General features: G+C 38.9%; 4 protein-coding genes and 1 pseudogene across 5 annotated transcripts; 4 read left to right on the forward strand and 1 right to left on the reverse strand.

Moving 5' to 3' along the window:
- Positions 1–1,889: 1,889 nt before the first annotated feature.
- LOC311080737 (EF-hand calcium-binding domain-containing protein 4B-like) lies at positions 1,890–3,828 on the reverse strand. The gene is made up of 5 exons (XM_084110854.1): positions 3,727–3,828; positions 2,926–3,035; positions 2,660–2,801; positions 2,427–2,573; positions 1,890–1,935 (listed from the first exon to the last, which is right to left on the reverse strand). Exons 2-5 carry the CDS (start codon positions 2,948–2,950, stop codon positions 1,911–1,913), a joined length of 339 nt encoding a protein of 112 aa, XP_083966980.1. The 5' UTR covers positions 2,951–3,035; positions 3,727–3,828; the 3' UTR covers positions 1,890–1,910.
- Positions 3,829–26,219: 22,391 nt separating this feature from the next.
- LOC311082236 (scavenger receptor cysteine-rich type 1 protein M130-like) lies at positions 26,220–37,423 on the forward strand (annotated as a pseudogene). Its single transcript has 13 exons — positions 26,220–26,373; positions 26,966–27,274; positions 33,084–33,386; positions 33,488–33,802; positions 34,029–34,352; positions 34,429–34,746; positions 34,986–35,288; positions 35,494–35,571; positions 35,762–36,076; positions 36,172–36,378; positions 36,477–36,560; positions 37,079–37,138; positions 37,341–37,423. The product of its transcript is annotated as a scavenger receptor cysteine-rich type 1 protein M130-like (transcript).
- A 307-nt stretch (positions 37,424–37,730) lies between these two features.
- Positions 37,731–63,233, forward strand: LOC311082237 (scavenger receptor cysteine-rich type 1 protein M130-like; the record flags this gene model as incomplete). Its single annotated transcript, XM_084112969.1, has 30 exons — positions 37,731–37,794; positions 37,918–37,977; positions 38,108–38,170; positions 38,375–38,437; positions 45,259–45,573; positions 45,829–46,152; positions 46,272–46,586; positions 46,817–47,131; positions 47,208–47,525; positions 47,900–48,202; positions 48,435–48,509; positions 48,702–49,016; positions 49,120–49,320; positions 49,419–49,502; positions 50,050–50,109; positions 50,224–50,280; positions 50,678–50,746; positions 51,046–51,108; positions 51,313–51,375; positions 53,419–53,496; positions 53,690–54,004; positions 54,108–54,308; positions 54,407–54,490; positions 54,963–55,022; positions 55,200–55,256; positions 55,381–55,446; positions 55,593–55,655; positions 56,562–56,624; positions 62,310–62,456; positions 63,154–63,233. 30 exons carry the CDS (start codon positions 37,731–37,733, stop codon positions 63,231–63,233), a joined length of 4,341 nt encoding a protein of 1,446 aa, XP_083969095.1.
- Positions 63,234–66,485: 3,252 nt separating this feature from the next.
- LOC311082238 (putative nuclease HARBI1) lies at positions 66,486–67,877 on the forward strand (the record flags this gene model as incomplete). Its single annotated transcript, XM_084112970.1, has 1 exon — positions 66,486–67,877. Exon 1 carries the CDS (start codon positions 66,771–66,773, stop codon positions 67,875–67,877), a length of 1,107 nt encoding a protein of 368 aa, XP_083969096.1. The 5' UTR covers positions 66,486–66,770.
- A 4,591-nt stretch (positions 67,878–72,468) lies between these two features.
- Positions 72,469–80,465, forward strand: LOC311082239 (uncharacterized protein; the record flags this gene model as incomplete). The annotated part of the gene is made up of 8 exons (XM_084112971.1): positions 72,469–72,588; positions 72,885–73,199; positions 78,936–78,995; positions 79,115–79,171; positions 79,571–79,648; positions 79,966–80,028; positions 80,230–80,292; positions 80,416–80,465. Exons 1-8 carry the CDS (start codon positions 72,531–72,533, stop codon positions 80,463–80,465), a joined length of 744 nt encoding a protein of 247 aa, XP_083969097.1. The 5' UTR covers positions 72,469–72,530.
- Between the last annotated feature and the right edge of the window lie 57,535 nt (positions 80,466–138,000).

Raw genomic sequence — 138,000 nt, forward strand, 5'->3', positions numbered from 1 at the left:
TATTTTTCCATGTTTATAGACTGACATTTAACTTTTTCATTTAAGAATAATGTTAAATAATTTAAGATATTGTTTTTAATAACAGATGATGATGTGGGGGAGGAGTCAATCAAAGGGGGAGGGGCCGTAACTGAATGGCCACACCCACTGCCTCGGTTCAAGACATCTGAACATTCAAGAGTCAAGAGTGATATTTCTGTGTGAAATCTCAGGTTTGATGATATTTGAAAATGTTCTGTAATGAAACTTTGCTTTCTGCTTTTATGACATTTTAGTATTGGATTGTGGCCTATTGTTTTATATCAATAAAAATAAAACAAATATATATAAATATATGTATTACAGTTTTTCTGAATTGCTAAAACACTAAACCCCATTCTCTGAACTAAATTCTCAATAGTCTAAACCAATTTGTGGAATAAATCACTCTTTCTGTAAAACATTAAACAAGTTCAGGCAGTTAAAACACAGTTTGCAAATCTCATGCACTCTTTTTTCAAAAACTCTAAACACATTCTCACTCCCTAAAACACATTTTGCACTGTGATGCACTTACGTTTCAAAATGCTAAACACAGGTAGGCGAAAGTTAAACAACTGCAACACAGTTGTCATCGTTTACACACAAGACTCAAAATTGTTCACACTTATTTCTAATGATGTGACCAAACCAACTGTACATAATACAAGTCAGTTCAGAGTCCCAAAATTTACTCAAAATGTTGCACTGAATGTTGATACCAGCAATGGATGGAAACAATATAAGAGGGAGAGAAGGATGAGGATGAGGAAGAGGAGGTGAACAAGCAGGAAGAGGATGAGGACGAGGAAGAGCAAGGTGTGGAGAATGTTGTCAAGGCTGGATCTGCTTTAGAGTTTTTCCCTTTTCCTGCAGAGATGACATTGTCTGAGATGTGGAGAAACTCCTCCAGCCGGACCAACATGAAGACATGATGCTGAAGCAGAATAAAATCTCTCTCACTGACCTTGATTCTGCAGTTGCACGACTCTTCTGAGTGTACTTTACTGTAACATGCTTTTCATTTAGAGTTTTTTACTGTAACCTTTTTCCTTTTTTGCAGTTGGGTCACTGTATTTTCACAGTATGCAAGTGGTGAATATACAGACATTCGATAGGCCTACATAAAGACTCCAATAAGTTGTCATTATATACTTTTTTACGTAATTGCAAAATTTGTTTACTTTGTTTTTTCTGTAACTGCATGCTTTGGATTCTGTGTTCTCCATTTTTTGATGTAGTGTCTAAAGAATGATCTGTAGTGTTTATAATTTTGACTCGCTGTGTGTGTGATCTGAGAGCATTGTTTGAGTTTGAGAACAGATAAAATGGTTTTGAGGCAATTGTTTGATTTTGCCAGAAGAGTCAGAGGTTCTGTGAATATGGTTTGAAAATTTGGTTTTGTGTTTAAGGTTTTGAGAAAGTGAGTGATGGTTTCAAGAAATGTGTTTTAGCAATTCAGAAAAACTATAACATACTAGTCAATTTCAATATTATTACAATTCGAAATAACTGAAATGTATGAAGCTGAATTGTCTTCAGTGTCACGTGATCCTTCAGAAATCATTCTAATATGCTGATTTGCTGCTCAAGAAACATCTCTTATTATTATCAATGTTGAAAACAGTTGTGTTACTTAATATTTTTGTGGAAACTGGTAAAAAAAATCATAATTCTAGAAAATTAAAATATCTTTACTGACACGTTTGATTAATTTAATGCATCCTTGCTGAATAAAATTATTCATTTCTTGTTTAAAAAAATACTCTCAACTGTATAGTGTAAAAGCACATGCAACCGTTCAAAAGAATGTTTTACCTTCAGAATTGCTTGATCTTTTTCATTATTGATCTGATGATCTGTTGCTACATTTCCTCATACAATCTGCGAATTTAGTTGTCATGTGTGGCTGCTTTCCTGTGCAATGACAATGGCGTTCAATGTTAAAACATGCATTTTGCCTAATACAATCAAAAGATAAACCACAAACAAGTCTTTCATATTATATAATTTTTTCCAAATTCTCACAGTATTTATATTCAATAAAACACTGGCTCAGACCTGAACATCCAGTTAGGTAATAATTAAAGGATCATGAGATTTAATGTTAAACAATACATGTTGCAAATCACATCATTCTGACCTAGATTTGATCAAAATACATTTTATTCCCACCAGAAGTACTGTAAAAACCTGGGTAAGTCCTCAGCTTGGTGGTCACTGGACTGGGATAAAACAGCATTCTATTGGGAATTACATTAAGCCTCTAAACGGGGATTATTCACAAGTAACATGGGGGGAAATTAAGAAAACAAAGCAGATTATTGGCTCTTTAACATGGACGACTTTAGATGGCACTGCTCTAAATTCATTCTCATTTCATGTTGCATAAAGAATCATCATGTCACCTTCTGAGGGTGCTCTCCATCTCCTTCCTCTCTTGTTGTGCCTCTTTGATTTGATATGTGACACGGGCCAGGAACTCTTCAAAGTTGGACAAGAGGTGAGGCTCATCCTTCCTGAGCCGAGTCCACAGGCTGCGAACCTCACTCGGGCTGAAGTGAAGAGAGAACTGTTACTGCTTGTAGCAATATAAAGCTAATGTTTTATTGCAATGCAGAGGCAAAACATCAGTACTGACTCCTCAAACACATTGCTAGCACCCAAGCTCTCCATCAACACGCTAAAATGTCTCTCTTCATCATCTTCATCCCCTGAGCTCTGAGAGGGTGTATTCATTAGTTCCTCAGTCTTGGAAACTCTTCGTCCATAAATAAAGTTACCTGAGAAACAGTTACAGATACACCTTGTAAAAGTGTGTAATTTGCTGTGCTATAAATATGTACCAAATAACAAATGATTTTTGAATAGATCCTCTTGACTGGAAGGAGATGATCATAAACTCACTGAATCCGGAGGAAAACTCTCCCATGGTCAGGTATCCATTTTTGTCAAGGTCTAGTGAGTCAGAAACGTTCTCGAGTTCCTCAGCAGTGAGTGGCAATTCTTTATAGCCTCTAAGATAGAGAGAATGATGTATACAGTATGATTAAATACTCAAGAAACAGATGGAAAAATGACATCATAAACACTATTTTCAGCCATCTAGATATTCAGTCTAACACCCAAACCCTTTGTACTAATAGAACATTGTAAATAACAAATCCTTTTAAACAGGAGGGAAAATAATGCAACTGTTATGGTTATGTTCTGTTTGTGGACTCTTCTGTTGTGTTTCCTTCCTGTGTTTAGCTCCTGTTTGCTTGTCCTTTGTTACTATGGTTACTCATTGGTTAATTGATTATGTTCACCTGTGTCTTGTTTGGTTCCTAATTTAGCCTGTGTATTTAAGCTCTCAGATTGTTTCAGTTCAATTATCCTGTGTTGTCTTTAGGAGCAGAAACTGTTACATTTATCTATTCCTATGATTCCAGTGTTTTGGATTATCTTTGTTTTCATTTTTGTAAATAAAAGACTACTACAATTTAGGTCCTCTGCTCCTCTTTCCTTGCCTGAACTGTAACAGAAACATAAGCACCCTTAATATTTTAATTCAAAAAAATTGTGGCCATAGAAAGCTAAAAAATACAAAAACATAATACAGAGCTGTATGGCAGATGTAAAAAAAATTTTTTTTAAATAATAACAATGAAAGAATGAAAATATCAAGTGGTGAAGGACCTGTAAAGTTAAGGGCCCCTACTTTACCCTCATATCAGTGCGTGTGATGAAGCCTTTTCCCTCGCTGTCACAGATCTGAAAGAAGTCCTCTATTTTGTCCAACATAGCAATGTGTCCCCATCCTGCGTTCTTCTTTACACTTTTCCTTGGCTGCCTTTTCGGCTGCTTCTCATCCTGGTCTGAGCCACTGCTGGTGACCCGTGTGTCTCTAACGTGTCCGATCTCTGACATGATTCCAGCTCTGCTTACCTTGACCGTCCTTCAACAGCTCAGGATCATGTACAATCCAAAGCTAGATCCAATACGGGGAATTATGCTGATTAATTCAGGAAACATCATTTATTGTCTTGTACTGAATGCCTGCTGTGGGTCCCAGCTGAAAGAAACAGAGAGAGTGCAACACATCAGCAATCCTTTTCGTCTTTAGGAATGTTAAGACTTTGAGAAGTGAAATGCAGATTAGTCTTAGTCATCATCGCTGGCACTGCTGACGTTATTGGTGAGCAGAACTGTCACTTTACGACGTTGATGTCCCACCACCACAATGTCAAGGGGAACAGGAAGAGTGGTGAAATTTCCTGTTTGATCTCAACTCAAGTTGAACTTGCTAAGGTTTGAATGAGGGGGTATCAAGTATTTTTATTTAAGCAAGAACCAATTAAAATGAACTTTTACACCATTGACAGACAGATAATAGTTGACACGTCCTGCTATTATTTACATCCTCTGTGTTTACAGCTCTTACAAGTGTTACTCTTCCAGGTCTATACAGAAAAGAAAAAAAAAGTTGGTATTAACTTAATTAAATCCAGTAAATGAGTGAAGTGTGGAGAGCGGATGTAGTGATAAATATTTCCATTTCTTCTATATAATGAACCATCATCATGTACATGCTAAACTCATATGAAAAGGCCAAATAATCAAGATTACAGGGCAAATGTAAAAGATTGTCAGTGAAAAACCTTATATTAAAATCCCGCTAAAGAGAGTGAATAACCCTACATTCAGTCACTCTGGGTCTAGGCTAGGCTGCATTCCACCGAATAATAACTTTCACATTTCTGTCCCCACGATATTATATGTATAAAAATGCATGAAAATTAACTCTAAAATACATTTTATTATTAAGCAAAGTGTCCCGCACATTAAGCTAACTGCAAATTTAAAATGTATAATTAAAAACATTCATAAAAACTACCTAGAACACTAAAAAATAGCATTTGTTGCATGTCCCCACTCTCTTTAGGATTAAAATCCTTCATAAATCTTTTTTTTGTTGCATTTTTGTGTGACTTTATAACTAATCTATGCTTTCAAATGTTTTTGGTTTTTTTTATGAGAAAAATTGTATCTAATATATAAGTCCTGTTACCCCTAACCCCTCTGAAAAGACACATTTTCAACAGGACGTTGCATCATCTGGATCTTCTGAAGGCAATGGGAAGACCATAAGTAAGTCCTCTTATTTTAATTTCTGTATATTTTATAAAATTGTAAATATGACCGAGAAGGTCAATCTCAACGTACTGTCCTGTTACCTAAATTATTTCTTAGATGTTATTTGTTTATTTTAATTTGGTAAGTCACTAGAATTTGTTCAGTGTCCTCATGCTATTAGCATGTGTTGCCATATGTCATGTATTTGATAACTTTTTTGCTTAAAAACTCAATCGGGTTACTTTCAGTCCTGTTACGCATATGAAAAATAACAGGAGTGAGTTAAACAGGAGTGAGCAGAGTCCTCTGTTTTGTTGATTTAATATTGTAAATATTAGTTGATATATAATACTATTCACCTGAATTATGAGTTTTAAGGTTGTATTTTTTTAAATTGTAGACATTAGTATTAGTTTTACAATGTGAATATCATGCTTCCAGAGAGCCAGTCTGCCATGAAGTGACTTAAACTTTTTGTCTTTGTCTTTCTTGTATTTTGTAGAAGATTGAGAAAACGTACTCGGTTACTAACGTAACCTCGGTTCTCTCTAGAAGAGGGAACGAGTACTGCGTAAGAGTATCTTACGCTAGGGGGAAAATCCTTTTTCCGCGAGATATTGAAGTCAAAAATGATCCTTAATTTTGTAATAATGCAAAACGCGTTGCGGCAGCATACAGACATAGGCGAGACAGCTCGCGCGCCTATTGGCTGTTCTGCGGCAACTGCAGCAGCCTATCGAGCGAGGCCTGGCATGACGCCAGACCCAATGAGGGTGCTTCGCGCCCGCTGCATCACGTCCCGCCGAAACGGGCGTGGTCTAGGCCTATAAATACGGCTCGTAGGCAGCTATTATCTGTTTTTTTTATCATAGAAGCAACCAGAGCGTGCGCATGCACGGCAAGATACGCAGTACTCGTTCCCTCTTCTAGAGAGAACCGAGGTTACGTTAGTAACCGAGTACGTTCTCTTACGAGAGGTCTCTCGTACTGCGTAAGAGTATCTTACGCTAGGGGACCCAATGCAAAACGCTGTGCATGCTGAGATCTGACACCAAAGGCCCAAGGGCGAAAGCCAGGGGCTCATATAGTGCATAATCACTCAGGGAACTCACAGGGAGTTCGGGAAGAGGGAGGGGCGAAGCCGCACTCTTCCACATATGGCAGCGTCGCTTAGACGCGAATACATCATACAGACAGGGCGGGGTACGGCCTGAACTGATGGGAAAATGTGGGTCTTACACAGTCTGCCCGGGCACGTCTTGTGCTACTGCTTTCCACAGTCGATTATGAGCTGTGCTCAGTAGACGCAGCATTCTGAGCTGATAGCATCAGGTCAGATAATACTGGTTAACTAGACCGACAGCAGCCTGGCCTGCAAGGCGGGAACCTCTAGTTTGTAGAACCTTATAAATGTAGACGGGGAGGCCCAGCCTGCCGCCGTACAAATATCTTGCAAGGCAATCCCACTCGACCAGGCCCACGAAGAGGCCATACCTCTCGTGGAGTGCGCTCTGACACCCAACGGGCACTGCATGCCCTTGGAGGCGTATGCTAGCGCTATAGCATCAACTATCCATCTGGATAGGCTCTGTTTCGACGCGGCCAGTCCCTTAGAACGCCCGCTGAACAAAACAAAGAGCTGCTCTGTCTGTCTGAAAGCAGACGAGCGAGACACATAAGCTCGTAATGGAGGAGGCCCGCGTCTCTTTCCTCATCAGGGACCGGTAGGGCTGACAGGGAGATGACCTGCGCCCTAAACGGTGTGTTGAGGGATTTTGGAACATAACCGTGCTTAGGTTTGAGTATAACTTTTGAGTCATTAGGCCCAAATTCCATGCACGTCGCGCTCACAGAGAGCGCGTGTAAGTCCCCTATGCGCTTCACTGAAGCGAGAGCCAGCAGAAACACGGTCTTGAAAGACAGATGTTTCAGATCAATCGTCTGCAAAGGCTCGAATGGGCCACCTTTCATGGCTTCCAGTACCGTAGAAAGGTCCCATACGGGGACTGAGGGAGGTCTGGGAGGATTCAGTCTCTTAGCCCCTCTAAGGAAGCGGATGACTAAATCGTTCCTTCCTATTGACTGACCAAGCGTTGTTCTTGAGAACGCTGTTATAGCCGCCACATAGACTTTGAGTGTGGAAGGGGTCCTGCCCTTATCCAACAGCTCTTGCAGGAAGGAAAGCACCTCCGTCACTCCACAGTCTGTGGGTGACACATCACGGGCTGTGCACCAGCCTGAAAACACTGACCACTTCGAGGAGTAGAGTTGTCTCGTAGATGGAGCTCTAGCCTGCGTGATCGTGTTTAATACTCCCTCAGGGAGTTCGACATGTACCCGTTGATGGCTCAGACATGAAGGGACCACAATTCCGGGTGAGGATGCCAGATCGAACCGTGGGCTTGAGAGAGGAGGTCTCTCCTCACTGGTACTGGCCACGGGGCAGTGCTCGCTAACTGCATCACTACTGGGAACCAAGGCTGGTTTTCCCAGAGCGGCGCTACGAGCAGTACCGAGCATCCTTCTTCCCTGATCCGCTCTATCACCTGAGGCAGGAGAGAGACGGGGGGAAAAGCATAGAGCGGGCGGCGGGGCCATACATGAGCCAGCGCGTCCCTGCTCTTGGAGAAAAATTCCGGGCAGTGAGCATTTTCTTGAGACGCGAACAGGTCTACTTCCGCTCTGCCGAATTTCTTCCACAGCAGTTGGACTGTCTGTGGGTGTAGAGACCATTCGCCTGCCGGAACATTGTTCCTGGACAGTCTGTCTGGTCCTATGTTTAGGAGCCCCGGCACGTGCGCTGCCCTTAGCGAGCGCAGGTTGCGCTGAGCCCATACCAGGAGGCGTTCTGCTAGCCTGTACAGGTTCTTGGACCTGAGGCCGCCCTGGCGATTTATATAGGCCACCACGGACATGCTGTCCGAGCGGACCAGGACGTGGCAGCCTTTTATGTGGGGACAAAAACGCTTCAGTGCGTTGTCTACCGCCAGCATTTCGAGGCAGTTTATGTGCAGGAGCTTCTCCCGTTCTGACCACTGGCCAAAGAACGGTCTGCCCTCGAGCAGCGCTCCCCATCCCGAGGTGGATGCGTCCGTGGACACCACCCTCACCCTCGAGGATGTCCCCAGGCTTACACCTGATTGGTACCAGTCGTCCGCTTTCCAAGGTTTCAGAGCTGTGACGCACTTCTGATTGACCTTGAGGCGAAGCAGACCGGATGCCCACGCTTGGCGTGGGACTCGCGCTTTCAGCCAGAACTGCAGCGGGCGCATGCGGAGCAAGCCCAGCTGGAGCACTGATGATGCTGAGGCCATGAGACCCAGCATCTTCTGAAATCTCTTGAGCGGGACAGACGCGCTGCAGCGGAACGAGTTCGCTGTGCGCTGAATGTCTACCGCGCGCTGTGGTGATAGTTGCGCTATCATGGACAGCGAGTCCAGCTCTGTGCCCAGGAAAGATATCTTCTGACTGGGAGACAGAGAGCTCTTCGCCCAGTTGACACTGAGACCCAGATTCTCAAAGTGATCGAGTAAAATAGTCGTGTGCTCTACGAGCACTGAGCGGGATTGCGCTAGAATCAGCCAATCGTCCAAATAGTTCAGTACGCATCCATGCACTTCGTAAATGTACGGGGTGCCAGGGATAAACCGAACGGCAGGACTGTGTACTGATATGCCTGGCCCTCGAAGGCGAATCTCAAATATCGCCTGTGACGTGACGCTATCTGTATTTGAAAATACGCGTCTTTCAGATCTATCGACACGAACCAATCTCCTTGGCGAATATGCGCGAGGATTTTTCTGGTCGTGAGCATCCTGAACTGATGCTTCACAAGCACTCTGTTCAGTTGCCTTAGATCTAGTATGGGTCTGAGACCCCCGTCTTTTTTCGGTACCAGGAAGTATCTGCTGTATAGCCCTCCTTCGCTCTGAACTTGAGATAGAGGCTCTATGGCCCCTTTGTTCAATAGTTTCGTCACTTCGGCTCGAAGTAGATGTGCAACTTTTGCTTTTACCGTGGTCTCGACGCGCGCCGCATAGCGGCGAGGGCGCCGGCGAAACTGTAGCGAATAGCCTCTCTTTATAATGTCCAGCACCCACTTCGAAACCCCGGGCAGCTTTGCCCATGCGTCTGCATGAATAGCTAGGGGTTGAATGCGAGGCGCGCTCCGTTCGCTTAGCGATGGAGAGGCTTCGGTGTGCTGTAACACAAGCGTCGCGCTCGTGACATTTGAGGCATGGGGCGCGCTGATAACAGCGGGCAGATTGCTCGCGCTCGACTCCTCTGCGGCGCTCGACTCCTCTGCGGCGGTCAACCGCGAGGGGGAGGGCTGAGCGAGTACCGTAGGAACTGTCATGTCTATGCGTGGGTGTGGGCGCGGGACAGCGGGCACATTTATCACACTGAAAACGTCGTTCGCTTGAGTGAAGCGAACGCACGCTGGTTTCGTTTTTACAGAAACCGTGAGACATGCATAACATGGTTCATAGCCTGTGACGCTTTCTGTACCTCTGCGAATCTCTCCGCAAAATCCTTGACGGAGGATCCAAAGAGGCCAGCGGGAGAAAGCGGGGCATCGAGGAACGCGGTGCGCTCGGACTCGGCCATTTCTGAGAGCGTCAGCCACAGGTGTCTCTCAGTCACGGTGAGAGAAGCCATAATACGAAAGCGCGGCGGAGAAAGCTTGACGTGGTGCAGCAAGCTTTAGAGGGAAGGGCCAGCTTAGCGCGCCGTCCAGCGGAGGGCGGGCATAAGTGGGCCGCTATCGCCTCTTCGACCGGCGGCAGCGAGAGGTATCCCCTGTTCTTGGCATCGTCAAGTGCAGAGAATGCCAAAGAAACAGCGGGACGCACTCTAGCAGAATAGGGGGCGTTCCAGGACTTAGCGACTTCTTCGTGTAACTCAGGAAGAAAGGGCGCTGGTTTGGACGCAGGCGAAGCGCGCTCCCCGGGCAGAAAAAAGCCATCCAGCCGGTTGTGAGCGGGCTGCTCGGGCGAAGACCACTCGAGGCCGAGGCTCGCCGCGGCCTGTGCGAGTATCCGCATGAGCTCCATCTCAATGGACGCTCTTTTGCCTGACGCAGCGCGGGCAGCGGGCGCGAGATCCTCAGAGCTCGCCCAATCCTCACTGCCTGACGCCAGGATAGAGCAGGAATCATCCTCTCCCAGCAGGGCTTCCTCGTCAGCGGCGTCGACAAGCGCAGCAGGAAGGCAAAGAAGGCGGCGCGGCCAGCGACTTCAGTGACTCGTCCCGCTGAAGGTGCTCTCTCTCAGACGGCGCGGCTTCTTCTCCAGCTCCAGTGATGCGTGTGCTTCGCTTGAAGGATGAAAAAATCAGATAATAGCTGCCTACGAGCCGTATTTATAGGCCTAGACCACGCCCGTTTCGGCGGGACGTGACGCAGCGGGCGCGAAGCACCCTCATTGGGTCTGGCGTCACGCCAGGCCTCGCTCGATAGGCTGCTGCAGTTGCCGCAGAACAGCCAATAGGCGCGCGAGCTGTCTCGCCTATGTCTGTATGCTGCCGCAACGCGTTTTGCATTATTACAAAATTAAGGATAACTTTTGGCTTCAATATCTCGCGGAAAAAGGATTTTCCCCCTAGCGTAAGATACTCTTACGCAGTACGAGAGACCTCTCGTAAGAGAACCCAAACTATTCAGGTGCCAGAAACACACACCCATGGCATCCTGCAAGGGAAAGAGCGAAACACACCGCAACCCTCCTTTCCCCCCTTTCTGTCTTAACTTCACACTCTCTCCCTCCCTCTCTCTCCTTCTTTCTCTTCCACCTCCTTCACTGTGAAGTACTACTAGCACATAGTACATCACTTCAACACAGAAATCCCATGCACACACAGTCATGTACACTCTCTCATACACACATGCACACACAGTCATGTACACTCTCTCATACACACACATACACACACATATGGACACTCATTCCTGTTACCAAGTGTTCATTTCTGTTACATTTAAAAAAAAAAAAAAAAAGGTAAACCACTGTTTTTTATCAGTTTTGTTTGTTCCATTTATACAATTGTTTAATAAATTAAATTATTAAAAAAATGATAACTTGAGGCTTCGGTCTTCTTTAAAATGAAAAAAATGGCTTTGTGTTTTTTATTAAAATACACCTGGTCTTAATATAGTGTTTTTTTTTTTTGTTTTGTTTGTTTTTTTTGTCACAAATATCAGTTATTTGAACATATAACAAACAATTTCTTTAAAATAAAACACTTAACTGTGGGGAAAACAAAGGAAAACTGACATGCTTTTAAACATCATTTTAAAATGAGAAAACATGCGTCCATCTTCTGCTTAGAAACCTTGTAAAAAATAAAGTTGCCTGAGATTTATGAAAAATAAAGTTGCCTGAGTTAAATATGTGTAGATTCAGTGTTGAAAAAAGATTAAAAAATAAAGTTTAATTTTTAAGTTACAACAAGCAAATGTCACCCATTCGGCGGAATGGCCCAACAGCAGATAAAGTGTAAAATCAGTGTGCAGTGAAATGAGCTCTACTACATGAAACAAGTTACTTATAAATGTTGATATAACTGAAGAAAAACCATTGATTCACTCTCCCTCATGTGCAACACTATAGTCTTTACAATAAGAGGTGTTTTGCTGCCATCTGCTGGACAAATACAGCATTAAACACACATTCATTGCTGTTATTTTTATTTTTATTTAAATAGGTTTACCTATTTATGTAGATAATATTTAATTTATTTAATAAAAACACATCTGAATAGCTTAGCAACAATATAGTTGTAGTATGGTGTAATACAATTGTATTTTTAGAATAAAAGAACAAAGCAGTATATTCCACATTTAGTGATATTATGCATAATTTATCCAGAAACAATGAGATTAAAATTGTAAATTTATTCAAATAATTCATGAAAAAAATATTTTCTACTAAGTCACAAGTGTTTGAAGTGATCAGACTTACAAAAATCAGTCACCAGTCTTGTATCTCCTGTGTGCAGTGACAGGCTTTGATGCTGAATATAACCTGCAGTGTTTCTCTATCAATCTCCTTTGAGTTTAGTGTGACTTTATCTCCATCCTGACTTATGAAAGATATGATTCTATCCTCTGTGAAGTGTGTTTTTTATGGTGGAGGAGGAGTCCCGTTCATCAACGCAGATGTTCTCTTGATATATATGGTGTAAATCAGAAATGCCTCCTCTGATTTGTCACTGAAGTTGTTTGATGATTTCCTCTGTTGTGTCTAATAAGGTAACAGTGAGTGTCATTGGCAGCTGTGAGAGTCTCTCTCTCTTTAGGGGACTGACAGGAGCCAGTTTCTTCAGTGAGTTTGAGGGAGCAGAGGAGAAACTTGTGCTGCATTCTGAGCTGACGAGTGTGTGTCGAGCAGAAGATGAAGAGCTGTCTGATGCTGATGTTTCTGTGCTATCTGGTAAAACTCAGCACCTCTGGTAGGTACATGAGGTACTTTATTCTTTCATATGAGCTGAAATCATTTACATGTAATGTTACACTTACATTGGTATATTTACTAGTTGTCTCCCTGTCACTCATGTGTAGACAGTGTGAGTGTGAGGTTGGTGAATGGCAGTAATCCCTGTGCTGGAAGAGTGGAGGTTCTTCATGATGGTCAGTGGGGAACAGTGTGTCATGGTTTCTGGGATATTGCTGATGCTGCAGTGGTGTGTAGAGAGCTGGACTGTGGGACGGCTGTAAAAGCAACATATGACGCTCACTTTGGACGTGGATCAGGACCAATTTCAATGGCATATGTACAGTGTAGTGGATCAGAGACTGCACTGAAAGACTGCACATCATTAAGCCAATTGGCACAGTACTGTAATCATGGTCAAGATGCTGGTGTCGTCTGTACAGGTAAGCTTCCCCTCAGCTTATCACATCACTCTTTCATAATTCTCACTCAAGCAATGTAATGTTTCTGTATGCTGGTGAGGACAAACTTCATCAGTGTCAATTTTATGAAACATGCAATCTGTTTAATTAATTTGTTTATGATATTATATATATCCCCATTCCTTATTTTCTTATAATAAAATATGATGCAGAGAATCCCCACTAAATAGGCCTATGTAATGTTTTTTTTATTATTCACAGTCTGATTTGCCAGTCTTATTTACATTCTTTATTTAATGAAGATTATAAAATTCCAGATGAAAAATAAAATTACAGATAAAATAAGTGCAGATTAAGTGAATTAATGAAATACAAAGTGTCAAAATTGAATTAAGATTTTTCTAGTGTTCCAGGTGAATAAATTTGTTTAATTAATGATCTGTCTTTATAATTCAAAGACTCAGAGCAACGACTTCGACTTGTGGACGGGTTTCACCTGTGTTCTGGGAGAGTGGAGATCCTTCGTACAGAAGGACGGGGCACAGTGTGTGACGCTGCCTTTGACCAGCAGGATGCAGAGGTTGTGTGTAGAGAGCTGGACTGTGGGGCTCCTGTACAGGTGCTGGGAGAAGATGCTTTTGGAAAAGGAAAGGGTCGAGTTTGGTCAGAGGAGATTCAGTGCAGAGGAAATGAGTCTCAAATAGACGACTGTTCACGATCATCTTCACAGATACACAGCTGTTCTCATGACAATGATGTGGGAGTGATTTGTTCTGGTTAAGTATAAACATTTGGCATTTATTTAGATAAATTACATACCTAATATACTGATGTTGTATTGCTCAATTATCTGGACTCTAGTTTCATGTTTAAATAAGCTGCCAGCTCTCTGCACAGGTTACACTGATCTCAGACTGGTCAATGGAATAAACGGCTCAGACTCTTGTTCTGGAAGAGTGGAGCTTCGGTTCCTCAATGAATGGGGCACAGTGTGTGATGCATGCTGGGATATGAGAGCTGCCAGTGTCCTCTGTAGACAGCTGAATTGTGGGATTGCTGTGTCTGTTGTGGGATCAGACTGGTTTGGAGAGGGAAGTGGTGAAATCTGGGCTGATGTGTTTGATTGTGACGGGAATGAAACAAAACTCTCAGAATGTTCCGTCTCTTCATGGAGTCGAGCTGAATGTTCTCATAGACGAGATGTTGGAGTCGTCTGCTCTGGTGAGTAAATTCACACCGTGATAAAGTCATTGGTTTCAGATTAAAATGTTATACATTTTAGATAAATACTGAATTACAAATAAATATTCTCTCCAGAGAGTGAAGCTCATCTGAGGAACTGCAGCTCTCCACAAACTCTCAACTGCAGCTCCACACAACAGCTGTCAATCAAACACTTTGGTGAGAAAATCATCATCTAGGCAGATTCTTTAGTTGTTAATGATAAATAATGTTCATGTACAAGCACTGTTTTTCTCTCTCTGAATATCAGGTCACGGGTCCATCAGGCTGGTGGGTTCTGGGGGAGACTGTGCAGGGAGGCTGGAGGTTTTTCACAGCGGCTCATGGGGGACAGTGTGTGATGACTCCTGGGATATTAAAGATGCCCATGTGGTGTGCAGACAGCTGCAGTGTGGAGTGGCCCTCAGTAACCAGCAGGTACCAGCCTGGTTTGGTCCTGGTTCTGGACCCATATGGCTGGATGAGGTGGAGTGTGAGGGGAATGAGACGTCCCTGTGGAACTGCTCTTCTCCAGGCTGGGGGAAACATGACTGTCAACACAAGGAGGATGTAGGAGTCGTGTGCTCAGGTGAACAGCAAACAATAAGTTAAATAGTAACTTGATGATATTTTAAAACATTTCAATAACCTATGTATGTGATCAAGTGTATTTATACATGTTAAATATACAAAAATACTCTGACAGAGTTTTCTAAACTACTTGCACCGCAACACGACACTATGAATCTACAGCACTAACTGATGTTGTATTAACAAAGTTCATGGGGAGCACGTTCAAATGATCTATCCAATCAGCATGAAACGGGGTCTATAAATACGTAGCCGACTCGCCTATTTTCCTCGACAGTGTTTTCTGTCTCCTCACACTCGGTTACTATCCTAACCAGAGATACGGGGGGAGTACTCTGGGTTCGGGACACATTCTGAGCTCAGAGCTCTCCCTCGGACAGCACGCCAAATACACATCCGCTTTTACTCTAATCATTTGTAAGTGTGAACTCGTAAAACACAGAGTGCCACAAATGTAGTCTGATTTCCGAACAAATAACTCTAATGGTTTGGTTCTTTTTAGTGAATGAAAGCCATAAATCTTACAACTAGTGATTGGATCAGAAGACAAAGTGTAAATAAAGAAACACATTTTTGGTTAGTATTACAGTTTTGCTTTAAATTGCTTACACACTATAAGTGGTATTTGAGCCCACTTAGAGAAACCATTCACTCATATACCTAATCTTCAGACCAAGTGTGCAAAACTGCAAACACATTATCTGCTTTACACTCAGTTAGCATTTGTAAAACAAACTTTTTGCAAAATGCTTAACACAGTTCTCATTATTCAAAACTAGTGTTTTTCTTGTGTTATTTTAGAAAACACTGCCATTTAAATGGTACAATAATTTTCCGATTACCTACACCCAATGTGTGAAAACATGAATTGATCACTTTGGATTCAAAACGCAATGTTTTTCAGAAAGAAAGAAATTATTTTTACCCTCTTGCATTTCTTTTTATAGTGTAAATATACCTCATTTGATCACTTAGAAATCAAAACTCAATTTTTGAGAAAGAAATACACTTTTGACCCTTGGATTTCTGCTTATTTTGTAAATATATACTGAATATGTCAATTCACATTTATTTCTGTAGCGCTTTATATAATACAGATTGTTTCACTGAAGGTTCACAATTGTAACAAATTCAAATTCTGCTGTAAAGCAGCTCTAACAAGCCAATAGTTTCATTATTCAGCTCAAGTCAGTTCAGTTCAATAACTGTAAAGTTTATCGATTGAGCATACATACTGTTTATACAGTTTTTGTGCACATACATTAAGTGTGATAAACTCCTGTACACTCCACTGCACTGAACAAGTTAAAGATACAATAGTTTTTTGTGTTTTACATTTTTCACATTGACTGCTTGCAGTTTTGCAGACTTGGTCTGAAGATTAGGTATATGAGTGAATGGTTACGCTAAGTGGGCCTCAAGTATAAAGTGTGTAAAACAATTTTAAAAAACTGTAATATAGATTTAAATGAAGTGTTTGCTTTTGCAAGAGATGTGTGATGTTTTGCTTCTTGTGTTCATGTTTTGTGGTTTTGTAAGTTTAAAAAAAATAAGTTTCAGAAATGTTGTGCAAGCGATTTTAAAAAAACTTAGTGTTTTATATATTTATACACTAATGCATGAATGTTTCCACATTTTTGGATTTAGTGTCCTCCATTTTATATATGTAAAGTTGATACCAATTATTTCACTGTATGCCTCCTTATAAAAAGACAGTGAGAAGACATTAAAGAGTTAATTGTTTTAAATGCATTGATTCTCAGTCTCATCCTTTTCCATCTAGAGTTTAAAGAGATCAGGTTAACTGAGGGCTGTGAAGGGAATGTGGAGGTTTTCTACAATGGATCCTGGGGTAATGTGTGTGTAAACCAGATGGACAGAGACACAGCGAGTCTGATCTGTCAAGAGCTGAACTGTGGAAGATCTGGCAGTGAACCCAGTTCTTCAGAGGGACTGAAGTCTCATAACTGGCTTGATTATTTAAAATGTCGACGTCATGATTCCACTCTATGGCAGTGTCCATCTTCACCCTGGGGACAGAATGACTGTGATAATGAAGTGGCCAAGATCACCTGCTCAGGTAAGATGATATTTAACTGATTTAAGATAGTTGTAAAACGTCATGTTTGTTTCATTATAATTATTATTAATATTTATAATTTTTCTATTCAGTATTGAGTTAAATTTTAATGTTTTAATTTTAGAGGAGCAGACTCTTGAATCTCCTCGGAGTCGTCTGACATGTTCTACCTCAGAATCTCCTCACCAGAGACAGTGTTCAAGTAAGATAATTATAAGGATGTATTTTCTTTATTCACAGTATCTTGAATTATTAATATCTGAGCACTTGTACACTAAATCCACATTCCACATTCATAATTTGTCACAACTTTAAATAGTCATAAAATGCATTGTAAATGTATTGCTGGTCAGTGATGTTGCTGTGTGTGATTTAGATCATGTTCCTCTCAGACTGAGTGGAGGTTTGGGCCGGTGCTCTGGGAGGCTGGAGGTGTATCATAACGCTGTGTGGGGTTCAGTCTGTGCTGATCTGTGGGACATCAGCGATGCTCAGGTGGTCTGCAGGCAGCTGGGTTGTGGAGCAGCACTGAGGGCTGATGGGAATTCAGTCTTTGGTGCTGGTGAAGGTGTTGTGTGGCTGAACAGAGTCGAGTGCAGAGGGAATGAGATTCACCTGTGGGACTGTCCTCTCTCCCTGAAGAACCACACTGACTGCTCCCACAAAGAGCACGCTGGACTCACCTGTGCAAGTCAGAGCAACACACTGACCGATAATAGTGATTTTCACATCATTTTAGTGCTACTAACTGTGTATTTGCATGATTTTTAATCTGTCTGTGTCTGTTTTGACAGATTTGACAGATTTGTCAGAGTCCACTACTCCTGCCACAACAACATCAGCTTCTCCTCCAGTTTCTCAGACAGTGCGCTCAACATCAGTCACTCCTCCACAAACTCCTCCAGTGTCTCTCTCTGTGCTTGTGGTTGTACTGGGAGTTTTGCTCTTACTGCTCTTAGTGCCACTGCTTATACTGATTCAGCAGAACAGAGTGATGAGGAGAGATAGGAGAGATCCAGAGACTGTCATATTGTGTGTTATTCAGTGTGTGATCAGTCATGTGTTGTGAACTGACAGCAGGTTTGTCTGTCTACACTCACAGCTCTCTCTAAGAGGAGACACAGGACGACGACTGAGGCCGTTTATGAGGAGATTCATCACAGACACAATCACTTCACTCAGAGAGGTGAGACATGAGCCGTGAATCTTATTTAATATTATTAATAAGAGAGTCTGTCAGACACTTGATGTTCATCTATTATTAGTCCTGTTAAACCTCCGGCTCCTGTTAAACCTTCTCACAGAAAACCACAGAGCTGCAGGTGCATGTTTATGTGTGTGTGTTGTGTGTGTGTGTGTTGTGTATGTGTGTGTGTGTGAGTGAGTGAGTGAGTGAGTGAGTGTGTGTTTCTTCCTGTATGTATTTTTAGTGGGTAATAAGGAGCGGTTCATATGTTTGTACGTGTGTGTGTGTGTGTGTGTGTGTGTGTGTGTGTGTGTTTGTCTCTTCCTGTGTGTATTTCTGGAAGGCAGTGAGGAATGGGTTCATGTGAGGATACATGTGTGTTTGCTAATAGGCCTAAAACTTAGCATTTCTGCCTCTAACGTTTTAAAATGTATGTTATTAATATTTGTGTTGTAAGTAACACAATGCTTTACGATCCAAATGAGAAATGAGGATTCAGTCTGTTTGTGATGATGAACATGTTCCTGACTGTTTTTCTCTCCTTTAACAGGAAGTCTCGTCTCTGAAGAACTGCATTCTGGGTATGAAGATGCTGATGAGCTTCTCTCAGGTTAGACAGCAGAAGCGCATATTCATTCCACTCAAAATAATTTTCATTGAAATCAACCTAAATAAATAAATGTAATTAACAAATTCTATTAAATATTTGACTAATGACTCAATACTATTTAAATTCTGCTGTTTATTAATATATTAACATTCTGTTCTCCATTTTAGCAAAAGATTTCAAGACTGTATATTATGATGATGTCACCAACAACAGTGTCCTGAAAGGTCAGTGACCTTTTTAATTGATCACATGATTCATTACCAGATGATTAATAACTTAATGGTCTCATGACCTGCAAAAAGGACATATTTTGGCTTTTGTATCCAAACATTCTGTGTTGATGCAGAAGAGATGAAGGAAATCACACTTGGATACTATGATGATGTCATCACTGATGGACTGAAACCAGATCGTGAGACAGGTGTCGTTCTGTTATTCTATAATAGCATATTGAAATACTTCAGTATATTAAAGTTATTTCTGTATATTAACGGACAAAAAAAAAAGTTTTAAATGTCATTAATAATGTTTGTGATGAATGTGTGATTTTGTAGAAGACACTCCTGAGAGCTATGATGACGTCATCACCAGTGGACAGAACTCTTTCATCAAAAAAGGTGTTTTTTAATTGATTTTTAAAAAAATATATTCCTTTAAAATAAACCTCATAACTGATAATATTTTAAAATGACTGCCTTAATGTTTTTTGGCTTATATTTAACTTTTTGGCTTATATTTGCACGTGTAGTGAACATGCTAGAGAATTATGACGATGTCATCATTAATGGACAGAGCTCGCAAAAAGGTGGGTTGAACAGAACTACATTTTATTATCACCCTTACATGTTTACATGAGTATTAGACATGAGCTTTGTGTAATCAAGTCACTTAAATGGAAAAGGGATTCAGGGACTCAAATAAGATAAAGATGTGTCCCAATTCAGAGGCTGCATCCTTTGAAGGCCCGAAGGTCAAAACGAGTGTTGTTAAATGGGACGGTCTACGGGGGATTGTTCTTGTCGCCTAGCAACTGTGACAGCGATGATGAGCGGCAGTAACATTTGTACTGGACTTTTTTGAAAGTTATATTAAACTGTCCGAAACCAAAACAGGGTTCACAAACTGTCTAAATATGTTCACCATGGTCCATTTCTATATAAAATAAAGAGTATAAACTAAAATCTACCTTATCTACTAAAATCTTAGTAAGATGTGTCAACATTTGAACCGCTAGAAAGATTTACTTTTCTATCATTAGATATTTGAGTAAGCTGAAACCCAATACTTGCATTTAAAAGTGTAATTTGGCAGTTTTCGAAAAACAAAATCCTGTCGTCACCGGAGCGCAATGAATTCTGGGTAGGCAAGGCCGCGGAGGATCCGTCTGTTGTATTCTTCATTTCACGGGAAACAAAGGCACATCTGGAGGCCACATTTGAAGGAGGCTTTGAACTGGGACAGTCTTCGTCGCGCTACGGTGACGCAGTCGGCCTTCATATGATGCAGCCTCTGAATTGGGACGCAGTTTAAGTGTTTTATATTCTGATGTTTTTTATGTCATTCTTGATCAGAGGGAGTTCAGGAGGACTATGATGATGTGATGAGTGTGAGTGAAGATGTGAGAAACCTGTTAGGTAAGTTATTAAGTTCATAGTTCTTCATTTAAAATATGAATCTGATTACAACATGAATTAAGATTTTGTTTTTAATAACAGATTATGATGATGTGGAGGAGGAGTCAAAAAAAGGAGGAGGGCCATTCGGCTCAATGACCGCGCCGGTTCAAGAAATTTGAAAACTTAAAAGTTTGAGTGAAATTGCTATTGATATATCAAGTCTAAGGTTTTTATGTTTGTTTTTTGTTTTGTTTTGTTTTGTTTTTTTGTATTTAAATTGATATGCCTCTGTGAGATTTTGTATTGTTTATTATGGCCTTGTTAATAGTAATAATACAAACAACAGTGCCCTTTCTGCTAAATTACCAACAAAAAATGTGATGTAACAGCCTCACCATGGTGACAGCATGTACTGTACTTTTTATGAGTGAAAAATGCACACAAAAAAAAAAAAAAAAAAACATTTGCATTTATTTTGGATCCATTAAATAACTTTTATAATAAACCTGCTAAAGAATTGATCTGTATCAAATATTATTATTTTATGTGGTCAGGTGTGTTTTAACCATAATAGTGGAGCGGCTAAGTGATATAATCGTTCAGTTTATGATACAAGCGTGAAAATTGGCATGAGCAGTCTCCATGGGTCACTTGACAAGAAAATTGTCCGAGCCACTTGAAATTTCAAGATGGCGGCCATTTTTCAAGATGGCCGACACCTTAGTGGAGCAGTTAAGTGATATGGTGGTTTATTTGGTGATACAAGCATGAAAATTGGCATGAGCAGTCTCTGTGGGTCACTAGACAATAAGCCACCTACAGCTACTTTAAATTTCAAGATGGCCACCACCTTAGTGGAGCAATTAGGCTTAAAGGAACACCTACATTTAGATAGGTGGGCAAATGCATTTTTGTCTCAGTGCATGCATTGTTTTAGTTTGACAGGGTTGGCGCTAGCTTAGCTTAGCATAATGAATGGAATCCTTTGTTGCCAGCTAGCATGTCCTGAATAAAAGTGATATAAAAAATAAAAAAACCCTACCTAATTACTTCTTGTGGACTGTGTATTCACAACGAGTACAAATAGCGATGCAGATTAACACTAGGCGATTTCCTATGCAGATATTGACTTGGGACTATATTAGGGGGAAGCACAGGCGAAGCACTGCTACTTGGGCGCAGAGATATCCTGCCCAAGTAGCAGTGCTTCGCCTGTGCTTCCCCCTAATATAGTCCTTAATATACAAGTCAATATCTGCATAGGAAATCGCCTAGTGTTAATCTGCATCGCTATTTGTACTTGTTGTGAATACGCAGACCACAAGAAGTAATTAGGTAGGGTTTTTTTATTTTTTATATCACTTTTATTCAGGACATGCTAGCTGGCAACAAAGGATTCCATTCATTATGCTAAGCTAAGCTCACGCCGACCCTGTCAAGCTAAAACAATGCATGCACTGAGACAAAAATGCATTTGTCCACCTATCTAAATGTAGGAAAGAAGGTGAATAAGCCCTATTTCAAAAAACGGTGGAGTGTTCCTTTAAGAAATCATTTAGTTGGTGATACAAGCATGAAAATTGCCATGACCTGTCTCAAAGGGTCATTTGACAAGAAACCGCCCACAGCAACATACAATTTCAAGATGGCGGCAATTTTTCTGGATTACTGCCGCCCGCCATGTGGATCTTTAAATGATACATTTTCTCATAGAAATGTATTGGGTTCCCCAAAAGACTCTGTCAAGAGAGTTTGACTGTTTTGTCTGACTCCTCACCCATGACCTGTCCAGTTTGGTAAAGCCTGTCAGGAGTTGCCTTCCACCGGCATAGCTCTCAGGCTCTCAGGGTTCATTGAGGTACACAAGCTCCCTTACCACGACAAGGTAACAGTCACAAGGGACGTTTTTTTTTTTTAAACTAACAGTTATTAAACATGTCAAATTAATACTGAGAGGTGGGGAAACAAAAATAAGATTAATAAATTAGCACAGTTGTGGTGCTGAACGAACAGTGCACCAAACAAAAAATTGAGCAATGACTAATACTGAATGTCAATAAGAACAGATCCAGAGGCAACAGCGACTCTGGCTGACACAGCCATGGAACCATGACAAACAGAAAGTATCTCAAACAATACTAAGGAACTAAACTGAAAATGTCACAGTGATAGTCTGGTGACAAAATAAAACATGATGCGCCGATGTGGCGAGGGGAAGCCGAGCCATAGGCCTACACCGGAAAACATAGAGGACTAACACTGGCAAAAGAAACATGCAAATAGGTTCTAGCAGGGGCAACTAGGCATGTGCAACTGAGTCCATATCTGAAGCACTTACACCTTCCAGTACATGCCTTGTTGCACCCACATTTGGTCAACTCCCAACAACTCTCTGCAATAGGTGGAAGTGGAGTCCAGAAGACTTTCCACTCTTCGTCCTTTTTAACCCATCCCCAGTCGGATGGGCTCGGCATTTGTGGATGTCGCTTCAATGCCTGTCCCCACACGTATCCAGCCTCATAAGAAGCACGTTTGGCATGCTCTTTGAGTGCTGCTTGAGTTGGTGGGATCAAGTCATATTGTCTTTGCTTTCTGGCAAAGAGATCAAGCCTGGCCTCGTTCACAGTGGTGACATCGCTGGACCTGTCATACATTAGCACAACAAATCTCTCCAAAGCTTGCAGGTCACTATCCTCCACTGCAGAGGGACATTTGCTGAGTCTTGCAAATGTGTTTGAGACCTCATCACACGTCCCATGTTTTCCAGGCAGACTTCTTTGATTTGCCATGGAAGGATGACGCAATGTCGCAACCACTGAAGGCATGGAAGAAGAGGATACCACGTGTTTTCTCTGGTCCTATGGCTGAAACCACCTCATGTATAGGGATTCATCTTGTCTTCTCTCCTTTGCCAAACGTCACCCACATTTTCTGACACCAAATCGTCCTTAATGAAAAAAAAACAATACATTTCTATCGGAAAATTGATCTTTTGAGGATCCAGGGGTCGGCCATCTTGAAAATAGAAATTTCAAGTGGCTGAGAGTGTTTTCTTGTCAAGCAACCCTTAAAGACTGCTCATACCAATTTGCATGCTTATGTCACTAACTAAACAATTATATCGCTTAACTGCTCCATTTAAGTGGTGGTAATCTTGAAAAAAAGGCCGCCATCTTGAAATTTCAAGTGGCTGTGGGCGGTTTCTTGTCAAATGACCTTTTGAGACAGCTCATGGCAATTTTCATGCTTGTATCACCAACTAAATGATTTCTTAAGCCTAATTGCTCCACTAAGGTGGTGGCCATCTTGAAAAATGGCCGCCATCTTGAAATTTCAAGTAGCTGTAGGTGGCTTATTGTCAAGTGACCCACAGAGACTGCTCATGCCAATTTTCATGCTTGTATCACCAAATAAACCACCATATCACTTAACTGCTCCACTAAGGTGTCGGCCATCTTGAAAAATGGCCGCCATCTTGAAATTTCAAGTGGCTCGGACAATTTTCTTGTCAAGTGACCCATGGAGACTGCTCATGCCAATTTTCACGCTTGTATCATTAACTGAATGATTCTGCCAAACATAAGCACTTAGCCGCTCCACTATAATAAATATGCATATCACTTGTCATTTTACTTTTAAATCCATTCTCAGGCTGTAGATGAATGTGAAATGTGAAGGTAACCCATAATCTCAATTTTTCCTCCAAGTTAGTACACACACATTAGCAGTAATGAACACACGCTGCAAACCGTGGACACACACTCGGAGCAGTGGGAATCATTTTGCTGTGGCTCCTGGGGAGTGATTGGGATTTAGGTGTTTTGCTCAAGGACACCTCACTCGTTTCCTGTCGGTATTGAGAATCGAACCTTTTGGGTTATCTGTCTGACTCTCTAACCATTAGGCAACGACTGCTCAACAAAGTGAAAGTGACATGTTAAGGCAACGTATGTAACCCATACTTGGAATCAGCATGAACTTATCCAAGTAGTTAATGCACACAGACACACACACATTTGTTTGCTTTAGGCTATATAAGGCTATGTGTAAGTCAACAATCCGTAACACGTTTAAAATGTGTATTTATTCTCTATAAACCATATGAATCACTTTATAATAACTTTACCACTATATTATGAGTTATTAATGCTCAACAACAGAACATTAGGACCCCGTGCAGCCCATGCATCGTCAAAAACTACAAACCGAAAAAAATGCAGTACCTTTGTGAGCCATCACGGCAATTTCATCTATACTCAAGTGTTGCAGCCAATAATGAAAGCATGGTAATGTCATTCTACTTTTTGGTACTTTTAGTATTATTTTGGTTAAAAATTGTCCTTACCTGCAAAACCGAGTCATTCAAAGCTGCACATGCAGATTTTGAACTTAGAGCTTCTTGATTTCTGACAAACGATGTGGTTGTAGGTTTCGTTTCAGTTGATTGTTGTAGCTAGGTAAAGAAGACACACTTCACGGAGCGCTGAATTTGTTCTCCGTGTTACAAAATATCTCCAAAGATTCAGTGCGCAAGTTTGAACAATTCAGTGAGAAGAACCGACTCAAACTATTCTTGAAATTGTTAGGGTAAATAATAATCTGTTAATATACTGCAGTGAAATGTTTGTAAACTTGAGTAAAATTGTACTGACACAGAACAACTGGGGCTCCTGTACCAGTAAAAGAGTCCGTCGATGTTCACCACCAGAAACATCTCATAGTAATTTTACTGCCACCCATAGGAATAGATCGGTATTGCAGTATTAAACACACATGTGAAGCTGCACTTGGTCGAGTATTCCTAAATGATGAACTGGGGAAAGGCATATGTATTTATTATTATTATTTTTTTTTGTCTTTTTAAAATCATTATAATATTTTTAAACAAAATTCTCTTTTCCTTACACTCTTTTGTGAAATTACATTTACTGTGCACTTGGAGAGTATGACAAGCATTGATAATTTAGGCTACTTCTGGATATATTATATTAGTTAAAATGAATCTTTAAAACAGCACATTTGATTTCTGTTTGTATCCAAATAATATTTCTAAACATGGACTCAAAGTGAGAAACATGAAGCAGTTATCAGTGTTTGTATTTGTATATCTGCAAATGCTGTGCTTTGATGCTGCAAATAAACTGGAATGTTTCCTGAAATCAGTTTCCTGTATGAGTGACTGTCACCCCTCTATCTTGCATGTTTCTCCCCAGTTAAGTGTCTCTATAAGGTGGAGGAGGAGTCCTGTTCATCAGTGCTGACGTGCTTTTAATAAATATGGTGAGAATCATAAATACGTCTCCTGATTTGTCAGTGAAACTGTTTGATGATTTCCTCTCTTCTGTCTAATAAGGTAAAAGTGACTTTGATTGGCTTGTTGATTTTGGTGATTGTAGAGCCTTCTGTCTCTGTCTCTCTTGAACCTTTCACTTCTGAGTTGATCAAGAAAAGTGTATGATCAGTGAAGATGGAGAGCTATCTAACACTCATTTTTTTGTCATCTTTGATCAGACTTGCCACAGCTGGTACGTACAGTACACACACACACAGGATCATTATGTGTTAATGAGTTAATGTTGTTGTGATTGACTCTGTTTTTGTGTTATGAATTGGTCATAATATAATTTATAGTTCAATTTGTGTAGGCTATGTGTAATATTTTAATTATTATAAAAGTGAATTTCCTTCTGTTCTCTCACTGACTCAATGTCTGTTGATGTCCATCGTCTCACACATACATTTTATACACAACTTTCTATATTTCATCTGCAGGAAATGTGAGGCTGGTGGGTGGCAAAAATTCCTGTGCCGGTAGAGTGGAGGTTTACTATAAACGTCAGTGGGGAACAGTGTGTGATGATTATTGGAGTTTGACAAACACTGCAGTGGTGTGTAGAGAGCTAGGCTGTGGCGATACTTCAAATACAATGCGTGCCGCTCACTTTGGACCAGGATCAGGACAAATCTGGCTGGATAATGTGACATGTAGTGGGTCAGAGTCCTCAGTATTTAAATGCCCAAAAAGAAAAATTGGTGAACATGACTGTAAACATAGTGAAGATGTTGGGGTTATCTACTCAGGTAAGTTATTATCCGCCTTATATTTTTCATATTATTATTTACTAATCAGATTATAAAAATGACAGTTGAAGTAAATCATACATTGGAAAATAGAACATTATTTTAGCAATGGAGATATCAACAATATAGTATTTGAAAAGGCTTTACTTTAGAATGTTTTTACATGTCTGCAATATCTCATGTAATTTAGGAATCAGGCTGGTTGGAAATTCTCGCTGTTCGGGGAGACTAGAGTTGCCTCATGGAAACACCTGGTACACAGTGTGTGACGCTGCCTTTGACCAGCAGGATGCAGAGGTTGTGTGTAGAGAGCTGGACTGTGGGGCTCCTGTACAGGTGCTGGGAGAAGATGCTTTTGGCAAAGGAGACGCTCAGATGTGGACACAAGAGATTCAGTGCAGAGGAAATGAGTATCAGATTGCTTTCTGTCCAGTATCATCTTCAAGCAACAATTGTTCCCATAATAATAATGTTGAACTTGTGTGTTCTGGTAGGCAAACACAACTTAAATTCAAAATTAAATATACCATTGTTTTGTAAAAAAATATTTCCTCTCATTCTCTTTGTTTGTTGTGTACCTTCTCTCTTGTAGAAACATTAAGATTAGTAGGTGGTGGCAGTTCCTGTGCTGGTAGAGTGGAGGTTCTTCATGATGGTCAGTGGGGAACAGTAAGTGATTCAGGCTGGGATATGGCTGATGCTGCAGTGGTGTGTAAAGAGCTGGACTGTGGAGAGGCCGTTGCTGCACCTAAGCACGCCCACTTTGGCCAGGGAAAAGGACCAGTCTGGATTATTGGTGTGATGTGTACTGGAGTAGAATCTGCCCTAAAGAACTGTGGATCACATGGTTGGGGAAAACATAAGGCTAATCATGCTGATGATGCTGGGGTCATATGCTCTGGTAAGTTCTCCTAGACAAACAAAGGTGAGAGATTATCTCACTTATTATTCTGCTTCTTCTTACTGCCAAAACTTTGACAAAGTTAAATCGCTAATTGAAGAGACGTCACTATGACTCAATTGAATTACTGATTGTGACACTGTGGCCACTCACATTTTCTTTGTTGTACCTAGTCTTTCAATGAGACTCATTGGGGTAGAAATAAATCTTATTATAATTATGTTCATGTTCTGTTGAGGTTGGGCACACAGGGACTCTAATGATTAAAGTGTGTAAATACGAAAAGTAATTATAATTATTAAATAAGTCTGTTATTTTTATAATTTATCCTTAGTCTATTAAACTCATAAAAGAATATACATAATTGTATCACTACCCCTCCCCCCATACGATGTGTACTTTTTTTTTTCTTTTTTAAAATAACCAAATACATTCTTACCGTTTTTTTTTAAACAATCACTAGGACCCATTTCTGAATACTTAAGTCACTTTTTAAAACTCTTCACAAAGTTAACACAGCAGTAGTCTATGTGGGCTAAACTGTGGATCATTTATTATTGCTATGGTACAAAATGCATTAAATGTCGATGTTTTTCGAATTACAATAATTATTTTTGAAACTCTAGTACCTACAGGCCAATTTGCATGTTTGCATACTCTTTGCATACTCTTTTTAAAATTGTTAAACTTATGTTCAATAACATAATACAAAATTGAAGAAGACAGAAATTTGTTACTTTTCTACAGTAGTACCATTGAAATATATTCCAAATCTAAAGAAAAAGAGGAAATACTAGCATAGGAATACAGGGGCTGGAGCCGACACTGGACTCTGGTCAGGGGCTGGAGCCAACCGTGGCCAATATTGTCAATGCTGCAACGTCAGAGGACTTAGGCGTGGCGGCGGCCATCTTGGCTGAAGACTCTGGTGTGGCTGCCTTGACGGCTGAAGACTCTGGCGTGGCAGTCTTGTTAAAATCCTCCTCTACTACCCCCACTGTGTAAGATGAACAACTTATTTGAAGGGCTTAGTCCAGGAATTCCACCAGCGACCCTCGAGAACGATGACGGATGAGCATGGGTTGGTAACGGTCATTGAGTCCGTGGCAGTAAAGACCAGAGAACCAGGGAATCAGGGAACAGATAACAGAATGAGCAACACCTGACAAAGAACACAGGAAACACAGGGGTTTAAACACACATGGGGGCAAACAAGCTTAACAAGTTAGCAAGACACATCTAGACTGATAAAAAGGAAAACTGCAAAAGTGGCCACAGAAACAGAACAGGACATTGTTATTCTAACCTAAATTCGAGGTTGTGATAAAATGATAAAAGATAAAAGTTTAAATGGAATTAAATTGAATTGACTCTGAAAAGACAACGTGCCGAAACCTTCACCCGCTTATCGGAAACTGTCATTAGGCCAACTGATGCCGTACACCATCTATACAAAATAATTTTGTACAAATTTTTTTGATGTGATTTTAAAAGTCTTGTCTATGTATTAGGCTATGGTTTTTGCAAGTGTGAATGAACTTACTGTAATGCACAACCAATTTCAAACTTTATGATATCATAAATCATATCATATACTGTAATGTAAACACGGACCATATAACAGTATACTGCAGTGAATTCTAAACAATAGAAAGTCATTCTTGTTTTGTAAAGAAATATTACAAAAGAAAATGTTGTACAATGCAAGCTGTTGTAGTGTTTTTATGTCATTGTTTTATGAGTAACAAGGTGTTTCTTGGATGACAGCCTTTGTGTTAAGGAACAATAGCTTGATTTGAGACGTATAATTTCAATGCATTTTGAATGTGAAATTTACTGCTGTGGAAAGCTGAAAGTTGGTTAAGAGAACTGTGTGAAGAGTTATAAAAGAGTGACCTTATTATTTAGAAATGTGTCCTAGCGATTATAAAAAATGTGTAAGCATGTAAAAATCGGCATGTACCTGTAGGTATAATTTTGGTGATTTTTGTGTCTGAGTGACAAAATAATTCATAGAATTTAAAAGATGTGGTCGCTGAATGCTTTTTGAGCCAAAGCAATGATAAACGATACTCAGTTTAGCCCACATAGACTGCTGTTGTTCTCAATGTGTGAAAAGTTTTAAAAAAGTGACATCAGTATTGAGCAATTAGCTGTAGCAATTGTGATTTATATACTGTACATATTATAGAGAGATAGTGTGTATTTGTGTGAGAGGATTGTGTGTGTGTGTGTGTGTGAGAGAGAGAGATTAGGCCTATAGCATACAGTGAGGAAAATAAGTATTTGAACACCCTGCTATTTTGCAAGTTCTCCCACTTAGAAATCATGGAGGGGTCTGAAATTGTCATCGTAGGTGCATGTCCACTGTGAGATACATAATCTAAAAAAAAAAATCCAGAAATCACAATGTATGATTTTTTAACTATTTATTTGTATGATACAGCTGCAAATAAGTATTTGAACACCTGAGAAAATCAATGTTAATATTTGGTACAGTAGCCTTTGTTTGCAATTACAGAGGTCAAACGTTTCCTGTAGTTTTTCACCAGGTTTGCACACACTGCAGGAGGGATTTTGGCCCACTCCTCCACACAGATCTTCTCTAGATCAGTCAGGTTTCTGGGCTGTCGCTGAGAAACACGGAGTTTGAGCTCCCTCCAAAGATTCTCTATTGGGTTTAGGTCTGGAGACTGGCTAGGCCACGCCAGAACCTTGATATGCTTCTTATAGAGCCACTCCTTGGTTATCCTGGCTGTGTGCTTCGGGTCATTGTCATGTTGGAAGACCCAGCCTCGACCCATCTTCAGTGCTCTAACTGAGGGAAGGAGGTTGTTCCCCAAAATCTCGCAATACATGGCCCTGGTCATCCTCTCCTTAATACAGTGCAGTCGCCCTGTCCCATGTGCAGAAAAACACCCCCAAAGCATGATGCTACCACCCCCATGCTTCACAGTAGGGATGGTGTTCTTGGGATGGTACTCATCATTCTTCTTCCTCCAAACACGTTTAGTGGAATTATGACCAAAAAGTTCTATTTTGGTCATATCTGACCACATGACTTTCTCCCATGACTCCTCTGGATCATCCAAATGGTCATTGGCAAACTTAAGACGGGCCTTGACATGTGCTGGTTTAAGCAGGGGAACCTTCCGTGCCATGCATGATTTCAAATCATGACGTCTTAGTGTATTACCAACAGTAACCTTGGAAACGGTAGTCCCAGCTCTTTTCAGGTCATTGACCAGCTCCTCCCGTGTAGTTCTGGGCTGATTTCTCACCTTTCTTAGGATCATTGAGACCCCACGAGGTGAGATCTTGCATGGAGCCCCAGTCCGAGGGAGATTGACAGTCATGTTTAGCTTCTTCCATTTTCTAATGATTGCTCCAGCAGTGGACCTTTTTTCACCAAGCTGCTTGGCAATTTCCCCGTAGCCCTTTCCAGCCTTGTGGAGGTGTACAATTTTGTCTCTAGTGTCTTTGGACAGCTCTTTGGTCTTGGCCATGTTAGTAGTTGGATTCTTACTGATTGTATGGGGTGGACAGGTGTCTTTATGCAGCTAACGACCTCAAACAGGTGCATCTAATTTAGGATAATAAATGGAGTGGAGGTGGACATTTTAAAGGCAGACTAACAGGTCTTTGAGGGTCAGAATTCTAGCTGATAGACAGGTGTTCAAATACTTATTTGCAGCTGTATCATACAAATAAATAGTTAAAAAATCATATATTGTGATTTCTGGATTTTTTTTTTTAGATTATGTATCTCACAGTGGACATGCACCTACGATGACAATTTCAGACCCCTCCATGATTTCCAAGTGGGAGAACTTGCAAAATAGCAGGGTGTTCAAATACTTATTTTCCTCACTGTATATAATATAGGACTAATGTAATGTAAACATGGACCATGTAACAAAGTGTACGGCTGTGAATTCCAAACAATAGAGAGTGTCATTCTTGTTTTGTAAGGTTAATGGAGGCCGATTGGAACAAAACTTGGTTACTCTTTGCCCTAGATGTCTGTGCCAAGTTTGAAAGGAAATGGCCACCAGGTGGTGCTATCACGCAGCATATCACACATATACGCAATATTTATATTATATGTTGAATCTCCTCATCCTGAACTACTCAAGAACCACCGCTGTCAATCAAATAATTCGTTAAATATTTGATATCATTTGAAAAATCTACTTTTTCGAACTCAAACTCAACTTCAAACTTGACATACAGTACCAGTCAAAAGTTTGGAAACATTACTATTTTTAATGTTTTTAAAAGAAGTCTCTTATGCTCATCAAGCCTGCAGTTAAAAAAAAAAAAAAAAACAGTAATATTATGAAATATTATTACAATTTAAAATAATGGTTCTCTTTTTTAATATACTTTAAAATGTAATTTATTTTTGTGATGCAAAGCTGAATTTTCATCAGCAAGTACTCCAGTCTTTGGTGTCTTATGATCCATCAGAAATCATTCTAATATGCTGATTTATGATCAATGTTGGAAACAGTTGTGCTGCTTAATATTTTTTTTATAACCTGAGATACTTTTTTCAGGATTATTTGATGAATAAAAAGTTAAAAAGAACTGTATTTATTTAGAATAGAAATCTGTTGTAACAATATACACTACCGTTCAAAAGTTTGGGAACAATAACTATTTTTTAAAAAAAAAATTAGTACTTTAATTCAACAAGGATGCGTTAAATTGATAAAAGGTGATGGTAACGATTTATATTGTTAGAAATGTTTTTATTTTGAATAAATGCTGTTTTTATGAATAAATGCTGTTAACGTTTTACTCATCAATGAATCCTGAAAAAAGTATTCCAAAAAAATATATTAAACAGCACAACTGTTTCCATCATTGATAATAACTGAGTATCAAATCATCATAGAATGATTTCTGAAGGATCATAAGACACCAAAGACTGGAGTACTTGCTGATGAAAATTCAGCTTTGCATCACAAAAATAAATTACATTTTAAAATATATTAAAAAAGAGAACCATTATTTTAAATTGTAATAATATTTCATAATATTACTGTTTTTTTTTGTTTTTTGTTTTTTTTTTAACTGCAGGCTTGATGAGCATAAGAGACTTATTTCAAAAACACTAAAAATAGTAATGTTTCCAAACTTTTGACTGGTACTGTACATCATCTAGACACCCTCATGGCAAAATTTTATCAAACGAATTTTGATCTATTAAACCGTTTAGCAGATAATTTTTTTTATATGTCTTGCATGGCCCTTTACGAGTAACATGTCTATATGCACAAAGTAGAAACCTATTAAAACTGTCTACATATTAATTTTGAAGAAACATTCAAGGACCTGCAGGATAAGAAGTCTTCTAATCTTTTTATTTCTGTCATTGACTGAAAAGTAAATGCTTAAACCCATTTTTATAATGTGTGGTTCACTGGTAATATAGTTTTATATAATTAGTTTACAAAGGAATATATGAAATGCTTATAGACATTAAAAGAGATTTTCACAATGACAGTATATAGCCTACATCCCAATAACATTGAAAACTCTACACCCTAACAGCATAGATGGCATAAAGGTCTTAAAATACTTGAACCCCGTTAATTGCTGCTTGCAGCTATATTCTCTGTTTGAATTTGAATTTTAATATAAAAACTAATTTCTATTTAACATTATATTTCAATCCTGATATGTTTACTAGTAAGATGGTGTTATGAGTATTTTTGTACTTTATAAATATGTGTTAGCATATCTGTCAGGACCACAATTTGCAAATTTAAAAATTACAAGAGTGTCTATCTTTCCACTGAAGGAGTCCGGCTGGTTGGAGGTTCTCGCTGCTCTGGGAGGTTAGAGATACTTCACAATCGGAAGTGGGTCTCAGTGTGTGACGCTGCCTTTGACCAGCAGGATGCAGAGGTTGTGTGTTGAGAGCTGGACTGTGGGGCTCCTGTACAGGTGCTGGGAGAAGATGCTTTTGGCAAAGGAGACGCTCAGATGTGGACACAAGAGATTCAGTGCAGAGGAGATGAGTCTTATATATCTGTCTGTCCAACATCATCTTCTCTCAAACACACCTGTACCAATGATAATGACGTACGACTGTCCTGTTCCGGTAATGGAGAAAATTTTTTCAGCTTAAGATTAAAATTTAATCTTTCTTTTGCTTGTGAACTGTTTCATACCGTTTCACTAAAAACTCAGTTCTCTTACCAGGTTACACAGAGCTCAAATTAGTGAATGGTTCAGATTCCTGTTCTGGTCGAGTTGAGCGTCAGTACTTCAGTAAATGGGGCACACTGTGTGATGCATGCTGGGATATGAGAGCTGCCAGTGTCCTCTGTAGACAGCTGAATTGTGGGATTGCTGTGTCTGTTGTGGGATCAGACTGGTTTGGAGAGGGAAGTGGTGAAATCTGGGCTGATGTGTTTGATTGTGACGGGAATGAAACAAAACTCTCAGAATGTTCCGTCTCTTCATGGAGTCGAGCTGAATGTTCTCATGGACGAGATGTTGGAGTCGTCTGCTCTAGTGAGTCCATATAACTGGAAGAATTATTGATTTTATGCTGTTGAAAGACTTAGGATATATACAATATTTAATTTCTCTTCATGTAATGAATTTCATGTTCATTTTAGATTGAATGATTATGCCCTTAATTTCTGAATTAATTTATTATTATGAAAAATGTATTATTCATTAAAAGCATATTATCAAACTTACAATATTTCAGTAAAACATGAGATCTTCTCCTCAGATTCCTCTCTGGCTGTTCATGACGGTCTGGTGCGGTTGTCTGGAGAGAGACAGTGTGAGGGGGAGCTGGAAGTTTCCATCCATCAGGTCTGGAGGAGAGTTCTGCTGGACTCCTGGAGTCTCACTGAATCCTCTGTGGTCTGCAGACAGCTGGGCTGTGGCTCTGTGCTGAACTTCTCCGGCTCCTCTTCATCCAGTCCTGAACACAGTCATGAGTGTGTGACGGGCTTCCAGTGCTCTGGGAGTGAAGCCCATCTGGGGAACTGCAGCTCTCCACAAACTCTCAACTGCAGCTCCACACAACAGCTGTCAATCACCTGCCTTGGTGAGAACAACAACATCTGGGCAGATTCTTCAGTTGTTAGTGATCAATAATGTGTTTTTCTCTCTCTGAATATCAGGTCGCGGGTCCATCAGGCTGGTGGGTTCTGGGGGAGACTGTGCAGGGAGGCTGGAGGTTTTTCACAGCGGCTCATGGGGGACAGTGTGTGATGACTCCTGGGATATTAAAGATGCCCATGTGGTGTGCAGACAGCTGCAGTGTGGAGTGGCCCTCAGTAACCAGCAGGTACCAGCCTGGTTTGGTCCTGGTTCTGGACCCATATGGCTGGATGAGGTGGAGTGTGAGGGGAATGAGACGTCCCTGTGGAACTGCTCTTCTCCAGGCTGGGGGAAACATGACTGTCAACACAAGGAGGATGTAGGAGTCGTGTGCTCAGGTAATGTCACCATTATGTTTAGTTTGTGGAGTTTTAGTTTGTATTTCTTCAGTTCCTGTCTTCCTTGGTGTGTTTTCCGCATCAGCTATGTATCCTTCATTATCTCGTTTGTGCTTGCTTTATAAGTTGAACCCGTTCCTTTACCCCTTGTCCGATCACCGTTATTTTGGTGATATTTTAGGTTTAGCACAACTTGAATTCCAATATTTTTAATGCACATCCTTTTAATGCACATCTAGAGTTTAAAGAGATCAGGTTAACTGAGGGCTGTGAAGGGAATGTGGAGGTTTTCTACAATGGATCCTGGGGTAATGTGTGCTGGAACCAGATGGACACAGACACAGCGAGTCTGATCTGTCAAGAGCTGAACTGTGGAAGATCTGGCGTTTTGTCTGATTCTACATCAAGACTGGAATCAGCTCGTAACTGGCTGGATAAAGTGAAATGTCGACCACATGATTCAAATCTGTGGCAGTGTCCATCTTCACCCTGGGGACAGAATGACTGTGGTGAAGATGAAGTGGCCAAAATCACCTGCTCAAGTAAGATTATGTTTAAATAATGTAAGATGGTCTCAATAGTTATGTTTCTTTAAACACATATATGTTGTGAGTGATCTGTTTCTGAAAAACTAAACTGAGCTGATGGGAAGACCCTAAAATGATTTATGAGGCTTAAATTGTTTCAATGAGAGATGTTATGACTCGTGTGTCCTAATGTTCAGCTCTCTTTATTTTATAATCTTAGTGGAGGAAAATCCTGCGTCTCCTCAGAGTCGTCTGACATGTTCTACCTCACCATCTCCTCACCAGAGACAGTGTTCAAGTAAGTTTTTTTGATAATAAATTTGTTAATCTTTTGTTAATATTTTCCTGTTTTCTTAATAAATTATAAAATATGAGCAATTTAAAATTTAAAGTTTAAAGTTGCTTAAAATTTAATTTTTGTTTCATTGAGTGTTTTGTTGTGAATGGTGTCCTGAAGCTGGTCAGTGATGTTTCTGTGTGTGATTTAGATCATGTTCCTCTCAGACTGAGGGGAGGTTTGGGCCGGTGCTCTGGGAGGCTGGAGGTGTATCATAACGCTGTGTGGGGTTCAGTCTGTGCTGATCTGTGGGACATCAGCGATGCTCAGGTGGTCTGCAGGCAGCTGGGTTGTGGAGCAGCACTGAGGGCTGATGGGAATTCAGTCTTTGGTGCTGGTGAAGGTGTTGTGTGGCTGAACAGAGTTGAGTGCAGAGGGAATGAGATTCACCTGTGGGACTGTCCTCTCTCCCTGAAGAACCACACTGACTGCTCCCACAAAGAGCACGCTGGACTCACCTGTGCAAGTCAGAGCAAAACACTGAACAATAGTAGTCATTTTAATGCTAATAAAATGTGTGTATTTGCAGGATTTTTAATGTGTTTGTGTCTGTTTTGTCAGATTTGTCAGTGTCCACTACTCCTGCCACAACAACATCAGCTTCTCCTCCAGTTTCTCAGACAGTGCGCTCAACATCAGTCACTCCTCCACAAACTCCTCCAGTGTCTCTCTCTGTGCTTGTGCTTGTGGTTGTACTGGGAGTTTTGCTCTTACTGCTCTTAGTGCCACTGCTTATACTGATTCAGCAGAACAGAGTGATGAGGAGAGGTAGGAGAGATCCAGAGACTGTCATATTGTGTCTTATTCAGTGTGTGATCAGTCATGTATTGTGAACTGACAGCAGGTTTGTCTGTCTACACTCACAGCTCTCTCTAAGAGGAGACACAGGACGACGACTGAGGCCGTTTATGAGGAGATTCATCACAGACACAATCACTTCACTCAGAGAGGTGAGACATGAGCCGTGAATCTTATTTAATATTATTAATAAGAGAGTCTGTCAGACACTTGATGTTCATCTATTATTAGTCCTGTTAAACCTCCGGCTTTAAACCAGAGAATTCCTCACAGAAAACCACAGAGCTGCAGGTGCATGTTAATGTGTGTGTGTGTGAGTGTGTGTGTGTGTCAGTGAGTGTCTCTTCCTGTGTGTATTTTGAGGGTAATAAGGAGGGGTTCGTAAGTCAAGGTGCAGGTGTGTGTGTGTGTGTGTGTGTGTGTGTGTGTGTGTTTGTCTCTTCCTGTGTGTATTTCTGGAAGGCAGTGAGGAATGGGTTCATGTGAGGATACATGTGTGTTTGCTAATAGGCCTAAAACTTAGGATTTCTGCCTCTAATGCTTTTAAAATGTATGTTATTAATATTTGTGTTGTAAGTAACACAATGCTTCATGATCCAAATGAGAAATGAGGATTCAGTCAGTATGGAATTATGAATATGTTTCTGACTGTTCTGCTGTCCTTTAACAGGGAGTCTCGTCTCTGAAGAACTGCATTCTGGGTATGAAGATGCTGATGAGTTTCTCTCAGGTTAGAGCTGAAGTAGATCCAAATCAATAATTTGATTTACAAATATATAAAAAATTAAATTTACACATTTTAACACTAATTCAACTGTTCACAATACTAAAACGTTTATCTTATTAGAAAAAGAGTTCAAGACTGCATATTATGATGATGTCACCAATGGCAGTGTCCTGAAAGGTCAGTGATCCCGCTGTGTCCCAATCAGAGGCTGTGTCCCAATCAGAGGCTGTGTCCCAATCAGAGGCTGTGTCCCAATCAGAGGCTGTGTCCTCCGGAGGTCGCATCTGAAGACTGCATACGTCACTGAGGCGGTCTCATTTAAGAAAAATACCCGTTAGATTGCAAAGTAAGAAAGAAATTTCAGTATTTTACACCTCATGAGGAATAACAGTCAATTTTATTACGGTTACTTCTCTTAAATAAGACATCCTTGATGAGGTATACAGCCTTCAAACGCGACGACCGGAGGACGCAGCCGACGAATTGGGACACAGCCAACATTCATTACCCAAAACCTGCAACATTATGTTGCATTTATTTTGTTTCCCAAAATATTAAAAAATGGCCAAATTATACATGTTTTGATGCAGAAGAGATGATGAAGGAAATCACACCGGGATACTATGATGATGTCATCACTGATGGACTGAAACCAGATCGTGAGACAGGTGTCGTTCTGCTATTCTATAATAGGAAGAAATATTTAAAATATATTAAAATCTGTATATATGTATATATAGAAATATATATACATAATATATTGTCTCATGTTGAATTTACAGAATACACACCTGAGAGCTATGATGATGTAATGACAAGTGGACAGAACTCTATCAAAAACGGTATTTACTTTTTATTGTTATTGGTGTATTTTCCATAATCCTTTTATAGTGATTTATGATAATATGTATTAATCCCATTACTTTGAAAGATATAATGCAATGTTTGTTCTGTCTATATGTTCATGTGTAGTGGACACACCAGAGCATTATGATGATGTCATCATTAATGGACAGATCTTTCGAGAAGTAACGGGTGAGTCACACAGAACTGCAGTTCATGATCACCTTCACCCACTAATATTGAACATTTCTACCATTAATAAATCATCACGACTTTATCAGGAGTAAATCTAATAATCTCAGACAGTCATGAGGTGAAAGAGATCAATGACATCATTAATGACACAAGCTGATTTACAAACTACAATGTGAGGTTTTTATTTCACATGTGAATCAGAGGGAGATCAGGAGGAGTATGATGATGTGAAGAACAGCAGTGAAGATGAGAGGAACCTGTTGGGTAGGTTATTGAACATTTCTATAACCTATATCTGCTTTTATTTGTTATGTTGCACATTTAAACTAAATCTTGATGCATTTATAACAATGAAAATATGAATTTGCTTTTGTTTTTAAAAACAGACTATGATGATGTGGAGGAGGAGTCAAATAAAGAGGGAGGAGCCATATGACTCATTGACCACACCCACTGCCTCTTCATCAAATCAACTGGGAGATTCTTATGTTGTTTCTAATGCACCAGTGCCTTATGTTTTTATGCTATTTCAAATCTTTTTGTATGAAATGTTACATGCGTCACAAAATTTTATAACAAAAAAATGCAGTCTTCAGTATTTGGCCTGTTTTTTTAAATTTATATCAATGCATACTAAATATATGTTTTTTTAATCAATAAATAATTTTTTATGAACTTTATGAATTACATTTTTTTAAAGAGCATTTGGAGGATAGTGGACAAAAGAAAATGTGGAGAATTTATTTTTAGGCAAATTACAGTATTTAAGGCAGTTGACAGCTCTATCAAATGACAAAATGTAAAATAAATTTAGAGCATAACAATTCCCAATGCAATTTTATTTAAGAAATTTTAGTGATGATAACAAAAAGGTATGCAAAGATAATTGTACGTATAATTTTGGTCATCAATAAATAAATAAATAACACATTTAAATCCAATCTCAACTGCACAGATTATTGTGTGATGGTCCATTTTAAATTGAAAATACTGTAAAGAATTTTAAACAGTTTTTTAGTCTTATTTTGTGGTTGATACTGAATATTTTGCATTTGCTCAATCTGCAGGTTGAGGTTGGACTGTCCATTCTTGGTTTTTCTTTTCAACAACTTTTCAATTTTTTCAAAAATTAATTTACTCAGCAGGCATAATAAAACACACATTAATCATTTGCCAAATTTAAAGGGTGCTGAATATACATGACATTTGTAGCATCTGGACCAATCAGACACACACAAATTATTTATTATATTTAATGAATAATCCAGCAAACTCACTCTCCCAACAAAGGTCTATGAAACTTCCCCCAAAACTAACATCACAACTGAAGCTAACACACTGGCAGAACCCGGTGTCCTGTTACAGGACACATTAAGACTGATGAGACGTTTTACGACCCCAAAAGTAATTTGCAGAGAGTTGTGAATCTCACTTAATTCTTGCTGAGAAGGAGAAATAAACCATTTTAATTCTATATATACATATAAACTTGAGAATGTATAGCCTAAACATGTATCAAATTTTCCCATCTCATGATTTTCCTTGTATGTGGTTTGGCCTGTGTACTCTTTTAAACTCTTTTGGGTTAATGTTTCAGACTTGAATACTATGGTTAACCAAAATCATATGTGTGGTTTAGTCTAACTCCAATCTTCGTCCCCCATTACATTACATTTTGCTAACTTTGTGACGCATTAGTATTATAAGAATCTTGAAGATTCTTTTGTTAAACATCCAGTCAAATTAAAGGGTCGTAAAGAAATTCCCTCCAAAAGAAAAAAAAAATCTTATTGGCTCACAACCATCCAGAGGGTGTGACATCTTCACGCTTTAAAAATCATTGATCACAAGATCACGCCTCTTAGCCTCTTACTCTCTTAGTCCCTTTCTGAAATCCTGATGTGAAGATGATGCTGAACTAGAAGTTTCTAAAGACCCCCAAGCTTGTGCCAGGCTGTGGCCTTGTCTTTCCATTCACCAAAGATCCTCTGACTCACACTGGTTCTCTCATCAAGACAACATCAGCAAAGATCAACTGGAGCCTCAACAAATTGCATCAGGACAGTTTAATTCAAATGGGCGAGACATGCAAGTATCAAACTTATTCTCATTATTTGATACATTAAGTATCCTTACCCCTTTTAAAGAAGGGCGTGTTAGAACTAAACTGATGGTTTGCTCAAGGCTGTTGATCTGATGAATTTCAAACAATAACTTCTTGCTTTCCTGTATTCTGCTTCAGCTCTCGTTCCCTTGGTAAACTGTATGCATGTCTTGTTCATGTCACATGTAAAGTTGTCCGTGTCTCAAGCTCATATACTGGAGTCCCTAATCATAGATTTTGACTACAGGCTCTGAATAGTACAGTAAGAAAGACATTTCCCCATGCCCCGGAAATGAACATTTCTTAGAATTAATAAACAATTAACACTGAGTGTTCACAGCACAAACAGGTTAATTGATTGTAATATTAATTTTACTACATTAAATTAATTATATTAACTGATCCAAATATTCATAATAAATTATAACAAGTTATTAATGATTATTAATATTTCTTAGAGCTAATTTGCTACACATTACATACATTAAGACAAGGTAAACTTATAAATATATTCCATCTTTTCTTTTCTTCTTATCTAATCATATGCAAGAGAGTAAACTAGTTACCTCTGAGTAGTAAACAGTATCCAGTTACCTCAACATGAAAGTAACATATGATCCTTTTTTATTACTTTTATTTATTATAATTTTCATTATTATCTATTATATTTATTATACCTATTACTTCTTGAACACACATGAAAAGAAACATTAACAGCATTTTTTATTGATTATCAAAACAATACACAAGTAACAAATAACAACAGAATACAAAAAAACAAAACAAATATAAATTATACAAATTATGAGAATTACATGACACCGAAAAAGGAAAAGAATTGCAAACAGATAATGTTTTAAGGCTTTTTTGTTCTCAGAAAATTTTATTGAAAAGTGGTATTTTTGAAGTTCTTTCATAAAAAGAAGAAAGAGAGGTTTAGCATTTAGATATTTACATTTATGAATGTGGAATTTAGCAGGTAACACGATCAGATTAATTACATAATTGACCTTTTTTAGATTGATTATAATCAACAAAGCATATACCAAATCCTTCCGATACAACACACAATTCATTATAAATTTAATTACTAATATATACTAAAACATTTTCTTGATTGGTAAAAAGAAAAGAAAGAAAAGAGAAACATCAACACTTTTTTTCAACAGATATAGGCCTTACACTGTAAAAAAAATGAATAATGAGTCTTGTAATTTTCATTAAAAAAATTGAGGTGATCCTTAAAAATATTATGTATATTTTATTAAGAAAATTGTGGTTCAGTGTTTTATTGAAAATATTGAGAACATTTTACTAATAACACCAAGAGATGCATTTTTTTATTTTTTTAAGGAAACATACACAATTTTAAGGCTTGAATTGAGGAACTGATAAACCTCATAAAATTAAGGAAAAGGGGCTACCTATTTATTTTAAGAGAATTAGCTCATTTATGTGTTTTTATTTAGAGACACCATTGTTTGTTCCCAGCATGCTTTGCACATGGCTGGAAATGGAGAGTAAATCTTGAAATTAAGTGTTATTTCATGTGTTTTTGAGTAAAGAGAAACATCTGTTAATGTTTAATGTTCAGGTATGTTTGACATTTGAAAGAGTTTCTATTATGTTAAAGTTTTGATCGTTACCATTGTGCAGAAGAGTAGGGCTTATGGTTAGGTTGTGAATAACTGCATTTTTTTAAATATTCTGAAGCAAATTGTTATATACATGTAGCAATACTCTGCTAATAATATTGCAGTAACAAGTTTGATTTTGTACTGTCCTAGCAGCATACAGTCTTTTAATAAAACAATATATCTCAAAGTAAAATATTAACAGGTCATATCCATTCACTTGACTTCACACAATTTTGAGAATAAAAAATGCTTCAAATAAAAAAGCACATTTCACTAAAAAATTGTAATTCATTATGTCATAGACTAAATAAATTAGGGCATTTTACATGATTTATTCAGGTAGATTCCATGAAATGGAATGGAATTCCAATGAAATCAAGCTTCAACTACTCAAAAATATTATGTGTAATATTGTTACCATAATTTTTTTAAGTAAATAGCAGTAACATTTTTTACAGTGTACCAACTGCATTATTCCAGTAAGCGGTCACTGGTGGTTAAGTAGCAATGTCCTGATGGAATAGTGTACGGACTGATCTATTATTATTTTTATTGAGTGAAGCAAAACACAATTTGCCAACAGGAGTATTGACCAAACTCAGAGAGACCGAGCACCTCTCAATGTACAGTAGCAAGAACACCTGATGGGATTGAACCCATCAAACATGAACAGCATCAAGATGTCGGTATAGTTGGATGTGACGCCAAGTTCGCGTCGAGTCATTGTGGACGCGCCCGGTATAAACACGGCGAGTTTCTGTGCAATTAATGGATACATTGTACTTCAGTCGTGGTCAGGATTGAGTTGGCCCCTGTATTAATTAAATTGTTGATACGCTAAATCAACTAAGTAGGCTACTGTAGCTGCAGGAATCTCGGGGAAAGTCCAGACGGAACGGGGGAACGGAGCGGGTGCGATAAATGTTAAATAAATGAGTTAAATAAATAAATGGATGTTGCTGTTCAACATTTAGGCTATTACAATAAAATCACTGACCAGCACAAAGTGAACGTATAACTTGATGTTCTGTTGTTGTAGGGGGAGACATTAACAGTTAAAAAGTAATCCAACTAATGTTTTATTTTTTCCATAAAAAAAAGAAAAGAAAATTTTCCTCTTTCTTTTATGGCTTTATTTGACAGTTTCATTTCATTTTTAATAAACAATTACCTTTAGAAACGATTCTTATTATGAGACCCTGCTGAAAATACAACAAAAAAGCTTATCACTCTCACTACAGTATCTTATATTTACATCATTGTCATTCTGTGTACTATACTGTATTAGTGCAATAGCCTATTTCATAAAGGCAGACAAAGAGTAAAATCAATGTGATATGAATTGAATAGGGTGAAGTCAGCAAAAGCGGGACATCAGCTAAAATGGGACAAAAAAAGCTTTTTGGTGTAGTGCTCTTTATATAATAATTTGCGATTTGGTGGGTGGTCTCTTTTGTCACTGTCCCAATTTACCTTAAATTGTTAGATACAATGGGAAGTGGGACATCCTATAAAATAAAAGATAATACATTGCTTAATGTTAAAAGTTGTTTTGTTTTACAGAAAATGTCACAAAAAGGAAAAAAAACATGTGAGTCAAACAAGAGAGGTAAAGCCTATCAGTGGAGTGAAGAAATAATGAAAGGGTCAACACTGAGTGTAGGGTAAAGGCCCGTTCACGCCAAGCAAATAGATAACTAATGTTAACTATATTTGCGTCCACACCAATGAACGACAACCTTTTTTCTCAGATCGTCTGAGAAGGAACTAGAAAACATGTTAAAGGGTCTTTTGCAGAGATGTGAAAAAAAACAAAAACAAAAAAAGCTTTTGAATATGCCAAAGCTAATGGAATGAAATTGTTTTCTGAAAACAAAAACAAAGCTTTTTACTGAAAGGTCAAAGGTTATTACTGGTTCCAAAATGTTTTACAAGAGATACAAGAGACCTTGAGCATTTGTTTAAAACATTAACAGTGTGGGTAGAATAAATTTATTTGTATTTAATACACAGTTCACCAAAAAAGTGTCCCAATTTTGCTGACTTCACTCTATCTAATAAATTAAAATTGTAGCTATAAACAAAGTAGCTGTAAACAAAGTAATTTACATTTTTGCCAATAAAAATGTAGGCTGAGAAGCTCTAACAGGGAACAGACTCTTTTCTGCTTCTCTTTAAAATAAGTGTTTTGCTGCCATCTGCTGGAGGAATTATGCATTGCAATAATAAATACATTACAGCTACAAATGTGTTGAATATAATGCCAAATGATGAATATATGTGGAAAAGAAAACAATGTTTATATAGAAATGTGGTCTGAAACTTGTCTGTTTGTTGTACACAACCATTCCAGTTTATTTAATAATTTATTAACATACTGTTAATTGTGCTCTTGGTTAGAACATAATAACAGTATTGTAAAATACACTTGATATTATACACATTTGTTCCAAAAATGACTTTAAAATGTTCAGTTTAATATGATTTATATATTTATAACAAAGATCAAGTATTTTTGTGTGTGAAATGAAGCTTCAGTAAGTGAGCAGTCAGTCATCAGTCTTGTATGTTGTGTGTGCAGAGACAGGCTTTGATGCTGAATATAACCTGCAGTGTTTCTCTATCAATCTCCTGTAAGTTTAGTGTGACTTTCTCTCCACGCTGACATATGACTGACACGAGTCTGTCCTCAGTGAAGTGTCTCTTCACACTGGAGGAGGAGTCCCGCTCATCAGCGCTCACACTTTATTGATATATATGGAGAAAATAAAAATGCTGCTGTGTGATTTGTCAGTGATTGTGTTTGATGATTTCCTCTGTTGTGTCTAATAAGGTAACAGTGAGTGTCATTGGCAGCTGTGAGAGTCTCTCTCTCTTTAGGGGACTGACAGGAGCCAGTTTCTTCAGTGTGTTTGAGGGAGCAGAGGAGAAACAGAGTCAAACAAACAGTGTGACGAGCAGAAGAAGATGGAGGGATTTCTGACACTCGTTTTACTCTCCTCTATAGTCACTATAACCACATCTGGTAAGTGCAAAATAGATTTTAAAGATGTAAAAATTAACATTTTTAAATAAGTAGTTTGTTTATGATGGCATATACCACTACAAACTGAATAGAAGCCTTTGTAATATCTAGAAACTAAGATTTTGTCACTAGATCATTAATTATCAATTACATTTTATAAATTATTTGAGCTTTTACAGGAATCCAATTTGTTATACACTCATGCCCAGCTTTAGTTGTCCAGTTCAAAATATTGATATATATTTCTATTTACCAACTTATTACATCTTATGTTTCTTGACTTTGCTTGATTCGATCCCTTTCTCTCTTTCATGTACAGATTTTGAGACTGTGAGGTTAGTTGGTGGTAACAGTCCCTGTGCTGGAAGAGTGGAGGTTCATCATGATGGTCAGTGGGGAACAGTGTGTCGTGATCGCTGGGATATGACTGATGCTGCAGTGGTGTGTAGAGAGATAGGATGTGGAGAGGCTCTAGAGGCTGTGCGTAATTCTCGCTTTGGACAAGGATCAGGACCAATCTGGATGGATGATGTGGCCTGTAGTGGATCAGAGTCAACACTGAAGAACTGTAGATCAAACGGATGGGGTGCTCATAACTGTGGTCATCATGAAGATGCTGGAGTCATTTGCTCAGGTGAGCGGCTCCATACATCACACTGTTAATGCATCACTGATCAGACTTTCATTGATAAACATATTATAAGCAATTTAATGTAATTTGTTGTCAGAGCAAATCATAAGCAGCTAGTTGATGAAAAGTATATTTTATTGTCTTAACAACTCAGTTTTATCTATTTATAAAATATATTATTAATGAAGGAATATTGTTTCATGTCTATATAATAATCATTGTGACAGATGGTCTTCTCTTTTGTGTAAATATATTCAGAAACAATAAACTACGGAAGGTCAAGACTTGTGGACGGGTCTCACCTGTGTTCTGGGAGAGTGGAGATGTTTCTTGTAGGCGGCTGGGGTTCAGTGTGTGACGCTGCCTTTGACCAGCAGGATGCAGAGGTTGTGTGTAGAGAGCTGGACTGTGGGGCTCCTGTACAGGTGCTGGGAGAAGATGCTTTTGGAAAAGGAAATGGTCAGATTGGATCAAAAGAGATTCAGTGCAGAGGAAATGAAACACACATTCGACGCTGTCCATCATCAACCTCACATAATATAAACTGCACCCATGACAACGACGTAGGACTGATATGTTCTGGTAAAATGTCAATGTTCAGCCTTTCAATAGAGAAATCAAATTGTTAACTAAAATTTAATTATTTGATTGGTTTCTTCTTGGTTTGATCAGTTTCTGTAAACTCTGTGTTCTTTGTCCAGGTTACTCTGAACTCAGACTGGTCAATGGTTCTGACGTCTGTTCTGGTCGAGTTGAACGTCAGTACTTCAGTATATGGGGCACAGTGTGTGATGCATGCTGGGATATGAGAGCTGCCAGTGTCCTCTGTAGACAGCTGAATTGTGGGATTGCTGTGTCTGTTGTGGGATCAGACTGGTTTGGAGAGGGAAGTGGTGAAATCTGGGCTGATGTGTTTGATTGTGACGGGAATGAAACAAAACTCTCAGAATGTTCCGTCTCTTCATGGAGTCGAGCTGAATGTTCTCATGGACGAGATGTTGGAGTCATTTGCTCTAGTGAGTCCAAATTACTGGAAGATTCACTGATATTGTGCTGCTGAAAGATTAAAAAAGAATAAATTTAGAATTTCATCTCACCATACATGTGTCATTTCACAAAGTGTATTGTCATTTCAAACTGAAAGAAAATATACTTGTCATTTATTTCAGATTTTAGTTAAGAAAAAAAGTTATACATTACTTATATAGATCTTGCAATGACTTAATTAAATGCCACATCCTCTCAGATTCCTCTCTGGCTGTTCATGACGGTCTGGTGCGGTTGTCTGGAGAGAGACAGTGTGAGGGGGAGCTGGAAGTTTCCATCCATCAGGTCTGGAGGAGAGTTCTGCTGGACTCCTGGAGTCTCACTGAATCCTCTGTGGTCTGCAGACAGCTGGGCTGTGGCTCTGTGCTGAACTCCTCTTCATCCAGTCCTGAACACAGTCATGAGTGTGTGACGGGCTTCCAGTGCTCTGGGAGTGAAGCTCATCTGGGGAACTGCAGCTCTCCACAAACTCTCAACTGCAGCTCCACACAACAGCTGTCAATCACCTGCCTTGGTGAGAACAACAACATCTGGGCAGATTCTTCAGTTGTTAGTGATCAATAATGTGTTTTTCTCTCTCTGAATATCAGGTCGCGGGTCCATCAGGCTGGTGGGTTCTGGGGGAGACTGTGCAGGGAGGCTGGAGGTTTTTCACAGCGGCTCATGGGGGACAGTGTGTGATGACTCCTGGGATATTAAAGATGCCCATGTGGTGTGCAGACAGCTGCAGTGTGGAGTGGCCCTCAGTAACCAGCAGGTACCAGCCTGGTTTGGTCCTGGTTCTGGACCCATATGGCTGGATGAGGTGGAGTGTGAGGGGAATGAGACGTCCCTGTGGAACTGCTCTTCTCCAGGCTGGGGGAAACATGACTGTCAACACAAGGAGGATGTAGGAGTCGTGTGCTCAGGTAAACAGTAATGTGATTGATTTTTAAATGTATAATTTCAAATGTTTAAAGGAATAATGTGCAGCTGGAAAATTTTTGCAAAATAAACACCAGGATAATCAGGAGCGGATGGATAATATTTTACAACAAAGACCATCTTACTGTATGATGGTCTGATAGACAGCGCTGCCATGGATGCCGCTACTTTTTAAATATTTTTTTATTGACCAAGCAGAATCAAGTAGTACATAAGATTCATAATATATTATAAAAGTATCTTTTTTCAGATGCTATCAGTGCTAGTAGTGTGCATTACCCTTGTATTAACCAGTTATTTTGGTGATATTTTACAACCTAATTTCCAATATTTTTAATGCACATCCTTTTTCATCTAGAGTTTAAAGAGATCAGGTTAACTGAGGGCTGTGAAGGGAATGTGGAGGTTTTCTACAATGGATCCTGGGGTAATGTGTGCTGGAACCAGATGGACACAGACACAGCGAGTCTGATCTGTCAAGAGCTGAACTGTGGAAGATCTGGCGTTTTGTCTGATTCTACATCAAGACTGGAATCAGCTCGTAACTGGCTGGATAAAGTGAAATGTCGACCACATGATTCAAATCTGTGGCAGTGTCCATCTTCACCCTGGGGACAGAACGACTGTAATAAAGATGAAGTGGCCAAAATCAACTGCTCAAGTGAGATTATGTTTAAATAATGTAAGATGGTCTAACTAGTTATGTTTCTTTAAACACAATGTTTGTATATAATGTGGTGAATGAACTGTTTCTGAAACACTAAACTAATTTGATGGACAGAGCCTAAAATTATTTATGAGGCTTAAATTATGTTTTCACATTGATATGTTTCACTGAGAGAAGTTATGATTTGTGAGTCCTATTGTTCGGTTCTCTTAATATTTAATCTCAGAGGAAAGTGATGAGTCTCCTCGGAGTCGTCTGACATGTTCTACCTCTCCATCTCCTCACCAGAGACGGTGTTCAAGTAAGATTTTTAATTGATGTTTTCCATTAAAATATGCATTTAAACAAGAATTTACTTGCATTTAAAAATCAAAATCAAATTCATAAATGTAATCGACTAATCATACATTTAAAGCCGTCTTAGTTAAGTTTCTGTGTTTTGTTGTAAATGTTGTCCTGAAGCTGGTCAGTGATGTTTCTGTGTGTGATTTAGATCATGTTCCTCTCAGACTGAGTGGAGGTTTGGGCCGGTGCTCTGGGAGGCTGGAGGTGTATCATAACGCTGTGTGGGGTTCAGTCTGTGCTGATCTGTGGGACATCAGCGATGCTCAGGTGGTCTGCAGGCAGCTGGGTTGTGGAGCAGCACTGAGGGCTGATGGGAATTCAGTCTTTGGTGCTGGTGAAGGTGTTGTGTGGCTGAACAGAGTCGAGTGCAGAGGGAATGAGATTCACCTGTGGGACTGTCCTCTCTCCCTGAAGAACCACACTGACTGCTCCCACAAAGAGCACGCTGTACTCACCTGTGCAAGTCAGAGCTAAACACTGACCGATAATAGTGATTTTCACATCATTTTAGTGCTACTAACTGTGTATTTGCATGATTTTTAATCTGTCTGTGTCTGATTTGACAGATTTGTCAGTGTCCACTACTCCTGCCACAACAACATCAGCTTCTCCTCCAGTTTCTCAGACAGTGCGCTCAACATCAGTCACTCCTCCACAAACTCCTCCAGTGTCTCTCTCTGTGCTTGTGCTTGTACTGGGAGTTTTGCTCTTACTGCTCTTAGTGCCACTGCTTATACTGATTCAGCAGAACAGAGTGATGAGGAGAGGTAGGAGAGATCCAGAGACTGTCATATTGTGTGTTATTCAGTGTGTGATCAGTCATGTGTTGTGAACTGACAGCAGGTTTGTCTGTCTACACTCACAGCTCTCTCTAAGAGGAGACACAGGACGACGACTGAGGCCGTTTATGAGGAGATTCATCACAGACACAATCACTTCACTCAGAGAGGTGAGACATGAGCCGTGAAACTTATTTAATATTATTAATAAGAGAGTCTGTCAGACACTTGATGTTCATCTATTATTAGTCCTGTTAAACCTCCGGCTTTAAACCAGAGAATTCCTCACAGAAAACCACAGAGCTGCAGGTGCATGTTTATGTGTGTGTATGTGTGTGTGTGTGTGTGTGTGTGTGTGTGTGTGTGTGTGTGTGTGTGTGTGTGTGTGTGTCAGTGAGTGTCTCTTCCTGTCTGTAATTTGAGGTAATAAGGTTCATACATTTGTAAGTTTAGGTGCAGGTGTGTGTGTGTGTGTTTGTCTCTTCCTGTGTGTATTTCTGGAAGGCAGTGAGGAATGGGTTCATGTGAGGATACATGTGTGTTTGCTAATAGGCCTAAAACTTAGGATTTCTGCCTCTAATGCTTTTAGAATGTAAGTAATTAATATTTGTGTTGTGTTGTAAGTAACACAATGCTTCATGATCCAAAGGAAAAATGAGGATTCAGTCTGTATGGAATTATGAACATGTTTCTGACTGTTCTGCTGTCCTTTAACAGGAAGTCTCGTCTCTGAAGAACTGCATTCTGGGTATGAAGATGCTGATGAGTTTCTCTCAGGTTAGAGCTGAAGTAGATCCAAATCAATAATTTGATTTACAAATATAAAAAAAATATTTACACATTTTAACACTAATTCAACTGTTCACAATACTAAAACTTTTATCTTATTAGAAAAAGAGTTCAAGACTGCATATTATGATGATGTCACCAATGGCAGTGTCCTGAAAGGTCAGTGATCCCGCTGTGTCCCAATCAGAGGCTGTGTCCCAATCAGAGGCTGTGTCCCAATCAGAGGCTGTGTCCTCCGGAGGTCGCATCTGAAGACTGCATACGTCACTGAGGCGGTCTCATTTAAGAAAAATACCCGTTAGATTGCAAAGTAAGAAAGAAATTTCAGTATTTTACACCTCATGAGGAATAACAGTCAATTTTATTACGGTTACTTCTCTTAAATAAGACATCCTTGATGAGGTATACAGCCTTCAAACGCGACGACCGGAGGACACAGCCGACGAATTGGGACACAGCAAACATTCATTACCCAAAACCTGCAACAGTATATTTTACATTTATTTTGTTTCCCAAAATATTAAAAAATGCCCAAATTATACATGTTTTGATGCAGAAGAGATGATGAAGGAAATCACACCGGGATACTATGATGATGTCATCACTGATGGACTGAAACCAGATCGTGAGACAGGTGTCGTTCGGTTATTCTATAATAGGAAGAAATATTTCAAATATATTAAAATCTGTATATATATACATAATATATTGTCTCATGTTAAATTTACAGAATACACACCTGAGAGCTATGATGATGTAATGACAAGTGGACAGAACTCTATCAAAAATGGTGTTTACTTTTTTATTGTTATTGGTGTATTTTCCATAATCCTTTTATAGTGATTTATGATATTATGGGTTAATCCCATTACATTGTATTAAGATATAATGCAATGTTTGTTCTGTCTATATGTTCATGTGTAGTGGACACACCAGAGCATTATGATGATGTCATCATTAATGGACAGATCTTTCCAGATGTAAAAGGTGAGTCACACAGAACTGCAGTTCATGATCACCTTCACCCACTAATATTGAACATTTCTACCATTAATGAATCATCACGACTTTATCAGGAGTAAATCTAATAATCTCAGACAGTCATGAGGTGAAAGAGATCAATGACATCATTAATGACACAAGCTGATTTACAAACTACAATGTGAGGTTTTTATTTCACATGTGGATCAGAGGGAGATCAGGAGGAGTATGATGATGTGAAGAACAGCAGTGAAGATGAGAGGAACCTGTTGGGTAGGTTATTGAACATTTCTATAGCCTATATCTGCTTTTATTTGTTATGTTGCGTATTTAAAGTACATCTTGATGCATTTATAACAATGAAAATATGAGTTTGCTTTTGTTTTTAAAAACAGACTATGATGATGTGGAGGAGGAGTCAAATAAAGAGGGAGGAGCCATATGACTCACTGACCACACCCACTGCCTCTTCATCAAATCATATTACAGTTCCTGGAGCTCCTGGGAGATTCTTATGTTGTCTCTAATGCATCAGTGCCTTATGTTTTTATGCTATTTCAAATCTTTTTGTATGAAATGCTACATGCGCCGCAAAATTTGATAACAAATAAAAATAAGTTTTCAGTATTTGGCCTGTTATTTTTTCTATTGATATCAACGGATACTCAAAAGAGATGTTTTTTAATCAATTAATTAATTTGTATGAACTTAATGAATTTATTTTTTTTAATTTTTTTTAAAGAGCATTTGCAGGATAGTGGACAAAAGAAAAAGTTGGGAAATAATTTTTAGTTACAGTATTTTAGGCAGTTGACAGCACTATCCAATGACAAAATTTAAAATCAATTTAGAGCATAACAATTCCCAATGCAATTTTATTTTATACATTTTATTGATAACAACAAAAAGGTATGCAAAGATAATTTTGGTCATCAATAAATAAATAACACACATTTAAACACCGATCTCAACTGCAGTTTATTGTGTGATGGTCCATTTTAAATTTAAAATGCGTTAAATAATTGTAAGTTTTTTAGTCTTATTTTATGGTTGATAATGAATATTTTGCATTATCTCTATCTGGAGGTTGATGTTGGACTGTCCATTCTTGGTTTTTCTTTTCAACAACTTTTCAAAATTTCATAATTTAAAAATTTCATAATTAATTTCATAATTTAAAAAATTCATCTTTCAAAAATTCATACAGACAGACATAATAAGACATGCATCAATCATTTGCCAAATAATTGACAGTGTGCTGAATGTGTTTACATGATAAACACAGTACATTCACTAAGGGATCCATGAGCTCAATTTCAAATTCTTTAATAGGATATATCTTACACCAATGAGTATTAAGAAGATGTTTATCAACGCTACAGGCCTGTGCTTCAAGTGCAATAAAGATAAAGGTACATTCATGCATTGTTTTTGGTACTGTGACTAAATTTTGTCATACCGGAAGAAATTACATAGTGTAATGTAAGATCTTCTTAGACTACACTTCAATATGACCCCAGCTTTGTATTTATTGAATCTTAATGTGAACACTCTGTTTAAAAAAAGATGCAATACAGCTATTTGTTGTCCTGGTATACTCAGCTAAAAAATGCATTTAGTTACTTTGGTCTGCATCACAGGCTCCATCCCTTAAAATGTGGACATCACAGATCGCTACATGGTTACCACTTAAAAAGCTCACCTACGACAAACATCAAAAATCTAAAATTCTGGCTGATATGATCTCCCCTTTGGGAATATATAAAGGAACTCTGTTAACATGCATATCAGACCGCTTTTAATCTCTGCTAATTTCCTTTGATTTCCTAAATTAATGACATTGTTTATCTGTGGTTGTTGTTGTTTTATTATTATTATTTTTAGGTTTTGTACACCCTGAAACATGAAGATAACTTTATTATGATACTGTTAATATTAGTTTTCATCTGTGGGCAAACAATAAAAAAAATAAAAAAAAATAAATAAAACACCACATAGACACAGGATGAGTCAAAATGATTATAGGTATTTTATGAGATCAATGAATAATTCTAGATACCTTATTATCAGAGTTGTAGATTTTGAGAATGCACATTAGCTTTTTTCTATGAATGATTAAATTTACAACAGCGCATAAAAATGTGATCCGAGTTTCACAAACAAAAAACGCAGACAGACTGAATGAAAATGTAAATCCACTCTCTGTCAGAAGGTGATGCTTATGGAACAGAAATATAATATTGGTTTTCCCGGAAACCAAAGCAGAGCTATGATTTTTGAGTCCTAATGTTCAGTTCTCTTAATATTTAATCTCAGAGGAGGAAAGTCGTGAGTCTCCTCGGAGTCGTCTGACATGTTCTACCTCTCCATCTCCTCACCAGAGACAGTGTTCAAGTAAGAGTTTTAATTTAAGACAGTTTTCCATTAAAATGTGCATTTAAACAAGAATTTATTTGCATTTAAAAATCATAATCAGATTCATAAATGTAATCTACTAATCATACATTTAAAGCTGTCTCAGTTAAGCTTCTGTGTTTTGTTGTAAATGTGTTGAAGCTGGTCAGTGATGTTTCTGTGTGTGATTTAGATCATGTTCCTCTCAGACTGAGTGGAGGTTTGGGCCGGTGCTCTGGGAGGCTGGAGGTGTATCATAACGCTGTGTGGGGTTCAGTCTGTGCTGATCTGTGGGACATCAGCGATGCTCAGGTGGTCTGCAGGCAGCTGGGTTGTGGAGCAGCACTGAGGGCTGATGGGAATTCAGTCTTTGGTGCTGGTGAACGTGTTGTGTGGCTGAACAGAGTCGAGTGCAGAGGGAATGAGATTCACCTGTGGGACTGTCCTCTCTCCCTGAAGAAGCACACTGACTGCTCCCACAAAGAGCACGCTGGACTCACCTGTGCAGGTCACTGCAACACACTGACCGATAATAGTGATTTTCACATCATTTTAGTGCTACTAACTGTGTATTTGCATGATTTTTAATCTGTCTGTGTCTGATTTGCCAGATTTGTCAGTGTCCACTACTCCTGCCACAACAACATCAGCTTCTCCTCCAGTTTCTCAGACAGTGCGCTCAACATCAGTCACTCCTCCACAAACTCCTCCAGTGTCTCTCTCTGTGCTTGTGCTTGTACTGGGAGTTTTGCTCTTACTGCTCTTAGTGCCACTGCTTATACTGATTCAGCAGAACAGAGTGATGAGGAGAGGTAGGAGAGATCCAGAGACTGTCATATTGTGTGTTATTCAGTGTGTGATCAGTCATGTGTTGTGAACTGACAGCAGGTTTGTCTGTCTACACTCACAGCTCTCTCTAAGAGGAGACACAGGACGACGACTGAGGCCGTTTATGAGGAGATTCATCACAGACACAATCACTTCACTCAGAGAGGTGAGACATGAGCCGTGAATCTTATTTAATATGATTAATAAGAGAGTCTGTCAGACACTTGATGTTCATCTATTATTAGTCCTGTTAAACCTCCGGCTTTAAACCAGAGAATTCCTCACAGAAAACCACAGAGCTGCAGGTGCATGTTTATGCGTGTGTGTGTGTGTGTGTGTGTGTGTGTGTGTGTGTTTGTGTGTGTGTGAGTGAGTGAGTGAGTGTGTGTTTCTTCCTGTATGTATTTTTAGAGGGTAATAAGGAGCGGTTCATATGTTTGTATGTGTGTGTGTGTGTGTGTTTGTCTCTTCCTGTGTGTATTTCTGGAAGGCAGTGAGGAATGGGTTCATGTGAGGATACATGTGTGTTTGCTAATAGGCCTAACAGAAAACAAATGTTTTTTGATCCAATGGAAATGAGGATTCAGTCTGTTTGTGATGATGAACATGTTCCTGACTGTTTTTCTCTCCTTTAACAGGAAGTCTCGTCTCTGAAGAACTGCATTCTGGGTATGAAGATGCTGATGAGCTTCTCTCAGGTTAGACAGCAGAAGCGCATATTCATTCCACTCAAAATAATTTTTCATTGAATTCAACCTAACTAAATAAATGTAATTAACAAATTCTAATAATTCTAATAAATATTTGACTAATGGCACAATACATTTTAAACACTGCTGTTTATTAATATATTAACATTCTGTTCTCCTTTTTAGCAAAAGATTTCAAGACTGTATATTATGATGATGTCACTAACAACAGTGGCCTGAAAGGTCAGTGACCTTTTTAATTGATCACATGATTTATTACCAGATGATTAATAACTTAATGATCTCATGACCTGCAGAAAGAACATATTTTGGCTTTTGTATCCAAAATTATTCTGTGTTGATGCAGAAGAGATGAAGGAAATCACACCGGGATACTATGATGATGTCATCACTGATGGACTGAAACCAGATCGTGAGACAGGTGTCGTTCTGTTATTCTATAATAGTATATTGAAATACTTCAGTATATTAAAGTTATTTCTGTATATTAACGGATAATAAAAAAGTGTTTTGAATGTGATTCATTTGTGTGTTTGTGATGAATGTGTGATTTTGTAGAAGACACTCCTGAGAGCTATGATGACGTCATCACCAGTGGACAGAACTCTTATATCAAAAAAGGTGTTTTTTAATTGATTTTTTTTTTAATATATTCCTTTAAATTAAACCTCATAACTGATAATATTTTAAAATGACTGCCTTAATGTTTTTTGGCTTATATTTAACTTTTTGGGCTTATATTTGCATGTGTAGTTAACATGCTAGAGAATTATGACGATGTCATCATTAATGGACAGAGCTCGCAAATAGGTGGGTTGAACAGAACTACATTTTATTATCAGCCTAACATGTTTACATGAGTATTAGACATGAGCTTTGTGTAATCAAGTCACTTAAAGGGAAAAGGGATTCAAATAAGATAAAGATGTGTCCCAATTCAGAGGCTGCATCCTTTGAAGGCCCGAAGGTCGGAACGAGTGTTGTTAAATGGGACGGTCTACGGGAGATTGTTCTTGTCGCCTAGCAACTGTGACAGCGATGATGAGCGGCAGTAACGTTTTTACTGGACTTTTTTGAAAGTTATATTAAACTGTCCGATACCAAAACAGGGTTCACAAACTGTCTAAATATGTTCACCATGGTCCATTTCTATATATAATAAAGAGTATAAACTATATAATCACATCTTAGTAAGATATGTCAACATTTGAACCGCTTTAAAGTTTTTTATTTTTACATTTGTATCGTTAGATATTTGAGTAAGCTGAAACCCAAGACTTGCATTTAAAAGTGTAATTCGGCAATTTTCTAAAAAATAATCCTGTCGTCACCGGAGCACAATGAATTCTGGGTAGGCAAGGCCACGGAGGATCCGTCTGTTGTATCCTTCATTTCACGGGAAACAAAGGCACATCTGGAGGCGCATTTGAAGGAGCCTTTAAATTGGGACAGTCTTCGTCCATGAATTGGGACAGTCTTCGTCCCTGAATTGGGACGCAGTTTAAGTGTTTTATATTCTGATGTTAGAGGGAGTTCAGGAGGACTATGATGATGTGATGAGTGTGAGTGAAGATGTGAGAAACCTGTTAGGTAAGTTATTAAGTTATTGTTAGTATGTTTTCCAGATTCATAGACTCAATTTAACTGATTACAACATAAATTAAGATTTTGTTTTAATAACAGATTATGATGATGTGGAGGATGAGTCAGAAAAGGGCCATTCGGCTCAATGACCGCGCCGGATCAAGAAATTTGATACGCTTAAAAGTTTGAGTGAAATTGCTATTGATATATCAAATCTCAGGTTTTTATGTGTTTTTGTTTGTTTTTTGCATTTAAATGTATATGCCTCTGTGAGATTTTGTATTGTTTATTATGGCCTTGTTAATAGCAGTAAAACAAACAACAGTGCCTTTTCTGCTAAATTACCAAATAAACAAAAATGTGATGTAACAGCCTCACCATGGTGGCAGCATGTACAGTACATTTTATGAGTGGATAATGCTGACATTTTTACATTTATTTTGGATTAAGTAACTTTTACAATAACCCTGTTAATTAATTGATCTGTATCAAATATTATTATTTTGTGGTCAGGTGTATTTTAACCAATAATATCGCTTGTCTGTTTGGCATTTTACTTTTAAATCCATTCTCAGGCTGTAGATGAATTTGAAATGTGAAGTATCGTAACACATACTCAGAATTTTTCCTCTCCAATTTAGTGCACACACATTAACAGTAATGAACACACACACTGCAAACCGTGGACACACACACTCGGAGCAGTGGGCAGCCATTTTTCTGTGATGCCTGGGGAGTGATTGGTGTTTAGGTGTTTTGCTCAAGGGCACATCACTCGTTTCCTGCCGGTAGGCGATTGAGAATCAAACCCGCAAACCTTTGGGTTACCAGTCTGACTCTCTAACCATTAGGCAACGACTGCCAAACAAAGTAAAAGTGACATATGAAGGCAAAATATGGGAACCCATATATTTGGAGTCGGAATTTGTCCATCTGCATTTAATCCATCCAAGTTAGTGCACACAGACACACACACACATTTGTTTGTTTTGTTATATTGGGCTATGTGTAAGTCAACAATCTGTAACACGTGAATAAACCATATGAATCACTTTGTAATAACTGTAACACTATATTAGGCTATGAGTTAATAATGCTCAGCAACAGAACAGAACCCCATCAGCTCATATCCATCGTTAAAAACTACAGACCGGAAAAAGCCCAGTGACTTTTTCCAATTTCATTACAGTATACACAAGTGTTGCAGCCATAAATGAAACCATATGATAATGTCATTCTACTTTTTGGTACTTTTAGTTTTCTTTTGGTTGCTGCTTAGTAAATGTTTATAATGTGTTAATCAAAACAACGTATTAAAATACTGGAGACATGCATCGACTTTTTAGTTTTGTCGACTGTATAGCAAGGTTTCAGAAGTCTAAACTCAGCACATACAGGCCTACTGCAACAGAGTTTCTGGATTCAAGACGAGACTGACAGATGTCTCTTCCAATCAGCGGTCAGTATTCCATTCACCACATATACCCACCTTTTCCGTTTTGTCTGAATTGTCGTTGTGTTTTCTAATTTGTTATTTTGTTTTCGGAATTGTTATTGTGTTTTCTAACTTGTTAATTTGTTTTAGTCTTTCCATTGCGTTTATAATTTTGTTGTTTTGTTTTCAGAATTGTGGTTTATTTTGCACTTCTTGGCCACCGTACTAATGCATTTGCTATTTAAACAATGTGGCGCAGGATGTGAAAATGATAATTGCATTGGGCTGAAACTAGCAAAAAACATTTGCGTCGCGATTGGCGCTGCATTCCGTCAGGTGTATGATAGGGCCCGAGGCCTTTTAAATCAAATTTTGAAGGTGGATTAGTTGAGAGAAAAATAAAATAAAATATGTAATTTTTTCATGGTGTTACCACTAGATGTCTGTATTATAGCTCTCTAAGGAGAGGCTTGTGAATTCTCTACTTACTTACTTTTAAGATGTGGATTTGAATGTATTTTTTAGAATTTCTCAAATACTACTTTTTGTCAAGGTTTTATAAAAAAATGTTTTATTTTTTATTTGAAGTGTACACATTTTTGCATTATTATTATTACAGTCAAACCTGAATACAGAGAAAGCATTTTGTTACAAATAACTTTAAAATTCAATAAACATTTAACAAAAATAAACAGGAAAGCCTACATGTTACTATTACGTGGAACAACATTATTGTTACAAGGAACAGCTGGTAGTGTTGGTCATAAATCAATGGCACCAGAATGTGTTGTTTATTCCACATCTTGGTCCACACAAAACATTTTCTGCCCTGCTTTCTTTATTGTTGCATGCTAGGCGATTACTACAGCAGATAAAGTGTACAATCAATGTGTGAAACTTGGCTTGCTGTCCTTGGAAGAGGCTTGAACCCGAGGCTCAGCTTGAGCTCTCTCGAATGAACAATGTTGAAAGATACAGTACAACTTACCGAAATGTATATTCCTCATACATAATATCGATCAATCAGTGTTTTTCAACCACGGAAAGGGGTCAATAAAACAGCTGGAGAACAATTATGTCACAAAACATTTATCAGGAAAGCCATAATGACCATAATATAGGCTATATATAGCACGTTAGTTGGCTAGAAAAAAAGAGCTATAGAGAGTATTTTGCTAAATATGTGTACTATATTACATATTTATTATATTTTTACTTATATCATTAAATAATCATTTTATAATAAAAAACGCATTGTATTTAATTTGAGTTGTTTTTAACCTTTAACCTTAAATAAAACTACCAGCTGATAGGGCTCTCTGTATGTTTACAGCATTAGAGCATTATTAGCATGAGATTTTTTTTTTTTTTTTGAGAAAAATTAAGGCATATCTTGTGTACCTAATATTTATCCAAATGAGTCAATATTAAATCAAATCACAAGAATTGAATTGAATTGAATTGAAATCGTGAAATTTGTGTCAAGCAATAATAAAAAAATGTAGCTTACCAGAAATTGTACTATGTCAACATTGTAACATGTTGTCACTAAACCTAATAAAATTCAGCTTAGTTACTAAAATGTTTTCACAATCACAATACACTTATTGTGATGCAAGATTTTTTTTTAATTGCTAAGAAGCGTTTGCCAATTCTTAAAATACTTTTTCTAAACTCTTAACACAGCAACACAGCTACATCACACAACTCTACATTTCAAAATGCAAAAAAAAAAAAAACTTTTTCAATATACACTAAATCTATCAAAACACTGCAAACCTGTTTCAAAATCGAATTATTCAGTCAAAATTCTAGCACTTGTTTTCTATCCAACATGAACACATAGTCAATCATAGCAATGACTGTCAAAATACTAACAGTTGGTGGCATTACAAAAACTGTATTACTTGTTATGTTTCAGTTCTATCTGTATAGAACATACACTATAAAATCCATTTTTTTATTTTATTATTATTTATTCAGCTGTGTGTGTGTGAATTCATGGTGCATTGGACAGTATGTGTACAACATAATATCTAAATGTGAAGGAGTCATCAATACTTTATAGTAATGTACACCTAAAAAAAAAAAAAAAAAAACAGTAAGCGACAGAATTTCTGCAGTAAAGGCTTTATTAGCAATATAAAATTGCTGTCAGTGATCAACAAAATGAAACAAAAAAGACAAACATACATGGCGTTTGGTTTAAAGTGTGCAAAATGAAAAGGGACAGAAAAAAAAGTCCTGTTCTAATCTATATGATCTTCAGCATTTGGCCACATGTTCTCGTCTACTGTACATCACATCATATGTTGTCTCTCGCTATACACTTTGGATAGAAACGCTTGGCATGCCTTACCCACCCCTGACCGTCTTCAACTGAGATGTCTCTGCAGCCAGCATCCATGGCATCCAGGAGGGACATTTGGTCATGTGACCGATGATCATAAACTTTCCACCTCCAAGCAGAAAGAAATTCCTCAATGGGGTTGAGGAAAGGAGAGTACGGAGGAAGAAAAAGGGAAATAATTCTTGGATTTGCTGCAAACCAGTTTGTGATTGCATGTGAATGGTGGAATGCTACACTGTCCCATGTAATCACAAATGTCCTCATGTTTCCTCCTACCTGTTCTGCTTCTGGCACCAGTTGTTGGTGGAGGTCATCTAAAAACAAAAGAAGGCACTCTGTGCTGTAGAGACCAATCTGGCTTTTCTGCAGGACCAAACCAGCACTTGAGATTGCAGCACACATTGTGATATTTGCTCCTCTCTGACCCGGCACATCAACGGTGACCCTTTTCCCAATTAAATTTTTTCCACGTCTACGTGTTTTTGCCAGGTTAAACCCTGCCTCGTCTACATAAATGAATTAATGCAGTGTCTGATTAGCCTCCAACTCCATAATTCTCTGAAAGAAAAATCACAATTTTTACATAAATGCTTTTCACTATGTGGGTATGTTTACTTAGAGTAGAGTAGCAAGAGAATAGTGGAAAAAAAAAAAAGACGTGTGGAATAGTCACTGTAGAATCAGACATGGTGTACATACACTATACCTGGACGTATTGGTGCCGGAGTTCCTTGACCTGATGACTGTTTCTCTCAAAGTGAACCGTGTACAACTGTTTCATTCGAATTCTGTGTTTTGGGTCAAAGTCTGAGTCCGAGCAATGGTAGCCAGGCTGATGCTTTCCACGTTCTGGAATACCAGGTTGTCCTCTACAATTCTGGTCTGAATTTCTCTCAGTCATTGTCAGCAATGACCCATCCTACAATGGCATGTTCTTGCACTGAGAAGCTTTCTTCTTCCCCCAGAGAGAGAGGAAGTCATTGTGTCCTTTAGAGCAACAAAAACACAACATAGGTGGTCAGCAAACAGCAACTTGATAGCCCTCAATTTACCTGTTGGTTTGTTGAAAAATCCGGATAATGGAAGCAACGGTTGACCGTCTGAGATTAGGCTGGACTCTTTCACCAGCCTCTCTCAATGATAGACTCTTGTTGATGAGTGGCTCTTATTTCATCCGTGACAACAGCTCTTACTCTCCTTTGAACAGCAGCACGCATTCTTCCTCCTCTCCCCCTACCTCTCCTTCTCCCTTGCCCTGGTCCAACTAGTCCTCTCCCTCGACCATCTAGTCCTCTCCCTTGTCTAACTAGTCCTCTTCCTCAGACTTTTTTTTTTTTTTTTGCTCCTCTGTGTTGTTCTGTGTTGCTTTGAACAAAACTAATCCAAAGAGTGCCTTTTTATTGTGTATGTCCATGTAATGGAAAGTCTTCAACATCTGTCTATGTCTCTGATTGAGATTGGAATCAGCTATTTATTACTGTAATGATCAGTAATTTAAAAATGCTTATCAGCTGTTTTTTTTGTGTTTTTTTTTATCTGTTTCAGTTCTTTTGAGCTGATGTTGTTGCAGAAGACGTTATACTGTATCTATGGTTTGGAACATTATGTCTTAATTTCTGGCATGCTGCGTTTAAGCATTTGTAAAAAAAAAAAGACTATAAAGATCCATGATTTTGGCATTGGGTATGCTTATATGTAAAGAAAATGTAGGCATTCTAGAAATGTGTTAATTGACTGCATTTTGTGTGAACATGAATTGTGCTAATGGTATGATCACAAGAGACAGATGTTGTGCTAATTGTGTTTAGATTTTTGAAAATGTGACTACAGATTGGACAAAAGGATGTCAGCAATTGAAAAAAACTGTAAACTCCAATATTTTTAATGCACATTCTTTTCCATCTAGAGTTTAAAGAGATCAGGTTAACTGAGGGCTGTGAAGGGAATGTGGAGGTTTTCTACAATGGATCCTGGGGTAATGTGTGCTGGAACCAGATGGACAGAGACACAGCGAGTCTGATCTGTCAAGAGCTGAACTGTGGAAGATCTGGAAGTGAACCCAGTTATTCAGAGGGACTGAAGTCTCATAATTGGCTTGATTATTTAAAATGTCGACGTCATAATTCCACTCTATGGCAGTGTCCATCTTCACCCTGGGGACAGAATGACTGTGATAATAAAGTGGCCAAGATCACTTGTTCTGGTAAGATGATATTTAACTGATTTAAGATGGTTTGAAGTTGTCATGTTTGTTTAAATATGATTATTTTATGTATTATTTATGTCTATTTGTAATATTCTGTTCAGTGATCTGAACCTTTAACGTTTTATTCTCAGTGGAGGAAAATTGTGAGCCCCCTCAAAGTCGTCTTACATGTTCAAACTCACCATCTTCTCAATCGCCTCTCTTTCCCTGTCTTCTCCACTATCTTTTAACCCTGATTTTCCCTTAACATTACAAAATATTGAGCTTTCAACGTGGCTGTCTATTCTTTTTGTCTATTTTCAGAGGATACTCTAAAGCCTTTCCAACAGATTGTGGAAGCAAGAGAATGTTCCAAAATCTTTTTTTTTTTTTTTTTTTACAAATATCTTCAGTTGCGACTTTTTTTTAAACTAAAGATAGACAAATGAGAGTTAGGAATGGACATAACAGAGATTGAAGACCTTTTACTAAATTCAATCTGCTTTAAGGGATCAATATTAAGGACATATGACATCTTGTCTAGCAATTGCCTCTGCCTTGCCAGGACTGAAGGGTGTCTGGGAGAAGGACATTGGTCAAACCATTGAAGAGAATGACTGGGATGTTGTACGTGATAACGTGTAACCTAAATGTACCTCCCTTGGGATCCATGAGCTCAATTTCAAATTCTTTAATAGGATATATCTTACAACAATGCATATTAAGAAGATGTGTATCAACGCTACAGGCCTGTGCTTCAAGTGCAATAAAGATAAAGGTACATTAATGTATTGTTTCTGGTACTGTGACAAAATTTTGTCATATACTGAAAGAAAGTACATAGTGTAATGGAAGATCTTCTTAGACTACACTTCGATATGACTTCATATTAATTGAATCTTAATGTGAACACTCTGTTTAAAAAAGATGCAATACAGCTATTTGTTGTCCTGGTATACTCAGCCAAAAAATGCATTTAGTTACTTTGGTCTGCATCACAGGCTCCATCCCTTAAAATGTGGACATCACAGATCGCTACATGGTTAAAAGCTCACCTACAGACAAAACATCAAAAATCTAAAATTCTGGTTGATATGATCTCCCCTTTGGGAATATATGGAACTCCCTCAACATATCAGACCGCTTGTAATCCGCTTGTAATTGTATTTAAATGATGCTCTAAATTAATGACATTGTTTATCTGTGGTTGTTGTTTTATTATTATTATTTTTAGGTTTTGTACACCCTGTAACATGAATAGAACTTTGTTATGAGACTGTTAATGTAAGTTTTCTACTGTGGGCAAACAATAAAAATAAAATAAAATAAAACACCACATAGACACATAAACAACAATAAAAGCTTGATTTTCACAGGGGGACTTTAAAAAACAGGATGAGTCAAAATGATTGTAGGTATTTTATGAGATCAATGAATAATTCTAGATACCTTATTATCAGAGTTGTAGATTTTGAGAATGCACATTAGCTTTTTTTCTATGAATTAGTTACATTTACAACAGTGCATAAAAATGTGATAAAAGTTTCACAAACCAAAAACGCAGACAGACTGAATGAAAATGTAAATCCACTCTACGTCAAGAGTAGGCGGGGCGGGCGGACAGAGTTGCGACGGTTGCCTGGCTGCTACTTGAAAACAAAGAATGACGGCTGGGAGAACAGTCTTTCGAATCGGCTTTGTCCGCGACTCTGGAGGACTTGGAGTTAGGTTTTTCTGTGAGAAAAGAGCAAAGAACGGCACTTAAGTCATTCTTTAAAAAAGGAAGATGTGTTCGTAGTTTTGCCGGCCAGGGGTGCGTTTCCCGTACAACGATGCAACTCGCTGGTTTAACCATCATAGTACGATGCATCTTTAAATAAATCAACTAGCTAGTCACTACTGTTTCCCGAAACCACATTGGTTGGAGCTGTCGTTATGACGTTCTTCTTCTTCTTCTTCGTTCTAATGGCGGACTGGTGCTATGGGCACATATCGCCACCTGCTGTAAATTTGGTTCTTTTCTCTTTTCGACTGCACTTTCTTAGTGACGATGTGGAGTAATTACGTTAACAACTCAACATTCATTCTTTGCACAATAAAATATATACATATATAAACACAATGTTGTCTTCTCTGATCCCAAAATCTATAACTATTAATTTCACAATTTCATATGTATTAATTTCTAATTGAATATTGATAGATCAGCACAATTAAAATGAAAATAAATGATGGGTTTTAAAAACACTGTGATTGTTATACTATTGTGTACACTTGTTGCATATTTTGCTTAAGATCATTAGCCTTCCTATTTAAGTCCCCTTGCCATACAGCTATGTGTTCATATGACCTGTCTGAAAATGACGCGAAAACCACAATTTTCAAAAAATGAAGTCACAGTTCTTTTGGAGGAGGTGGAGAGTAAAAAAATACTGCTATTTTCAAAGCTGAAAAATTGTGTTACAAATGCTGATAAAAAAAAATCCTGGGCAGAAATCACCCAAAAAATAAATGCTGCTGGCTATGGTTATGAGCGAAGCCCAGAAGAAGTTAGAAAAAAGTGGGCGGATTTCGCAAGTGTGACCAAACGGAGGGCTGCAGCACGTAGAAGGGAAGCAAAAAAGACTGGTGGGGGTATCAACTCCGTTCCTCCTCTGACTGCAGAGGAAGAGAGAGTTTTGGCCATCCTGGGGCCTGAGGCCTTGGAAGGGATCCCTGGAGGCATAGATGTATGTGCGTCAACCAGGCCTTTGAATTCAAAGCTGAGCCCTGGAACATCAGGCCCCCTCCACCATGGCCCTGGAACATCAGGCCCCCTCCACCCTGGCCCTGGAACATCAGGCCCCCTCCACCCTGGCCCTGGAATATCAGGCCCCCTCCACCCTGGAACATCAGGCCCCCTCCACCCTGGCCCTGGAACATCAGAACCCCTTCCACCTGCCCCTGGAACATCAGAACCCCTTCCACCTGCCCCTGGAACATCAGAACCCCTTCCACCTGCCCCTGGAACATCAGAACCCCTTCCACCTGCCCCTGGAACATCAGAACCCCTTCCACCTGCCCCTGGAACATCAGCAATGAGTCCTGGTCTTGGGCTATTGCTCCCTTCTTCTGACTCCCCTCAGTCTGAGGCCTCCTCATGTGCTGGGCAACGTCGTTCTGGCATTCCAGAAACCCAGCCATTAATCTCCCGCCAAAGGAGAAACAGGGGACGTTGTGGCTGCAGTGAGAAGCTGCTTTAGTCGGAGAAGAAGAAGATATCTGAACTCCAGGGAATCAGGAGAGAACTGAGAGCCCTGAAGGAGCAGCAAGACCAACACCATCAGGAGGTTATGGCCTATAGGAGGGCTAAATTGGAACTCCTACAACAAAGCCAGCAAGCCCTCTTTAACCATGTTTCTACCAACCGACAGTAAGTGAAAATTGTGTTATTTACTCAGTATGGAAAGTCAAATCATGTGTGGATGACAGCCATGTAATCTTTTTTTCTTTTTTTTCAGATCCACAGATGTAACCCTCTTTTTTTTTTCTTTTTTTTTTTTTTTGGCTACATTGTTGGCCATCATGCCTCCCTTCTGGCAAATGGGGCTCTGGTGAAGCTGTGTGGTGCATGACATTCAAATATACTCTTTTGTAATATGTATTTCAAGTGCTTTTCTAATACACTGGACATTCAGTTTAATATGAGGAAAAGAGCATACTATTGTGACTTGACTCAAAGTAGTATATTAATGCCATATAAAAATGCAGGCATTACTGAGTGAAGCTGAAGCATGTTTACCATGCCATGTCATCCTTTATTAAATACCTGAACAATGTGACCAAGCCTGATAATGAAACATATGGAATGGAACTTTTATTTTGAAGTGGTGAGCCACCATCACATAAACCATAAAGTAAATGAAAATTTTGTTAATTCACAACATTAATATCATCAATGGCAATATAAGCCAAACATAACACAAAACACTCTTAAGTACTTTCTTAAGAGAAGAATGAAAAATATGAAATAACAGAATGACAACAGCCTATTTTAGATGGTAGAAGATGGTAATAATTAATTGTAGTAATTCAATTAATTTAGAATGATTATTAGCTAAGGTGTTTCTATTAACTCAAAAGCAGGTGTACTAATGCCTCTCCTAATAAAACAGTGTGTATGTGTGTTTCAAGTGCTCAACAATGGCAGCTTTACAAAGATTCTTACAGCTGGAGCACAGAAGGCGACTGAGAAGTCAATCAGTTTATATAAATGCCCACATAAGGACAAATTTTACCCCTCTTGACTCACTATCTGATGATGCAATTTTAAGAAAATTCCGTCTTCCAAGGACCAAGATCCTTGAATTATTTCAGATAGTGAAACCACACCTTCAGAGGGCAACAAGAAGAAACTACGCCTTAAGTCCAGAGGTGCAGTTGTTAGCTACACTGCGTTATTTTGCTGTTGGAAGTTTTATGGAGGTGGTGGGTGATGGCCTGGGGCTCAGCAAGTCTTCAGTCAGCAAAACTGTGACAACAGTAACACCTTTGCTATTACAGCTGATGAAGAGCATCCTGGTTTTCCCCAAAACTCCTGAGGAAATACAGCTGGCCAATCAACAATTCTATGATATTGACAACATCCCCAGAGTGATTGGCATCATTGATGGCACCCTAATCCCAGTATTAAGCCCTAAAGTAAATGAGCCCTTGTACATTTGCAGGAAGGGCTATCCAGCCATTAATGTTCAAGTAGTGTGTGATCACCAGGGAATGTTCACTGACATTGTGGCAAAATGGCCTGGAAGCACACGTGACTCTTTTGCATGGGCCAATTCTGCAATTTGCCAGATGGCTGAAGAAGGTGGCTTTGGTGATAGCTGGCTCCTGGGAGACAGTGGATATCCTCTTCGCCCCTACCTCTTGACACCTGTGCAGCATCCAGCCACCATTGCAGAGGAAAGGTTTAATCAGGCCCATGGAAGGACACGCTCTATAGTGGAGAGGACTATAGGACTGTGGAAACAACGTTTTCGCTGCATCAGCAAGTCCAGTGGTGGCCTGAAGCTAAACCCCACCAAAAGCTGTTCTGTTATTGTGGTTACTGCAATTCTCCACAACATTGCAGTAAGGGAAAATGTCCAGCTTCCTGAGGAGGAAGTTGGTGCTGTTGGAGCCGATGGTGAGGAAGATGCTGTTTCTGATGATGATGATGATGATGATCCTTTGAACCCACATCAAGGCAGAATGCATCCTGCAGGAGCAGAAGTCAGAGAACTTTTAATTCAGAATATGTTTGGATGGTAGGCTAATATTTTACAGTTTGGATACTGTGTTTTCTATTATTTGTTTAATTTAATCTGACATAACTTGTGTTAATCAATAATGTTGTTTATTTGCCTATGTTTCCCCCCAGCAGACTTCACAAAAATACTTTTGCAAACAATAAATATGTATTTGTTTCTTATAACGCCATGAGAATATTATATTCTACTACACAAAACTGCTTATTTATAAAATTTTCCTTCATTCTTTAACTATATATAAAAAATACTGTGGTTTGAGTGTGTAATATTTTAAATAACCTATGTTATCGTATGTAAATTAGCCTACGTTTCCATATGTTGCGTATGTGTAGGCTACAGTAGGCCTACAGATACAATTTAATATTTAAGGGTAAACCCCTAAAATAATTTTTGTAAAATATTGTTATATGATTATTTGTCTTTGGGAATTTAACAAAGCTACTCACTTGCACACTCACCGTTTCTTCGCACAAACGAAACCAAGACTGCGTCCCAACCGGCATTAATAATCCTTTCGGAGGGCACTTCGAAGGGAGAATAATTGCAATTGTCACTCTATTATATCGTTTCAAATCATTTGTAATGAAGAAATCAAATTGTGTAAAACCTGAGCACCTCGACTTTAAGTCATCCAAATCACTTAAAGTGAATGGTGAAAGCTTCGAAAGAAATAGGCTATAGGGTCGATAGCTCTGAATAGAACACATCCCAGCTGCTGCGAAATCAATGACGTCGACACAACAAACTAACAAGGAACTATGCTTCTAACGACAGCTCGAGAGCTGTCGTTCCAACCACACAAGTTTGCGATGCTGTTTGCGAACGTTCGTTGGAACGATGGTTTCGGGAAACACCAAATCGTTGAACTATGCTGATAACGACGGAACTTGCGACCATAGTTGGCTAACGATGCTTTCGGGAAACGCACCCCAGATATGGCAAAAGTTGAATCTATCAACAAACGTTAGCTCCGCTGTTGGGAAAACGCTCTGGGGTGCGTTTCCCGAAAGCATCGTTGGCCAACTATGGTCGCAAGTTCATCGCAATGTCCATTGAACTCTATTGGTAACGACGGAACTTGCGACCATAGTTGGCTAACGATGCTTTCGGGAAACGCACCCCTGGTTGGTTGAAGCGCTGTCCTATTGCGTGCAGAGGGAATTTGAAGGACAGCCGTTTATCCCGCCCCTCGGATTGAGCCGTGTCTATGGTGAGTTGCCAGACCTAACATCTTGATGTAGGTCTGGCTTGCCAGGCTAGCAGAAAACTGGTAAAAATCAAGAAGTTTAAAATGAAAGTGAGCCAATAAGTGGTCTTCTACTGCTCTCTGCTGGCCATTACCATTACTATTATAACACAATCAGATTTTGTCAGTTGTACTGACACTTCACATAATTGCTAGTACTATGGTAAATCATAGACCCACTGTCCTCACATGAGGACATAATTTGAATAATGAAATATAATGTATGTATCTGCATTTTATTTTTGCATGCATGATGTTGCATATATTATTTATTAATTTACTTATCAGAATCTGCGTAGGAATCACGCCTGATTAATTACTGATAATTACTAATAGTAATTACTGAGTAATTAATCTGATCTTGTTACTCGCTAAATTCCACATTCATAAATCTAAATTCTAAACCTCTCTTTCTTGTTTTTATGAAAGAACTTTAAAAAATACCTCTTTTCAATTATACATTGTCTGAGAACGAAAAAGTCTTAAAAACATTATCTGTTTGCAATTATTTTCCTTTTTTCAGTGTCATGTAATCCTCATTATTTGTAATCAAACCCCCCCCCCCCCCCCCCCAAAAAAAAAAGAATACAAAAACCGAATTTTTTGTATTCTGTTGTTATTTATTACTTTGTTTTGAGAATCAATACAAAAATGCTGTTCGTGTTTCTTTATTTGCATGTGTGGTCTTGAAGTAATATAGGTATAATAAATAATAATAAAAATTATAATAAATAAAATAATTCAGTATTATCATGTTACTTTCATGTTGAGGTAACTGGATTAGTTTACTCTTTTTAATACGATTAGATAAGAAGAAAAGAAAAGATGGAATATATTTATACGTTTACCTTGTCTTAGTGAATGTACTGTATTTAATATCATGTAAACATATTCAGCATCCTGTAAATTCTTTGGCAAATGATTGATGCATGTCTTATTATGTCTGTCTGTATGAATTTTTGAAAGATGAAATTTTGAAATTATGAAATTTTAAAAAGTTGTTGAAAAGAAAAACCAAGAATGGACAGTCCAACATCAGCCTGCAGATGAGCTAATGCAAAATATTCAGTATCAACCACAAAATAAAACAAAAAAACTTAAAATTATTTAACACATTTTAAATTTAAAATGGACCATCACACAATAAACTGCAGTTGAGATCGGTGTTTAAATGTGTGTTATTTATTTATTGATGACCAAAATTATTCGTACAATTATCTTTGCATACCTTTTTGTTGTTATCACTAAAATGTATTAAATAAAATTGCACTGGGAATTGTTATGATCTAAAATTATTTTAAATTGTGTCATTGGATAGTGCTGTCAACTGCCTAAAATACTGTAACTAAAAATTATTTCCCTACATTTTCTTTTGTCAACTATCCTGCAAATGCTCTTTAAAAAAATAATAATAATTAAGTTCATACAAATTAATTATTTGATTAAAAAACATATCTTTTGAGTATCCGTTGATATCAATAGAAAAATAACAGGCCAAATACTGAAAACTGAATTTTTTTGTTATCAAATTTTGCGGCGCATGTAGCATTTCATACAAAAATATTTGAAATGGCATAAAACAGCCTGATAAAATATTTTTCTTTTCAAATTAGTGTTATATAAAATCCTTCAATATTTTATGTTACACTTAGTTTTGAAATGTACCAGATCAATTACATTTAGCTAATTTTCTACATTTAAACTGAAAGAGAATATGTTTGCTTTCATGTTGTTTCTTATTAACTTCATCTGTGTGCTTTTTCTTTCCATTTGCCATATTATTTGTAATTCATTTGCTATATTATTTGTAATTCAAAGTGATATTATTGGACAATCTTTCAGAGGCTTGTGAGAAATGATGTACTTTGCTGGTAAAAAAAAATGATGATGCAGCAGGACTGTGACTGAACCTCTTACCAGTTCAGAACATCACTATTAAACAGAACAACCCAGTATTTAACAATTCACTGCACCTTCAACTTATTAAGATCATATATAGATGAACATGAGGAAAATGGATTATAATTCAGGCATGTGATCAGCTAAGAAAAGAAAGGAAACCCCCCATTTTCTCCCTCATTCAGTATAACTGCAATAACAACAACAACAACAACAATAATAATGATTATTATTCACAATTTATTTTATTATTGTTTGAACTATAAATAAATATCACCATTGCAATAATACTTCTCTAATGTAAAATAAAAACAAGCATTTAATAAAAATGATTCACATTAATAATATTATTAATATCAATTATATTGTAAATAATAATAAAATGTTAATAGTAATATTTTAAGTCATCCTGCGGACCCATATAGAAGTTTGCTGAGGCCCCCTATAGTGGGCCCTGACCCCCTGGTTAAGAACCACTGATCTTGGGGAAGGTAAAACACTTCAAAAGGAAGTGTTTATATATATATATATATATAATTAGCTTTATATGATTATTATATGTTATATGTTAATGATTATTATAATAACCTAAAGAAAATACAAATATCACTCAAATACATGTGCAGTAAAATAAGCTCTATGTTTAATAATAAAAATATTAGTAGCTGTAAAAAGAGTAATGATCAATTTCTGTCCAAATGTCTGTCGATTTGTCCACAAGGTCAAGACTCCTGTCTGCTCCTCTTCACAATAACAAGATCTGTGTCTCCATCTGGTGGATGAATCAAGCATTACAGCATCAAACACTAAACACACATAACAGCTACAAATGCATAATATGATGCCAAATGAATAACTTTGGAACATAAACTAATGTTTATTTACAAATATTATTTGAATAGCCTCTGTTTGTTGTACACAAACCAGTCCAGTTCATTTTATATATTATTAAAACACTGTTTATTGTGCTCTTGGTTAGAACATAGTGAACTACACTTAATATTATGCACAAAAATAAACTTATTAAAACATATATTTACAGCAAAAATATTTTTGTGTGTGAAATGAAGCTTCAGTAAGTGAGCAGTCAATCATCAGTCAGTCTTGTATGTTGTGTGTGTAGAGACAGGCTTTGATGCTGAATATAACCTGCAGTGTTTCTCTATCAATCTCCTGTAAGTTTAGTGTGACTTTCTCTCCACGCTGACATATGACTGACACGAGTCTGTCCTCAGTGAAGTGTCTCTTCACACTGGAGGAGGAGTCCCGCTCATCAGCGCTCGCACTTTATTGATATATATGGAGAAAATAAAAATGCTGCTGTGTGATTTGTCAGTGATTGTGTTTGATGATTTCCTCTGTTGTGTCTAATAAGGTAACAGTGAGTGTCATTGGCAGCTGTGAGAGTCTCTCTCTCTTTAGGGGACTGACAGGAGCCAGTTTCTTCAGTGTGTTTGAGGGAGCAGAGGAGAAACAGAGTCAAACAAACAGTGTGACGAGCAGAAGAAGATGGAGGGATTTCTGACACTCGTTTTACTCTCCTCTATAGTCACTATAACCACATCTGGTAAGTGCAAAATTAGATGTAAAATTTAACATTTTTAAATAAGTCGTTTGTTTATGATGGCATTATACCACTACAAACTGAATAGAAGCCATTGTAATATCTAGAAACTAAGATCTTGACACTAGATCATTCATTATTACATTTTATAAATGATTTGAGCTTTTACAGGAATCCAATTTGTTACTCATGCCCAGCTTTAGTTGTCCAGTTCTAAATATTTGTATGTATATTTCTACATTACATCTTATGTTCCTTGACTTTGCATGATTCAATCCCTTTCTCTCTTTCATGTACAGATTTTGAGACTGTGAGGTTAGTTGATGGTAACAGTCCCTGTGCTGGTAGAGTGGAGGTTCATCATGATGGTCAGTGGGGAACAGTGTGTCATTGGAACTGGGGTATGCCTGATGCTGCAGTGGTGTGTAGAGAGATAGGATGTGGAGAGGCTCTAGAGGCTGTGAGTAATGCTCGCTTTGGATCAGGATCAGGACCAATCTGGATGAGTTTTGTGGACTGTAGTGGATCAGAGTCAACACTGAAGAACTGTGGGTCAGACGGATGGGGTGTTCATGCCTGTGGTCATGATGAAGATGCTGGAGTCAGATGCTCAGGTGAGCGGCTCAATACATCACACTGTTAATACATCACTGATCAGACTTTTATTGATAAACATCTTATAAGCAATTTAATGTCATTTAATGTCATTTGTTGTCAGAGCAAATCATAAGCAACTAATTGATGAACAGTATATTTTATTGTCTTAACAACTAAATTTTATCTATTTATAAAATCTATTATTAATGAAAGGACTATTGTTTTATGTCCATATCATAATCATAGTGACATACCCTTACGAAAAAGAAGTTTATTCAAGTGTTCTATTACTAGTATACTTCTTTTAAACTAAAAATAAGAAAGTATACTTTCAGTCTACATTTTATATACTTCTCAAAAATATACTTTATGTACTTCTCAGAAATATACTTAAAATTACACTTATAAGTGTACTTGACTGTACACTGTCCAAATATATTTGACCTGTACTTGTACTCAATCTTTTGATCGAGATATACTTAAATGTATAATTAAGTATTCAAAGTATACTTGGCTTGTAGTTGTTTTAACTCTTTTGATCGAGTAGCCTATTAAATATACTTTTTTTACTTAGTTTTTCATATAGGCCTACAGTCTTATGAAACTTACATTATATTTCTAATTCTGCGTATCTGAATTTTTGTGTAGGCTAGTCCACTGGTGTACATAGGAATTTACTCTAATTCTACTTTTCCCCACTGAATTTTCCAGCTATCCATGTTTTCACTGTTATACGGTAGGGGGCGCTACGACACATCTTCTAGTACAGAATCTCCGGATCAAAACACAGGAGAAGAAGAAGCTGAAACAAGCGATAGAAGATTGCTCACTCAAATGTAAAATAACGTGATCATCAAAGATTAAACAGCGTGTAAATCAAAACTGCTTAATATTACCAAATGAAATGAAGCGTAACACATGAAGAGAAAACGACTGTGACGCCCATTTCACACATACTCCGTGTGCAGTGCGTGTGCGGTGCGTGTTGCAGTCTTTTACAGTCTATAGGTGTGTTCGACATCGGCTGCGGCTGGATGCAACCGATCGGCGAGAGTAGCCGCGTGCAGGCGGGGAGGAGCTGCAAACGGAGACGTGAAGTCGGACACTTTCTGGTTCTCGTAGTGACCGCTCACGTGGTGTTTGCATACTTTACCATACTTTGCATACTTTACTGCAGTGAAATAAATGCAATATTTGCCAAATAATACACAGATGTTTCAGAGACATTTTCATTCAATACTTTTATGTACTGCTTCACACAGCGTCTGTTTGAACAAGAATAAAGTTCAACATAAGCTACTATCAATGAAGTGGAGTCTACGTTTTTTAAGCAGTTTTAATTTGATAAACATGACACAATATAACATGACAACGACACGAAAAGAGTTTTCACTGTTATAATAAACTGATTTGAGAGCTTTAGAGGAACTAAAGGTGTTCGAATAAACACGAAACACACGTGATCGTTGTCATGCGGTGAATCCGGCCAATCGTGGAACAGCTGTGTCGTCATCAGCCCTCCTGCAGCCCAGTGCAGCCGCTCTCGAGAAGCTGCGCTGGCTGAGTTCTCCGGCTACTCTCGAATTGCTCTCGCGGTACTTTGATGGCATACGTCACAGTGACGTGGCGTCGGCGCTGTATCAAGTCGGACAAAATTTCTAACCGGCATGCACTGCTTCAAGTCAGCCGCCGATCGGTCTGCGCAGAGCTGCATGAAGTCGAACAAGCCTTTTGGTTGCAGTGCGTATGCAGTGCAGGAGCAGCACGCGCAATAGTGCTTTCACATATGCTGCGTTTGCAGTGCGTAACTGATCCGCTGCTGGCTATACCACAAATACATACTCTCAATTTGTATTTCAAATTAAGAAGTTATCAGCAACTTTTATTTAAAAAATTTTTTTGTCAGCATTGCGATTCTCTTTCTACACGCCTACACTCTTTAATAGATGTATTCACGTTTAAACACAATTTAAACAACATATTATTAAATGCATTACTTCTATATAATTATATATTAAGTTGCTCAAGCAAGTGGTAAAATATTTTACCATGTAGCCTACTTAAAATCGCAAAGCCTACATTTTAAATTAAAACGTAAAATTGACAAAAACAGCAGACTCATACCCTTTCCTTGCATAATTTAAATCTTTATATAATAAATCTTGCATGTCACAAAGAACTTGTTTTTCCACCTCCACGAATGAGAGGAGTGTTGTTCATTATGTCGCCTTGTTGAGGTAAATTGTATTTTCCATTGATTTACCCCGGTCTTAACGTCTCAGCATTGCGATTCTCTTTGTACATACACTCTTTAATAGACGTATGCACGTTTAAACACAATTTAAACAATGGCAGCCTATTATTCAATGCATAGCCTACTTCTACTTATATTAAGTTGCTCAAGCAAGTGATAAAATTTAACCATGTAGCCTACATATTAAATCGCAAACATTTTAAATTAAAACTTAAAATTGACAAAAACAGCCCACTCGCATGCCTTTTCTTTTTCATTTAAATCTTAATACAATAAATCTTGCATGTCACAAAGAACTTGTTTTTTTTTTACCTACACGAATGAGACAAGTGTTGTTTATGTCGCCTTGTTGAGGTAAATTGTAGCTTTCCTTGCTTTACCCCGGTCTTGTGGAAAAAGTAGTATTTAATTAAATACATTTATGGTGAGATTACTACATTTTATTTCATTAATCGCATTTATGGTGAAATTTCTACATTTTCAGGTCAATATGTGTTCATTTTGACCACGAAACATGCGCTGTCACTTTAACCCCCAATTTCCACCAGATGCGTAACGGCTGCGTTACGGCTCCGGCATGGCGGCGGAGTCAATAGGTTTCCATTAAAGTCAATGAGTGTATTTCCACTGAATGCGGTACAGCTGCGTTCCGACTCCGGCGATCCGCAGCCCTCCGGAGCAGATACGCAGAGCTTCTATTTTTGCCGGATGCCGGAGAGCTCCGCAGCACTACAGGGCAGAGTGCGCAGGACAGGAAGTCGATCAAAAAAACAGAACAAACCAAAACAAAATAAAAGATCCGGTTAATTTTCTAAATAAAATACACCGTGATCATGGCGGATCATATTTCCCTACACTACACCTTGAAAACGTCATAATATACCATTCCTCATAACGTTCTGTTTATAGAAACTATATATCGCGCGATCATACGTGAATTAGCGAGATCTCGTGGGTCCTCGTGACGTCAGCTGTCAGTCATGACCGCAGCCGTTCCGCAACAAATCCGGACCTGGTGGGTATTGACGGACGACGAAACACGGAGCTGTCACGCAGCGGAGCCGTTCCGCAGCCGTTACGCATCTGGTGGAAATTGGGGGTAATTCAGCGTTTGCAGCACAGCAAAAATAGACTCGGTGCGGAAACGATCTCTGCACTGCTGTATACGCACCGCAACTGGAACGGATCGACGGACCGCAACCGCGTGCAGTGTGAAAGCTACGCCGCCTTCACACTGGCAGTTGAAATCAGCTCCGTAATACGCAATACGCCCCCAGCGGACGTCGTACACAACGGTGAAAAGCGTTGTCTCTAAAAGGTTATTAGAGACAGGCTGCTGCGTGAAGGAAAGTTCCCCAGGACGTTGACATGTCAGGTCGGCTAAATGTGATATAGTAGTATAGGGCTTTTAACTGTATTAACTGCCCTAATAACGTTAGAAAATCATGAAAATAAAAAAATGACATGACAACTTATCGTTATAAAATCATTATTTATTTTATTAAAAGTTAAGAATTCAGGTTTGTTTATCAGTACCATAGCAACGCTTAACTTCCGCTGTAATTGTCGGATAGGAACCGTCCGTAGCCTTTCGCAAGAGTTCAATTTTTTGAACGCATCCGGATGGCCAACGGACACGATTTTTTTCGCACCGCACTCGTTCGCACCCGCTTCGGACCCATTCGCATGCGGTCTGCGAATCTCCATAGGAAATGAATGAATTCCGGTCGTTTCGCTGCCGTATCGGAGCTGATTTCAACTGCCAGTGTGAAGGCGGCGTAACCTGTTAACATGGGTACGGAAAAAAATACGCACCGCATACGCACTGCAAACGGAGTATGTGTGAAACGGGCGTGAAGCTTTGGGGGTGTTGGACTCGATCTACTTTTGATCATCGTTTTGAATCAGATCAAGGCGTAGTCTTTGACAAAAATATGATTTTCTCAACTTTTTTGTTTAAAATGTTGCCTTTCTTTATCAAACTTACCGACATTCAATTGTTGATAAAAAAGGATGCATGAAGCTAATAAAATGTTTTTAAAATTAAAGTACAGTTAATATGGCAAGCCGTTTTAACATTTAATCATTTCAACCGACTAGTCTCTATTTTCATGCTACTAGTACTTATTTTTTAGATACTAGTATCTTTTCCATTAAGTACTAGTACTTATTCATTAGCTACTAGTGCTTATTCTTTAGGTACTAGCGCCTATTCTTTAGATACTAGTGCTTATTCTTTAGGTACTAGTACTTATTCAATAGATACTAGTACTTATTCATTAGATACTAGTACTTATTCATTAGATACTAGTACCTATTAAATAGATACTAGTACTTATTCATTAGATACTAGTACTTATTCATTAGATACTAGTACCTATTAAATAGATACTAGTACTTATTCATTAGATACTAGTACTTATTTATTAGATACTAGTACTTATTCATTAGTTACTAGTAGCCTACCTATTATTAGATACTAGTACTTATTCATTAGATACTAGTACCTATTAAATAGATACTAGTACTTATTCATTAGATACTAGTACTTGTTCCAATAGTGACTAGTAACTATGTTTTTGTTACTAGTAACAAATAAAAAAAAATTCCATATGACTTCTATGGGGATCTGTCATTCAGATATCAACTATTCAGTTCTGACTAGTATGTATTCCAATTGTGACTAGTACATATATATTAGATACTAGTAGTTATTTATTAGGTACTAGTACTTATTTTTTAGATACTAGTACCTATTACTAGATACTAGTATGTATTCAATAAATACTAGTACTAAGTCATTAGATACTAGTACCTTTTAAATAGATACTAGTACTTAGTCATTAGCTACTAGTACTTATTCAATAGATACTAGTACTTATTCATTAGATACTAGCACTTATTCATTAGATACTAGTACCTATTACTAGATACTAGTATGTATTCAATAAATACTAGTACTAAGTCATTAGATACTAGTACCTTTTAAATAGATACTAGTACTTAGTCATTAGCTACTAGTACTTATTCAATAGATACTAGTACTTAGTCATTAGCTACTAGTACTTATTCAATAGATACTAGTACTTAGTCATTAGCTACTAGTACTTATTCAATAGATACTAGTACCTATTTATTAGATACTAGTATTTATTCTAAATGTTACTAGTACGATTTTTTATTTTACTAGTAAGATTTTTAATTGAACTATCCAGTGGCTGTTCTGACTAGTCATAACATAAGACGAGTAAAAAAGCAGTTGTGACTAGTAAAATAAAAAATCTCAAAATGGCAGTGAGGAATGGGTTCATGTGAGGATGTGTTTTTCTAATAGGCCTAAAACAAAAAAACATGGTATTTCTGCCTCTAATGCTTTTAAAATGTAAGTAATAAATATTTGTGTTGTAAGTAACACAATGCTTCATGATCCAAAGATCTGAGGATTCAGTCTGTATGGAATTATGAACATGTTTCTGACTGTTCTGCTGTCCTTTAACAGGAAGTCTCGTCTCTGAAGAACTGCATTCTGGGTATAAAGATGCTGATGAGCTTCTCTCAGGTTAGAGAGCTGAAGTAGATCCAAATCAATAATTTGATTTACAAATGTAAAAAAAAAAATATTTACACATTTTAACACTAATTCAACTGTTCACAACAGTAAAACTTTTATCTTATTAGAAAAAGAGTTCAAGACTGCATATTATGATGATGTCACCAATGGCAGTGTCCTGAAAGGTCAGTGATCCCGCTGTGTCCCAATCAGAGGCTGTGTCCCAATCAGAGGCTGTGTCCCAATCAGAGGCTGTGTCCTCCGGAGGTCGCATCTGAAGACTGCATACGTCACTGAGGCGGTCTCATTTAAGAAAAATAACCGTTAGATTGCAAAGTAAGAAAGAAATTTCAGTATTTTACACCTCATGAGGAATAACAGTCAATTTTTATTACGGTTACTTCTCTTAAATAAGACATCCTTGATGAGGTATACAGCCTTCAAACGCGACGACCGGAGGACACAGCCGACGAATTGGGACACAGCTAACATTCATTACCCAAAACCTGCAACAGTATATTTTACATTTATTTTGTTTCCCAAAATATAAAAAAAATGCCCAAATTATACATGTTTTGATGCAGAAGAGATGATGAAGGAAATCACACCGGGATACTATGATGATGTCATCACTGATGGACTGAAACCAGATCGTGAGACAGGTGTCGTTCGGTTATTCTATAATAGGAAGAAATATTTCAAATATATTAAAATCTCTCTCTCTCTCCCTCTCTCTATATATATATAGAAATATATATATATATTATATATTGTCTCATGTTAAATTTACAGAATACACACCTGAGAGCTATGATGATGTAATGACAAGTGGACAGAACTCTATCAAAAATGGTGTTTACTTTTTATTGTTATTGGTGTATTTTCCATAATCCTTTTATAGTGATTTATGATATGGGTTAATCCCATTACATTGTAAGATATAATGCAATGTTTGTTCTGTCTATATGTTCATGTGTAGTGGACACACCAGAGCATTATGATGATGTCATCATTAATGGACAGATCTTTCCAGATGTAACGGGTGAGTCACACAGAACTGCAGTTCATGATCACCTTCACCCACTAATATTGAACATTTCTACCATTAATGAATCATCATGACTTTATCAGGAGTAAATCTAATAATCTCAGACAGTCATGAGGTGAAAGAGATCAATGACATCAATGACACAAGCTGATTTACAAACTACAATGTGAGGTTTTTATTTCACATGTGAATCAGAGGGAGATCAGGAGGAGTATGATGATGTGAAGAACAGCAGTGAAGATGAGAAGAACCTGTTGGGTAGGTTATTGAACATTTCTATAACCTATATCTGCTTTTATTTGTTATGTTTCTCATTTAAACTTCATCTTGATGTAAATATTACAATGAAAATGATCAGTTTGCTTTTGTTTTTAAAAACAGATTATGATGATGTGGAGGAGGAGTCAAATAAAGAGGGAGGAGCCATATGACTCATTGACCACACCCACTGCCTCATCATCAAATCATATTACAGTTCCTGGAGATATGGGGGTTTAAAGATTCATGTTTTTGTTATCTGAAATATTTTTGTATAACAGGTTACATGTATTGCAACAAATTTTGTAGTATTTGTATTTTAATATTTGGCCTATTTTTTTTTAATTTTAATATCAATATTTTTCACCTAATAAACAAGATACCATTTATTCATTACATTTGTCACAATATATTTTAAAAAGCAATTAGAGGAAATGAGAAAATTATGCAAAACACTTTAAACATTTAAAGTTGTTGAAAAAACGGTTAAGCAGTTCAGCTGCTGACAGCATTATCTACCTAAATATAATGAGAAAATGGATTTACCACTCAATAAATTATCAGGCATCACATTTTTCCATAAATTTACTGCCATAGTATTTAGTAATAGTATTTCTTGTGTGCTGTCAGCTTGAATTAACTTTATGTAACCTTTTATTTAAAAAACTATACTGTAAAGACAGTTATACAGATTATGTAAAAAAAAAAAAAAAAAAAAAAACACACTCACCCAAACTGCACATTTTATTGTGTGATGGTGCATTTTTACTTTAAAATGCTTTAAACAACTTGAAACAGTTTTTAAGTCTGATGCGAGTTATTTGCGCTGCGCTTGAATCTTTTGCAGCAATAGCTCCATCTGCAGGTTGAGGTTGGGCTGACCCTTCTTGGTTTTTCTCTTCAACAGCTGATATGTTGCTATTTTCTTTTACTTGTATTTCTTGAGAGCCTCCTCACGCTGAGATTTGTCTTTCAAGAATTCCTACAGAGACACACATAATAAAACATGCGTCAATCAAAGAATGTAAGGATGGTGAAAAAGGTGTATATGACATAATGGATCTTCCTTAAAGGCTTATTAGTTGTTAAAGTTAAAAATGTCATCAATTATTTACCCTCATGTCGTTCCAAACCTGTAAGACTTTTGTTTATCTTCAAAATACAAATGAAGATATTTTAAAAGAAATCTAAGAAATTCTTGTCCTTCCATTGACAGTCCACGCAACTTCCAAGAGACACGATCATTTTATATGATGAACACATTGAATTTAGGCTTTTATTCACATATGTGACCATTGTTGGCAAAAGCCAACAATACATTGTCAGTCAAAATTATCGATTTTTCTTTTATGCCAAAAATCATTAGGATATTAAGGAAAGATCATGTTCCATGAATATAATTTGTAAATTTTCTACTGTAAATATATAAAACATTTATTTTTGTGAGAGAATGCAGCAAAATCGTGAAAATTAATGGACAACTTTAAAGACGATTTTCTCAATGTTTCTTTTTTTTTTTTTTGCAATTCTCAGATTCCATTGTATCTCGGGCCAAATATTCCTAACAAACCATACATCAATGGAAACTTATTTATTCAGCTTTCAGATGATGTATAAATCTCAATTTAAAAAAATGTACCCATGTGACTGGTTGTGTGGTCCAGGGTCACATATAAACATTGATCAGCGAACATAAACAGAAGCTCAACAGATCCTGCTTGACGCGCGAGAACAAACCTCACTGGTTCTTGCTGAAGCTCAGACGTGCTGCATAACACGAGAATGAACCTCATTATTTATTTATCGCATGCTTGAGCTTCAGTTTACCACAACTGGGGGGTATTGCACAAAAGCAAGATAAGGGATTAAGCTGGGATTTTCCAGTTATCCTGGCTCAATTTAGCCCTGACTCGGTTGCATGAAGGGAGGCTAAATTAATCTACATTAAGTTACTATGGAGATTTACACTTTGCAGCTAGCCTGCTCCGGAGCAGGCTAACAACCAGGCTAAGATTAATCCTAGTGATTTATCGGCTAGTTCCTCCCTAAATCCTACTAGATATTAATGTGTTTTAGTCACTTCAAGGTCCTGCATTAAAATACTAGATATACTGTCATTCATCCAAGTATGCGTACTGTTATTTTAGTTATTATTGAAAACTGCTGTTCATTTCACTGTCAGAGGTTTGATGAATATATATATTATTCGAGATTTAAAGCATTTATTGTCATACACCCAGTGAGGAAAGCAGATTTTCCTGAGCAATTATTACTTTACTGTCCACAATGAATGCCAACACAGTGCAAAAAAACTATACAATACAATATGAAAAATAGAATAAAGACTATGTATATCTATATATGCAAGTATAGAGTAGAAATGTACTGTTGAATGAGAAAAAATATAAATATATAAATATATATATATTATATTTTATTGCAGTTGATGAGATATATGCATAAGTTTAGACACCCATGCTAAAGTTGACTAAAAAGAGGAATAAAAAATCATATTTTGGAAATTGAACTTAATGCCTTAATTAAAAAAATTAGGAAAAATCCAACCTTTAAGGACACCAATTTTCTTTGTGAATGAATAATGTATTGTAAATAAATAAATGTTCTTCCTTAAAATACAGGGTTTATAAGTCTGGACACCCCTATGTTAAATTCCCATAGAGGCAGGCAGATTTTTATTTTTAAAGGCCAATTACTTCATGGATCCAGGATACTATGCATCCTGATAAAGTTCCCTTGGCCTTTGGAATTAAAATAGCCCCACATCATCACATAGCCTTCACCATACCTAGAGATTGGCATGGTTTTATTTCAGTTAGCCTAATGATTTGCATTGAGAGATGATCTTATGGAAAGAACTCCATGCCAATCTCTAGGTATGGTGAAGGCTATGTGATGATGTGGGGCTATTAGATGGATAAAAATAGAGCAAATTATCTGATTATAGATTACATCAAATCAATTAGAAACAAAACCTACATACAAATTGATAAGAGTAAAAAGATTAAACAGATTATAGACATAAAATAAACTAAACAGATCAAATAGATGCACATAGTGGGTAAGTGTTTGCAATTATTCTTCATGTTAAATGCATGTCCACTGGTCACATTTAAGGCAAAGTATACAATTATTTTTGAAAATGACAAGTAGGGCCTAACTCCTTGAATTGTAATTATGAGGGTTTCAGTGGAGCACTGGTTATTTGGACTACTTATGCATTCAATCGGTCCGCTATTGTTTGCCAAGCATTCTGTCTTTGCTTTATTACAGCAGCTGTATTGCCTTTTTTACATATTATATGTTTCACTTCTTCATACGTTTCCATAAGAAGCTGTTGCTCATTAGGCGAAAAGTATGCCGCACGGGTTTTGTCCATTTTTGCATCGGTGATTCTGTGATCGATTTCGTGATCTTTTTAAGAATGCCGTGAACGCGCATTTATCCAAACTATATACACCCGGCTTGACATATCCGCGCGTTCTCATCCTGGCTCAGCAAACGTGCAACGGATTAAGCCAGGATGCACTGATTAAACTAGGTCAAGCCGCGACTGTTCTGTTATCCTGGCTTTCTTAATTCTACTTTTGTGCAATACCCCTCTGATGTGTGAGTTGCTTAATGTTTATATGTGAATAAAATCCTAAATTAAATCCATTCATCATATAATTTTCCAGAGATGGGGGACTCGAGTCATATGACTTGACTCGAGTCAGACTTAAGTCGCAAATTTTAGGACTTGAGACTTGCTTGACAAATATTAATAAAAGACTTGACTTGACTTTGACTTGATATTCATGACTTGAGACTTGACTCGGACTTGAGGTAAATGACTCGAAATAACTTGCCTTTTTAAAAATAAATATATGTATTTGAACGCACCGCAACAACCACGTGACGCAGCAGGAACGCGCGCTGTGTGAACAAAAGCCGTAATAATGCAAGGTGTGTTCGACATCGGCTGCGGCTGGATGCAACTGATCGGCGAGAGTAGCCGCGTGCAGGCGGGGAGGAGCTGCAAACGGAGACGTGAAGTCGGACACTTTCTGGTTCCCGTAGTGACCGCTCACGTGGTGTTTGCATACTTTACCACAGCTGAAGTGAAATAAATGCAATATTTGCCAAATAATGTGTCAGAGACATTTTCATTAAATACTTTATGTACTGCTTCATACAGCGTCTGTTTGAACAAGAATAAAGTTCAACATAAGCTACTATCAATGAAGTGGAGTCTACGTTTTTTAATCAGTTTTATTTTGATAAACATGACACAATTTAACATCGCAACTACATAAAAAGAGTGTTTACTGTTATAAAAAAAACTGATTTGTGAGCTTTAGAGGAACTAAAGGTGTTTGAATAAACACGCAACACACGTGATCGTTGTCATGCGGTGAATCCGGCCAATGGTGGAACAGCTGTGTCGTCACCCGCCCTCGTGCAGCCCAATGCAGCCGCTCTTGAGAAGCTGCGCTGGCTGAGTTCTCCGGCTACTCTCGAATCGCTCTCGCGGTACTTTGATGACACATGTCACAGTCACGTGGCGTCGGCGCTGGATCAAGTCGGACAAAATTTCTAACCGGCATGCACTGCTTCAAGTCAGCCGCCGATCGGTCTGCGCAGAGCTGCATGAAGTCGAACAAGCCTAGTAGGTGCAGCCGCTCTTGAGAAGCTGCGCTGGCTGAGTTCTCCGGCTACTCTCAAATCGCTCTCGCGGTACTTTGATGGCACACGTCACAGTCACGTAGTGTCAGCGCTGCATCAAGTCGGACAAAATTTCTAACCGGCATGCACTGCTTCAAGTCAGCCGCCGATCGGTCTGCGCAGAGCTGCATGAAGTCGAACAAGCCTGCAGTGTCGTAGTGATGACGCTGAAGCGCGGGATCGTTCGCCTGCTGTGAAACGGTACGTAATGCGCAAGTTTATGATCGAATCACTGAAAAAAAAAATGCACAAGCGTGGTCGCAGCTCATAAGCAAACTTAAGACGCTGCTAAGACATTACATGTCTTTATGGGTTGTGTGTGAACAATCTCTGATTCCGGGAAATCACTGGCACTGCTAGACTGGCAGTGTGAATGAACCTAAATCAAACGAACCCGGGTCAAATCTTGGGTCACTTTATCCGTGTATTTTCCGGAATCTCTGTGTGAAAGGGGTTTTGGTCACACACCCTGACAAAGGCTCATTAGCCACAACGCATAGTTGTGCAAGTAGCCTACTTGTCACCTGATTTTAAAATATTAAAGCCATGATAAAATAAAGGCTTTCTATATATTTTTAATAATATTCGAGTGGATTAATGATTTTTTCTTTTATGATCTGAATAATCCCTTACATACAAAAGCACAGAGAAAAAATATTTTCTTGAAAATGAAAATGAAAATCGGGTTAAAATATGTAAAAATATGCCATATTCCAGTTTTTCTTACCTGCATGCATCCCTGTCTAGTTATATGCTACCAATATAGTCTGCTATCCCAGGGTTGACTTGAATGTTAAAAGAAATATAAAAAAAAAGTAACTGTAATTTAATAATAATTAATAATGCATTATACAGTCTACCGTTCTCTGGGATTTGTTTTCATGATAATCGAATGTAAAGAGTTTTATCTCTAAAAACTGTTTAGCTTATAACGCTAGTATATAGGGCATATAAGTAAAAAGAAATCGCTAGTTAATACCACTAAAAGATTGTGAAAAGACACCTACACACAAAGAAAAAAAACATACAGACTTTAGAACCGAACCATGCATACACAAATAAACAAAACAAAAATTCAAACTTGCAAGCACAACCATGCACACATGCAAACAAACAATACACTCTTCACTCATACACACGCACACACATTCACTCACAAATATTAATGAATCAATCACACTCAATCAAATCACCTCTCTCTCTCTCTCTCTCTCTCTCTCTCTCACACACACACACACACACACACACACACACACAGTCAAACACAACCATAGACATGCAAACAATACACTTTTCACACATACACATGCACACACATTCATTCACAAATATTAATAAATCACTCACTCGCACAGATTAATAATGTACAATAGTCAATCCACCTGATTGACAGGTGTAAGTTTTGTGTCAATTCAATTATTATTGTTTTTTTCTTGTTATTCTTTTTTTTTTTAAAAGGATAGATCTAACTTGTTGGGATGTGTTCATGTTCCATAAAGGGGATGCCAGTTTGAAGAATGCCATTTGGTGGCATAGGAACCATTATACTTGAATTGTGAATTGTTTAATACCTTTTAATGGTCTTCTGCAATGTTTGAGGCATATTTATTTTTCATGCTTTAATGTTAGCCTAATTTCAGTTACATTTACATTTTAGGCTATGTAGTTTGAATTTTTTTTTTTTTTTTTTATTATTTTTATTGTAGTAACCACTCAGCTGTAGCCTATGTGGAAATGCATATTAAAAAAAAATGTTGCAAATAAAACCATAGTCCACAGCTTATGTAGTTTTAACTTATTTTAATATATAAATTCAGTGAAATCATCAAACGTTTGTATGACTTGCCAGTGACTTGTGACCCAAGCTACGACTTGACTTGACTTGCTTGACATAAAGCAGTGACTTGACTTGACTTGACTTGCTTTTCACAAAATTGACTCGGACTTGCTTGAGACTTGAAGGTTAAGACTTGAGACTTGCTTGTGACTTGCACATGTGTGACTTACTCCCACCTCTGTAATTTTCTCTTCAGAAAATTCAAACTATAGTTTTACAATCTCTTTATGACCTTTTTGAAGCTCAAAGTGGTAATTGCGTGTCAATGGAGGGACAGAAACTCCAGATTTTTCATAACTTTTGACAACGTTTAATTCAAGAGCAGACTTAAATCGTTTGAGTCTGCAGTGAGAACCACTTGGAGAGATTCGCGAATCGCGATTGCACATGATATGACACAGTCCGAGAGCGAGCGAACACTCAATATCCGAGTCCAGTTCATTCGTATATTTGAGAGCTCGCGTCCAGTTTTCTGCGATTACATGAATGTGCCCTCGCGTTATAATATTGCACTCGTGACATTTGCCATTAAAATATGCCATAGAAACTTGCAGGTATTAGCCTAATAAAATTATGCGTAATAGGTCTAGGCCTACCTGCAATCCCGCGTTGAGAGGAGGCGGGTGTGTCAAACTCGCTGTCGTTGAGATGAGAGAATGAGAACGCGCAGCTGGTATCGTATCGGTGTATATAGGCCAAAATGAGTATTGACAGATATTTCAGTATTGATATGTATCAAAATATAGATATTTTGACAATACTACTATGTAGATTGTTTTTCTCCAAACTTTCAGTCCAGCCATTAATCACTCTGAGTGTGACGGATCTCGTCGCTTTTGTAACTGTGTTGAACATTGGTTACCTTGAGTGTGCTCTTATTATGACTGTTGTCTAAGGGGTGTGAACCTAAGGGGTGTGGTTCATTCATTGTGGCTGTTCAGGTGTTGCAACTTAATAAATGACTGCATGCCCCTGTGTGTGTGTGCACGCCAGTCAAACGAAACCCGATGGCTATGTGAGTTTATTCCTCCGTCATGTGTTAGCCGGCTTTCTACCCTTTATGTTACGATGGCAGCTTCAACAGGTTATGGGCCCAGAAAGGAGTTTGGAAGCCGGTGGAACCGTTTATGCTTTGACGGGGATGAGAAAAATTATGAACTGTGGGAAACTAAGTTTCTAGCGCACCTGCGTCTGCTCAGTTTGAAGAGCACCATACTGAGCGAACCACCTGATGATGACGGTGTAGAAGAAGACGCAGAGAAAAATGAGGATGCGTATGCAGAACTGATTCAGCTGTTGGATGATAAAAGTCTTTCCCTCGTGATGAGAGATGCAGCGGATGATGGAAGAAAGGCGCTGAAGATTCTGAGAGAACACTATGCTGGTAAGGGGAAACCACGAGTGATCAGCTTATACACAGAGCTTACGTCTCTCCAGAAAGCTGTCAATGAGAGCGTCACAGATTATGTCATTCGCGCAGAGACCGCTATTACAGCGTTGAGAAATGCGGAAGAGACTTTAAGTGATGGCTTGTTGATCGCAATGGTTCTGAAGGGCCTACCAGATTCTTTTAAGCCATTTTCCATTCATATAACTCAAAGTGATGAAACGATAACTTTCACGGAGTTTAAAACAAAGCTGAGAAGCTATGAGAGCACAGAAAAGTTTAGTGCTGTTTGCTCAGAGGACGACAGCGTGATGAAAGCAAGAGACGGATGGAACATGAAATTGACCTGTTTTAACTGCGGACAGAAGGGACATAAGGCTGTGGAGTGCACTTCTGCTACGAGCGAGCATAGAGAACAGCGACAGTGGTGTCATCTTTGCAAGAGTTCCACGCACAAGGATGTGAATTGCAGACGGAGAAAGCGGGACAACGCGAAGCGGGTGATGGACGAGGAGGACCACACCTTTGCTTTTAAGGTGGGCCAAGTGGATGCCGTCCTGGTCAGCGGAGTGAAGGAAAAAGGCCTCATGGTTGATACAGGAGCCACGTCGCATATCATTCGGGACATCACACAGTTCAAAGACTTTGACGAAAGTTTTGAGCCACACAAGCACATCCTAGAGCTGGCTGATGGAGAGAGGACCAGCGGTGTCGCCTTGAGGAAAGGTACAGCCAAAGTTCGCCTGAGAGACAACAAAGGTCGAGTGGTGGAAACGATGCTGATGGGGGCGCTGTACGTCCCATCTTTTCCACAGGACATCTTCTCAGTCAAGGCAGCGACGTCACAGGGAGCGACGGTCATTTTCAAAGAAGGTCAGAACAGACTTGTTCATAAGAACGGTGTAACATTTGACATCCAGGTGTATGATAGACTGTTCTATTTAAGCACTGTTACAGACGATGTTGATCAATGTCATGGATGTTATGATATACACACATGGCATGAAATTCTTGGTCACTGTAATTATGAGGATGTGTTGAAGCTGGAAAATGTTACAAAGGGGATGAAAATCAAAGGTAGAACTGAACTGTCTAATTTGAAATGTGAAGTGTGTACACAGGGTAAATTTGTTCAGAGCAGGAACAGGGAGGCAGATGAAAAAGCAAAAGTTCCTCTTGGACTTGTGCACACAGATTTAGCTGGACCTATGGAGCCAATAGCAAAAGATGGTTTCAGATATATCTTGGCATTTACTGATGACTATTCAGGTGCAATATTTACATATTTTTTGAGAGCAAAGAGTGATACAGTCAAAGGAACAGAGAAGTTCATTGCTGATGTTTCACCTTATGGTAAAATTAAATGTATGAGATCTGATAATGGCACCGAGTTTACATCCAGGGAATTTCAGTCCCTGCTCAGTAAAAATGCAATTAGACACGAAACCTCAGCTCCATATTCACCCCATCAGAATGGGACAGCTGAGAGGAGCTGGAGAACTTTACTTGATATGGCGAGGTGTATGTTAATCGAGAGTAACTTACCAAAAATGTTATGGACGTATGCAATCCAGACTGCAGCTGTTATTCGCAACAGATGTTTTAACAGACGTGTAGGACAGACCCCATACTATATGTTGACTGGAAAGAAGCCTGATCTTTCAAGAATGAAAATATTTGGGTCAAAGTGTTATGCATACAAACAGAACAAGAAAAAGTTAGACTCTCGATGTGAAAAAGGGATTTTCGTCGGTTATGACAAGAATAGCCCTGCATATCTAGTTTTTTATCCAGACTCAGGAAAAGTGAATAAAAGTAGGTTGGTGGAGTTTATCACAAAGAGTGGGACAGAATGCCACACTCAGACAGATCAGTCAATGTGTGAAGATGAAGTGCGTAGGGAGAGTGCTGAAACTCACCTATCAAAACCTGAGATAATAGAAATAATAAATTCCCAGGACATAAAGTCTGGAACGTGTGACCCAAGCCCCAATACAGGTGAAAGAGAAAGTGTTGAGAGCAGACGTTATCCACAGAGAGAGAAGAGACCCCCACAATATTTGAGAGATTATGAGTGTAGAGTGAAATGTGATGATGACCATGCACTAACCAGTATTGATTATTGTTATAGAGTTGCATGTGGTGTACCCCATACTCTAAAGGAGGCTATAAGTTCACCAGAGTCAGAATTGTGGAGTAAAGCTATGCAGGAGGAGATGAACTCTCTTAAAGAGAATGATACGTTTACCCTTACAACACTACCTGAAGGTAAAAATATAGTGGGAGGCAGGTGGGTCTACACAGTGAAGGAAAACCCAGTTGGAACAACATACAAAGCTCGGTATGTGGCGAAAGGGTATAGTCAAGTTGCAGGCATTGATTATAAAGAAACTTTTTCTCCAACTGCCGACATGACATCAATACGTAGTTTAATGCAAATTGCAGCTCAATATGGTTTAGAACTGCATCAAATGGATGTAAAGACCGCATATTTGCATGCCCCTATTGATACTGAATTATATATGGAACAGCCGGAAGGATTTGAGGTTAAGTCAGAAACAAGTGAGAGGCTTGTCTGTAGACTTAACAAATCGTTATATGGTTTGAAACAATCAGGGCGGAATTGGAATAAAATGCTAGATGATTTTCTGATTCAAAATGATTTTGTTCAAAATCCTGCTGACCATTGTGTTTACAGTAAACAAATTGGAAGTGAGAAAATCATATTGATAGTTTGGGTTGATGATCTTCTTATTGCAGCAAGCGATAGTCAGATACTCAAAAATGTGAAAAGAATGTTGGAGGAAAGATTTAAAATGAAAGATCTTGGTAAACTTACACATTTTCTGGGTATTGATTTTGCACAAGGAGATGGTGAAATAAAAATGAACCAGAAAAGGTTCATTATTAAGATCTTGGAGAAGTTTGATATGATTAATTGTAAACCAAGGTCAACTCCATGTGAAAACAAAATGCAATTTGATAATGAAGGAGAATGTGTTGATCCAAAGTTGTATCGAGAAGTGGTTGGTAGCTTGATCTATTTAATGACCTGTACTAGACCGGATCTAGGTTTCATTGTCAGTAAGCTGTCACAACACTTTTCTGAACCAAAGAACCAACACTGGGTAGCTGCTAAGCATGTATTGCGATATTTAAAGGGAACTGTGAATAAGGAATTGTGTTATAGGAGAAATGATGTAAATCTTAATCTCTTTGCATTTAGTGATGCTGATTGGGCAGCAGACCAAAATGACAGAAGAAGTACCACTGGTTACTGTTTTAGTTTGTCTACCACTGGTCCTGTTATTTCTTGGAGGTCTAAGAAACAATCCACAGTTGCTCTTTCTACATGTGAAGCTGAGTATATGGCCTTGGCAGCTACTGTACAGGAAAGCCTATATCTTGTCCAGTTACTAAATAGAATGGACAATGAATGTATGTACACACCAGTGACAATTTATGAGGACAATCAAGGGGCAATTGCTTTGTCTAAAAACCCTATATGCCGACAAAGGTGTAAACATGTTGATATTAAGTATCATTTTGTTCGATCTGCACTTGAAGATGGAAAGATAACTATTGAGTATTGTCCTACAGCATCCATGGTTGCAGATATTTTGACCAAACCTGTAACCAAAGTCATGCTTGATAAGTTTGTGTGTTTTATTTTTGGTGTGATGTAAATGTACATGATAACTGTATGTTATTCAGCCTAAGAGCAAGTGGGGGTGTTGAACATTGGTTACCTTGAGTGTGCTCTTATTATGACTGTTGTCTAAGGGGTGTGAACCTAAGGGGTGTGGTTCATTCATTGTGGCTGTTCAGGTGTTGCAACTTAATAAATGACTGCATGCCCCTGTGTGTGTGTGCACGCCAGTCAAACGAAACCCGATGGCTATGTGAGTTTATTCCTCCGTCATGTGTTAGCCGGCTTTCTACCCTTTATGTTACGATGGCAGCTTCAACAAACTGGATCTGGTCACTTTCCCCGTTTTCTTCGTTGTGATTCCTTCACACGTCCTTCGTGCACTCAGATAAACAGGAGTCAGTGGGCTCAATTCCCCAATAAATGCAAGGACACATCATTTCTGTTGATCTGTATTTACTGAAAAGTGAAATAGAACATCCTCTCAGTGGTGTTTTGCTGCAGACATTACACATCAACAGCACGCATTCCCCGTAGCAACTGCTGTGTTATGCTGGGTACACACCAAAAGATAATCGGGCTGATTTTGGGCCGATTTCCCCCCTTCCGACAATCCTAGTTATGTCCCGATTATCTTGATGGTTCAACAGATTATCTTATCAGATTTTCCCTTGGTGTGAGGTGTATTAAGATTGTCCTAACCTGCTCGGAAGAACGTCGGAGCCGCTCCGATCGCGAATCGTAAATATTCAACATGTTTAATATTTACGATCAGAAATCCTGATGTGTGGGGGGAACCCCGAGGACAAACGCGCACACGTTCTGGAGATTATCACGTGAAACAAAACAATATCCAATCAGAAAGCGAGCTGATGGAAGACAGACACGGTCATTCTCTCTCACACACACACACACACACACACACACACACACACACACACACACACACACACACACACACACACACACACACACACACACACACACACACACACACGCAGGAAGCTGAGTGTTAAGATTTAATATTCATAAGTGTAAATTTGGAGGAAACAAGCCTTTGTTTTTTTATTTTAAGAGCAGACATTTTACAATACCTAAACACAATATTGGGTTTGAAAAATAAGAAAGCTGCAAAGTGCATTTCAATCTGTAAACATTTTAAATTTTTTATTTAACTTTTAAGTTTGTCACTGTTTATGTATATGTCTTTTTATGTTTGTTTATCGGCTTTACTCTTTGTACCCCCCTGACTGTAATTGTAATTCTTAAAATCAATTAAAAAAAGATTAAAAAAAGAGGGATTATAACTTTTTCTAAAGAGACAATAAATCCAATAAAGAATAAATAAAGACAATAAAGAATGAATATATTTCTGTATAAAAGGTTATATATGGGCTAATGGTGGGTACAATGGGTTTTTTTTCACTTGAATTTTATGTGAAAATCATTCCAAACACTAACGCAATTTCTTCCTGCATATCGTCCGCCATGCTTATTCTGAAGTCTCGCGTCATTTTGCGAGAATTCCTGTGTTCACAGTTGAGACTCTGGTTGAAAATCTGTTCGTGTGTGGTGTGCTGTCTTTGTCTTATCATGGCACACCACACACTATAGGAGCAAAATGCTTAAATCTAGGATTTTTTGTCCTCATGTTTGTGGTCTATCACATTTTGAAAATCTTATAAGATGTAAAAAATCTTTTGGTGTGTACCCAGCATTACGCTACAACAGTATATAATAGAACACACGACACATGACCACATTTCGTATGAAACATGACGCAATAATAAAAGCAAAAGCAATAATAAACACAAAAATATACATAAAAACATACCTGAAAAGTGAAATAGAACATCCTCTCAGTGGTGTTTTGCTGCAGACATTACACATCTAAATAAAATATACAATATAATTAGCAACCTCGTGGCCTTGCTAACGAGAGCACTATCAGACGGAAGTTTACAAAAGGCCATAACTAATCAAATATATGTTACTACTCGGATTAAATGGTTTAAACATTGGCTAAACCAAATCACAAACACAAAATACTTGAAATTGCTAGTCATTTTGCGTCATAATCACACAAATATTGCCAAAATGAGACAGAGCATGACAGGGGCGTTTTTAGGTTTTAAAAACATCAGGGGCTGAGCCCAAAACATCAGGGGCTGAGCCCAAAACATCAGGGGCTGGGGGTGGGTAACAAGATAACATGATTCGATACAGAGAAAAAAGTATATTTTAGGCCTATATGCAGGGGGCAGACTGGTTAAAAAATTCAGTCCTGGCACTGTAGCCACACCAGCCCATATTACCACACAGACACACACATTAAAATGTGAGGTATTTAGGGGGGTTCGGGGGCATGCTCCCCAGAGAAAATTTTGATTTCTCAGATCTACATATGTGCATTTTAAGGTGTTTGAAGGACAACATTTTTTGATAACAATAGCTTTAAAAACATGTCAGTGGGCAGTAGCATAAATTATTTGTCAAGATAACAGATTCTTAAACATGAGAATGAGGATAAATGTTGAAATGAATGATCCACACTATAAAATGGAAATGCAAAATGTTTCTGCTTATTGTTGACAATACACAATCACATATTCCAAACAGGAATGGCCTTAAATGAGAAATCTTTCAAGGATTATTTTGCATAGATGTAAACTTTTTAGCATTAAAGTTTGGTTTCAGCAACTTGTTTCTTTCTTGAGTTAATCAATGTTTTTGGCACTATTAAATCAGTTCAATTAAATTTCAATTGTTCACTCATAAAGACCATTACTGGCCTAATGATGGAAGTTGCGCAAACACAGACAAGCGGAGTGATAGAAACTGTGAAAAGGCTGATGCTGGTGAAATATTCCAACACATTCGAGGACCTTATATACAGGTGCTGGTCATATAATTAGAATATCATGAAAAAGTTGATTTATTTCAGTAATTCCATTCAAAAAGTGAAACTTGTATAATGTATACATTCATTACACACAGACTGATATATTTCAAGTGTTTATTTATTTTAATTTAGATGATTATAACTGACAACTAATGAAAACCCCAAATTCAGTATCTCAGAAAATTAGAATATTGTGAAAAGGTTCAATATTGAAGACACCTGGTGCCACACTCTAATCAGCTAATTAACTCAAAACACCTGCAAAGGCCTTTAAATGGTCTCTCAGTCTAGTTCTGTAGGCTACACAATCATGGGGAAGACTGCTGACTTGACAGTTGTCCAAAAGACCACCATTGACACCTTGCACAAGGAGGGCAAGACACAAAAGGTTATTGCTAAAGAGGCTGGCTGTTCACAGAGCTCTGTGTCCAAGCACATTAATAGAGAGGCGAAGGGAAGGAAAAGATGTGGTAGAAAAAAATGTACAAGCAATAGGGATAACCGCAGCCTGGAGAGGATAGTGAAACAAAACCCATTCAAAAATGTGGGGGAGATTCACAAAGAGTGGACTGCAGCTGGAGTCAGTGCTTCAAGAACCACCACGCACAGACGTATGCAAGACATGGGTTTCAGCTGTTGCATTCCTTGTGTCAAGCCACTCTTGAACAAGACACAGCGCCAGAAGCGTCTCACCTGGGCTAAAGACAAAAAGGACTGGACTGCTGCTGAGTGGTCCAAAGTTATGTTCTCTGATGAAAGTAAATTTTGCATTTCCTTTGGAAATCAAGGTCCCAGAGTCTGGAGGAAGAGAGGGGAGGCACAGAATCCACAATGCTTGAAGTCCAGTGTAAAGTTTCCACAGTCAGTGATGGTTTGGGGTGCCATGTCATCTGCTGGTGTTGGTCCACTGTGTTTTCTGAGGTCCAAGGTCAATGCAGCCGTCTACCAGGAAGTTTTAGAGCACTTCATGCTTCCTGCTGCTGACCAACTTTATGGAGATGCAGATTTCATTTTCCAACAGGACTTGGCACCTGCACACACTGCCAAAACTACCAGTACCTGGTTTAAGGACCATGGTATCCCTGTTCTTAATTGGCCAGCAAACTCGCCTGACCTTAACCCTATAGAAAATCTATGGGGTATTGTGAAGAGGAAGATGCGATACGCCAGACCCAACAATGCAGATGAGCTGAAGGCCACTATCAGAGCAACCTGGGCTCTCATAACACCCGAGCAGTGCCACAGACTGATCGACTCCATGCCACGCCGCATTGCTGCAGTAATTCAGGCAAAAGGAGCCCCAACTAAGTATTGAGTGCTGTACATGCTCATACTTTTCATGTTCATACTTTTCAGTTGGCCAGCATTTCTAAAAATCCTTTTTTTGTATTGGTCTTAAGTAATATTCTAATTTTCTGAGATACTGAATTTTGGATTTTCATTAGTTGTCAGTTATAATCATCAAAATTAAAAGAAATAACATTTGAAATATATCAGTCTGTGTGTAATGAATGAATGAATATAATATACAAGTTTCACTTTTTGAATGGAATTACTGAATTAAATCAACTTTTTCATGATATTCTAATTATATGACCAGCACCTGTATATAGGCTACATATCACAGTTAAATAGGAATACATTGTAATAATGTTAATCAAGCAGACTAAATCACACGACTGCGCAGCAATATTTAAGCTCATTATACAAAGGAAATAATACAGATCTAGACAAATTGGGTTGCTTATAGTTAAAAGAATGTCATGAACGATCATTTAGGCTAGATGTAGGCCTATTTTTCACATTTTTGGTCACAAAATATTTAGTCAGTTTTGATGACTTTGCAATATTGATAAAATGTTAGAATATTAGCCTAATAATGAAAATTGAGTAGGGCTACGCCAAAATGTGTAACATTTATGTAGCCTACAAAGGAATACAAAAGCCCCGACATAGAGTTTTGACGCAGCTTTAATCTCCCTTTTGGTTATTTCAATACTTAATTGACGACAGAACACGACGTTACATGCTAGTTTATTTTGCGTGATACAGGGCGCGCCGCATTTGCGTGATTGAAGAGTGCGCGCCGCGAGCAAACGGCTGACACGACAGTAAGTTAGTTTTTCTGAGTTTTACTGACATAGTGACAACATCTGGTCTGACAGAAGACTGTGCGGCGGTGCTGACTGCGTTATTTTTTTTAAACCGGTGCGGCGCTTGCGCCCCCGAAGTTCATCCGTGAGAAACTTGAAACCGGTGCTTGAACTTGAATTCAGGTGACACTCGCGCTACTGGCCACGCCCTGCTCTCACGGCTCGTGGACTCGTGCTGCTTGCCACTTTGCCTAATAATAATTATCAATAAATTCAATTTTCTGAGATCCGGGGCTATAAAAAAAAACATCCGGGGCTGAAGCCCCGGATGCCCATGTCTGACGACGCGCCTGGAGCATGACCATACGCACCAACAGCACGCATTCCCCGTAGCAACTGCTGTGTTACGCTATATTCCGTCAAACCACGCATTTTTGTCTGCAGCTCCCAAACAAACCACATGAGGGCACTACTTTAACATGAAATGAATAACTACTGTTGAATTCAGGAGGATTCACAATAAAACTAAATACAATTCTAACTCTGTTACATGAGCTCCTCGCCTCCTTCACTTATCAGCTCTTCAAAACCTGCTGCGACTGCGGCGGCTTTAATTCAGTCCAAATATCAGGGGTTTTATTGGTCCGTTTACGATCGAATATTTTTATTGGCTACCGAAATGCCGGTCAAAGATTTGAATATCAATTCGAATTGTACTCAGTAACGAAATGTGATTTTACAAGTAGCGAAGTAGATTACTTAGTTTAATATGTAGGCTACTTGAGTACAAGTAAAATTACAGATTTAAAAATATACTCAAAAAAGTACAAGTACCCAAAAAAACGACTTAATTACAGTAACGTGAGTAGTTGTAATTCGTTACTTCCACCTCTGGTTGCCACCTTTGATTTGTGAAAAACCGGGACACTCAGATGATTTTTGTTTTTCCAGCGCTGTTTTTCCTTCATATTTAACTGAAAATTTTAACTGTAAAAAAAATAATCGTGCATCACAATAAGTGTATTGTGATTGTCAAAACATTTTAGTAACTAAACTAAATTGTATTAGGTTTAGTGACAACATGTTACAATGTTTATATGGTACAATTTCTGGTATGCTACATTTTGTATTATTGCTTGAAACAAATTTCAGGATTTCAATTCAGTTCAATTCTTGTGATTTGATTTAATTTACTAGTTTGGATAAATATTAGGTACACAAGATAGGCATTAATTTTTAAATGAAAATGAAAATTCAATTATATAATTTACATTTGCCATTTCATACACTAGTTTTAATATGCAAATTGAATACTTATTTTAACGCTTTATAAGTTGCAAAATTAAAATTAAAATGTATTACATAAATGATTAGATAAGTTTAAAATGTTCAAGCAAAAACTGTAGCAAAATTGTAATTTATATGTTATTTTTTCTTAATTGCATTTACATTCACAGTTAAGACACTTGCAATTGCATTTCCATTAAGTGTCACGCAATGAATGTAGCAAAATTCAATGTGCAACTTGAAAATGCATTCTGAGCCGATCACGTGCCCGCCCCGCCGTGTCAATCAACTGCGTTGCTCGGCAACAGGTAAACATACGCTATGGTGCATATTTTGAGGTGTTGGAAGGAAACACGGCGGCGGCAGAGCTGATACGAGTGTTACATTCACTAGCAGATGAAGTGGAGCGTGGACAGAGAAATTGTAGTGTTTCCGAAGATTATTATGCGTCTGCAGGTGATAGAACCAGTACGATGTTGGACCGTCTGAATGTTCTGCCTTATCAGGTGTCAAGTTACATTATGCTGAGCTGCTGTTGTCTGATGCTGGACTGTGTTGATGGTTTCGTTTTGTATAAAATATTCTCATTGTCTGATACATGCTTATCTTTATTCTTATTACTATTAACTTTAATACCCAATAATGTTGGAGATCCTATAGTTTTTCCTTACAAATGCATTGGCCTATTACTCTGTGATGTGATCACATAATATGACAAAGCTCCATTGGTATTCGGTATTAATAGCTACCGAAAAACGTGACCGCTCTTTAATAACTGACTGTAATGTTCAATAAAGTGACGAATGTGTGTGACATCTCTGTTTGCATCTGTATAATCATAAAATATGAGGCAGACTAAAATATGATCCCCTTTCTATTTTATAAAGCATATTGAAGGTATTAATCAGGGACGTGCACAGGAATTTTGAGGGGCAGTTGCTCTGACCCCCCCCCCCCCCCCCCCCCCCCCCAAAAAAAGGGCTATATGAAGGACTGAGAATTACAGGGTCTTTATTAAAATATATGTAGCCCTGTTGAAATTATCTATAATATTTTCTTCAAAACTTATCTTATATTGTTTTGTTTATTTGATTTATGTTGTATTTTTGTTTTTTTCATGTGTATTGAAAATGATTTTATATTGTTAGCAGTGTATAAAGTTTGTCTAGGTTCTGATTGGGTATTTCACATGTCAGTTTGGTTTGGAGAGCAATGTGATAGGCCAGAGGGGGCGGGAGGAGAGAGCGGGAAGAGAGAGGGGACGAAGAAGAGGAGATAGAAGGAAAAAATAACTACGTCGACACAGAGTGTGACGCAGCTACAATTTGAGTGTTCTTTTGTTTTATTAATAGTAGTGAGTCTATATAATTTCGTACAGAAGTTAAAGTGTTGATCTCCTACTTTATTCATCATGAGTGCATGTAAGTTAGTACATACTCGCGAATGTGACGCACTTGTTATTCACGAGTGATTTGGATGAACCGGAGACTGAGCTCCTCCGGCCACGTTGGATTTCATCACCAGGTAGCGCTTCAGGTACCCTGGATTGCCTGTAAGTTCCCCTGGCCTCGTTGGATTCCCTGATCGGGACCGCACGGCGAGTGTTGAACGTTTTGCTCGGTGCAGCAGTCTTTGTCCTTCCTGTCGCTCTCTTTGTTGATCCATTTGTCGTGGGACTATGATGATGTGAGCATGACGACCGTGAGTAGTAACGTTACTTTACATTATTGTTGGCTCTAGTAAGAGTGAAGCGGCGATTTGTATTTTTTCCGCCCCACCGCACACGAGCATCGTTCAGGCCTGCAACTCTTTTATTTTGTTTACTTTATTGGGACTATTTTTGTCAGTTTTATTTTTATTTTTCAAAAGTCTGGGCCCAGTGAAAATTAATAACTGTCTGAAAAGAAATGTAAAGTGGTGTGAAAGTTTTGAATATAGCCTACTCCATCCATTTCAATGTGAGTGATGTAAAGTTATTTACTGTGTTTGATAACTGGTTTTGGAGGTTCGTTTCCCAACTTTAGTTAATCTTCAAGTAACAGGGAAACAATTGAGTATTTCAAATTGAGTATTTATTCCTGTTTTCTTATTACACTTACATTCTGTGATTTTAAAAGCTTTCATTCACTTTCCCTTCAATATAATATATATATACCACAGTAACGAACCCAGAGCACTCTAGATAACGTTATTAGAACATAGCCTATAGAGTGCTACATAAATTGGAGGCACCGCTGGGATTTTCCCCCCCATTTTTTCTACCACATAGGCTAGTGTGTTATTGTGAGAGACATATATTACCCAGTATGGATACTCCCAAAAATTTAACCATGGGTGAACTCATTGAATGGTGTGAGGGTTTAGGAGTTAACCCCTCCCATGCTTTTGTGTTAAGTGGAGTGCCCACTGATTTAGATGTATCAGACATTGAAGAATTGGCACAAACAGTAAAAGTTTTTGGGAGAGTACGAGTAAGGGATGAAAAATACTACTCTTACATGCAAAGTAAAATTGTGCTGTGCGAGTGTAGGCAGCCAGTAAACCCAGATCATACCCCACCTGAGATCCGACCTGCTAGTGGAGAAATTCCCTGGAAGATAATTCTACTTACCCCAAGAGAGTCAGAGCAGTTTTCTGATAAATTTCGCAAGTTATTACAAGAAGAGGGGAAGACTATGGATGATGTCAGGGCTCTTTTCTCCAAGGATCCCCTTCAAGGAAGTTCACCTGATAGTATCATCCGAGCAGTTGGAGATCTACTTGAGAAAACCATGAGACCCAGCAGTGATGCTAATGCTTTCAGACGTTTGAGAACGTTTTCTGGGAGCATTCCCACTCCTCCAGGTGAAGAAAGTCTAGAACATTGGCTTTCTCATGCACAGTTAATGGTTGAAGAGTGTAGCTGTTCCAACAGAGAAAAACGCACAAGGATAGTTGAAAGCTTAAAGGGACCCGCTTTAGATATTATTCAAGCAGTGAGGCTAAACGATCCAGATGCAACCCCTACTGATTATTTGAAGGCATTGGAGAATGCTTTTGGTACTCCTGAGTCAGGGGAGGACTTGTATTTTGCTTTCAGATCTATGCACCAGCAGTCTGGTGAAAAGCTGTCTGATTTCTTGCAAAGGTTGGAGAGATCTCTTAGAAGAGTTTTGCACAGAGAGGGAATATCGCCCCAACGCACAGACCAAGTTAGGCTAGAACAGCTTATTAGAGGTTCCACACAATCTGACATGATACTGGTGCATCTACGGCTAAGGGAGAGAAGAGAGAAGCCTCCTACCTTTTTGCAGTTGTTGAATGAGATCAGAGAGGAAGAAGAATATGAAGCCTCACGTCGAAAGCTGAATCCTACGGTGAGACAGGTTCAGGCTACCAAAGAGACGAAGTCAAATTCTTCTGAAATTCAAGAGCTAAAAGCCGAAATCAAAGTGTTAACTTCTAAATTGAAGAAAAGAGATTCTGAGCCTGAAACAAAACTGAAAAATTCTCAAAAGCCAGTTGAGATTGAAACGGAGAAGGATGTTCAGATTCTGCAGAAACAAGTGAAACAGCTCCAGGAACAGCTTAGTGTAATGACAGTGTCACAAGGTGTGTCTGCGTCTAGGGAGTTCTCAAGGAGGGATGGCAGAATCAAGCCTAATATTAACCAGAAACCACAGTTACCTCCCGAAACTTCAGATTTCTTCTGTTACAGATGTGGCGAGGATGGCCATATTGCCACGCATTGCAATTCTTCTGAGAACACTGCAAAAGTCATTCAAAAGCTGATCCGTGCTCTTCGGAGGGGAAAGAGTGGAAAAGGATCAGCATCTGCAGCAGTAGAGAACTTTTCTGTTCGTCAGGGAAAAGTAGAGTCTCTAAAGCCAAGCCACTTACCTGAGGGGTTAGTGGGCCCATCTCCTCTTGCTAGTGTCACGCTTGAAGGTCAGCGATGCAAAGCCCTACTGGACAGTGGTTCCCGTGTCACCATAGTGTTTGAAAGTTGGTACCAGCAGCACCTTTCGCATGTTCCTCTTATGCCTCTTTCAGACCTTGCAATATGGGGTCTCAGTGATTCCACTTACCCTTACAGTGGGTATATATCTGTTGAATTGGCTTTTCCTGATGTCAAATCACTCTCTAAAGAGAAGATTTCAATCTTGGCACTTGTATGTCCGGACCCCAAGAGTCCAGATCCGGTTTCAGTCATTCTTGGCACAAATACTTCCAAGCTTAACACGCTGTTGGCTCACTGCAAAGAATTGGTCAATAGCAGCACTGTCAATTCGCTGAGAATACTTCCTTATGAGTTGAATGCTACCAAACAGTCTTTGACATCCAACAGCAGAGTATCTACTGATGTTGTGGGACTAGTGAAATGGGAGGGTCCCGGACCATTAACTATTCCTCCTCGCAGTACTAGTTATGCTGTGTGTAAGGTCATGCCCCACCAACCTTTAGCCCATCACATTCTTCTTATGGAGATGCCAGAAGATGGTCAACTTCCTGCTGGTGTCCTAATGCCCTCTCTTGTGATGACTCCTTCTTCTGTGAATGAAGATCATTTCCTTGTACCCCTTCAAAACGAATCTCAGAAGGGAACTGTGATTCCTATTGGGACTCTAGTGGCTCAAGTATGTGTGGTAGACACTGTCACAGTGCCACAGAAATCAGTTTCCACAGAAAATACCCTAGACCCTAGCTTGTTTGACTTTGGAGACTCTCCAATTCCAGAAGTTTGGAAAACACGCCTCATCAACACACTGTCACAGAAAACTGGAGTTTTTTCAGTAGATGAATGGGATGTAGGACTAGCCAGTGGGGTGAAACACCAAATAAGACTCAGTGATTCAAAGCCATTTCGAGAGAGATCCAGGCGTATAGCCCCAGCTGACATTGAGGATGTTCGGCGTCATATACAGGAACTGTTGGCTGCAGGAATAATTAAAGAATCACGCAGTCCTTACGCTTCCCCCATAGTCATTGCAAGAAAGAAGAATGGTCGAATACGCATGTGCATTGACTATCGCACATTGAACTCCCGCACAGTGCCCGATCAGTACACCATGCCACGTATTGATGATGTGCTTGATTGTTTGACGGGCAGCAAATGGTTTTCTGTTCTGGATCTGCGGAGCGGATATTACCAGATTGCAATGGAAGACAAAGATAAGGAGAAAACAGCATTCATTTGTCCATTGGGATTCTATCAGTTTGAGAGGATGCCTCAGGGAATAACTGGAGCTCCTGCGACATTCCAACGATTGATGGAAGCAGCAGTTGGAGACATGAATCTGTTACAAGTACTGGTCTATCTGGATGATTTAATAGTGTTCGGAAAAACCCTTGAGGAGCATGAGGAACGCCTGTTGAAGGTACTGAAAAGGCTAGAGGAGTGTGGCCTAAAAATTTCACTTGATAAGTGTCAATTTTGCCAGCCCCAGGTGAAATACCTGGGCCATATCGTGTCTGCAGCTGGTGTAGCAACTGACCCTGAAAAAGTGAAAGCCGTTCTTGACTGGAAGAAACCTGTAGATTTGAAGTCACTACGATCATTCCTTGGGTTCTGTGGGTATTATCGGCGTTTTATTGCCAATTATTCATCCATTGTCAGGCCCTTGACCGAGTTAACTAAGGGTTACCCACCAACTCAGAAAAGGAAGAAATCTGGTAGTGCCGAGAAGCAGCAGTACTTCAAGGAGTCGGAACCGTTCGCTGATAGATGGGACAAAGCCTGTGATGATTCCTTTGAGAAAATCATAAAATGCCTCACCAATGCTCCCGTGTTAGCTTTCGCTGACCCAAGCAAACCTTACATTCTTCATGTGGATGCGAGCCTGGATGGGTTGGGTGCAGTGCTTAATCAAGAATACCCTGAAGGTCTTCGTCCCATTGCTTTTGCCAGCCGAAAGTTGAGTATGTCGGAACGTAATTATCCTATACATCAGCTAGAATTCCTTGCTGTGAAATGGGCCGTCGTGGATAAGTTCCATGATTACCTTTATGGAGCCAAGTTTACAGTGAGGACAGATAACAATCCTCTCACATATGTGTTGACAACTGCCAAACTTAACGCCACAGGCCATAGGTGGTTGGCTGCGTTAACTACCTATGACTTTGATGTAGAGTACAAACCAGGAAAAAGCAATGTGGATGCTGACCTTTTGTCAAGGAATGCTCAGGATTCTCAGGATGACTGGGAGAAGATACCCCTTTCTGGAGTGAAAGCTCTTTGTCAGCAGGTTTGTGTTAGTATGAATGACACCTCCAGATTTGTAGACCAGCTTGGGGCATCTCCTAAAGCCATCCCAGATGTTTTTGCTTTTCCAACAAAAGTTGGTGTTAGTACGCTTGACCAGTTAAGTAGAGGTGACTTGACAAAAGCACAAAGATGTGATCCTGCCATCGGGGTCGTGATGAAACATATGGAAGCTAGGAAGTCCATGTCTGATCTTACAACACAAGATCCTGTCCTCATGATATTTCAGCGGGAGAGTCCTAAGATCCAGATGAAGAAGGGGCTTCTATATAGAATCATCCAAAGATCTGGAAAAGAGGTGTGTCAGTTAATTCTACCCGAGCAATACAGGCCTATGGTTCTAGAAGCTATGCATGATGACCTAGGACATTTTGGAGTTGAGAGAACTATGGCTCTCATAAAGGACAGATTTTATTGGCCCAGGATGGCCTTTGAGATTACACAGTACATCAAGAATTGTGGCAGATGTGTTGCGCGTAAGACTGTGCCACAGAGAGCTGCGCTCTTACAGCAGATCACAAGTACAGGCCCGCTTGATTTGGTGTGTATAGACTTTTTGTCTATAGAGCCGGATTCTAGAGGAATCTCAAATGTGCTAATAGTGACAGATCATTTCACCAGATATGCACAAGCCTTTATAACTAAAGACCAAAAGGCTTTAACAGTGGCAAAGGTACTGTTTGAAAAGTTCTTTGTGCATTATGGATTTCCTAATCGCATTCATTCTGACCAAGGACGCGATTTTGAGAGTCAGGTCATTAAAGAGTTGTTGGGAATGTTGGGTATCCATAAGTCAAGAACTTCACCGTACCACCCTCAAGGTGACGCCCAACCCGAGAGATTTAACCGCACGTTACTGTCCATGCTCGGAACTCTCGATCCAGACAAAAAGTCAAGGTGGAGCCAGTATGTATGCCAGCTGGTCCATGCATATAACTGCACCAAAAATGATGCCACTGGTTTTTCGCCATACTACTTAATGTTTGGTCGAGAGGCTAAACTGCCCATTGACTTGTGTTTTGAAATATCTACTGAGGGTGAAAATGATGTCAAATATCATCAGTACGTGGATCAAATGAAACGTGAGTTGAAAAGTGCTTATCAGCTGGCCATGGAGGAAGCCTCTAAGAATCATCAAAGAAACAAAAAACATTATGATTCTAGAGTCCGAAATCAGACTCTCGAAGAAGGTGATCGAGTGTTGGTGCGTAACCTAGGGATCACTGGAAAACACAAGTTGCAGGATAGGTGGAATCCATTGCCTTACCTGGTGATAGAAAAGCTTCCTCACCTACCTGTTTACAGAGTAAAGCCTGAACGGGGCCTGGGCTCTGTGAAAACATTACACCGTAATCACTTACTGCCAATTGGTTATCTGGTGAGGATGCCAGTGAGTGTTCCCAAATCACCAAAAAGCCGGAGGCCGATGACTCGAGCACGAGGAGTCGAAAGATTAAGAGAATTAAACAATCAAAGTTCAGCACAAAGTGGTGACCATGAAGAACAAGATGAGTCTGAAGAGGAAGATCTTTATCCTTTACCACAACTTACCTTTGAAAGGACTGGGTTATGGGATAAACCTGTTGAGTCTGAAAATACCTTACCTGCTCCAAGCGATACCCCGGTTGTTCATGTTGAAAGACCTCCAGTTTCAGATGTATCAGAAGAAGAGGATGAACAAGAAGAGTTAATTCAGTGTGGAGGAACAGATGATCCTCTATCACCTGTCCTGGAACCTGTGGTGGACACAGAACTAGATGGGGGAGACGTCCTTGCTTCTAGTGTCTTGGATAAGGAGGTGGAGTCTATCTCTGAACCAAAAGAACGTAGAAAAGTGAAGCCTGTCATCCGACTTAGTTACGATGAACCTGGAAAACCAACAGACAGACCAATTACAATAATACATAGGGGCATGATGATTCAGATCTCTTATCAATAAGAACTTTAAGTCTCACAATTTAGCCTATACATTGATACCTTCTTGATATATATCTTCATTACTTACCTGTCAGAGGGTAGACAATTGAGTTCCCTGTTAAGTCTCATGGGGACATGAAGACCTTTTAGAAGGGGGAGGGTGTAGCCCTGTTGAAATTATCTATAATATTTTCTTCAAAACTTATCTTATATTGTTTTGTTTATTTGATTTATGTTGTATTTTTGTTTTTTTCATGTGTATTGAAAATGATTTTATATTGTTAGCAGTGTATAAAGTTTGTCTAGGTTCTGATTGGGTATTTCACATGTCAGTTTGGTTTGGAGAGCAATGTGATAGGCCAGAGGGGGCGGGAGGAGAGAGCGGGAAGAGAGAGGGGACGAAGAAGAGGAGATAGAAGGAAAAAATAACTACGTCGACACAGAGTGTGACGCAGCTACAATTTGAGTGTTCTTTTGTTTTATTAATAGTAGTGAGTCTATATAATTTCGTACAGAAGTTAAAGTGTTGATCTCCTACTTTATTCATCATGAGTGCATGTAAGTTAGTACATACTCGCGAATGTGACGCACTTGTTATTCACGAGTGATTTGGATGAACCGGAGACTGAGCTCCTCCGGCCACGTTGGATTTCATCACCAGGTAGCGCTTCAGGTACCCTGGATTGCCTGTAAGTTCCCCTGGCCTCGTTGGATTCCCTGATCGGGACCGCACGGCGAGTGTTGAACGTTTTGCTCGGTGCAGCAGTCTTTGTCCTTCCTGTCGCTCTCTTTGTTGATCCATTTGTCGTGGGACTATGATGATGTGAGCATGACGACCGTGAGTAGTAACGTTACTTTACATTATTGTTGGCTCTAGTAAGAGTGAAGCGGCGATTTGTATTTTTTCCGCCCCACCGCACACGAGCATCGTTCAGGCCTGCAACTCTTTTATTTTGTTTACTTTATTGGGACTATTTTTGTCAGTTTTATTTTTATTTTTCAAAAGTCTGGGCCCAGTGAAAATTAATAACTGTCTGAAAAGAAATGTAAAGTGGTGTGAAAGTTTTGAATATAGCCTACTCCATCCATTTCAATGTGAGTGATGTAAAGTTATTTACTGTGTTTGATAACTGGTTTTGGAGGTTCGTTTCCCAACTTTAGTTAATCTTCAAGTAACAGGGAAACAATTGAGTATTTCAAATTGAGTATTTATTCCTGTTTTCTTATTACACTTACATTCTGTGATTTTAAAAGCTTTCATTCACTTTCCCTTCAATATAATATATATATACCACAGTAACGAACCCAGAGCACTCTAGATAACGTTATTAGAACATAGCCTATAGAGTGCTACATATATATATACGCAAAGAAGTAAAACACTGAAATACAGCACTCAATCACCTTAACTACTACTAATAACACAGATTTGATCAATAATAATGCCACTGACGATTCTGATTATCGATCCGATTCTTTAACGATTCTTCTTGATAGTACTGTGTGGAAAAATGCAGTCATATGCTTTTTAAAAAAAAACAAGTGGTTTTATTTATTTTAAAGCTTAAGCTTGAGTAAGCAAACTGTACTTTTTATGTAATTTATGTAATAAATATAACCTTATTGTAAAGTGTTACTGATTAGTTATACACCGATTCAGACGTCTCCTGAGTTCACTGTTGGAAAGAGCAGTTGTTTTAACCATTCATTAAAATGAATCGGTTCAAAGGAGTCATTAGTTCGCGAATTGGACGTGTCATGCGCGCTGTGTGATTATCCCAGCAGTTAGGACATGGACATCCAAGATTTGTGTCAACACAGAAAACATTTCATCACTGGATAGTTTTTTTTCGTTTAATTAAAGTGTTGTTTTATGTCAGCTGAATGTCCGGAACGCTTTTCAGAGAAGATAAGGCAACTTATTTAGCACAATTCACACCCAGCGGTAATTCAGGAGAGAAAAAAAATCTCAGAATGCTCCACATGAAACTTTTGGTCTTCCGACCTTTTACCGCCGTATCGATTTATTTTGATTAATATGTGCGAGGGAGAGAGAGCAACACAGCGCCTAGTTTGGAGACGGTCTTGTTTACACTTTCGCCTGGCTCCGAAGAAAGAGAGAGCGCGCGCGCAATCGGGTCTCTCTCTCTCTCGCTCTCTCTCTCTCTCTCTCTCTCTCTCTCTCTCTCTGCTCGTTCTTTCAGTTAAACATGCGCTGTCACAAGCGCGGCAGTTCATCTACATTACTCACCGATCAAATAAGACTTTGGCGGGACAAAAATTCACTTTGGCGGGCGCTAAAACAAGTTCAATGCAGGAAAATTCATGCGTGAATTTAACTGAGTAGTACATGACTATGCACTCGCACAAATGCGACCACATAAAATTTTTAACTCGCACATTCTCAAAAAATGGTAGCAGTCTGGAACCCTGATGATGATTGTTCGTTTGTTATACATCACAAACTCACCTTTTCCGTCAACGTTGAGTCTCACCCGACAACCGCGATAATCTCCTTCTAGGGCCGCTCATGCAGGCTCAGCTCAGGTGCCGGTCGCGTGCAGCGCTGCAGCCACATAAACAGAGTTTGCCCTTCCCCTACTGACTTTCACTTTCGGTGTCCGAATGGAATTGAATGAGGCTTTGCGATTTATTTTATCTAGGCCTACGTGAAATTCTGCATCCATTGTACTTTTTATTTATTTATTTATTTCCCCCTCGGAAGGGCAACGTGAGTCGAGAAGGGCATATGGGCAGTTGCCCGGGCAACCTGAGCAACCCCCCTGTGCACGTCCCTGGTATTAATACACAGGGTCACGGAATCTGACGGGTCAAATTCATCGACCTAGCCAGGGTGCGAACTACGGGGGAGCTAGGGGGAGCTCGGCTCCCCTTAATAAGACATGGGCTCCCCTGAAAATTTTGACGTGCAATTTCAGTTTTGTGTAATGTGATCATCGTGGATTATTATGTGTAAAATAGCAAAAATATCATTCATTCATGCAGGACGGCGATTTAAACCTACCGGCAATTCACTTCAATAAAGATAACTATGCTATTCTTGTCATGAGCATCAAGGTGTGGTGGCGCTGCGGTGCAAATTCCACTCATGTTAAAGGGATAGTTCACTTTGAAATTAATTTTTGATATGTTTTAGCTTACCTCAAGGGCATCCAAGATGTAGGTGTCTTTGTTTCCACAGTAGTTTCAATTTTGATATTTTTAGGTCAAACCGTTCTTGTCTGTCAGTCATATAATGCAGGTCGATGGTCACTGTCTCAAAACACAAGCACAGAGTCCAAATTAAAACAATTCCCCATCGTCCAAATGAAACAATTCCCCATCATAAGTACACATTGATGGACTAAGACACGAAACGAGCGGTTTGTGTGAGAAAACGAACAGTATTTATATCGTTGTTATCTCTTGAAAACAGCACAAGTCCAAATGATCTGATGGCGCGGGCAGGTATAGATATATACATAGATTCCGCCTTGGCTACGGTTTCGTCCCAATGAACTGCAGTAGCGAAGGTGACGTCTAGTGTATATATCTATACCCGCCCGCGCCGTCAGATCATTTGGACGTGTGCTGTTTTCAAGAGATAACAACGATATAAATACTGTTCGTTTTCTCACACAAACCGCTCGTTTCGTGTCTTAGGCCATCAATGTGTACTTATGATGGGGAATTGTTTCATTTGGACGATGGGGAATTGTTTTCATTTGGACTTTGTGCATGCTCTTTGAGACAGTGACCATAGACCTGCATTATATGACTGACAGACAAGAACGGTTTGACCTAAAAATATCAAAATTGAAACTACTGCGGAAACAAAGACACCTACATCTTGGATGCCCTTGAGGTAAGCTAAAACATATCAAAAATTAATTTCAAAGTGAACTATCCCTTTAACTCACAGATTCGTCGAAAAAAATATAAACGATGGCCATTGATCTGCGCGCGAAGTCCTTGAAATCCATTCTGTGTTGAGGTAAGGCATGTTATTCCCAAAATGTGTTGTGGCTGGGTTGTTATAGGTCTGTCTGCGTGACTCTCGATGGTTTAGGCCTAATTGAACGGAGGAATTATGGTATTCTTCTGCAGCCCGACGAATTTAACCGTTGTTCATGTGAACTCAAAGACAGCCTTTACAGACTATTTTTATTGGTGGATGTTTGCTGTTTGACCTCTCAATTCGGGTCGATAAAGTATAATAGGGTAAATCCTGTATAGTGATTTATCTATAGTGCTTGCATAAAGCAAGTAGTGCACTTGTGACTTGTAGCTGTTATCTGTCGTTCATGAACGATCCATTCATTGCGTCTGTCACGTGACAGATGAATGAAATACTCTGAAGGTAAAGTAATTAGGTGTGTTCGACATCGGCTGCGGCTGGATGCAACCGATCGGCGAGAGTAGCCGCGTGCAGGCGGGGAGGAGCTGCAAACGGAGACGTGAAGTCGGACACTTTCTGGTTCCCGTAGTGACTGCTCACGTGGTATTTGCATACTTTACCACAGCTGAAGTGAAATAAATGCAATATTTGACAAATAATACACAGATTTTTCAGATACATTTTTATTCAATACTTTATGTAGGCTACTGCTTCATACAGCGTCTGTTTGAACAAGAATAAAGTTCAACATAAGCTGTTATAAATGAAGTGGAGTCTACGTTTTTAATCTGTTTTATTTGATAAACATGACACAATATAACATGACAACGACATGAAAAGAGTGTTTACTGTTATAATAAACTGATTTGAGAGCTTTAGAAGAACTAAAGGTGTTCGAATAAACACGAAACACACGTGATCGTTGTCATGCAGTGAATCCGGCCAATCGTGGAACAGCTGTGTCGTCATCCGCCCTCGTGCAGCCCAATGCAGCCGCTCTTGAGAAGCTGCGCTGGCTGAGTTCTCCGGCTACTCTCGAATTGCTCTCGCGGTACTTTGATGGCATACGTCACAGTCACGTGGCGTCGGCGCTGCATCAAGTCGGACAAAATTTCTAACCGGCATGCACTGCTTCAAGTCAGCCGCCGATCGGTCTGGCAGAGCTGCATTAAGTCGAACAAGCCTTTTATTTATGTTCGTTGTAAATTATTTTTGACTGCATTATAATGATTTCTTAATTCAGAATATAATCAAGATTCCGTAGGTGGATGTGTTAAAAGTATAACATAAAGCCCCTTAGATAAATGAAATGGCTCGAAAAAAGCTTGTTTCATTTTGATGAACGAGATCGAAGAGAGTCAGTAAAATGATTCGAACTTCCCATCCTCGTATGGCACGCGCATAACCAATTACCAATTACAAAGAAAATGTCTCTGAAACATCTGTGTATTATTTGGCAAATATTGCATTTATTTCACTGCAGCTGTGGTAAAGTATGCAAACACCACGTGAGCGGTCACTACGGGAACCAGAAAGTGTCCGACTTCACGTCTCCGTTTGCAGCTCCTCTCCGCCTGCACGCGGCTACTCTCGCCGATCGGTTGCATCCAGCCGCAGCCGATGTCGAACACACCTCTAGTGTCTAACAACGAAGCAGGCAAGCACACAAACAAAACTTTAACCGGCACAAACGATCGCACAAACAAACGAGACTATTTTGGGTGAATGTGGAGCAGGTCGGGGAGCTGAGTGACCTCAGAATGACCAATAAATATTATTTTAATATTTAAGAAACCGAAGCAGCACAAAACAAACGTTTATCGGCGAAAATTAGCACAAACATATGAGAATTTTGGGTGAACGTTGAGCAGGTGACATCATCGTCTATAATTCGGTCTAATATTTCAAAAACTGAAGCAGCACAAACAAAACCGGCTCAAACCGAACAAGATCTATTTTATTTGGAGCATGTGGCGGCCTGGGTGACTGAATTACCTATAAATATTATTTTACTATCTAAAAAACAGAAGCAGCACAAACAAACAAAAATTACAGCACAAACGAAGTAAAAACGATTGAGCCTATTTTGTGTTGGGGGCGGGGCCAACTTCACAGGGCGGGCACGTGATCGGCTCAGAATGCATTTTCAAGTTGCACATTGAATTTTATGGAATGATATTCCGGACATTATTCAAAAGGAATTGCAAATTGTATTTGCAATTGCGTTTTCAATTTGTGGACGCATAAAATGTGACATAATCCAAACGCAAATGCAAATCGCGCATTACCGTTTGCATTTTCGTTTAAGGAACGCACAGTGACTGCCAAATTTAAAATGGAAATGCAAAGTCCGTTTGCAACTGTGTTTCCCATATCTTCCGAGTCTTGACCCTGTCATATTTAAATAGCAATTTCAATTACCACGTCTGCTTTTTCACTTTCTCAGCGTCGCGTATGTAGCCAGCCAAAACTCAAATGGAATCGCAATTCCCTTAGTATTTCCATTTCCGTTGCCTTACACGGAAACCTGTCAATCAGTGTCAAGGGTGGGATTATGCTATGGGGCGTGTTCGTGTTGGGACGTGACGTCACTCACAGTCGACTGTCAAGAGGTGATGCCCTGAACAGACGCCGAATTATTTTAAACAATGTAGTTGGTGAAAACTTATGATGCTCGTGCAGCAAGTTGATGACACAAAATTCCATGACACTGAGATAAAGGGAGCAATGTTTTTTTTTTAATGGGGGGAAAATATCAAATGAGGTAGCCGGAGAACTCAGCCAGCGCAGCTTCTCAAGAGCGGCTGCACGAAGGCTGATGACGACACAGCTGTTCCACGATTGGCCGGATTCACCGCATGACAACGATCACGTGTGTTTCGTGTTTATTCTAACACCTTTAGTTCCTCTAAAGCTCTCAAATCAGTTTATTATAACAGTGAAAACTCTTTTCGTGTCGTTGTCATGTTATATTGTGTCATGTTTATCAAATTAAAACTGATTAAAAAACATAGACTCCACTTCATTGATAGTAGCTTATGTTGAACTTTATTGTTGTTCAAACAGACGTTGTGTGAAGCAGTACATAAAAGTATTGAATGAAAATGTCTCTGAAACATCTGTGTATTATTTGGCAAATATTGCATTTATTTCACTGCAGCTGTGGTAAAGTATGCAAACACCACGTGAGCGGTCACTGTCTGCGGGAACCAGAAAGTGTCCGACTTCACGTCTCCGTTTGCAGCTCCTCCCCGCCTGCACGCGGCTACTCTCGCCGATCGGTTGCATCCAGCCGCAGCCGATGTCGAACACACCTACTGATTGACAGGTTTCCGTGTAAGGCAACGGAAATGGAAATACTAGGGATTGCGATTCCATTTGAGTTTTGGCTGGCTACATACGCGACGCTGAGAAAGTGAAAAAGCAGACGTGGTAATTGAAATTGCTATTTAAATATGACAGGGTCAAGACTCGTAAGATATGGGAAACACAGTTGCAAACGGACTTTGCATTTCCATTTTAAATTTGGCAGTCACTGTGCGTTCGCTTAAACGAAAATGCAAACGGTATTGCGTTTGGATTATGGCACATTTTATGCGTCCACAAAGTGAAAACGCAATTGCAAATATAATTTGCAATTCCTTTTGAATAATGTCCGGAATATCATTCCATAGAATTTTGCTACATTCATTGCGTGACACTTAATGGCAATGCAATCGCAAGTGTCTTAACTGTGAAAAATGCAATTAAGAAAAAATAACATTTAAATTACAATTTTGCTACAGTTTTTGCTTGAACATGTTAAACATATATAATCATTTCTGTAATACATTTTAATTTTAATTTTGCAACTTATAAAGCGTTAAAATATGTATTCAATTTACATATTAAAACTAGTGTATGAAATGGCAAATGTAAATTTTATAATTGAATTTTCATTTTCATTTTGCACCAAACGTTGCACAAATGTAGGGAAAATTTAAATTTAATTACAGAAATGCATTGCCATTTTACATATTGCATTGTCATTTTGCATATTACATTCAAATTGAATATTGCTACCCATATGCTTCCATATTCCTGAGGTAAATGTTATGTGACAATTGTTCTCCAGCTGTTTTGTTGACCCTTTCCGCGGTTGAAAAACACTGATTGATCGATATTATGTATATGAATATACATTTTGGTAAGTTGTACTGTTTCTTTTAACATTGTTCATTCGTGTTTATTTACTATTATCTATGATCGGTTCACGTGCCGCTAGGGATCTTTCACGTCACATTTACAAACGCCAAAACGGTGTTTATTGTTTGAATTTCGTAATAAAATTGACAGAATCTGAGAGCTGAGATTTTTTTTTATATCATAAGTAATCTGCTCTGTCTAGTCTGTCGGTCTCCGTGTCCTCTTTGCTTAGAAAATGGATGTGTGGTGTGAGAGCGTGTGAAAAATGTAAATTGCGTGTGGCAGCTCTGCAGTAACAGTAGAAGGAAACGGTTTAATTTGAAACCAGGAAATTCTACTTTAGAAGTACATTTTCAATTCGAATAATTCGTGTCCCGGGAAAGAATATAAATTTTCCGGGACTGTCGCTCAAAAAAGAGAACAATCCCTGGAAAACCGGGACGGGTGGCAACGCTACACATAGTAGGCTACATCACTTCAACTCAGAAATCTCATGCACACACAGTCATGTACACTCTCTCATACACACACATACACACACAGTCATGTACATTCTCTCTCATGCACACGGACTCTCATTCCTGTTACCAAGTGTTCATTTCTGTTACTAATTTTTTTTTTTTTTCTAAAAAAATAAAGGTAAACCACGGTTTTTATCAGTATTGTTTGGTCCATCATTTTATACAATTGTTTAATGAATTAAATTATTTAAAAAAATGATAACTTGAGGATTCGGTCTTCTTTAAAATGAAAAAATGGCTTTGTGTTTTGTATTCAAATACACCTTGCCTTAATATAGTGTTTTTTGTTGTTGTTGTCACAAATATCAATTATTTGAACATATAACAAACAATTTCTTTGAAATAAATACTTAACTGTGGGGAAAACAAAGGAATTAACTGACATGCTTTTAAACGGCACATGAGTTTCAGCAACAGGACTGAGAAAACATGCGTCCATCTTCTGCTTAGAAACCTTGCAAAAAATAAAGTTGCCTGAGATTTATTAAAAATAAAGTTGCCTGAGTTAAATATGTGTAGTATTACTCAGTGTTGAAAAAAGATTAAAAAAAATAAAGTAAAATTTTGAAGTTACAACAAGCAAATGTCACCCATTCGGTGTAATGGCCCAACAGCACATACATGAAACAAGTTATAAATGTTGATATAAGTGAAGAAAAACCATTGATTCACTTCTCCCTCATGTGCAACACTATAGTCTTTACAATAAGAGGTGTTTTGCTGCCATCTACTGGACAAATACAGCATTAAATGCACATTCATTGCTGTTATTTTATTTATTTTTAAATAGGTTTACACTATATAGATCATATTTAATTTATTTAATAAAAACACGTCTGAATAGCTTAGCAGCAATATAGTTGTAGTATGGTGTAATACAATTGTATTTTTAGAATAAAATAACAAAACAGTAGGCTATATTCCACATTTAGTAATATTATGCATAATTTATCCAGAAACAATGAGATTAAAATGTTACATTTATTCAAATAATTCATGAAAAAGTCACAAGTGTTTGAAGTGATCAGACTTACAAAAATCAGTCACCAGTCTTGTATCTCCTGTGTGCAGTGACAGGCTTTGATGCTGAATATAACCTGCAGTGTTTCTCTATCAATCTCCTTTAAGTTTAGTGCGACTTTATCTCCATCCTGACTTATGAAATATATGATTCTATCCTCAGTGAAGTGTCTTTTCATGATGGAGGAGGAGTCCCGCTCATCAGCGCTCACACTTTATTGATATATATGGTGTAAATCAGAAATGCCTCCTCTGATTTGTCACTGAAGTTGTTTGATGATTTCCTCTGTTGTGTCTAATAAGGTAACAGTGAGTGTCATTGGCAGCTGTGAGAGTCTCTCTCTCTTTAGGGGACTGACAGGAGCCAGTTTCTTCAGTGTGTGTGAGGGAGCAGAGGAGAAACTTGTGCTGCATTCTGAGCTGACGAGTGTGTGTCGAGCAGAAGATGAAGAGCTGTCTGATGCTGATGTTTCTGTGCTATATGGTAAAACTCAGCACCTCTGGTAGGTACATAAAGAGATACTTGATTCTTTCATATGAGATGAAATCATTTACATGTAATGTTACACTTACATTGGTATATTTACTAGTTGTCTCCCTGTCGCTCATGTGTAGACAGTGTGAGTGTGAGGTTGGTGAATGGCAATAATCCCTGTGCTGGAAGAGTGGAGGTTCTTCATGATGGTCAGTGGGGAACAGTGTGTCATGTTTTCTGGGATATTGCTGATGCTGCAGTGGTGTGTAGAGAGCTGGACTGTGGGACGGCTGTAAAAGCAACAGTTGCAGCTCACTTTGGACGTGGATCAGGACCAATTTCAATGGGTTTTATGCTCTGTAGTGGATCAGAGACTGCACTGAAAGACTGCAGATCAGATAGCCGATATAAAGCAGATATGAAACGGTACTGTAATCATGACGGAGATGCTGGTGTCGTCTGTTCAGGTAAGCTGTCCCTCAGCTTGTTATTACATCACTCTTTCATAATTCTCACTGAAGCAATAATGTTTCTGTATGCTGGCGAGGACAAACTGCATCAGTCAATCTCATGAAACATGCAATCTATTTCACTATTTTGTTAATGATATTTTATTTATCCCCATTCCTTATTTTCTTTTTTAAAATATGATGCATAGAATCCCCACTAAATAGGCCTATGTAATGTCTTTTTTATTATTCACAGTCGGATTTGAAAATATTATTTACATTCTTTATTTAATGAAGATTATAAAATTCCAGATGAACGATAAAATTACAGATAAAAAAGTGCAGATTAAGTGAATTAATGAAATACAAAGAAAATTCTGGTTTTCCAGGTGAATAGAGATGTTTAATTAATGATCTGTCTTTATAATTCAAAGACTCAGAGCAACGACTTCGACTTGTGGACGGGTTTCACCTGTGCTCTGGGAGAGTGGAGATGTTTCGTACAGAAGGACGGGGCACAGTGTGTGACGCTGCCTTTGACCAGCAGGATGCAGAGGTTGTGTGTAGAGAGCTGGGCTGTGGAGCTCCTGTACAGGTGCTGGGAGAAGATGCTTTTGGAAAAGGAAAGGGCCGAGTTTGGTCAGAGGAGATTCAGTGCAGAGGAAATGAGTCTCAAATAGACGACTGTTCACGATCATCTTCACAGATACACAGATGTTCCCATGACAATGATGTGGGAGTGATTTGTTCTGGTTAAGTATAAACATTTGGCATCTGATTAGATAAATTACATACATTATATACTGCTGTTTGTTTTGCTCAATTATCTTGACTCTAGTTTCATATTATTTCATTAAGCTGTCAATTGTTTTTCCAGGTTACACTGATCTCAGACTGGTAAATGGTTCAGACTCTTGTTCTGGAAGAGTGGAGCTTCGGTTCCTCAATGAATGGGGCACAGTGTGTGATGCATGCTGGGATATGAGAGCTGCCAGTGTCCTCTGTAGACAGCTGAATTGTGGGATTGCTGTGTCTGTTGTGGGATCAGACTGGTTTGAAGAGGGAAGTGGTGAAATCTGGGCTGATGTGTTTGATTGTGACGGGAATGAAACAAAACTCTCAGAATGTTCCGTCTCTTCATGGAGTCGAGCTGAATGTTCTCATAGACGAGATGTTGGAGTCGTCTGCTCTGGTGAGCAGATTCACACTGTGATGAAGTCATTGGTTTCAGATTAAAATGTAGTAAACATATTTGATAAATACTAAATTTCAAATAAATACTCTCTCCAGAAAGTGAAGCTCATCAGAGGAACTGCAGCTCTCCACAAACTCTCAACTGCAGCTCCACACAACAGCTGTCAATCAAACACTTTGGTGAGAAAATCATCATCTAGGCAGATTCTTTAGTTGTTAATGATAAATAATGTTCATGTACATGCACTGTTTTTCTCTCCCTGAATATCAGGTCGCGGGTCCATCAGGCTGGTGGGTTCTGGGGGAGACTGTGCAGGGAGGCTGGAGGTTTTTTACAGCGGCTCATGGGGGACAGTGTGTGATGACTCCTGGGATATTAAAGATGCCCATGTGGTGTGCAGACAGCTGCAGTGTGGAGTGGCCCTCAGTAACCAGCAGGTACCAGCCTGGTTTGGTGCTGGTTCTGGACCCATATGGCTGGATGAGGTGGAGTGTGAGGGGAATGAGACGTCCCTGTGGAACTGCTCTTCTCCAGGCTGGGGGAAACATGACTGTCAACACAAGGAGGATGTAGGAGTCGTGTGCTCAGGTGAACAGCAAACAATACGTTAAATAATAACTTGACGATATTTTAAACATTTCTATAACCTATGTCTGTGATCAGGTGTACTTATACACGTTAAATATACATAAATTAAAAACATATAGGAACCTATTCTGTTAATACAAGTGCATTTTTCAAATGTAGACAGAATACTGTACTAAAATACACCGCAACATAACACTATAAATCTACAGCACTAACTGATGTTTCATTGACAAAGTTCAGGGGAGAGCACGTTCAAATGATCTATCCAATCAGCATGAAACGGGGCCTATAAATATGTAGCCGACTCACCTATGTTCCTTGACAGTGTTTTCTGCATCCCTCCACCACCCCGTCTCCTCACACTTGCCTTGTTACTATCCTAACCAGAGATACGGGGGGAGTATTCTGTGTTCGGGCCACATTCTGAGCTCAGAGCTCTCCCTCGGACAGAACGCCAAATACGCATACTGTTATACTCTATTTGTAAATGTGAACTCGTAAACACAGTACATGCCCAATAATGTGTTTCTCTATTTACACTTTGTCTTATGGGCAGTAGATCAGACTCTAGAGAGTCTGTAGATTTATGCCTTTCATTCACTAAAAAGAACCAAATCATTATTTTGTTCGGAAATCAGACCACATTTGTGGCACTCTGTGTTTACGAGTTCAATACAATCACATTGACTGCTTGCAGTTTTGCAGACTGAAGATTAGATATGAGTGAATGGTTACGCTAAGTGGGCCTCAAGTACAAAGTGTGTAAACAATAAATAAATAAAAAAACTGTAATTTAGATTTGAATGAAGTATTTGCTTTTGCAAAAGATGTATGATGTTTTGCATCTCGTGTTCATGTTTTGTGGTTTTGTGTGTAGAGTTTCAAAAAATTAAGAGCCAAAGTTACAGATTAAGATTTTGTGCAAGCGATTTAAAAAAAAGTGTTTTATATATTTGTACACTAATGAATTAAATATGTTTCCACATTTTTGGTTTTAGTGTCCTCCATTTTGTATATGTAAAGTTGAGAGCAATTATTTCACTGTATGCCTCCTCTAAAAAGACAGTGAGAAGACATTAAAGAGTTAATGGTTTTAAATGCATTGATTCTCAATCTCATCCTTTTCCATCTAGAGTTTAAAGAGATCAGGTTAACTGAGGGCTGTGAAGGGAATGTGGAGGTTTTCTACAATGGATCCTGGGGTAATGTGTGCTGGAACCAGATGAACAGAGACACAGCGAGTCTGATCTGTCAAGAGCTGAACTGTGGAAGATCTGGCAGTGAACCCAGATCTTCAGAGGGACTGAAGTCTCATAATTGGCTTGATTATTTAAAATGTCGACGTCATGATTCCACTCTATGGCAGTGTCCATCTTCACCCTGGGGACAGAATGTCTGTGAAGCGGCCAAGATCACCTGCTCAGGTCAGATCATATTTAACTGATTTAAGAAAACGTCATGTTTGTTTCATTATAATTATTATTAATATTTATAATTTTTCTATTCAGTATTGAGTTAAATTTTAATGTTTTAATTTTAGAGGAGCAGACTCGTGAATCTCCTCGGAGTCGTCTGACATGTTCCACCTCAGAATCTCCTCACCAGCGACAGTGTTCAAGTAAGATAATTAAAAGGATGTATTTTCTTTATTCACAGTATCTTGAATTAATAATATCTGAGCACTTGTACACTGAATCTACATTCATAATTTGTCACAACTTTAAATAGTCATAAAATGCATTGTAAATGTATTGCTGGTCAGTGATGTTGCTGTGTGTGATTTAGATCATGTTCCTCTCAGACTGAGGGGAGGTTTGGGCCGGTGCTCTGGGAGGATGGAGGTGTATCATAACGCTGTGTGGGGTTCAGTCTGTGCTGATCTGTGGGACATCAGCGATGCTCAGGTGGTCTGCAGGCAGCTGGGTTGTGGAGCAGCACTGAGGGCTGATGGGAATTCAGTCTTTGGTGCTGGTGAAGGTGTTGTGTGGCTGAACAGAGTCGAGTGCAGAGGGAATGAGATTCACCTGTGGGACTGTCCTCTCTCCCTGAAGAACCACACTGACTGCTCCCACAAAGAGCACGCTGGACTCACCTGTGCAAGTCAGAGCAAAACACTGAGCAATAGTAGTCGTTTTCACATCATTTTAGTGCTAGTAACTGTGTATTTGCATGATTTTTAATCTGTCTGTGTCTGTTTTGACAGATTTGTCAGTGTCCATTACTCCTGCCACAACAACATCAGCTTCTCCTCCAGTTTCTCAGACAGTGCGCTCAACATCAGTCACTCCTCCACAAACTCCTCCAGTGTCTCACTCTGTGCTTGTGGTTGTACTGGGAGTTTTGCTCTTACTGCTCTTAGTGCCACTGCTTATACTGATTCAGCAGAACAGAGTGATGAGGAGAGGTAGGAGAGATCCAGAGACTGTCATATTGTGTGTTATTCAGTGTGTGATCAGTCATGTGTTGTGAACTGACAGCAGGTTTGTCTGTCTACACTCACAGCTCTCTCTAAGAGGAGACACAGGACGACGACTGAGGCCGTTTATGAGGAGATTCATCACAGACACAATCACTTCACTCAGAGAGGTGAGACATGAGCCTTGAATCTTATTTAATATTATTAATAAGAGAGTCTGTCAGACACTTGATGTTCATCTATTATTAGTCCTGTTAAACCTCCGGCTTTAAACGACATAATTCCCCACAGAAAACCACAGAGCTGCAGGTGTGTGTGTGTGTGTGTGTGTGTGTGAGAGTGAGTGAGTGAGTGTGTGTTTCTTCCTGTATGTATTTTTAGAGGGTAATAAGGAGCGGTTCATATGTTTGTACGTGTGTGTATTTGTCTCTTCCTGTGTGTATTTCTGGAAGGCAGTGAGGAATGGGTTCATGTGAGGATACATGCGTGTTTGCTAATAGGCCTAAAACTTAGGATTTTCTGCCTCTAATGTTTAAAAAAAATAAAGAAAGAATTGTATGATCCAATGGAAATGAGGATTCAGTCTGTTTGTGATGATGAACATGTTCCTGACTGTTTTTCTCTCCTTTAACAGGAAGTCTCGTCTCTGAAGAACTGCATTCTGGGTATGAAGATGCTGATGAGCTTCTCTCAGGTTAGACAGCAGAAGCGCATATTCATTCCACTCAAAATACTTTTTCATTGAATTCAACCTAAATAAATATATGTAATTAACAAATTCTATTAAATATTTGACTAATGACTCAATACCCTTTAAACACTGCTGTTTATTTATATATTAAAATTCTGTTCTCCTTTTTAGCAAAAGATTTCAAGACTGTATATTATGATGATGTCACCAACAACAGTGGCCTGAAAGGTCAGTGACCTTTTTAATTGTTCACATGATTTATTACCAGATGATTAATAACTTAATGGTCTCATGACCTGCAAAAAGGACATATTTTGGCTTTTGTATCCAAACATGTTCTGTGTTGATGCAGAAGAGATGAAGGAAATCACACCGGGATACTATGATGATGTCATCACTGATGGACTGAAACCAGATCGTGAGACAGGTGTCGTTCTGTTATTCTATAATAGCATATTGAAATACTTTAGTATATTAAAGTTATTTCTATATATTAATGGATAAAAAAAAAAGTTTTGAATGTCATTGATGTTTGTGATGAATGTGTGATTTTGTAGAAGACACTCCTGAGAGCTATGATGACGTCATCACCAGTGGACAGAACTCTTATATCAAAAAAGGTGTTTTTTAATTGATTTTTTATATATATTCCTTTAAAATAAACCTAATAACTGATGATATTTTAAAATGACTGTCTTAATGTTTTTTGGCTTATATTTAACTTTTTGGGCTTGTATTTGCATGTGTAGTTAACATGCTAGAGAATTATGATGATGTCACCATTAATGGACAGAGCTCGCAAATAGGTGGGTTGAACAGAACTACATTTTATTATCAGCCTTACATGTTTACATGAGTATTAGACATGAGCTTTGTGTAATCAAGTCACTTAAAGGGAAAAGGGAAAAGGGACTCAAATAAGATAAAGATGTGTCCCAATTCAGAGGCTGCATCCTTTGAAGGCCCGAAGGTCAAAACGAGTGTTGTTAAATGGGACGGTCTACGGGAGATTGTTCTTGTCGCCTAGCAACTGTGACAGCGATGATGAGCGGCAGTAACGTTTGTACTGGACTTTTTTGAAAGTTATTAAACTGTCCGAAACCAAAACAGGGTTCACAAACTGTCTAAATATGTTCACCATGGTTCATTTCTATATATAATAAAGAGTATAAACTATATATAATCACATCTTAGTAAGATATGTCAACATTTGAACCACTTTAAAGTTTTTTATGTTTACATTTGTGTCGTTAGATATTTTTAGTAAGCTGAAACCCAATACTTGCATTTAAAACGGGAAACAAAGGCACATCTGGAGGCCGCATTTGAAGGAGCCTTTGAATTGGGACAGTCTTCGTCGCGCTACGGTGACGCAATCGGCCTTCATATGATGCAGCCTCTGAATTGGGACACAGTTTAAGTGTTTTATATTCTGATGTTTTTTATGTCATTCTTGATCAGAGGGAGTTCAGGAGGACTATGATGATGTGATGGGTGTGAGTGAAGATGTGAGAAACCTGTTAGGTAAGTTATTAAGTTATTGTTAGTATGTTTTCCAGATTCATAGACTAAATTTATCTGATTACAACATAAATTAAGATTTTGTTTTAATAACAGATTATGATGATGTGGAGGAGGAGTCAAAAAAAGAAGGGAGGGCCATTCAGCTCAATGACCGCGCCGGTTCAAGAAATTTGAACACATAAAAGTTTGAGTGAAATTGCTATTGATATATCAAATCTCAGGTTTATATGTATTTTTGTTTGTTTTTTGCATTTAAATGTATATGCCTCTGTGAGATTTTTTTATTGTTTATTATGGCCTTGTTAATAGTAATAAAACAAACAACAGTGCCTTTTCTGCTAAATTACCAAATAAACAAAAATGTGATGTAACAGCCTCACCATGGTGGCAGCATGTACTGTACTTTTTATGAGTGGATAATGCTGACATTTTTACATTTATTTTGGATTAAGTAACTTTTACAATAACCCTGTTAAATAATTGATCTGTATCAAATATTATTTTATGTGGTCAGGTGTGTTTTAACCAAAAAATAAATATTAATATCGCTTGTCTGCTTGGCATTTTACTTTTAAATTCATTCTCAGACTGTAGATGAATGTGAAATGTGAAGGCCAAGTATGGTAACCCATATTCGGAATTTTTCCTCTCCAATTTAGTGCACACACATTAGCAGTAATGAACACACACACTGCAAACTGTGGACACACACTCGGAGCAGTGGGCACTGGGCAGCCATTTTTCTGTGGCTCCTGGGGAGTGATTGGTGTTTAGGTGTTTTGCTCAAGGACACATCACTCGTCAAATCTCGGTAGGCGATTGAGAATCAAACCCGCAACCTTTGGGTTACCAGTCTGACTCTCTAACCATTAGGCAACGACTGCCAAATACAGTGAAAGTGACATATGAAGGTCAGTATTCCATTCGCCACATACTACCTACCTTTTCCGTTTTGTCTGAATTGTCGTTGTCTTTTCTAATTTGTTATTTTGTTTTCGGAATTGTTATTGTGTTTTCTAACTTGTTAATTTGTTTTAGTCTTTCCATTGCATTTATAATTTTGTTGTTTTGTTTAGAATTGTGTTTTTTTGTGCACCATACTGCATTTTGCTATTTAAACAATGTGGCGCAGGACATGAAAATGATAACTGTGTTGGGCTGAAACTAGCAAAAAACATTTGCGTCGCGCTTGGCGCTGCATTGCGTCGGGTGTATGATAGGGCCCGAGGCCTTTTAAAGGCACAATATGTAACTTTTTTGCTTTAAAAATAGCAAAAATCACTATATCTATGTTATATATATTTTTTAGTTGTGTACTTACATTATCCCGACTGTCTCCAACAACTTTCAAACCAGGAGAAATTTGTAATTTAATTCGAGAAACGTCCCGTTTCTTTATTTCCGTTTTGTCGCCGCCAATGGCGTCATATCCGCGTTGTCCCTGGTTTCCCCTCGTGCTGCCATGGTTACCAGAGCTATGAACCAGAGCCCTCTGATAGTAACCAAAGCGAATGATGCGGACAACTTTGTAGTTCGCAATGTCTATCTGCACGCTGTTATGGCAAGCCCTTTCAACATTTAAAAGCTAATTTTGACTATCCGGAATTAACATTGTAGATATCAACAATGTCTTTCTGACTAGTCGTAATTACATTTTGGATAGCTGGAATTGTCATTCAAGATATCTGTAACGTAATTGTGACTAGTCGAAACGACAGATAGAGATATCTGTAATTCAGTTTTGAGTAGGCAAAACTGAATTACAGATATCTGCAATGACGTCATTGAAAACGACATTCAACTCGTCACACATCTTAAATGACAATTGCAGATATCTGTAATTCAGTTTTGACTAGGCAGAATGAAAGTTAAAGATATCTCAAACGTCATTATGACTAGTGCAAATTATTGTGCATGACGTTGCTCTAAATTAGATATCCATAAATAAGTAATTTTCCCTCCCCGCCATAATCAAAGAAGAAGTGGGTTAATTTCCTTATTTATATGAATGGAAGAAGAAAGAAGCAGCCATGGCGTTGGCTGTAATCGAAAAAAAACACCAGAAAATGTTTTTATATACAAATAAAAAAAAATGTATATACAATATTTTATATACAAAAAAAAAAAAAATGTTGCAATGCTATGTTTATGATCATGCTTAAAATTAAGTAGGTTATTGTTGCCGTAAGATTTATGCGTGAAAGAGATTCACACTAATTCACTTTAATAAAGATGCTGACATGCATGCTATTCTTGCCATGGAAGTACAATAACATTAACTTCCTTAGATGAGAAAAAAAGTTTTATTAAAAAATTAAAAAGTTAGTTCTTATTTTTTATTTAATTTTTTCAGTTTGAAACAGTATCTAACAGCATTAAAAAGACGATTAAAAACTCTGGTTGCTCCGACATGGTGCTAATCAGTGCTAATTACAAGTTAACAGTTAACAGGTTCTATGTGATTTGATGATTTGAACAACAACACGCTCGTATGGCAAGCCGACTTTGGATAAAAAAAGGAGAACTAAAACGAGAATCAATATCAGCGCGAGCGCGGTGTTTTCGAGATGCCGAGAGCTCCCATGGACAGTATATAAACGAGAGCTCCACGTCCGAGACTTCGACCGCTCCTACATGTACTTTATTAAACAGGCGAGCACATTTACATAAAACTAATCAATGTTTTATAGTCCAACAATGATAAAATGTCAGAATATGATCTGTATATTATTCTAATGTTGATCTAGTTTACTGCTAGTCTCATACAGACAGACTAACACATACATTTAAACACATTCAAATGCAGTTTAGTGTGCTAGTGTAATGTTAGACCAAGTGAAACAGCACTGCGTTACCTCACAAGTTTAATTTGTCTAATAAACTGACCTGTGAGTAGTAACGTTAATTCTGCATGCAAGTTAGTTCGTTAGAATGAAATGTCCATATTCCTTTTATATCCGCGGGACTCGCGTCGCGTGTGGAGCTAATAGCTCTCTCTTAGCAATCCTGAACTGCTTTATATCACAGTCATGATAAAAACATCGATGTATTCAGTCATCCATAAACATTATTAGATTGGTCGGCTTGACGTTGACGACAAGATCCATAATTCTTAGCAAATGTTGTGTCATCAATCTACGCCTTTGCTATTGTAAATAGATTAGCGAAAACTGCTATACTGTACCTTTAAATCAAATTGTGAAGGTGGATTAGTTGAGAGAAAAATAAAATAAAACATGTCATTTCATGGTTACCACTAGATGCCCGTATAGCTCTCTATGGAGAGGCTGTGAATTCTCTACTTACTTACTTTTAAGATGTGGATTTGAATGTAATTTTTAGAATTTCTCAAATACTACTTTTTGTCAAGGTTTTATAAAAACCTTGTGAAGTGTACACATTTTTGCATTATTATTATTACAGTCAAACCTGAATACAGAGAAAGCATTTTGTTACAAGTAACATTAAAATTCAATAAAAATGTAACAAAAATAAACAGGAATGCTTCATCACAGCTAATCCACCTGGATCTGATCTCATTTCAACCTATTATTTCAGTCTTCTGACTCATTTTTGCTGTATGATAATAGCCCTACAAGTTCATTTGTGTGCATAACTGTGTGTGTGTGTGTGTGGGTCTGTTTTGCACTATTTATGTTTTAGAGAGTAACCCCTTCCTTGCTGTCCACTTTTGGACTGCATTAGGGTTGACTTATTTATTTTATTGTACAGATTTTTTCTATTACAGTCGTGTGTGTATATAAGTGTGTCTGTATGTGTGTGTGTGTGTGTGAGTAGGTGTGTCTGTTTTGCACTCTTGATGTTTTAGAGTTTCACACCTTCATTGCTGTGCACTTTTTTTCAGCATTGTGGCTGATTTGTAGATTTTCGATTTCCCATTAATTTCCTATGGTCGGTCATTTTTGACCGAAGACCACAAGTGTTTTTGTTTTTTTTACGACCACTTAGCCAGCCCGAATCATGCCCTCAATTTTTTGTGTGTTCACATTCCAACTGCCATAAGAGTCACAAAGTTTCGTACCATTCAGATGAAGCTGTTTTTTTTAAACATTTAAAACAAAAGTGACCAAAGATCACCAGAGGGTTAAATGCTCGGATCAGAGCGTGCGAGAAGAGCTCACAGAGGGGGAATAAATGTTCAGTTTTGAAACAGTTGTCTGTTCACCGGTGAAACCTTTTTATGCAGAATATAGCCTACATGTTACTATTACGTGGAACAACAGTATTGTTACAAGTAACAGCTGGTAGTGTTGGTCATAAATCAATGGCACCAGAATGCGTTGTTTATCCCACATCTTGGTTCACACAAAACATTCTCTGCCCTGCTTTCTTTATTCAATTCAATTCAATTCAAATTTATTTGTATAGCGCTTTTCACAATACATATTGTTTCAAAGCAGCTTTACAGAAAGTGCATTTCAGAAATGTACATAGAAAAATACAGTTAGTTAAACATGCATTAATTTAGGGCATAAATGTATATAGAAAAAATACATAGAAATGTACATAGAAAAATACAGTTAGTTAAACATGCATTAATTTAGGGCAAAAACATATCGCCAGCGTCGAGTCGTCTCTTATCAGGCGTCGAGTCGTCTCTTCACATGCTTCTAGTCGTCTCTGCACAGGTGTTGGGGCATCTGTAGTTTCCATGGGAGGCTGGATACAAACTTGAGCTGACGATCTGTATTTACCTCGGGACTAGCGTCCCGAGATAACAACAGAAAAGCAAATGGGAAAAAAAATTAGCATAGCTGCTGTTCATAACAATAATGCATTCAATCTGATTCAACTGTAGTATAAAAGGTAAGTATTATGTGAATGCTTGGCTAAAGAAATGCGTCTTTAATCTAGTTTTAAACTGGGACAGCGAGTCTGAGCCTCGAACAATATCAGGAAGGCCATTCCACAGTTTAGGAGCTAAATGTGAAAAAGCCCTACCTCCTTTAGTGGACTTAGATATCCTAGGAATGACCAGAAGCCTCGAATTTAGTGATCTTAAAGAGCGCGATGGATTGTAGGGCGATAGAAGTTCCGTTAAATACCCAGGAGCTAAACCATTTAGGGCTTTATAGGTCATTAGTAATACTTTGTAATTGATACGGAACTTTATAGGTAACCAATGTAGAGATGATAGAATAGGTGTTATATGATCATATTTCTTTGACCTAGTAAGAACTCTAGCAGCTGCATTTTGGACTAACTGTAGCTTGTTTATTGAGGATGCAGGACAACCAGCTAATAAAGCATTACAGTAATCTAGTCTCGAGGTCATGAATGCATGAACTAACTTTTCTGCATCAGAAACTGATAGCATGTTACGTAGCTTAGCAATGTTTCTAAGGTGGAAAAAGGCTGTTCTTGTAACATATGAAATATGATTTTCGAAAGACAAGTTGCGGTCTAATATAACACCCAAGTCTTTTACTGTAGTGGATAAAGTAACAGGACATCCTTCTAAAGTAAAGTTGTATTGTAAGAGGTTTTGTGGGCAGTTTTTTTGACCAATAAGTAATACCTCCGTTTTATCTGAATTTAATAGCAGAAAATTACACGTCATCCAGTATTTTATATCTTTAACACACTCTGTCAATTTAGATAATTTATTGTTTTCATCTGGTCGTGATGAAATATATAATTGAGTGTCATCAGCATAACAGTGGAAATTAATTCCATGTTTTCTTATAATGTTACCAAGTGGCATCATATATATTGAGAATAGCAGAGGGCCTAACACAGATCCTTGCGGCACTCCATAGTTTACTGACGTTATCTTCGATTTTTCCCCATTTAAACAGACAAAATGGTAGCGGTCTGATAAGTACGATCTAAACCAGCTTAATGCCTGTCCATGAACACCAGTATAATTTTGTAGTCGATCTAAGAGTATTGTATGATCTATAGTATCGAACGCAGCGCTAAGATCAAGTAAAACTAGTATTGAGATATAGCCTTGATCAGAAGCTAGAAGTAAATCATTTGTAATTTTAACGAGCGCAGTTTCTGTGCTATGATGCGGTCTGAATCCTGACTGAAACTTTTCATAGATGTCATTTTCTTGCAAGAAAGAGCACAATTGAGCAGACACAACTTTTTCTAGTATTTTAGACATAAAAGGTAGATTTGAAATGGGTCTGTAATTTGCTAGATTATTATGATCTAATTGTGGTTTCTTAATGAGAGGTTTTATAACTGCCAACTTGAATATTCTTGGAACATGACCTAAAGATAAAGACGAGTTAATAATATTGAGAAGAGGCTCTTCCACTACAGGTAACACTTCTTTCAGTAGTTTAGTTGGTATTGGATCTAATAAACATGTTGTTGGTTTAGATGCAATGATAAGTTTATTTGGCTCTTCCTGTCCTATAGTTGTAAAGCGCTGTAGTTTTTCTTGAGGAGCGATAATTGAGGCTGAATCATAAGACACCATTAAAGATTGTACATTTACAATTGTGTTTCTGATGCTTTCTATTTTCTCAGTGAAGAAATTCATAAAATCATTACTACTAAACTGTAACGGAATATTTTGTTCAGGTGACGCTTGTTTATTTGTTAGTCTAGCCACGGAGTTAAATAAAAACCTTGGATTATTTTGGTTATTTTGTATTAGTTTGCGGAGATGCTCAGCCCTGGCCGCTTTTAGTGCCTTTTTATAACGTGACATACTGTCTTTCCACGCGATTCTAAAGACCTCTAAATTAGTTTGTTTCCATTTACGCTCTAAATTACGAGTTTCTCTCTTGATAACATGCGTAGTATTGTTATACCATGGTGCTTTAGTTTTCTGTCTAACCTTTCTTAATCTAATTGGTGCAACAATGTTTAATGTACTAGAGAAAATGGTGCTCATAGTGCTAGTCATTTCCTCTAGTTTATCTGTTTGTTTTGGTTCACTGAGCAGCTGAGTTAGATCAGGTAAGCTATTTGAGAATCTATCTATAGTAGTTGGAAGGATTGTTCTGCCTGGTCGATAACGCGGCGCAACGTGACAAATTTCAGCAGTACGTAATATGCAAGTGACCATGTAATGATCAGTGACTTCATCACTTTGTGGTATAATATCTATATCGGTTGGATTGGTTCCATGTGATATAATTAAATCCAGCGTATGATTAAGGCGATGAGTGGGACCAGTGACGTTTTGCTTGACCCCAAATGAGTTTAATAAAACTGTAAACGCAGCCCCTAACGCATCATTTGTGTTATCGACGTGTATGTTAAAATCTCCAACAATTAATGCTTTATCGACATTGACCAATAGATCTGACAGAAAGTCTGCAAACTCTTTTAGGAAATCAGCGTAGGGCCCAGGCGGTCTATATACGGTAGCCAAGGCTAGAGATAATAGGGATTTCTTTCTTACATCTAAGAGAGTAACATTTAGCAAAATTACTTCAAACGAATTAAACCTGTGACCTGTTTTCTGAGTAACATTAAGAATATCTCTATAGATTGTTGCAACACCGCCGCCACGACCAATCAGACGGGGCTCGTGCTTATAACAGTATCCTGATGGAGTAGACTCATTAAGACCGAAATAATCATTAGGTTTAAGCCATGTTTCAGTAAGGCAAAGTACATCGAAGCTATTATCTGTGACCATTTCATTTACAATAACCGCCTTAGGTGTGAGCGATCTAATGTTAAGAAGACCTAACTTTATAAATTGTTTTTGTTCACTAATATTGAGATTTTCTGGTTTAATCACAATTAGATTTTTCCTGGATCCTACAGTAGATTTAAAGTTTGACCTCACTAAACGAGGGATAGACACAGTTTCAATATAATGTTCTACATTGGTACTTATATCAATTAAGTTTGGACAGCAAAGAGTGTGATTTGGACTTTGACTTACTAGTCATATGGTGTGTAACGTCTTGGAGATGTTGTCCGACAGAAGAGCCGCTCCGATTCTGCTGGGGTGAAGGCCATCAGCACGGAAGAGCCTAGGTCGCTCCCAGAACAGATTCCAATTATTTACAAAGAGAAGTCTCTGTTCATTACACCATGACATTAACCATTCATTTAGAGCAAATAATCTACTGAACCTTTCTTGTCCTAGTCGGTACGTGGGAAGCGGTCCAGACACGATGATCGTTGTTTCAGGCGATGTGCTGCGTACCGTCTCGATCAGGCTCCTGTAGTCCTTCTTCAAAACCTCCGTCTGCCGCAACCTGATGTCGTTCGTTCCCGCGTGCAACATGACAGCTCCGACGCGCTTTTCAATGTTCAGGATCTCGGGGACCTGCGCAGCGACATCAAGAACACGAGCACCAGGAAAGCAGTGAGTGCGCACCTTACCTCTACCTGAGGTAGCGTGGACATGCCGGACGATGGAACTGCCGATGATCACAGCGTCGCGTTCCGTCTCGCGTAGAGGGGAGAAGCGGTTCCGGGTGGAGATCTCGAGGGCCGGGAGGGGCGGAGAGGTCCTAGCTCTGGTCCTGGCTCGCGTCTTCCGCTGTGGAAACACCCAGGGTCCATGGTGTTGTGTCGGTGCCGGAGTGAACGAAACCAGGGATGATCGCGTCCTGGCTGCTCGGGTCATGTGCAGAGAAACACACGGAGTAGACGAGGTCGGAGTCAAAAGGTTACTAACCACTGACTTGTGAACATCGGTGCGTGATGTTTCAAGCGCGGATTGCCGATCTCGCAGCTTGGCCTGCCTCTCTAGTAGGTCGCGGATCTGTCTCTCCACCGACTCAAGCTCTAACTGCACAGCATGTAGCTCGAGGGTGTCCTCACCTGCACTCAAAGGTAACGTTAGACACACATCAGTTATATTCGCCATTATAGCAGATGTGCTACAATGGCGAATTATAGCTTTCAGTGATACGGGTGTAGATAGGCGCGACCACGCGTGCAATGCTAGCGGGCTAAGGCTAGTAGCGGAAGTTCGGATGGTTGGATATAAGTAGTGATATCAAAGCGATCCGATTGTTTTTTAAAGAGAATAGTATTCCAGAAATGTTCACACGCTATAAAAATGAAAAATGTTCGTTTGTAAAAGAGTGTAAAGAAGAGAATCAAGGTTTATGAATTAATTCGACGGAGCTCCAAACACAACCATACAATTTGTGTGCATAACTGTGTGTCTGTGTGTGGGTCTGTTTTGCACTATTTATGTTTTAGAGAGTAACCCCTTCCTTGCTGTCCACTTTTGGACTGCATTGGGGTTGACTTATTTATTTTATTGTACAGATTTTTTCTATTACAGTCGTGTGTGTATATAAGTGTGTCTGTATGTGTGTGTGTGTGTGTGAGTAGGTGTGTCTGTTTTGCACTCTTGATGTTTTAGAGTTTCACACCTTCATTGCTGTGCACTTTTTTTCAGCATTGTGGCTGATTTGTAGATTTTCGATTTCCCATTAATTTCCTATGGTCGGTCATTTTTGACCGAAGACCACAAGTGTTTTTTTTTTTTTTACGACCACTTAGCCAGCCCGAATCATGCCCTCAATTTTTTGTGTGTTCACATTCCAACTGCCATAAGAGTCACAAAGTTTCGTACCATTCAGATGAAGCTGTTTTTTTTAAACATTTAAAACAAAAGTTACCAAAGATCACCAGAGGGTTAAATGCTCGGATCAGAGCGTGCGAGAAGAGCTCACAGAGGGGGAATAAATGTTCAGTTTTGAAACAGTTGTCTGTTCACCGGTGAAACCTTTTTATGCAGAACATAGCCTACATGTTACTATTACGTGGAACAACATTATTGTTACAAGGAACAGCTGGTAGTGTTGGTCATAAATCAATGGCACCAGAATGTGTTGTTTATCCCACATCTTGGTCCACACAAAACATTTTCTGCCCTGCTTTCTTTATTGTTGCATGCTAGGCGATTACTACAGCAGATAAAGTGTACAATCAATGTGTGAAACTTGGCTTGCTGTCCTTGGAAGAGGCTTGAACCCGAGGCTCAGCTTGAGCTCTCTCGAATGAACAATGTTGAAAGATACAGTACAACTTAACGAAATGTATATTCCTCATACATAATATCGATCAATCAGTGTTTTTCAACCACGGAAAGGGGTCAATAAAACAGCTGGAGAACAATTATGTCACAAAACATTTATCAGGAAAGCCATACTGACCATAATATAGGCTATATATAGCACGTTAGTTGGCTAGAAAAAAAGAGCTATAGAGAGTATTTTGCTAAATATGTGTACTATATTACATATTTATTATATTTTTACTTATATCATTAAATAATCATTTTATAATAAAAAACGCATTGTATTTAATTTGAGTTGTTTTTAACCTTTAACCTTAAATAAAACTACAAGCTGATAGGGCTCTCTGTATGTTTACAGCATTAGAGCATTATTAGCATGAGATTTTTTTTTCTTGAGGAAAATTAATGCATATCTTGTGTACCTAATATTTATCCAAATGAGTCAATATTAAATCAAATCACAAGAATTGAATTGAAATCGTGAAATTTGTCAAGCAATAATAAAAAAACGTAGCTTACCACAAATTGTACTATGTAAACATTGTAACATGTTGTCACTAAACCTAATAAAATTCAGCTTAGTTACTAAAATGTTTTGACAATCACAATACACTTATTGTGATGCAAGATTTTTATTTATTTTTTACAACAAAGACCATTTTTTTACAAAGCGACAGTATTTCTGCAGTAAAGGCTTTATTAGCAATATAAAATTGCTGTCAGTGATCAACAAAATGAAACAAAAAAGACAAACATACATGGCGTTTGGTTTAAAGTGTGCAAAAATAAAACAAAATGACAGAAAAAAGGCAAAGAAAAAAAAGTCCTGTTCTAATCTATATGATCTTCAGCATTTGGCCACATGTTCTCGTCTACATCACATCGTATGTTGTCTCTCGCTATACACTTTGGATAGAAACGCTTGGCATGCCTTATCCACCCCTGACAGTCTTCAACTGAGATGTCACTGCAGCCAGCATCCATGGCATCCAGGAGGGACATTTGGTCCCTTTTCCCAATTACATTTTTCCACGTCTACGTGTTTTTGCCAGGTTAAAAAAGATGCAATAAAGCTATTTGTTGTCCTGGTCAACGTATTTTTGTCTGAATTTCGTAATAAAATTGATGGAATCTAAGAGCTGAGAATTAGTTTAATATTAAAAGTACCTCTTTGCTCCGCAATTTTTCTGTGCGTGAGAAAATGGATGTGTGGCGTGAGAGCGTGTGAAAAGTGTCAATTGCGCGAGTCTCACACTCAATGTGTGAGAGTTGGCAGCCCTGAAAATTTAGTTACTTTGGTCTGCATCACAGGCTCCATCCCTTAAAATGTGGACATCACAGATCGCTACATGGTTACCACTTAAAAAGCTCACCTACAAACATCAAAAATCTGACAAATTCTGGTTGATATGATCTCCTCTTTGGGAATATATAAAGGAACTCCCTCAACATGCATATCAGACCGCTCTTAATCTCTGCTAATTTCCTTTGATTTCCTATTTAAAGGATGCTCTAAATTAATGACATTGTTTATCTGTGGTTGTTGTTGTTTTATTATTATTATTTTTAGGTTTTGTACACCCTGTAACATGAAGAGAACTTTATTATGATACTGTCAATACTAGTTTTCAACTGTGAGCAAACAATAAAAATAAAATAAAATAAAACACCACATAGACACATGAGTCAAAATGATTGTAGGTATTTTATGAGATCAATGAATAATTCTACATAACTTATTATCAGAGTTGTTTAGATTTTGAGAATGAACATTAGCTTTTTTCTAGCTTTTTTTTCTTCTTTTTTAAATTTACAACAGCGCATAAAAATGTGATCTGAGTTTCACAAACAAAAAACGCAGACAGACTGAATGAAAATGTAAATCCACTCTCTGTCAGAAGGTGATGCTTATGGAACAGAAGAAATATAATATTGGTTTTCCCGGTAACCAAAGCAGTGCCGAGCTTATGAACACGGTTTTAATGATGACCATAAAAAAATAACAAAAAAACATCCCCTCCTTGAACTGCCACCTTACCGTGGTGGAGGGGTTTGAGTACCCGAATGACCCTAGGAGCTATGTTGTCTGGGGCTATATGCCCCTGGTAGGGTCCCCCAAGGCAAACAGGTCCTAGGTGACGGGTCAGACTAAGAGCGGTTCAAAAACCCTTATGATGAAAAATAAAGCGAGGACCGTGACGTCGCCCGGTATGGCGCAGCCGGGGCCCCACCCTGGAGCCAGGCCCGGGGTTGGGGCTCGTATGCGAGCGTCTGGTGGTCGGGCCTCCCCCCATGGGGTCCGGCCGGGCTCAGCTCGAAGGAGCGACGTGGGGCCACCCTCCCGTGGACCCACCACCTGCAGGAGGGACCGTAAGGGGCCGGTGCTAAGTGGATCGGGCGGCAGTCGAAGGCGGGGGCCTAGACAACCCGATCCCTGGACGCGGAATCTAGCTCTGGGGACATGGAATGTCACCTCTCTGGCGGGGAAGGAGCCTGAGGTTGTGCGTGAGGTTCAGAGATTCCGACTAGAGATAGTTGGGATCACCTCTACGCACGGCTTGGGCTCTGGAACCACACTCCTCGTGAGAGGATGGACTCTTCAGCACTCTGGAGTTGCCCATGGTGAGAGGCGGCGGCCTGGTGTGGGCTTGCTTATAGCCCCCCAGCTCAGCCGTCATGTGTTGGAGTTCACCCCGGTGAACGAGAGGGTTGCTTCCCTGCGCCTTCGGGTCGGGGATAGGTCTCTCACTGTCGTTTGCGCCTACAGGCCGAACAGCAGTGCAGAGTACCCGGCCTTCTTGGAGTCTCTGGGAGGGGTGCTGGAAAGTGCTCCGACTGGGGACTCCGTCGTTCTACTGGGGGACTTCAACGCCCACGTGGGCAGCGACAGTGACACCTGGAGGGGCGTGATTGGGAGGAACGGCCCCCCTGATCTGAACCCGAGTGGTGTTCTGTTATTGGACTTCTGTGCTAGTTACAGCTTGTCCATAACGAACACCATGTTCAAGCATAAGGGTGTCCATCAGTGCACATGGCACCAGGACACACTAGGCCGGGGGTCAATGATCGACTTTGTGGTCGTTTCATCCGACCTGTCAACTGATCACCACCTGGTGGTGAGTTGGATCCGATGGCAGGGGAGGAAGCTGGACAGACTCGGCAGACCCAAACGTACTGTGAGGGTCTGTTGGGAACGTTTGGCCGAATCTCCTGTCAGAGAGATCTTCAACTCCCACCTCCGGCAGAGCTTCGACCAGATCCCGAGGGAGTCTGGAGATATTGAGTCCGAGTGGACCATGTTCTCCACCTCCATTGTCAACGCGGCCACTCGGAGCTGTGGCCGTAAGGTCTCTGGTGCCTGTCGAGGCGGCAATCCCCGAACCCGGTGGTGGACACCGGAAGTAAGGGATGCCGTCAAGCTGAAGAAGGAGTCCTATCGGGCCTGGCTGGCTTGTGGGACTCCTGAGGCAGCTGACGGGTACCGACGGGCCAAGCGGACTGCAGCCCGGGTGGTTGTGGAGGCAAAAACTCGGGCCTGGGAGGAGTTCGGTGAGGCCATGGAGAAGGACTATCGGTCGGCCTCGAAGAGATTCTGGCAAACCGTCCGGCGCCTCAGGAGAGGGAAGCAGTGCCCTACCAACGCTGTTTACAGTAGAGGTGGGCAGCTGTTGACCTCGACTGGGGATATCACCAGACGGTGGAAGGAATACTTCGAGGATCTCCTCAATCCCGCCGTCACGTCTTCCAGTGAGGAAGCAGAGGCTGAAGGCTCGGAGGCGGATTCGTCCATCACCCAAGCTGAAGTCACCGAGGTAGTTGAGAAACTCCTCGGTGGCAAGGCACCGGGGGTGGATGAGATCCGCCCTGAGTACCTCAAGTCTCTGGATGTTGTGGGGCTGTCTTGGCTGACACGCCTCTGCAGCATCGCGTGGCAGTCGGGGACAGTGCCTTTGGACCGGCAGACCGGGGTGGTGGTCCCTCTTTTCAAGAAGGGGGACCGGAGGGTGTGCTCCAACTATAGGGGGATCACACTTCTCAGCCTCCCTGGGAAAGTCTATGCCAGGGTACTGGAGAGGAGAATCCGGCCGATAGCAGAACCTCGGATTCAGGAGGAACAGTGTGGTTTTCGTCCCGGTCGTGGAACACTGGACCAGCTCTATACCCTTTACAGGGTGCTGGAGGATTCATGGGAGTTTGCCCAACCAATCCACATGTGCTTTGTAGATTTGGAGAAGGCATTCGACTGTGTCCCTCGCGGCATCTTGTGGAGGGTGCTCTGGGAGTATGGGGTTCGGGGCCCTTTGCTAAGGGCTATCCGGTCCCTGTACGACCGGAGCAGGAGCTGGGTTCGCATTGCCGGCAGTAAGTCAGACTTGTTCCCGGTGCATGTTGGACTCCAGCAGGGCTGCCCTTTGTCACCGGTTCTGTTCATAATTTTTATGGACAGAATTTCTAGGCGCAGCCAGGGGCCGGAGGGGGTCAGGTTTGGGGACCACACGATTTCATCTCTGCTCTTTGCGGATGATGTTGTCGTGCTGGCCTCATCAAACCTGGACCTCCAGCATGCGCTGGGACGGTTTGCAGCCAAGTGTGAAGCGGCTGGGATGAGAATCAGCACCTCCAAATCCGAGGCCATGGTTTTCAGTCAGAAAAGGGTGGTTTGCCCGCTTCAGGTTGGTGGAGAGCTCCTGCCTCAAGTGGAGGAGTTCAAGTATCTTGGGGTCTTGTT

This window comes from Abramis brama (assembly GCF_963993115.1).
Source record: "Abramis brama genome assembly, chromosome: 4".
Classification (NCBI taxonomy): domain Eukaryota; kingdom Metazoa; phylum Chordata; class Actinopteri; order Cypriniformes; family Leuciscidae; genus Abramis; species Abramis brama.

What these genes read in the sequence shown, in the direction of transcription:
- LOC311080737 (XM_084110854.1), bottom strand. Translation starts at nt 2,950, where the DNA reads ATGGGAGAGTTTTCCTCCGGATTCA. An exon ending in AGAGTTTTCCTCCGGATTCA is followed by an intron (nt 2,802 to 2,925) that starts GTGAGTTTATGA and finishes ACTGTTTCTCAG; the next exon opens with GTAACTTTATTTATGGACGA. An exon ending in ATGGAGAGCACCCTCAGAAG is followed by an intron (nt 1,936 to 2,426) that starts GTGACATGATGA and finishes GTCATTGCACAG; the next exon opens with GAAAGCAGCCACACATGACA.